The sequence below is a fragment of the Lichenostomus cassidix genome, chromosome 3 (assembly GCF_008360975.1).
Source record: "Lichenostomus cassidix isolate B80296 chromosome 3, HeHo_3.0, whole genome shotgun sequence".
Taxonomy (NCBI): Eukaryota; Metazoa; Chordata; class Aves; order Passeriformes; family Meliphagidae; genus Lichenostomus; species Lichenostomus cassidix.
In genome coordinates this window covers 30,364,619-30,508,575 of record NC_139483.1, presented here as the reverse complement: position 1 = coordinate 30,508,575, position 143,957 = coordinate 30,364,619, and the positions used below count along the sequence as shown (strand labels likewise).

Genomic DNA, 143,957 nt, shown 5'->3' with positions numbered 1-143,957 from the left:
GATGGGCAGGATCAAGGGGGCAGAGCTCCTGGGTTCCTTCCCAGCCTGATGCCAAGCAGTGTGATGATGGTCCGAACCCTGCCTCTGTCTTGCCAGGAGCCAAGTCCCATGAGCTGGGTGTTGTGCAGACATGAGTAGGTGCAATCCTAATGGAGCTTACAATCCAAGGTGAAAGTATTGCTCTCCTGCCCTTTGTGGTGCTGGACTTGGTGTTTGCAGTTGGACCTGTCAGTGATGGCTCAGCAAGACCTCACCATCCTAGATGACATGGAACAAAAAACTCCAGCTCTGATCATGCTCATCACTTCATGAAGGATCTTGATACCATTGCATCTTTTGTGATGTGCTTTGGGGTCTTTAGGAGGAAAAACTTTGGCCGTGGTGTCATTTCCTCATCGCCCAATGGAGATGAATGTCTCATGTGTCATTCAGCTGGCCACGCGGGAAAGAAGCATGCAGGATGTTTCCTGGATGTCTGGGAGGCGAATCACTGAGGGTAATACAGACCATGGAGTTCATGGCTGCATCGTTCCTGCTCTTGCAAAGGTAAAGAATCTGGCTTCTACTTAGGATGGACTCAGGCAGTTCAACAGGGGGACCTGCAGTCACTGCCTCTGCAGAAGGCAGAGTGGAGGGAGGAAAGAGGATGAGTACCTGAGGACACTTTGGTTCATTATGTTCACTAACATCTTGTGGAGTTCAGCAGTGAGGTGAGAAGGCAAGCCATCTGGACATTTCTGCATGAGAAACCCAAGGAGTTGCTTCCCTTGAGTATTCACCACTGGCTTTTGTGTGGATCTATGGGCTCTTTCGCTTTGGCAGTGCAAGGTGATGAAGACAGCAAGCCTATCCTCAGGAGACCTGCACTGTCTCTGTGACCTGGTTTACAAGTCATCAAATTGGAAAAATTGAAACCAGCAGGTAAGTGCTGCTCCCCTGGGCTGAGCTGGATGTGCAATCTCAGCAGGAGACCCAGGTCTCCTGGATGGATGAGTCAGCATTTTCTGCTGTCAGTCGCAACACATCAAACCCTGTCCTACCAATGGCAAGCTGGGCTGGCTGCTCCTGGTGCCTGGAAGAGAGGAGCATGATGCGCCCCTCTCTTTTCCTACCTCTGAGGGCTCAGGAAAAGTAGTGTATCTGCAGAGCCAGGTGACCTGGTAACCACCTACTTCATGAGACAGTGGCTGGATGGCCTATTTCAGATGGGACAACTCACAGAATTTGTTTGTGTGGCTTCAGCAGAGCCAAGGTAGCTGCCTCAAACAACTGCAGCAAGACCCTACCTCAGCCAGCTCATGGCACGGGTACCTGGGGCCCTGGAAGCCATCCAACACATCTTTATCCTCCACGGTGGATATAACTGGGCTGTCACCTCCCATGAGGAGAGTGGTCATAACCTGGTGTTGGAAGTGAGCTCAGGCTGGTTGGAGAGCCTGTATGTGATTGAGAACCCTGCCTTTGGAGAGGCCAGGATGCAGGAGCACAGTTGCCCCTCACCCTACCCAGGGTTCACACCTGGCTCTCCTGTGCCCTGGCCCGAGGTGAGGTGAGGACACGTGGAGGGAGGCCAGGTTTTCAGGCTGGCACTCTGATCTCGTCATACAGCCTTTCACCCTGTGCACGAGAACTTTCCCTGAAAGGCTTCTGGTCACGTCTGCGTTTTGGTTGCCGGCTAATTAAAATACTATCTTCAGGCAGCCAGCTGATGCTTTCCTCGTGCCTGCTGCATTTTTTCTGTGGGATTCAGAGAGCGGAGGCACCATGAAAGGCAGAAAAGGGTGCCCTGGGTAGACACAACAGAAAACCCCACTGGCAGTGGAATAAAGGGTGCTTTTTGTTGGAAACCCTGTCTGTCTCTCCCTTTTGACACCTGCCAGCAGGTTTAACCCCTTGTTGCTGATGTCTTGTGCTGCTCGCTGGGTCTGTAAGTCAGCCAGGCTCTGCTTGGACTCCACCACCACCTACAGTGTCTGTGTTAGAAATGCCTATAAAGCTCCTGTCCTTCAGCATGGTCTCATAAAGGAGCTTGGAAGCCCAAAGAAAATTCATTTCGCAGGCCATGTCCTCCACTGTCTGCCCGTGAGACCTTTGGAAGTGAGAGATGGGTATTTTTACAGTAGTCCATGTGGTGAGTGTGCAGGCAGTCCCTCTGCTTCGGATGCCTGAAATTCAAGGCTAATCCTGATGATGCAGGACAAGGTCTGCAGTCCTGGTCTGTGCAAGCAGCATGCTTGCTCCCAGCTCCCCATTTGGCGCCAGGCCAGTGTGGTCCCAGTGGCACTGTGCCACCCCACAGGCAGCTGCTGGCTCCTGCTGAGCCCCACAGCACCTGACACCCTGCACAATGGGGTGGCTGAGATGCTGGCCATCCCAGAGGAACCAGGCACTCGTGCCTGGACCTCCAGCCAAGTATCCCATATCTCGTAAGAGGTGGCGAGTTGTGGATAAGAGCAGGGAGGTGATATCCCCGGCACAGCCATGAAGGAGGTGTGAAAGGAATGCAAAGAGTGCCTGACCACAGCTTTGGGGAAGGCTTGCCCTTTGGTGTGGGGAGCTGGGAGGACCCTGAGGGCTTTGCATCATGAAGGGGACAAGGATCAGGTTCCCCTTCAAATGACAGAGGTTTGCTGGCTGCCTGCATCAAGATAGTATCTTCAGCTTGCTGTCTGTGTGAGGTGATTACAGAGTTATACAGGGAAAGGGCTTGTTGGGCAAGTGCCACCTGTTTACCTGCCCAAGACTGCCTTCCCAAGGCAAAAAAAACCCCTTTCCATGCCGATTTCTTTAAACTTGCTGCCTGAACCACCTCCATACATCCAGGTGGGCGATGCTGCCCGTTCACAGCTGAGAGACATTTCAGGAAATATCTGCAGTTCTGGGCTATATCTGTACGGTGAGATACAGTAATAATCTTGTTGGATCATGGTCTATATTTTTACCTCACTTTTTCAGATGCCCCAAACACTTCTTTGGGAATGAAAAAAAAAAAAGACCCCATCCCTCCCTATTGTGAGTGTGCCCAAGCATGCCTTTAGGTATTGGGGATGCCCACCGCAGCCAGCTGTAGTAAAGTCCTCCATGCTTTAGCACACAGGTGCCTCAGCCGCCCACCCCACCATGCTGCCCATCTCCTGGCCAAGCCTGGTGTGTGCAGCAGGGGGAAGGCATGCTGCTAGCCTGCTGCCAGCACAGCAGGGCTTTACTTTGGGGCTTACTCTGACACCACCTTTGCCAGCTATTCTGAGAGCTGTTGGTGTGCACCATGCTTGGAGTGTGTTGTGTGGTGGGAGCCAGGCTAGGAAGGGTGTTTGGCTCTGCTCAGGCCCCTCCAGGACTGCTGGTGAGTGTCAATTCCTGCTGAACATTCCCCAGGGAGGCTCACGTAATCCCAAAACAATCTGGGATACAGGTCAGATGCCTTGCTCCCAACCTGTGTGGTAACTTGGAGGTGAAAACTTTAGCCCCCATAGCATTTCCTCTGAGTCTTGGTCAAATGGGTCTATGGTGAAGGAAGGGTGGATTCAGGCAGGCCCGTGAGCCCTTGCAACCCTGTTCAGTGGGAGCATTATCTCAGTGGAGATAAAAACGGGAGAGACCTCACCCCTTAGCTGCAAGTCCTACTGACAGCTCAGGAGAGACAGCACAAGATGAGCAAAATTATGAACTTACGCAAGTAATTCAGTTCCATCACCTCTTCAGTGATTTTAAGGCCAGAAGCGTGACCTGCCTGAGCCCTCACCACCATTCGACTGTAACTCCTACCTGAGGAATGGTGTACACTTTGGAAAGGTGGCCAAGCTGCCATCTCACTGCCTGGCCTTCCTGTCCTTCTGACCTACAGAGAACCTGCTGGCACTGGATCATCCCTGTGCCACAAACATATGGATACCAGGGAGCAGATGTTTGTGTCATTGGCTTCTTTTCCAGAAGCAAGGCTCCCCCCAGCATCCCTCCCTGCCTTTCCTTCTGTGCTCAGCTCTGACACCATGACTGCATAAGCAATCCCCAGTAGATATTTATGATGAACTCGTTCCTTTCAAAGAAACTCCTCACCTGGCTGCTCAGAGACCCATGCAGATACTAACTTCTGGAAATGTGACTTCACGTTGATCATCTCTACTTTTTTCTTCCCAGCTCAAATGTGCTCATTTCCCCTCCAAGTCCCCTTCCTTATGCTGGGCAGCTTGCTGGAAGGTTCAAGCCTTCTTCTTGGCACTGCAAGGACCTCACATCTGGGAGAAGCAGCCTGGAGGCTCCTGAGCAGATCATGTTTGTTCTAAGGTGTTGTTGCTCCTGGGAGTAAGCAGCTAACTCCTAATTACTTTATCTCACTACTGGAAGTGTGGCGAATGGGGGTCAACAGCACAGGATAGGATTGTTTCCCGTCTCTATAGGCATCATGAATTATGAGTCATAGGATCATCCTGAGTTATTCAGTGACTAATCTGAGGCTGGTCTTGAGGCTGAGGGCAAATTTCGTGTTGCAGTATTGGCTGTGTTGTGGATGTGCAGCGCAGTCCCAGTCGGTACACAGCACCTGGGAGAACTGGCTGAGCTGCCGGAGGAGGTGCTGATGAGTCAGAGAGTGGCACTGCCCTCTGCACCAGTACCCCACTGGGGTGGCTGGATGTGCAGTGCGAGTGGCTGTGATTTCTGTGAGTCACTTTGTGGGACTGAGTGTGATCCACACCCTTGCTGAATTGTTGGGACCAGTCACGAACTCAGTGACATCCCAAGAGGAACAATTTGTGGGTTTAGGTTGTCTTGTTAACCATGTGCTGCTGTCCTGAGCAGCCTAACCTGTTGCGCTGCCTGGACTCTGTCCTTATCTTTACCCTCTGTTTTCTCTGACTTAATTTCATCCTTAAGTTTGCAAATATATCAGTAGGTGTGTTCCCTTTGATATAGACCCCTCAGATGCTTGTAGAGTCTGTTTACGTCTCCTCTGCAGTCATTTCTTGGCCAGTGACATAAAATGGATCTTCAAAGCCCATGGTGTTAGCTCATCGAACTCTGCCCTGTCATTTCTGCTTCTTATATCCCAACAGCTTTCATACATAAAAATAATACTCCTTTCCCCTCAAAAGTTGTCTCCTGCTGAACACGCTCAATGGTGGATCACTCCAAAATCATAGAAGAGAAAACAAGTAGCTGGCTCTGAACATATCCCCTTATGTCTCTCTCTAGATGCATCTCTCCATGGTTGCTCTTTCTCAACCTCTTCTGGCAGTTCTGCTTTCCAGGGTGTCCCCTCCCACTGCAAAGCAGCTTTGCCCCAGATACATTAGCTTATCTTTTTCCAAGTTAAATCTCATTTTGTTTCCTGCTCATTTCTAATCTCTCTAAATCCTTTTGGAGGATTTCTCAGTTTGCTCTGGAATTTGCAATAACTTCTGCTGGAGGTGCCAGCTCAAGGAGTTCACAGGAGAACCTTCTCCTTGGTGCTGCTGAGTCAGGAGGGTGCTGTGGCTGCTGGTGCTGGGGTGGTGGTGGTGGCGCCCACGGAGTGGATGCAGTGTGGTCCTGCACGTAGCTATGTTCAATCATCTCATGAGCCGTGTTTCTGCCTCACCATCAGATAGGGATTACCTAGCACAGCTGGAGGAACCGTGGGAGTCAGCGAGTCCTGGTCTGTAGAACAGAACAAAGGAGTGGAAAGAGAGGGAGATGGGTTCAGTTCCCAGCTGGATCACTGATACTTTGCTTACCCTCCCTGGCCTTGTTTTCTCCATGCATAAGACAAATACCATCCTCCTTTTTGGGACCCTTGACAGACACCAAGTGCCATTGACTACTTCTTATTTTATTGCCAGTTAGTAGAAGACTTCCCATCTTGCTGAAATTGTTCTGGTTTTGTGTATACCTTCCCCCAAAGCAGGTACATCATTGGTCACTCACCACCCAGTCCCAGTTGGCAGTCATGTCTCCCTGCTCCTCTCCATCATTTGAGAGAGAACCTCAACAGGTATTTGGGTACCAACAGCATCTCCTTCCATCTGCTCTTTAGGAAGGAGACAGGAGCAAACAGGGTAGGGGGGTGGAGGGGAGGGTGAAAAACAAAGCACAGCTCAGGAGGGGCTTTGCTGGCTAGGAGAAGTAGGACACAGTGCAAGGGCAATGAGGATGGGTGGCAAGGGATGCCCTGTGAAGTGAGGTGGGAAGATGAGGAGTAGGCTGGCTGTGTCTCAGGAGTGGGGTGGGGCAAGCCTGAGATTATCTAGCAGCCCCATGTGCAGGGAACCCTCCCAGTTATGAAACTTCCTGCACTCCCATGGACACATTTCTCACTGGTGTGAATTGCTTTGAGTGCTGGAAAACTCATGGAAAGGGTTTGCAGAAGGGCCTGAACTTCCATCCTCTCCAGCACCTGATGAACCTTCCCTGGGCAGCCCCTTGGCCTTTCCCTGACACAGAAAGCCCTGCTCCAGACAGGGTGGTTGTGAGATCCTATGGCTATTGACTATGCAGGTGAAGAGGCACCTACTAGAGCCCAGGACGGCCAACACTGAGAATCTTGTGCTACTTATACCAGGACAAGACCAGTGTGGTATGAAAGATTACCTGCTTTTAGCCAAACCAAAAACATTCTGGTCCTCCATGCTCCTGAAAACATGAAATCCAACATGACCCAAGTATACTAAAAAGCTCGGAAAGCAAACGTGCCCAGATTGAGTTTGTTCTCAAACTGCTGTGAGGTTCAGCTGGGCGGGTGGTTTGCCAGCAATGACTTTCCTTCCTAGCCTTAAATCCTGCCAGTGAGTCCCCTCAGGCATGCTTCAGACTGCTCTTCAGGCTCTTGCCATATCCCTTTACATCCAGGTTCCACCCTATTTTTAATCCACTCCCCATCTTCTGGTGTTGTCAATCTCAGAACTTTCCCAAGCCTGGAAGGGAGCTGTATATATGTCCTTGTGTTGCTGGGGATATTTTACAGTTTCTCACCCAGTTTTAAGTCACTTGAGCTCTGTTTGCCTCTTGGGCTGTAGATATACACAAACCCCAGACACCCACTCAGGGGTATCCACAGCAACTGCTAAATATTATTTCCCAGAGGGGACCTTCAAGAAATGCTGGTGAAGAAGTGAAATTTTGTTTTTTCTGTGCCAGGGTACGTCACCTTCTGCTTGTCTGGGGGCCATTTTAGAGGGCTGTTACACTGCTTCACACCAAAGTATCTTTACATCCCCTTCAGGCACCCCAGACATCCCAGCACCATGAGCCAAACCCATTAGCTCCTCATCCCCAGTGTCCTGGAATCACTCAGAACCGACCAGAGTGCTGGCACCCTGCGGCTTCCTCATTGGAGGCTCTCCTCTGAGCAGCGAGTTTTCACTTTTTCTTTAATCACATCACCAAGTTTTAATGCCCAGCAAGAACTTTGACCCTTATCCAGGGATTAATTTTTATCCTTAAGAGCTTTCTGCGGCAAGCCTTATGAAAGAACTCCAGCTTTGGAGAATGTGGGCAAATCATGTCCACTGGGTTAATTTTCTTTATTAGCTGACTACCTCGTTTTTCCATCCACAGCTCTCAGATATTGTCTCCTTGCTCCAGAAGAAGGGCTGTTCCCATCAGTTCACAGGAAGTTCACTGCTGGGATCCTTGCTAACATGAAGCTACCCTCAGCAAGAAAGGGAAATCTTGGCTTTGGTGAAATTAAGGGAAAAATGTTATGTTCCCTCATCAGGCTGTTTCGCATCCCACCCCAGCACAATTAGGCAGCGATGGAGGGCTGCCAGACAGATCCTGTAAAGAGGCAAAATGTTTTAAATAGGGGCTGTAGAGGCAGCTGAGGTTTAGCAGAAGTAGCAAAATCCATTTGGCTGATTAGCAAGCTTCTTCATGAAAAGAAATGTGGGCATCTGTGTGCCTTTCCTTGTATCTCTACCACAGCCTATTTCAAGTATAATCCTGTTTACTGAGCAGGATTTTAGTAAGGCATAAAGAAGAATTTCTGTTCTGGTTATTGGCTGTTATTTTTTGTGTGTGTGCAAGGTACTCAGATTCAGGAAAACCAGGAACACAGTGCGTTTTGCTCTAAATAATTAGAGGCAGGATTCACAGGTATATTCTGGCTGCTTTCAGCCTTTCCCGTGACAGAAAGCAGCAGCACACCCAGCATTAGCCAATCTGCTAATAGGCTGTGTCACAAGACACAGCATCACCATGTCTCACAAAGCAACTGCATTGTCCTCCCTAAGCTTATTGTGTGAAATATCACGGGAACACCACCAAATCGTGTTCCACAGACCGTTCCAGACTAAACATCCACGGCCCAGCTCCCTGACCCAGATTGAGGGTCCTTGAGGGAGGAGAGAAGGCACCTTGCTTTTGCTGTGCTGAGAGAACAAGGGGTCTGTGCGCTCATTCAGCATCTCCACACAGACCTGGCTGTGTGAGCAGACGCTGATGCATCCAGAGACTCCTCATTTTCTCGTTCAGATGAAAAATATGCAAACGTGCTAGTGACAAAAATCTTGTCTGTGCGTACCTCTGAACTACATCCTGGCTCTTTCAGTCCAGACAGCCCAGAAGACACCAGAAAACAGTGGATCCTTTGAGTCCAGAGTGCTGGCTAGCACTGGATGGCTGGTCTCTAACTCACTGAGGGTGAGAGGGTGTGAGTAAAGATAGAAGGCAGAGTACGGATGGGAAATCTGCTTGGAGGCTACTACAGAGAATGAAGGGAATATTGGATAGGATCTTTTAGCCAAGAAAGAAACAAAGCTGCAGCATCTATGGAAGATTTTTTTTGCCAAACCCTTTGTTTTGTCTTGGTGTAAAAGAAACTCACTAAAAGTTATGGTGGTGTGCATTACAGGTGATTCTGTACCTCGATATTGTGCCAGAGCTGGGAGTCCTGGGTTGTCTTCCCAGCTCTGTCCCTTGTTTCCTAATTAGTGTGGTGTCAATCACTACTCTGGTCTGTGCCTCAGTTTCCTCAGCTGTTAGTGCTGATAACAGTCAAGTGATGATAACAGTACTGAGCTGCCCTGGGGCATGATCTGTAAGTGAATTAATGGCAAGGAGTTAAAGAAGAATTAATTGGTGGCCTCTGTTGAATGCTCAGAGATTCCACGATAGCGGGCAGTGAAGTTTTGTGTGCTGTGCAATACTTTCACTTACATAGCAGTCTGTCCCTGGGCCTTTGCTCCTCTCTGTCTGACTCCAAAGGAAAGTCACGCTTTCATCAGGACAAGTGCTCATCAGGCATGTAATAGTGTCATTTCCAGGTGTGCAGCAGGCTGTGTGGGCAGGGTGGAGCAGCCGAAACTTCCCAGCTGAAACTGTGTTCCCTCGAAGCAATACATAATGACATAATCCAGGGCTAACATTCTGTAGGAGACCCCTGCATGTTGCATGTGATGACAAAGGTAAAAATTAGTGTGCTTGTAGCACACTCATGCTGTAGTATTTTAACCATAGGCTGGCAAAAACTAGGAAGCACAGCTTTGCAGGAGAGAAACCTGGAGAGTGGGAAGCATCACATAACATCTGCTGACGGGGGATAAGATCAAGAAATGGAAAGAAATGTCTGCTGAAAGGTGGATTTGGCCTCCAGCTCCAGAATATGAATTGTGAGTCTGGGGAATGACAACTGCTTATTGGGTTTCAAGTTTTTTCAGTCTCTGAACCCCTGGCCCTCTTTCAGGGCTATTTCAGAGCTTTTCAGAGAAGTTGGGTGTGTAAATCTCTGCAGAAGACCCAGCAAAATGTCCTTCTTCATCAATTCTTCTGGATCACTAAGATGTACTCATGAAATCTCTGGAGACCTCTGGAACACAGGCAGTAGATCACCCTTGGTGGATCATTTCTCCTCTCTACACCTCAATTTCCTTCCCTGTGAAACAAGGATGTTAAAACCAATGTCCTTTTTAACAGCAGCTTGGTGCCTAGAGCCTGGCAGGGACTAAGGGGCAGGGACAGAGCAGGAGGGCCACACGTAGGTCTGAGAGAGACCTCAGGAGACCAAGACTCTTTATGGATAGGGAATGGTGCCTCAATTGCAGCTGAACTCAGGCTTTGGGAAGAAGGTGGGTGCTCAGGGCTGGCAGCTGCTCTGCACCCATTTGCACAAACTGCGCTCAGTGTTACACTGGTCACTCTGGGGTGCTGGGGTCTCCTGTTCCCTGGTCTGTGAGGGCTGTCCTGTGCCTCAGGCCAGGATGCTACGCCTGTAACCCTCTCCCCTGCACACACAGCAGGTCCTTGAGGCAGCTGGGCACCCCATCCCCATGGCTTCTGCCTCCAAAGATGGAGCCTCTCTCCCCTGAGAATGGAGCAATGTGGCAATGCTCTCAGACCTTGGCTTGTTACAGCAGTAACCTCCGAGCTGCTGACTGTTGCTCAGCAATAAACACCACTCGTGCTATTAATAAACACTATCTGTCAGCCTTGGTATTTTTAATGCCGGGACACTGTGCCCTGGCATGCGGAGCTGCTCAGAGACTGAAGGCCGGATTCAGAGGCGAGCCTAAACTGCTGTGAGGTGCTGCATCGTGCAGCCCTGCAGCACATGCCTGTTGCAAGGTGGAAGTCTCTGCTCTCCTTGGTGCATTAGACAGGATCCAAGTTCCTCTCCACAAGGGATTTCCCCTCCTGTCCTTTGCAATCCCAGAGCACTGACACTCAGAGACAGGCTCTACCTGCTGTCATAGACTGGGATAGACCTAACAGGATCTCTGAACCCTTATGAGTCAGTGAAAACACTTCAGCTTTTTCCCCCGTGATGATGTGCCAGTACTTTCAGCTGACTCAGCAAGGGAATGCTGTCTACTCACACTGTGTCTTTGGACTCACAGTCCTGCTATAGGAGGTTTCACGCACCAGAGCTCGAGAAGTGCTCCCCAGTGCACAGAGGTTGTCAAGAGAGTCCTGGTGGGATTGATGCCTCTGAACGATGCACATGGATACTGCCTGCCACATAAGACTTCTCCACTGGTAGTCTGGAAGAAAAATAGGACGGAAAAGGAAAAAGAAACTTTTATGGGGGCTGATCATGTTGTACTAAAGCTTCTGGCTGCTTCCAGCTGGCTGCAGTGTGAGCCATCCCTGCAGCAAGCTGGTGTGCTCTCCACCGGGGTTAGTCTGTACCCAGGCTGGGCTGAAGGGCATTGCTGTGGAGCTGCGGGAACGCTGCACGGTCGGCAGACCGATGCAGCAGGAAAGAGCAGGTTTCACCCGCAGTCTGGATGTTTGGCCCTGGGAGTGGAGCCGGGGCGGTGGGTGTGTGGCTCCTCCTGAGCTCAGGGGCAGGGAATGGGGCTGTGGGCACTGGCGAGCCAGGGAGGGTGCGAGGGATGTCGCAGAGGAGCAGTGTGGCCCCGGCTCTGCTGCTGGGTGCACGCCGGGCTTGGGTTCCGGCTGGGGCTGCAGCCCAGGGCTGCTTCGCCCTTTGCCACCGCAAGAGCAGCTGTGGAGGGTTTTGGAGGGGCGGTGGGAGAGGAATGGCCAAGCAAACAGTGAGCTGGCCGAGCAAACAGCCGCCAAAGTGAAACAATCGGGTCCCGTTCTGCTAAAGCTCAGCAAATACTGCGTAAGACCTACTGCTGGCAGTGGTGCTTGCCCTAGTCATCAGGTAGAGCGCTATCAGAGGGCAGATACAGAACAACCTGGGGAGGCAGGGAGAAATTGTGCAAGAGAAAGCTCTGGCCAGCATGACTCAACACTCATTAGCAGCGGCACACCTACGAGAAGCCCATTAAAACTGAAAGGAAGAAGCTCGAGTACCTTATTTCTTCCCTTTGTTGTAAATAATCTCTTTTATCACGCACACATCTCAGTGTCTGCAGAAGATAGAGAAGCACTGTATATTGTAATCTCCACCCAGCTCTGCCAGTGCTCCTCTCTCCTGTCCCATGGCCCCTGTCAGCCCAACTCCAGGCCTTACAGAGCTCCCCCCAGACTGATAGGCTTGTCAGTGGTGTCATCCAAAGCCCATTTCTCACTCACTGCCTTGGACTCTGCCTTCTTCAGAGCCATCCACTCTGATGGGTGGAGGCAACCTCTTGCAAAAACTGAAGTAGCCAAAGGACAGCCCTGCCCTTGTGCTGTGAACTGTCCTGCACTGGGCTGGCAGTGCCCATGGCACAATCCACATCTGCACCTGGGAGATGCCCTCAGCTTTTAGGTTCAAGCTGGGCTCTCTGAACCAACCACTTGCCACCTTGCCCTTGCCTGCTGGCTGTTTTTTTGGACCAGTTAGAGAAAGCATCGGACTAGGGAGGGAGGAGACTTCTATATATCTAGGTATAAATACTCTAACCTGGGGGATGAGTGCAGAGTGCAGACATGAGCAGAAAGGATGTCTGCAGCACACTTGACAGTGGTGTCCCTTGCTGGTACATCACTGGGAAAATGGCTTCAGTTTCCTGCTCCCATTAAAGGCAACAAAACACAGGTTTACATTGAAGTGCTTAGTACGCAGCTCTAGGACTGGCCGTGGAGTAAAACTCCCTTAAGTAATTTCTCCATTAATATTTTACAAGGAGATAGCTAAATCCAGTCATCCCTTGGGAATGTCTGCATTGCATTCTAGAGGTGGGATTGCATTTTGGTAAACACATTCTGATGAGCTTGGGTTTTAATCTGAGTTTTAACCTAGTTTTCTGCCTCACAGCAGGGGTACCAGTAGTGGCATGTCATTGGGATGTCTGGACTGCATACCCCTCTTAGGCAGAGGGTACTCTTACCCAAGCTTGGCTGTCTGCTGCTGCTGCCTGTACTCTCCCATAAGTCCCCATCTAGTTTAAAGATAAAGGGATGTCTTCCCAAGACATTCCCATGATTTTGGACTGATCTTTTGGCACTTTATTTCACTGTCAAACTCTTGTCATATCCTCTACTCCAAAGCCACCCCAAGTGCTCCCCTTCTGCCCTGCTGCTATGTCTAAGCTTTTGGGCTTGCTGGTCTGGACGAGGGCAGGTAGCCTTCTTGCAATTTGTAGAAGCGACCTCACTGCAAAGGCAGAGGCTCTGGAAGGTGTGCTGTGTGCTGCAGTGGGGATGGGAAGTCCCAGCCCTCTGAGCCTAGAGTGACTTTGCTGTTCTAGACTGTTATCTGCTGCAAAGGAGAGAGGTCATCCTGCCCCATCCTTCCTCCCCTGTACCTCTTTCCCATCCTCACAGTGCCCACAGCAGGTCTTTTGGAGGGGTCTTAGGCCCACTGTCTTTTATCTGATTCTGATTAAGCTTCTTTCTGCTTTTCTCTTCCTGCTGTTGACACAGAGAAGAGTGATACCCCCACAGGGGAGGGTCCGGATGTGCTCCAAATGATGTCAGCTTTGATTTATTATTGTTTAATATCATGTTGCTTACTGTTGCCATTTCATGGAGTTAGCTCAGTTTGGGAAAGACTGCTATTCTTTGGACAGACAGATGGTCTGAAAATTAATTTTTTCCCTTGCCTAACTAAATATCCAAGGCAGGCTGTTCTGTCATCAGAGCTTTGCTTAGGCAAGATCTTTCCTTGGCAGAAGCGGTGGGGGAGAAAGTGGGGATAAGGGAGAGAGCAAGAGGGGGATGTGTGTGCTCTACCACAGTTGAGGTTTCTCAGGTTGTCTCCTTGTCTCCCCTCCACAGAACCTCCCTCCACTCTTGTCAGTTTCCCATTGGTTTAATTCAGAGTGGCGTTTGGGATGGAGTCAGTGCCAGACACCACAGGGAAAAGGGGCAGGAAATGAAGCTGCAGGTAATTACAAAACAACCTGCTCAGATATGTCATTTTGTCTTAATCCCTGTCAGTCAGGACTGGTTTGTATTCTGGAGGAAGAGGGCTTAGATCTCTTACATTTTTATTCTATCTCATGTAGCTCTGGATGTTCTTTTTTATCCATTGAAACATCTGATCCTTTCACGCTTCCTGCAAAGCTCTTGGCCTCTCTGATGACAATGATTTCCATCTGTGCTCTCACTCAGATCATTTCCAGGCTCCTTTTGGTGGGCGTGTGGGTTCACAGGGATCTAAGCTCCTGTTTTGTGAATGAGCTTTGCTGGGAAGACTGCTTGAGCTCTTGCTGCCTCACAAACTCCTTAAAGCTTGGCTCCCAGTCCTTCAATCAGCCTGGTCAGTGTAGATGGATCTCCATCAGGGTAGCTGGGTTCTGTTGTTGTTTGTGCCAGAGTGATGAGCCAAACTGCTGGACTGTTCGGAGCAGGGAGAAGATGACTTCAGGCAGAAGGAGAAGAAGGCTTCCAGAACCCCATACTCAAGCCAGCCCTAGTTTCCCAGGCCTAGTTCCCTTCCTAGTTCTGACCTTAACCAGAACACCACCTGACATACTTTACTCCTCCAATGTCCACCAGGCAGACAAAGAACTCTGCATTTGTTGGGACTACCACTTTTAATATGCAGATCTCAAACTCATAGACCTGTATAATCTCAAAATGTTTGCTTATTTTGTTTGGCCTGAATCCAAGAGGACATAACTGTGGGTTTCCGAATATTTAAGACCAATGCGTTATTTATAAGTCATGTCAGAAACATCCTGAGCATGTGGATTTTAGTGAGGAGAGTCTGGGTTTGGTATGTCCACACACCTCAGGTTTGCAATTCTGCAATGCTGTCTGTGGTGATTGCATTTGAGGTTAGCAATGTCTGTAGTGGTGCTAGACTCATGACATTCTTTTCTCATCATCTTCAATCTACTGGCAAACAGCAATGAAATTATAGGGCAGGTAGTGAAGGACCAAGTGGGACCTTGCTTTTGAATCCCTTGCAGTACCCCTGTTTAAACTCCCAGCAGCCATCACACCTCTCCTCTCTACTCTCCTTTGGCCCTCAACAGAACCCTCATCATTTTCATCTGACAGGTGGTGACCACCATCCTTGGCATAACAGCCCAGCCTGGAACCACATCCCCAGAGAGGAGCAGGAGGCAGAGAACTGAGCCTGCTCCTCTGTGTACTCCTCTGTCCACCCATCCCTCATGGTGTTTAAACAGGGCTCATCTCCATGCTGGCTGCCACAGCATCCATCTTCAGCAGCCTTTCCTCCAGGATACACGATCCCTGGAGCACAGCTGCCTGACAATTAGCCAAGAGCCAGAGCAGCTCCTGTGGCCCACGTTTTCCTTCTGCAGGAGCAATTAGGCTGCTTGAGACTGTGTTCAGTAGGCTGATGTTATCTCCACCATGACGCAGGCAAGCAGCCCTAAGCCCTTGTAATAACTATGCCAGGGTCACAGAATCACAGAATCACAGAATCACAGAATCACAGAATATGCTGAGTTGGAAAGGACTCACGAGGATCATCAAGTCCACCTACTGGCCCTGCACAGGAGAATTAAATTCCTCCCCACTGCCTGTGTTCCTCTACCTGTGAGATAGGTTGAGCTTCAGAATTCTTCCAGCTATCTCCAGCCAGCAGGCAAAGATTTTCCTTTACCTGCACACAAGATCAAGAAAGCCTTTCTGCTCTGTGGTTGAGTCAAGCCTGCAAGGCTTTTTGGAGACGCATCCTGCACTTCCTGCAAAAGCCACACTTTTCCTGGCACCTCGAGAGTAGGGAGCCACTCTGGCTGGTTCCGTCGGGGACACCCTTAGCCTTCCAACCAAACCACAAAAGGTCTGACGTTTTGCTGCCTGCTAATTGAGACAAGATAAAAGTTTGCATCAGGGATGCCTGGTCCTGCTGACACTGTCATATCCAGAGGGTCTGCTCTGCTCGGGTGTTAATTGTGTCTAGGAGCGCTTCCAGCCACTCTGTGTCACTGCCCAGGGAGAGACGATCTCTACCCTGGAAAGCTTTTACCTAATTAGACAAGACAGATAGGGAGTGGGGCAGAAAGAAGGAAGTGGCAAGAGCCTTGTCCAGGGCCACGTGTTGGGTGAGTCGTGTCAGCAAGACGCACAGCCAGATCTCGTGATGTTTGCACTATGGATACACGTTACCTGCGCCACAGGGATCAGGCACAGCATGGTTACCAGAGCCATCCCAGGGTCCACCTTCCAGCCCACCCTTCCTCTGCATCCACAGCCTGCATGAGGGCATTTCCTTCTCCTGGCACAAACCCCAGCTTGGCAGGGAAAGCCTGGCTTGGCTGAGAGCGTGGGTGGAAGGACAAAGAGGTAAGCCCTGGCCAGCCAGCAGCCCTCGAGAGCATATGAAGGGTTTGGAACATTGTCTGCAGTGGGTGGTGACATCTGGGCAGATGAAGAGTATGTAACCCCAGAGTCCAGGGCTCAAAGGTGGTGTGGCTGATGCTGGTGATAAACACGCAGCCACAGGAGTGATATGGTGAGCCATTCCTGTGTGCTGGTGGTAGGTCCCCTTCCCAGAGTGATCCCTGCACTGATCACTGAGCCTGGGATCACCTCTCTGAGGCTGTGGTCTCTGATGCTGCAACAGCTACCAGAGAGAGAAGACCAGGGTCAGACTCCACACAGGGCACTGGTTTCATTGTACTCTGTCCCCAGGTAATGTGAAATTTGTCATGGGTCAAAGAGGCCCTACTGGCACCAAAACTGTTCCTTTCATACCTGCCTTGCCTTGAAGGGCTCCAAAGTAAAATTAACTAGACTACCTGTGCTTCTCTGTACGCTGTGGGACATATTCTCATAGGTCAGAGAGACCCCTAAGCCCTGCTCTGATCTCACACTGGCCAAGGTTTTACCACATATCCTCCAGTTTTGCTGCAGCGTTGGGATGTTTGAGTGACAGATCATGGAAAGAAACCAGTCCAGGCTAGGGCCCTTCTTGCTGACATGCTTTATTCTTCTACCCATGATTATTTGGGGTACATCAAGATCTTTAGTTTAACATCCTGGAGGAACAGTTTATATCTTATGGTGATTGCAAGTTCTTTAAACAGCAAGCCAAGGTCTTGCTGATGAGGGGAAGGGCAGGGGTGAAGGAAAATGACCCTGAACTGTGAGACGCTGAGTGGAAGAAAGATGCTTATTTCAACTGTTTCAGCAGTTTCTTCTAGACACCAACAATCACTTGGGAGCTGCTTGCTGCTCCCCAGAGCCCAGAGAATGGGAGGGGATGTCAGTGAAGAACAACGTGTTTCCAGCAGGCTAGGAGAACCATGGCTCCTGGGCTTCAGATTCAGCCTGATTTGCAAGCCATTTCAGTGCATCCATGCTCACACATTATTGCCCACAGGACTCCTAGAGTGACTCTTTCTGCCCTGTTCAGCTGTTTCTGATGTTTGTGATCACCTGGCATTTGGCTCACATGCTTTGTTCATTGAGGAAAGTCAGCTGGGGCAAGAAACAAGGGATTTCACCTTTCTCCCTGATTAGATGAACCAGTCCAATGCAATTAAGCAGCTTAGCTTAAGGCAACAGAAGCCATTGTTGCTGGTCTCCTCTGCTCTGCTTGAACTCTGTTATCCACACTAAAAATGTCAGAGAAAAAAATTTTTCCTTTCCTGCCTGGCGTCTTCCTGGCGCTGACTGAGCAGCAGGTGCATATCTGAGATACCTCTATGTGCATCTATCTGATCACCCTCTCTCCTTGCTCTCCCCACTTCTGGTTGTCTCATTTGAACTGGAGTGAGGTCAATTTTATAAGAAAGCAAGAACACCTGGCCAGGTGTGACTCTCAGGCCTCTTTATGGAAAACCTCCTTGTTTTGACAACCTTCCTGGCTGTCAGGGAGAGAAGTCATCTTGGCTGCTGAAGGCCCCATGCAAAACTGTCCACCTGCCCCTTAGGAAACAGCGAGGGTTGATAAGATGTCCTGCTCTGAGTCCTTTGTGCTTCTTCATCCCTCTTCTCCACTTGGCCTGCACCAGAGCAGAGTGGATTCCTGGCTAAAGCACTCCACTTTTGGGATAATCCTGTGACTTTTTATCTGAGTCTGATCTTGACATGTACTGCGGGGTTGGGAGGGGGTTTGCAGACTGGCATAAATATTGCAAGGACTATTCTCTTCTGCTTATGAACATCCATGCTGCAGTCTCACTCCCCCTTATTTAGGCAAAAAATGTGTAACATTCTAAGGAAAAGAGACACACACACAATCATTCAGGTATGTACATCCATACACACCTGTGCAATTCACAGGACCAATCCTTATACCCATCCCCAAACACAACTGGAGCTTGAGGGCAGGATGGATTCACTCCTGTCCAAAACCACAGACCACCTCTTCCTCCACACTTGGTCCCAGTTGATTTCCTTTTTACCCAGATGTCACTAAGCATGGCTCTGCTACTCAGACAGGTTTCCCAGTAATAACTCATTGTGCACTTTTACATTCAGGTGCTGTTATCACCCATTCATGTATTAATAAAGAAAATTAATGGCCCATTTTTAGAAAGAAATCTCCATGAAAATGCCTCTAATCCATCTTGATAGTTAGTCCTCAGTGTCCATTTGGCATGGCAAGAGTTATGTTCCAGTAGTTGCCTCCAGCTAAACAGCCTAAGAAGATGTCCCAAGCACTCTGAAAGAGATGTGGGCACTTCCATAGCACTTCAAACACCACTTTTGCTACTGGCTGTGAACTGTCCCAGCAGGAGATGTTGGCATATATCACAGCAGCTGCAATGGAATGCTTAGGTGAAGAGAAAAGCAGAGCTTGAGAGCAAGGGCAAGGAGGGCAGGGTCTGAACCAGGAAAGGGTAGGGAGATCTGTGGAGGTAAATACACACCAACACAGACTCCTGTGGACATAACTGAACTGGAGTTATGGAGACACTGCTCTCTTTCTTCTAACAGATACAAGACTCACACTGCTCCCTGGGAGAAGACCAGAATGGACTGGTTTGGCTTCAAGGTGAGCCCCTGTAGAGGATCGTGTAGGAATATGAGCTCTTATTCTCATGAAAGACCTCTGATTAGAATTGATGATCTCATCTCTTTCCTTGAAGAGATTGAATGAGTTTTAAGAGCAAAGCTGCAGCAATGAGCAATAGAATTTGCTGCCAATGGGTAGAGCTCCTTTGGGCTGCCAGGAGAGCTGCCTGGTGGGCAGGATAACTGTCTGCAGAAGCGAAGCAGCATCACAAGCCTTCCCACCTTCTGTCTCACAGAGGAGGGCACTTCCAAGCTGCTTTCTCTGCCTGTGATACCTGGTGAGCAAATTAAACACTTGCACTACCTGCATGCTTCTGCCTGTGGGAGAGGAATGAGGAAAGAAGGAGTCCGATAGGGCAGATGTTAGTCAGACTGCCTCAGGTGCTACCAGGAGGTTTTCAGATGTCACCACAATACATTTGTGTAAGGAAGGGAGAAACTCCAAGTTTGTGTTGCTGTGGGCTGCGACCATCGCTGCCGGCGTGGAGTCTGACATTTGGGTAAGAGTCATCAAAGTGTCAGAAGTGGGAGAAATGTCTAGCCCTATAAAAATGACACGTGGGTGGGGTATAAAAAGGAGGGCCTCTTTTTGTGAAGTGGTGACAGGAGAGGGCTCAGTTTTTCACTTTGGCAGGTAGCACAATATCCTGGGATGGACAATGATGGATTCATTTCTGAAGCTGCTTGTCCCTGTGTTCCTGCAGACACAAATATTCTTCCCAGTGCTTTTACAACACAGAGAGGAAAGTGACTTCATGGCATTCCTTTTCTGACTGTTTCTCTGACATGTGCTTTCTAAACATAGATCTAAAAATCAGAAAGCACCCGGAGAATTACGGGTTTCTACACCCTATTGTGCTTTATAATAATTATAATTATTGTAAATATGGCTCAGACACTGTAATTTTCTGCTCTCCATTGGGTCTTTCTTTTTCATTTTGTTCTTCTTTTTATGACTGTTTTCTAAGAAAGTTTTCATATGTCACCTTATAGATGGGAAATGGCAGAGTCAGCTCTTAAAATAAAAGGAGAGGAGTGGCTGGGGGGGGATGGAGAAAATGATGAGAAGGGAGTGAGGAGAGAGAAATATCATGTAGTCTGTGGTGAGGGCACCAGTGGCGACCATCAGGAGACCTAGTGCTGTACCTAACCTGTTGCCAACTTGCTGTGTGCTTATAGGCTCCATTTTTGTATTTCTTGTTGGTTGTGGAGGCCTTCTCCTATCTCTTATCTCTTATCTCATTGCTTGACTGAGCAACTATTTGATTATAAGTTTAGAGTTATGATCTAAACTTCACATGCAATGTCTGGTTTAAGTTATTGTAAGAAGATATGGTAAAGATATTTGAGTAAGTGGAGTTTTTGCAGCATTGCTCAAATACAGTCAGGAAAACCTGGTTTACACCATGGATAGAGGTACAATATGGTATAGGCTCTGGTCCTATACTCTAGTGTCCAGAGCAGAGATGTGGCTTAGATGTGCCTTCCTTCCTGCACAGGAAACTTAATCCTGTTCCTGTGGACATTAAGGCATGGGGTGGAAACATGGAGACTGAGAATCAAGTATATCCAGTATTTGTCCCACCAGGAAATCAGAATGTGGCCAGGCTATGGACGTAGATGGGTAAAGCAGAAAATGCTCCTACACCTCAGAGAACAGACAGAAGTAATGCCACCTAGAGTCAGGTGAGCTGCGAGGAAAGGAAAGAGGCAGCAAACATCATCAGGAGAAACAAAATATCCAGACACCCTGGAGTCAGGCAAGAGTGTTTACACTGAATTCAGACTCAACTTGAAGAAAGAATTAGAAAGAAAATGGAAAAATGTAGGCTAAGATGGATAAGACCTGGGGAATATAGTGCAACAGAGAGTAGGAAAACAGCAAAAATATCGATGTGATACAGAAAAGAGGAAAGAGAAAGGCAGGCAAAAAGGAGAAATAACCTGGAATAAGAATCAGTATTTTATAATGAAGAGCTGAGTTGAAACATCATCACCAAAACCACAGCAGAGATTCAGATTGAACAGCAATGATTTATCCAACTTTTGCCATAACAGGAGCAAAGTCATTTTGAGTAGACTCTCACTGAGAACTCAGACTTCTTCCTCTCCTCAAGAGTCTTCACTGGAGACTTCCAAAGGAAACTAAAGAGCAGAAAGATGCATTTTGCCACAGGACCAGGGGAACTTTATTTGTATATAATTGTACAGCAAATAAATGAGTCTTTCTGGGTGACTTTCTACCAAGACTGCAAGGTTTAAATTGTCAACTAGGGGTGTGAGAGATGTAGGTGTTACTATGCCAGTGAAAAATGAAGGTTGCAGCCAGTGCAATCAAGATTTTGGCTTCTAGTTCAAGGCTGGAGAGTGATAGCCTGAAAGTGGGTTAGTAGACTTAATTTCTGCCTTTTCCACTGTCCTGCAGTAACCCACTGAATCACTATCTTGGTACAGCAACACTAATCCATTGCTGAACAGAGGGTTTCCTTGATGCTGAATTTGCTGTTTGCAAATGCCCAGAAATCTGCTGCTGAAAGGACAAACATTATCCCTTTGCTGTATGGGGCAAGCAGTTCTTACAAGAAGGTCTGTGTATTTGCCTCTGGCCATCCATAAATACAGTGCTACTGCAGGCAATGCAATAGGCTGAGCACAGCCCTGTGCATCAAGAGGAACATTTGCTGTAGTATTTGGAAATAAGTCAAATCATCTGCTATCTGCATTTCTTACAAATACCACAGATTCCTTACATTTGTGCCTCCACTATTCCAAGCTGTTGCTTTGACTTGCTAATAGGTCTCTGTTGTAAAAAAACCCATGTGTGCCTCTTTTTTTTTTTTTATGGGGTTAACACTCAGATGTTACTTAGTGCCCAGAGAGACAGCAAGGACATGGGGTCTGCTGGATTCCAGAAGGAAAGCTCTGCAGGGCTCCTGAAGGGAAAACTACCAGGCAGGTATTTATGAAAAGAAGGTGATCTGGTTGAGTTTGAGAATGTATTACAAACAACTTGCTTCTCTGGTGTCAATTGGCAATTTCATTGAATTAATTGGAGCAGTGATGATTTATAACTACTGAGGGTTTAGACAATTCTACATAAACAACTCTAATGAAGCCCCTTTCAAGGCACCAAGAGTTAGTACAGAGAGAAATCTTGATGAGCTATAGATCCTTGCCAATTTTCTAAACTCTGTTCTTCCTTGTCACTGTAAATAATGTATGGAGCTTTCCTGGTCCAGGTTCAGCCAAATCATTTTCCTTTGCTCTCACCTTTACTGATGCTACTCTTCCAGCCTGTGCAGAGTCACTGATCATAACTGAAAACCACCAGCAATCATAAAGAGATGGATATTCCCACAAGAACCTGCATCAGGTGAGAGACAGTGTATGGAGCTACGGTCATGTGCTAAATTCTAGTTTGGCCCACAGAGAAATATGCAGCAATGGAGTGGGATCACTGAGCCTTGCACTCCCAACTTGGGATTGGCTGTCTTTCCAAGAGATAGGTGTTACCTTGCTCAGCAATCACCAAGGCTTGTGGAAGAGATGACTAGAAGAAAAGTTTTGGCTGGTACTGAGCAGGTGTTAAGAAAGCTGGATGGAAAGTGCCTGAGGATCCCAAGGGCATGCAGAGGTAAGGATTTATCTCCTCAGCCTGCAGCCATTCTTTATGGGCTCACATCACCTTCCCTGCAGACCTGTCTGTGGCATAGCAGCAACACTCAGTGGCTGCTACCCCAGCGGTGGGTGGAGGATGGTGGGGGTGTTACCCACAACACAAGACTGCCAGAGGGCTGTGTGGCATCTGCTGCACCTCCCTGGGCCCTGGGTTTTGGTGCTGCCAGACAATGCATCTTGCTGAGAGCACTCAAAGAGAGGAGAACGTGAGGATCTCCAGAACAGGCAGCTGGCAGTTTAATTTCAGCATGGGTAGGTACAAGGTAATGCAACATGAAAGATCCATTTAAGCTACTTATGTAACATGACAGGCCCTAAATTATTTATTTCTTACTCAGGAAAACATCAAGGTCCTTTTCAGGCTCTTTAAGCAGTAGCAATGACAATACCTAGCACTGAAAATGCTGTATTATGATATCTTCCTATGAATTGAAATTATGTCTACAATTGAAATTATGTATTCAGATTTTGTCACTCTCCTGAAAGACATATCAGAAATAGAAGATGTCTAAAGATAGTTGATACAAATTATTAGAAGACCTAAAAGAATTTCACAAAGAAAAGATTAGGACAATTAATTTAGTGAGAGAGATGTGACATAGGAATGAAAAGAATATTGGCAGGGAGAAGGCACATAAGATCCTGGCATTTACTCTTTATTAAAATACCAGAATGAAAAGGGAAAAGATCATGACTTAAAATACTGTACCTGAAATATTAATAAAGGAACACACTGCATTACACAGTATGTAACCTGTGGAATTCGCTGTTTGAAAGTACGACTGGGACCAAGAGCTTGGGAATACATTACTCTCACATTTTCCATACAGAAGCAATAAAAATATCATCCACCCCTACACCAGCTGGGCTAAAAACCTACATGGGATATAAATCTTCATCTTGCATGACAATAATTGCTGTGAGCTAGACGAGGAAGCCTATTGCATAACTGTCCACTACGAGGGTTTTACTACCTCCCATGAAGCATGTGGTGCTGGCTGCTGGCAGAGATGTGCTGCTGGCAGGGATGCTGCTGCTTTCCCTTGCCATTCCTACTGTTTCCAGACAGCCTTTCCTCTGGAGCAGGTCCTTTAGCTGTGCTGGGGGCCTCTGCATCAGTGGGACAGACCACCTTCTTCAGTGCTTGCAGCAGTGAGGGTTGTATTTGGCATGTGTGGTGTTGTTCTGATGAGTTGGCTGAAATGAGACATGCCTCTGGCTTTGGGAGATGGGAAAGCTGGGAGTCATTCACCTGGCTCCCTGCAGGGGCAAGCTCCATGGGTGGGAGTCAGCTGCAGGGAAGATGCCCATCTGCTGCAGACATCAGCATTCCCTTGAGACAGAAATTTTTAGGGTGAATCACTGCTGCTGTGAGCGGCCACCACCAGAAAGCATGGAACAGTTCCCTTGGGCAGACAGCACCCAGACTGTGAACTGGTCTGGAGAGAAGGGCTGAAAGTCTGGCTTTGGCCCAAAATTTGGTACAGAGCTAGTGCAGATAACCAGAGGTTCTGATGCTTGACGTTGGTGCCCAACCTGGAGTTAGGGGGAGTAAACTCAGGGGTAGTCATCTCTGGAAAGGCTTATTCAAAATGTGAATGCAACAGGGATAAGGAGCTGTCTCCTTGCCAAAGATGCTTTATGTTACCCTTCATCCACAGTATGATGAGATCCCAAGAATGGGACTCTGCTGCTCAAGGCAATGTTCATACAGAGCAGCAGATATGAATCTAACAGATGTGGCTATTCCAGTGTCTAGAAGAGAAGAGGAGCTGGAGGAGCACCAAGGCTGCAGGTTGTCCTAACATGCCGAAAAAATGGACCAAGGATGTAAGTTCTTCTCAGCCCTTGCCTGCTGATTTTTAGGGCAAGGTCCTCAACTTTTCCATGTGAAGAGTAATTCTCAAAGGTATTTGCAAACCAAATTTTTTTTTTGCTTGCAAAATGGATTCTCATAGTTTTTCTGCTTTGGGGATTTTGGGGTTTACATTTTGTATTTCATTTACATCCTGGAATTTCAAAGCATCAGTTAAAAATCCTAATTCATGTACCTTTCATGTTTTACAGTGATTGCTGCCTGTTTTAGGACAAAGTTTTAGTGCATAATACGGCAAGAGATTTGAAGCCTTCCATTCTACTATTTTTAAGCACAATTAAGGGCAGCTGTTATATAGTACTAATTAAAAAAATCTTATCTTTCTCTACAGATCAAAGTGACTTTTGTTTGTTTTGTAATGAAACAGTCTGACAAAAAGTCAAACACAAAAAGTGTCAAACTGCTTCATTACAAAACAAACAGGAGACACTTTGATCTGTGAAAAAAAGATAAGGTGTTTTAATTAGTACTAAATAGCAGCTGTCCATCATGATTTAGGAAAGGAAATAAAACAGCAATATTTCAAGTCTTTCATATGGTGATGTGCCTGCTGAGGAGCTCTCATTAAGCTAAAAAGCATTACAATGAAAACTGGGATAAAATTTTGAATTTTTTTAATTTATGAATATGTATTCCTCAACACAGAACAAAGAAGATGCCCATATTTTGCCAGGGGAATTTCCACTGATATTCGTATCTGGTTATTAAAAACAATGCATTCAATCAAAACATTTTTTAGGACAAAAAGGTGTGTTTAAAAACATTCCAGCCTGCACTGTCTGCAGACAGTGGTTTGGGGTGTAGCTGTGCTGGGTGGGGAGTGGAGGTAAATAACACAATGCAGAAGCAGCTTCCCCAACACACTGCTGGCACAGCTGCAGGTGCAATGCAGCACTCCAAGCATGAGTCACCTGGTCAAGTCACTCTGGCCCTACAGCTCAGCCCTTGGCAGCCTCTTCACTGCACCTTGACGCCACATGCATTCCTGGAGGTGTTGGGGGAAGGCAGATGAGCCTCACAGGTAGTGCTGGCTGTTAGGAAGTAGCAACTAATCCCAGCCATCTCTTCAAGGAACAAGGCACCCTCTCCATGCAGTTCTGCTGAGCTTTTTTGTGTTCCTGGTCCAGGGCAAGTGTTTTGAAGCTGGCTGTGTCAAATATTGCCAAAAGCAATGCAAGTCTGCTCTCAGAAAAACAATGGTTATCTATTTGTAAGTATTTCTACTGATTCTCCCTGACTCTGTGCGTTGTGCAAACCTGGTGAAGGGATACTCCTGTTCCAGGGAGCTGCACTAGCAGAGGGAGCATAAACTGCAGGAGGACCCCATTCCTGCTAATGAGGTCAGTGTGATGGATGACCAGGCAGTGGGTGAGCATGTCAGAGGGTCAGTCAATGGTCTGAGCTATGGAGTTCATTTTATTCTTCTCTTCCACTTTGCTTTTAACATGCAGTGAATTTCCTACCCCATGGAAAGGGTCCTCAAAACAACATCCTGTGATCTCAGGGGCAAGCAAACATCAGTCTCAGTCCAATTCTTGAACGTCAACTCTGCCCCTTGTTCCCGGATCATTGAGAGCTGCTGGGCTCCTGTTTATCTCACCTTTGGTCCTGCTCTGTGTTTACAGTTAAGCTGTTCATTCAAGTGCCATATAAGTTTGTTAGGATTTGCTGAGGGAGCAAAGGTCTTCAAGCAGAAGATGAGAAGAGAGGAAAAACAGCCTCTGGCTGCCACGCTTCTCCAGGACTTGCTTCAGAGATGTTACTCAAGATGGGGGGGCAGCTAATCAGTACAAAAAAAAGAGCAGTAGCGGTAAGTCGGCAAAATTTGGAGGCCTACGAGACTCCCCTTTGTGGTTGTTTGTGGTTGACTTCTCAGGGCCTTTATGATGGTGATGATGCATTCATTGCTGATTTTCCTTCTACTATTTTATCAGGAATGCTTTTTATGGTTGCACTAAATTCTGAAATACAGATGGGGTGACTGCTTCTGCTGCCTCACCCCAGCCCTTCATGTTTACAGTCTTCCATATTTGTATTATATCTGTGGGAGATAATATAAATAAATAAAGTGTCATGGGGAGAAAGTATACCTCTTGCTTGCACCAAATCACACGGTTAGGAAAAAAGACGAGCTTTCAGGCACGTAAGGGCAGGTTTTCCCTCACTTGCTAATATTCTACAGTAATGTAAGACATCCAAATTTTAGCTTTTTAGTTCTTCAAGGAAGAAAACCTTGTCAGGCTTGGCCTTTTTGACAGGATCCTTGATATCTCTGAGAGGAAGGCACAGGCCTCCAATGCTGTAAAAATCCCTCGATCATTGCTGTGACTGAAATACAATGAAATTATTTGGGATGCAAGAAATTCAAGGCTGAAAGGCAATAACCTGTTGCTTAAGAGGTAAACAGAAGTGGGAGCCACTGGAGAAGAGTGTTAATCAGGAAGGGACTAAGACGACCCATCTGCATAATGAAGGACAGTGAAAATATTGTGTGAAGGTGGAAAACAGGTGATTGTTTGTACAATTTTAAAGGCACCCTTGAAATAATATTTATGAAGGGTCAGGAGAGGAAAATCCATCTGTTTATCCAGGAAGCCATACTGAATAAAACTGGAAATGGCAACAACGCCAGGGGTCAAGACCAGGCGTGGGCGTCATGTTTCAACCACCTCCTTTGGGCTGGCAGTAGTGTTAGGGAACAGTGGCCATGCAGGTGGCTTGGGGTGTGACTCCGATGGCCAGAGCAAGTCTAAAGAAGCAATCTCCTGTACAGGCTGAATGTTATTCCCCTTGGTGGGCAGTGTGATGTAAACCCGAAGAATTAGCGATAAGAGGCTGGGGTGAGGAGATGGCTGGAGGAACTGAAGGAATAAACATGCTGGAGGTGGAATTTAATGTTTTGTTGTGTTTTCCAACTTGTGAGTCAGAGGAACCACAGCTGAGTTTGCCAGACTGGCTCTCAAGACAGTCACAAAGATCAAATAATCCAACACACACACCAGCAAGTTGTGGTGGAGTAAGTGTGTTGGGTTGCAGGGAGGGAGTGGGATTGCTCTCACAAGGGTCCCTTCAGCCAGTTTTCTTACCTGTTTACTGTGGGTACCTGTGGCTAGCACAGGTCTTTCCCATGAGAACTTTCTCCTGTGTTTTATAAACAAAGATAAAGTTTGGATGTTATTGAAACAGTGTCTTGAGATTTGGACAGTTCAGGCCTGGCCAATCGGGCCTAGGGGGAGGTTTCTGACTGACCAATCTGGGTGACCTCTGAAAAGTCTGTAGAAGTTGGAATCAAAATAATAAATCTCTCTTTTCTTGCCACACTGAGAACCCGGGTCCTTTCTCTGCTAGCAGCTCAACAGTGACAGGTACCCTTCCTTTTCCAAGCAGGCATAGAGAGGTGACCCAACCATCATCAGTGTATGTGAGGGGTCTGTGGCATCATGCCATGTAATTCAGGCTGGCAGTATACATGTTAGCAAGCCCTGCCCTCAAATCTCAAGAAACCCCTTTGGCCCCGTGTTCTGGAAACAGCACAGCATCAGGCATGCCCTGTGCCTTACACCTTTTCTCCAGGATGATAAGCTGACTGTCCCTGCCAAGCCATGCCTCTGGAGATGTCCTCACACTCCATGCTGCAGTGAAGGCCCGAGGAGACCACAGCCATCTCTGCTCTGCGCTCAGCCTGGGCTCATGACCTGTGGCCTTGTACACATTTATCCCATAACCACAGAGGACCTCAGTCTGGTCCTGTGCTCTACAGAGAGAGCAGCATCCCATGTTGCAAGTTTATACCTCTGGTCGGGGATCTGCTCATGTTCTGGTAGCTGGGTCTCCAAATGGCTGCGTCAACCCTCAGTGGGAGAAGGGCACAAGTTTTCAGGGGTCATGACCTCCTCCAGGGTACACCAGGAAATTTGTAGACAGGACATCACAAACCCTTTTCTTTCTTAACAAAAGTCATCTCTAGACGAGATTATGGGCTTTTGGCCTGCATGGAACTTCCCACCTACTGGTTCCACAACTTAATTGAGAATTAGTTTTCAGCCACTTCCTCTCAGCAGCCACTCTGAGAAGCTCTGGTCCATGAAAACAAAGCACTTGCCTTGGCCTCATGCTAGAGCTGAACATGCCAAGCAGATGGCCAGTCGGCCGTTTCTTCCCATCTCTCCAGTGGGGGATCGCAAGATGCTTTGATCATGTCCTCTGAGTGAGGACAGCTGGGCTGTAAATCAGGGTCCCTGCTGCTCTGAACTCCTTCGTCCACCCAGCCACCATAGAGAGAAGAGACATGTTTTTCATTTCCATGCAGGGGTGAGCCAGGGTGAAACCTAGACTTGACAACTGGACCAATAGACCTCCCTGTGCCATTCACTTCTTGCTTTTGCAGGAATTTTCCACCTTAAAACCCCATCTACCTTCGCCTCTTCCATGCAAATAATATAGGCAAGAGGTCAACTTCTTTCTTGTGTAAAGAACAACCAATTACACTCAGATGATAAGCTGAAAAAGTGCCAAATTTCCTTTTATAGCTTCTTTATTGCTCCCTGTCTGTGTATATAGAATGAGGAGAGCTGTGATTTACATGGTGACTTTAGGGCTGATCTGTGGAGACTGGGAATAGACCGAGATAATTTTAAGGCAAATGGGTCATAAAAAAATAAACAAACAATGGGTAGCTACTGAAGCATGCATGCTGCCTTTCCCATCTTAAAAGGCATAAAGGTGATGCACGTGAGGGCAAGACAGCAAATTAGGAGGGAAATTCAAAGAAGGCTCAATACTTCTGATGTTACTCAACCTCTAGCCAAAGCGCCACTTCTGCAATCACTTTTCCAATGAGCTCATGACCTCTGTTAAACATGCCATGACCCTCGAGGGGTTGTGTTCAGTAACTGGACTCTGAAACAGACTTCTACTCCAGGCAAATACCGAGCCCTTTTTAAGATGGAATTCAATATATTCCTGAAATGTAGTGCCTGTGAGAACTGAGGACCAGGCTGGGTGAGCCAGGCAGCCCATACAATCTCACATTCCTTGGCTGGAGACAAGTTCTGGATGTGTGCAATTCTTGTACAAATCAGGTCTCCAGCCTACTGGATTTTTCTCTACCCCTCTCCAGCTGTCACCCTGTATCACCCTTGTCATTTGGAGTTTCCAGGTCTCTCTTTTCAGTTCCAGAGGGGTTTTGTCTGGCAGAAAAAACATTAATTAGAGCCTCTGTTGATACTATCACTCATTTTGTGTCCTTGCAGATGCCAAGTAAGTGAAACAGCCTCCCGGTCTGTGCAGTCCCCAGAGGACTGCCAATCCCCTCTCCACATTCCACCTGGTGCAGGAAAAACACCAGATCATTAGAAAGACACCCATAAACTTTGCATGCACTTGTGTGTCTTTGGTGTTATAAAAGCACCATGCTCTACAACTTCTTTTCTCAGGTGGGCATGCTGTGCCCTCATATCCAGGCCCAGCGAAGCTCAGGACGCAGTCTAGGAAGGCAGGGCTTTCCTGAGGGCTGAGGAGGAACTTTCCATTTCCTGTACCATGCTTTCTGGCATCAGCATTAAACCTTGATGGCAGCCTTCAAGTGAATGAGGTTGGCTTTTGGACTGGAGTGATGTAATTTACCACCATGTATTCCACAGCAGACAAACAGGCTCCTTGCTTTGCTTGTGCTACTGCCACTGCAGCATGTTCATCTGCTGACCCTGGTGAGCAGAGGCTAAAGTTGCCATGAAATCTACCTGCCTTCCTTTGGGAGGACCAGGTCCAGTGAGCACCTGGCACAGAGATTTGCTGGACCCTCTGGGTGTTGGAGGGCTGCATGAATGTCTTAGGATTTCTTCTTCTTGGGACTTGCCCTATTCAAAGCTGGGTGAAGGGAACAATTCTTTAGGTTGTACCTACTGCCAACACTGGCTTTTCTGGTCACTGCTGTCAGATGTAATCCCCACTCTGAAATGTACTTTGAAGCAACTGAGTGTGCTAGAAGCACTGAGGAGCACTTTAGCCTGCGGTTCTTGCATGAAGGTGCTGGGGGCGTGAATTTCAAAGTCTTTTGGTCAATTGGAAAATCTCAGTCCTGAGATTTAGAGTGGAGATGGAATGAAAAGGTAATGCACAGGACGTACAAGGAAGTCACCACTTCCTCACAGGCAGCAGTTTCCCACAGACAAACAGGACATGTCTGCCATGCAGAAAAATGTAAACAGTAAGTTCTGCCCATATCCATTGGCCAGCGTTGTGTTTTGAAGAGGCAGGAAAACCTGTCACGCTGGTGCAGCTGCCCATGAGAGCAGGTGATTAGAGTACAATAGGCAGCCCTGCAAAATCACCAGGCTGATGCCAGAATCCTGCAGTTGCTGTGGACCATGTCTGAGTCATGTGCAGGGTCCAGAGACTTCCCTTGTGGTGCAGAAAATGAGCAAGGCTTTCCTCCGAGTGTTCCACTTTTCCTGGTGCAAATTGTTGTTGTGACCTTCAGGTGCAGGCACATCAATTATAAAACCACACAAATTAATGCCTGACCCTTCTAACAACATACCAGCAGAGGGAACACACAGGAAACATCCTGAGCTATGAAAAAAATTCAAAATCACTCAACCACACAAAACCCAGGCAGAGGAGGTGGGCCTAACAGCATACACTGGAGATGGCAACTGCACTGCCCTGAGGCGAGGCTGTCCAAGGGTGTGTGCAGTCCTCAGGGCACCCACAGGCCTTGCACACTCCCTTTCTGCACATACTCAAGGTTAGTCATCACTCGATCTCCAGGGGTTGCTAATGAGCCTTGGGCATGCTCTCTTATTAAAAATGACAACCCAGCAGCTGCATGTGCTGCTTGGGCTGGAGGCGAAGGGGATACAGCTGAGAACCGAAATCCAGGGTGCAACACTGACAGACCTGCCAATTTGTAGCACTGCTGACCTGCAGCCACACAGGTCATAACATAGGTCAATGCAAAGGCCAACGCAAAGGCCAACATAGGTATAACATAGGTCAGTGCAAAGGCCAGGCTTTGCTTTCCTCTCCAATGATATGAAATAAACATCTATGCCAGCATTTTATGGGAATGACTCCTAGTCTTGTCTAAAGAAAAAAATATAATTAGTTTTGTTCTGGAAGGTGTACATAGTCAGGAATAACCTGAGTTCAGGACTCTGAAGATTATTATCCCACCCATAATAACATCACTTTTGAGAACTTTCTGATGGGACATTGGGCACCGTGTCACTGTCTGAAGGCTACAGATGGGATCATTCTCCTTTTCTATGGATTTATGTACCAAACAAAACCCACACTGGTATGTAGTGAGAATCTTCAAAAACTGTTCATGCCCCAAATCCTATCCTGGGGTTTGGTTTTCATGGAGAAGTATTTGACACTAGCTTGTATGAATATTGTAGCTTTCAGGATCTGAAGGGGAAGCCATGCTGAGTCTCTTTCATGCAGAGTGCAGACACAGGACACAGAGATCCCTGTGCTCAACTGGATACTGTCTTCAAGCAGAAGGTGATCCTCTCTGTAGGGATGAAGGAGGCCTGGGCACATTTCTCAGGGGATGTGCACACTACTGTTCTGGCTGTTGCCATTCACATTAGGGAGCCAGCTGCTGCTTGGTAACATGGGGCACCCTCATCACCTCAGCCACTGACTCAGGCTTGCTGTAAGTGATAAGTGAGGAAGATGGTGTATCTTTCCAATCAGTTGTGACTCCTTCTGGCAGCTCATATGACAGAAGGATGTCTCACAGTGACGGATACTTGCCCTGCAGGTGTGGCTCTCTGACCACTTCCTTCTCCAAAGGAGGCAGATCATGGAGGAAAACTCTGCAGATTTTCCAGGCAGAGTCCATAGGCCATGGATGCACACACTTGGAGCTGCTTACATGTTCTGGATGGTGTCATAGGCATGGAGGGCCATGAAGGAGGACATGCTGCTCTGCTTGGCTGCTGGGATTCCCAGTAGTGCTGGTGTTTGTGGGTGTTTTGGTATTTCTCAAATGCAATAGTTTGCCCTAATGCTTGGGAATACTCTTGATGATGAAGTCACAGGGCCATGTGTGATCTCGACAAACATACAATCACAAACATACAAACATACAATTCAGGGCCAGGCTGTGCAAGCATTCAGGGCAGAAGGCATTTTGTCTTGGGAGATCTGTCATCGCTTGACAAGTTAGATGTATTTGAGTTTCTGGTGAACTTATGTTCACAATAAAAGAACAAAAAGACCTACCGAATTGTACACAGCACTTAAGAACGTGGCAGTGGCCTCTCTGGCTTGGACCCAAGTGTTCACCTGAACATTCACTTAGGTCTGGGTGTGGAGACCCAGGAGGTCAGGCAGGTTGGAGTGGAGAGGGATGAGGTGTGGGAAAGGATGAGACAGAGGCAGCAGGGGAGATGTGCCCTGGCTGCCAGCTTTGAGGACACCTGAGCTGGTGGCATATGGGTGAGAAACCTGCATATGGTCAGGTGTCTTCCTCACAGGCTGCAGCCCTCTGTGAACATACACCACTTTCAAAGCACCACACAGCCACAGGCATAGGTAGGAAACAGTACTAGCTGCCAGGAGACCAAGAGCTAGGAGTAACTCAAAAACACAGATGTTTCACTATTGCTAGGTTGACTTGGCACAGGGAAGAAATTTGCAACCAACAGGTTTGCCAGAGCAGTTAAACAGAGCAGTGTAACAACAGGAATAAGCATTTCAAATATTTTATTTTGCTTTGTAATTCCTTTTCAGGCTGCTCCCAATTAATAAGGGTAACTTTGTCAAGCCTAGAATGATATGATAGACAAATTCTTAGATCTTGGTGTTGAAATGTCCACATTTAACAAAATGTTGCCTCCCTCAACAAAAAAACTCTACTTTTTTTTAATCAGCATGTGTGGACAGTAGAAAGCTTGAGCAAGGAAACAGTTCCTGTCTCTTCTAAAAGCAGCACATGGGCCCAGATCATGAAGGTTTAATGGGGATAGAAGTTCCTCTTGTTTTTAAAGCTAAAATTTTATAAGAGCGGTTTTTCAATGGTAAAATCAGTCCCAATGTGATGCTTTGGATATTTTGCCCAGAAACTTACCGGAAACAGTGCTTATGTCCTGATGTCACAAATTCATCTTCTGATGGCTAAGCAGGCTGTGTAGTTCCCTCTCCAGGAAGGTACTTTGATAGACTGTACCTGACAGCCTGATTTACAAAGGTGCTTTTGAGTATCTTCCTGTGTCATGGCTGTTTGCCACAACAGAGGACTGGATTCTTAAAAGGTTCTTTCCACTGCTCCTCTCTGTTCTCAGAGATCCAGAATTCTCAGGGATGGTGACAACCTCTTCCCTGGGCAATGCTTGACAACCCTTTTGGTGAAAAAATTTCTAGTCTAAATATTGAATCTATACCTCTCCAAGCACAGCTGGAGGCTGTTTCCTTTCATTCTGTCACTTGTGACATGGGAGAAGAGATGGACACTCACATGGCAACAACCTCCTTTCAGGTAGTTGTAGAGAGCAATACCTCTGAACTTCTTTTCTTCAGACTAAACACCCTCAGCTCTCTCAGCTGCTCCTCATAAAAGTTGTGCTCCAGATCCCTCACCAGCTCCATTGCACTTCTCTGGACATGCTCCAGCACCTCAATGTCTTTCCTGTAGTGAGAGGCCCAGAACTGAACACTGGATTCCAGGTGTGGCCTCACCAGTGCAACTACAGAGGGGCAATCACTGCCCTGGTCCTGCTGGCCACACTATTGCTGATACAACCCAGGATGCCATTGGCCTTCCTGGCCACCTGGGCAGACTCTTGTTCAGCTGCTGTGAACCAGCACTCCCGGGTCTCTTTCCACTGGGCATCTTTCAAGTCTTCTTCCCCAAGCCTGTAGTGCTGCAAGGGGTTGTTGTGACACAAGTGCAGGACCCAGCACTTGGTCTCGTTGACTCTCATAAAATTGATCTTGGTCCAGACCCCTCTACAGGGCTTTCATACTCCAACCCAAATTGATGTGTCTGCAAATGGACTGAGGGGGCACTCAATCATCTCGTCCAGATGATCAATAAAAACATTAAATTGAGCTGTCCTCAACACTGAGCCCTGGGGAACAGCACTTGTGACTGGCCACCAGCTGGATGTGATTCATTTCAGCACCACTCTCTGGGCTTGGTCGTCCAGACAGTATTTTTCCCAGTGAAGAGTGCACCAATCCAAGCCATGAGCAGCCAGTTTCTCCTCGAGAATGCTGTGGGAATTGGTATATGTCTTTAGTAAAGTCCAGGTAGATACATCAACTGCCTTTCCCTCATCCACTAAGCAGATCACCCTGTCATAGAAGGTCAGGATGGTCAAGCAGGACCTGCCTTTCATAAACCCATGCCAGCTGGGTCTGATCCCCTCTATTGTCCTGTGATGCCTTCAGTCCTAGAGAACTTCAGTACTATTCTCTGCTGGCAGAAAATTCCATGAAGACATCTATAATTTCAGAAAGACACAGAGGAAAAGGCTGCTTCTCGAAGTTTAGTGGACTTCTGCTCATGGCTGTGTACCTAGCAGCTAGGATCTAATTTTGGAGACAAGTGGTTTGGGGAGGACATGACATTGCCTTTGATAGCAGACCTAAAGACAGAGGGAGTGGGCCTGGAGATGACAGAGGCATGAATAATCTCTTGCTGCTTGTCTCTGGGAAGATGAAGGTGGCAGTGATACCTGTTCCCTCACCCCTATGCACAAGAACCCCATCAATGGGCTGGTGACTAATCTTCCACCCCAATGGAACCAGCAGCACTCACTGATCCCATTAATTGGGGGCTGAGCTGCTACTTGGCATTTGCAGCTGCTGTTGTAAAACAGTATAAAGTCAACTAAAAGCAAACAAGACCCAGATTCTGCAAGGCCCCCTGGCAGGTGTCCAGCTTTCTGGGGCAGAGACAAATGCAGAGAAGGAAGGCAAAAATACATGTTGACATCCCTGCTTGAGACTTGTGTCAAGGGTAGCACTAGCAGCATATTCTACCCCAAGCAGGCAAAGACAAATAGAACTGGGGGGCTACATGTCATTGCCTTCCCCTTCCCCACTTCACTTTCCAGGCTAGTTGCACATACTAATACAACCCCTCTTGAAGAAAGAGTAACCATCACAGGAACAAGACCAGAACCTCCTCCATCTGGGTCTCATTCTGTCTGAGAGCCTGACCAACCTCTTTGCTTGGTCCATGGAATAGGAGTGAGGAGGAGAGTCTGCCTCCCTGGGACTCATGTTTGAGCTGGTGAAAGGCAGATGGCTGCCCTTCTCACTGTTGCTGGAAAATTGCAGCTTACTCTGCACTCAACTGCTGGAATTTCTGCTTCAATGTGACTCTCCTGACTTCAGTGGCACCATGGATGGAAACAGCCTTCTTGTCAGCAATGCAGAAACCATTTAGCTTGTGAAAACACCAATGGGAATGTGTTGTTGTTTTACCAGCAAAATAGTTTGGAATGTTTTCCTCACATTAGGGATGTCTCCAGACACTGTGTGATCATGGTGGCCCCAGGCCTGTTTGCTGAGTGGAAGGATGTCCCTACCCCTCTTTCATTCCCATTCTCTGTGGGATTTTCTCAGCTCATCTGACATGACTGGGATTCTGCCCTTGCTTTTGTCGAACTGCATGAAAGGACAACAGATCACCAGCACAGGAGAATCCACGAGCAGAACAAAGAAGTCTTCATGGATGCTGTTTGAAATTCCCAGGATGCCAGCTAGGTCTCCTCATACTGCAACATGACAAACACCAATACCATGCCTGAAGTGTGAGATGTCACAGAACACCTCACAACCAGCCTGTCATGCTGGGTGAAGGGGTGGGAAATAGGAGGCTGCACTCAGCTCTCAACAGTGCTGCCGACAGGCTGGAATAAACCCCAGAGAATGACTCTGGATCTCTACCAGTGACATGAGAATTTGGATGAGCACAGCAGAAAAGGCAAACAGAGAGAGGGGTTACTGGTATAAAGGCTTCAGTATGTGACAGGGGCAACAAGTCACATGAAAATATTCAAATCTCTTAGTGAATATTTTTAAAGAAAGAACTCACATAGAGGCAGGAGGTCTAGAAAACTTTTTCCCAGACAATGCTCTGCCTGGGTTCCCATATAAGCCTGTTTTAAAGGGGACCTACAGCACTAATGCTGGACGAGAGTGTACTCTAACAGCTGTCAGGTGATTGTGAGGTAAGGAGGGGAGGGGGGTCAGAGTCACAGGTTTGTCATGAGCTTCAGTGAACAGTGTCACTTTTTCAGGCTTTCTAGGTTTAGTATTTGTTTCTGTGAGGGCTGCATGCAACTGAAGATGCATGGCATGACAAGTGCACCTGTCTCTGACAGTTATTTGTCATACCAGGTTGGGCTGTTTGCTGCTGCTGCTTTTGTCTCTTCATCCTCTGCTACAGGTTTCCATGGCAGGATTTCAAAGCTTGAGAGAGCAGAGGCTGCCCTGGTTAATTTTCCATGAAACACGTGTTAGGAAACATGTCTCAGGAAGATGATGGACATGATTTTTTATTAACAACAATCATTAATTTAAGGGTCCCAGCAAATTCCCCGTTTCCTTTGTCACTCCAAACCCCATCTTGATTTAACTCAAACCCTGTGCTACTTTCCAAACCTGCTGGGTTTTATTCTGCTGCTTCCAGTACTGCCTGACTCCTGGCAGTAAGGGCAGCTGAAGGAGTTAAAGCAGCCAGCTGGCCAGGAGAATTCAGACATGCAGGAGCTGTCTAAACACACGTAGCAAGTCGGCTGGCTGGCACATGACCCACTGAACAGATCAAACAATGCTGCTAGGAGCCAAGAACAATTTCCAGTACCTGCTGCAGTGTCCATATCTTCCCTGGGTCCGTCCCCCTCCTTCCTTTTATGGCCAAGTCAAAGTCATATCCTCCAACATTACTAAAATGACACGCACCTGGTTCTGAGCACATGCGTCTCACAAGGTGACAGCTGCTCGTGCTTAGGCAAAGTTTATGCTGTTTATGTCCATGATGGCATTTGAGTCAACAGATTACTTGGTGTGAGCGCAGGTGCATCCACTGAAACAAAAATGCCTCATCCGAAAGGGAGTAAAACAGAGCTTCATCTTGCGTTGCTATATACCTTCTTCCCTTCCCTTCCCTTCCCTTCCCTTCCCTTCCCTTCCCTTCCCTTCCCTTCCCTTCCCTTCCCTTCCCTTCCCTTCCCTTCCCTTCCCTTCCCTTCCCTTCCCATACAAGATATGACTCACACAAAATTGGACAAAAAAAACATTTGGGGCTGCTGGTTTGCAGAGGCACCAAAATTACACTAAACTATTGCACTTTGTCAATGCCACAGCACAAAAAAATTGCTGATGTTCACTGTTGCTGAGGGTAGATTTGGGATGCTGGGGTGGGCAGCTATTGAGAAGAGCTGGGAAGCACACTTTCCCCAGCATTCCAGATGCAGAAAGAGCAGCCAGGTGAACTCTCACCCATTTGTCCCTGCAGTTTGTTTCAGGAAAATGAAATTCCTATTTCCCTACCATGCTGAGAAGCTTTGAGCTAGTTCTGTGGAGGGATCTTTACAATCCCTTCTTCATCCAGTTTCTGAACACCTGAGCAGCATGAGGACATGGATGGTTGTCAGAGGAAAGGTGGAATGCCTTGTTATGCTGAAGTTGAGAGGGTGTCATTTTTCCTTTCACTTTTCATTTGTATCTTTGAAAGATGAAACAGGTCCTTTGTAGAAACTTCCTCACACTTAGAGTAGAAAGTAATGTATTTTTGTAGAAGCTCACACTCCACGCACAAGCCCATGTCTGTTCCAGCCAGCTAGAGGAAGGTTCATTTTGCAACTGAGATTTCCCAAATGCTGAAGAAGTTGAGCTGTCAGCCATGATGTTAATCTCAGCTGGTAGCTGGTCTTTCTGTTATCCCAGCCTTTGCACTGGGACACGTCACAGTTAATGACTCTGACCTTCAGGCAAGAAAGGCCAAGATCTCAGCTGTCCTGGGGGCTCTACACTGCAAGGAGCTTCAAAAAATCCATAAAACTTGGAAAGTTTTATGCATAGCCATATTGCATAGGTTTGATCGCTGCATAATCAAATCACAGTGACAAGACAGAGCAATGTCTTGCAGCCCACCCTGTTGTAAGAGCTGGTTCTGCTGGCTGCAATGTGTTTGCATCTCTACACAGACCAGTGTCCCTGCATACTTTGCTCTCCAAAGGTAGTGGAGAGTGATTTTGCATGAAGCTCTGAGCAAACTGGAACCTTATAGCTACCCTTTGTAGTAGTTAGAAGTTGCTCCTTTTTCCTAGGCAGTGATATTGAGAAGGAAATCCTGCTGTGACTGAAGACCATTCTGAAGGGCAACAGGCCACAGGGGCTAAATTCTACCCTTAGCTGCCTGCTTTGCTTGTTGCCGCATATGGAAAATGGGAAAAACACAAATTGGCCATTTGTGCATTGCTATCCTCTGCCTGCCCCTTCAAGTCTGGTTCTGGCAGCGTGATGGGTGAAACTGGAGATGCAGGATCAGATTGCAGGAGGGATTTTGACCATGGCAAGGAGGTTGCTGGGAGGCACAGGGCAGCTCCATTTGTCCTGGCATTACTGAAGTCAATGGGATTTTGGCCATAGTCTTCAACAGAGCTACGATTTCACTGCGCATGCCTAAGAAAGCACTGTGCCCTGGAGTCGTGTTGTTTGCCATGAGCCCCTGTCTCATTTGGCTTCTTGTCTATCTTTATAGCTCTTCACCTGTGGCTTTCCCTCCCCACCTACTCTTCTCTCTCTCTCTCTCTCTCTCTCTCTCTCTCTCCTTTCATGTATTTCTGTCTGACACTGCTTGCTGCCCTCCCTTGCTGTCTTCTCAGCTTGCTCTCTTGTGCACTCTGCAAGGAATGTGCCCACAAGAGGTATTTTTATTTGGCAGCCTGAGCAAGCTTTCTGTTTTGGCTGCAGGTACTGAGATGAGCAGCCAATGGAGCTGACATCTCCTGTGTCATGTTTTTAGCTCCTTCCATCTGATAGAGAAGATGACCTCATTGGCTGACTGTGTGGAGGAGGTCTGGTTGCAAGGGCAAAAAAATTAGAGTTAACCTTGAAAGAAGCAATAGAATGCCTCACATTTGTTTTTAGGCTGTTTTGCTGTCATGTAGGGGTGTTACAAAGGATTCAGACATTAGTTCAACACAGAGTGTGGGCAAAGAATATGAGCAATCCAGACACAGGGGGAGCAAAAGATTCCCCCCTAGGACTTCAGCAATAGAAAGAGGCTGCCAAAGGGGCTTCATCAGCTTCTGAGGAATGTCCTCGTTGGAGCAAGTTGTTCCCTGACTAACCTAGAGGAGATATGAGGTGCTGTATGGCTTTTCTTTCATCTGTTAAAGGAAGTGGAGCTGTCATGCGTCAGGGGTACAACTGATATGCTGTTCTGTAGCATCATATCAGGTCACCATGGCCCAGTATAAATCAGGATAACACAGTTCATGATTGCCATGGAGGGGCTGAGCCCTCAGAACAGTGTGTCATGAGCAAGACCAATGGAATGTAATCCAAGACAAATGTAATGTCAACCTGATGTACAGCAATGTGGGAAAACACTCCAGGCGCAGATATTAAAGTCTCCTCCTGCACTGAGGTTTGAAAGGACAACACTGGCAACCTGAGAGGACATTTTCAAGACATACAATTTATTGCTGCAAAATCAGGGAAGAGCTAAGAGGATATTGTGCTCTGAGCTATCATGAAACCAGGATCCAGGCAGGCCTGGGGAAAAGACTGGATTGTATTGCTTCTGTTGATGAAGTCTCTGAAAGCCTATCCTCTTACAACACTGCAAGAGATAGTATCAAAACTGGCTGCAAGTGTAAAAAGACACCTAGTGCTCTTGAGGCTTCGCTTTGCACACTATCCTACCACCCTTCCCAGCTTTCCAACTTTGGATGCCAGGAAGGAGCTGCTCTCCACTTCAGAGCAGGACTGTGGTGACCTATCTAATATAGTGGCACAATGGGGGAGTGATCTGTGTGTATTTTGGGTAAGAAAGGTCCACCATGAGCAGCTCATATGTCATGCCTGGAGACATGAACCCATTTTTCCCTCTCAATGTGACATGAAGGAAACCATGACCCTTTCCCAATGAGATGTGTGTGTGAATACACAAACCCAGCTAACTCTGATCTGTGCAGGTGCTACCTCAGGCTGTGCATCCCTGCACGTAGTAATGATGGGGCGGATGGGGATGTGTGCTGAGACAGCCAAACTGCTACGCTCTGACAGCTCCTTTGCATGTGTTAAAATAACATCACCCTTACTTGTTGTCTCTCCTCTTCCACTCCATCCCCTCACTCAAAAAAATCTAAAGGGAACAAGCTCTAGGTATTAAAATAGCTCCAGTCTAGCTTGTTCAGTCTATTTCAGGAGGCTGGTTCCATCCTGACACAGATAGAACACAGAGACGTTGTGGAAACCACAGCCACAAGAGGCCATCAGCCAAACTAAATGCTTTCCCAGCATTTGTCGAGTGGTTCATTCCCCCTGCTCCCTCCCTCCATCCCCTCTCCTGGCTTAAAATAACAGCTGGAAGCTGTTTGGCTTTGTTATGTTGGATACTTCTGCTCACTGTGCTCAGTGTGGTGGTATTGAGAGGAAAAGCTGGAGGCAGTTTTGTGGCAACAGGGTCTCATTGCCTTCTGGACATTTAGGTGAGACCTTCAGAACCGTCACGGAAATGAGAGTCCAACAGGTGTTTCTGGGATGTGTTTTCAAGGAGCAATCAACTGGAGCTATGGCAGTGATAATGTATGGATTTACCACTTTAGACCATGAATTTTGTCTCATAGCCTTAGATTGACTAAAAAGGCAGAGGATATCTAGAAATAGGTTAGGGGAAATGTAGCTGAGGGATAGCTAAAGTCTGATGAAGTAATCTGCAGAGAAGGACTCATTTTCTGGTTTCTGTGACCCTTCTGTTGCTAAATTAGGGCTTGTGACATGGAGATGCACTGCTTCACACCAGCTGAGGGTTTGGCCCAAAATATCCCTCAGCTGAGGATCTGCATGATAAGACTGTTATGAAAACACCATGAACAAGACGTAAATGCCTCATCTGGCATAGAAGCTTTCCTGCCTCATCTACATCATGTTCCGCTTGTCTGCTTGGAGCATTAATGTTTTCTGCATTTTTTCACCTTCAGATTGGTAGGTGTCCTTCCAGCTCCTGCTTCTCCTTGGTGTTATCTGTTGTTCTGTGGAGGACAACAAATGACATTAGGCCTATTCCTCACAAGGGACAAAATTAGGGGTTTAGTTAAACCTCCATCCTTCAGTATAAACATCACCAGAGTTTGCAAATATTTCCAAATACCTGTTTTGGATTTGAAGGTACTCTTAACCATTAAGGAGAAGCATCATGAACTCTCAAATCTTTAAAAAAATACTAGCTTTGTTTTCCCAAGAGATGTCAAACTGTGGGCGTGCAAATTACAGTGGGAAACTGCAAACATGAACTGAGCCTTGGGACCAGATGGCTCAGCACCAGAAGGGTTCACAGGCAGCCTGGCCTCAGGGGTGAACCTTGGTGCTTGGCAAGTGAACTCCCAGGGCTTGCTCTCAACTGTACTAAACTCCAAAGTTTAATACCATTCTGTCATTCTGCAAATCTTATGACATGAGGTCTTCTCTGTCTCATCCCAGTTGTTTCATTCATTGTAAAATGAAAATATGTTCTAGCAGCATTCAGAGAGCACTTCTGTCATTGCAAGCAGAGACAGTGCACAGATGCAATATTCAACCTCAAGCAGCAAAAGTTTCTAAGACTCATTTAAAGGTCGTCAACACAGTGTAAGCATGTAAGTTATGAGTTCTCCACGTCAGAAACATCATTTATTTTACATAATAGCAAATCTGCTCTATAACTTAATAACCTGAGCTAGAAAAATATTACCTTTTGTGAGTGTGTGTTTGCTGTTATGCAGAAGGAAAGCAGAATATAAATGAGAATTTGTATTTAATGAAATAGATGCTTCAGCATTTGTTTTATGGCAAACATTGAATGTACATTTGAAATACAGAGGAGTATTTGAATAAAAAAGTCTAAAGCATTTACATCTGTAAACTGACATTTCTGAGGGGAATGGACTATTTGACTTTTCAAGGTGGTAATGTTCTGAGTAATTTCATTCACTTTAGCAGAAATTGCTTTATTTTGCACTCCTTCAATATTACAAAGAATATTTGTATGGGGGCACACAACCCAGGTTGAATGGTAGCCCCATTTCCTCATATGAACCAGAAGATTATTAAGTTACGGGAAAGAAATGCAAACACTTAGGAGACATTGCATCACAGTGTGCAAATGCACCTGAGAGTATTTTGGGCTGGGTCAACAACATAGCATATAGTCAGTAACACTAAATTATCTGATTTAAAATATAACGGTTTGATTTTCCCAGTAGAAAGCTTTAACACAAAAAGCCGTTGGGAAATAAAACCTGCTGATATTTGTAGGAAGTCCATTACCCTGAAAAAGAGATTACAGCAGAAATTACCTGATTAAATCTATTTAAAGGTATATAGAGTTTATCTATTATCTATTTATCTATCTATCTATCTATCTATCGTTCTCGTTCCACCTTTCCACATTTCCATTTTTATATATCTTGGGATTTAATCAAGGTTTAATAATTTTGCTCATAAGAACATTCTGTCCTTAGACTTTGGATCAAATCTGAAGTCACTGGCATGTGTCAAACTATAAATTATTTGTCATGTCCCTCTCACTGTGCTAATCCACAGATGTAACACAGCAGACTATTGTCAGTAGTTGAGTAATTACCTTAATTTAAGCAAAAAGGTCAATGGGACCAAATGTTGCTGTAGCCCTGTGGTTGGGGTATTACATACCAACCCACCCACACATGTTATTATTTGCTCAGTGTTCTTTTTTTTTTCTCTTTATTTCTTTTTCTGCTGGGCTTTTCTTTTTATTTTTTTAAACAAACCATAAAAATAAATTGTAAGTTCCTGAAATATTATATGTCAAATTAGCTTGTGTAAAAATGCTTTCCACTTACATAGATTCTAAACACTGCTAGGACAGTCTGCTCTCATTGAGCCAGACATGCAGATCCCTATTTCAGGAAACATGGCACAGGAGGCGTAACCCAGCCAGGGCAAGGCAAAGTCAATGAGGCCACCTTGATTTGTGCTAGCAGAGTATCTGCTCAGTCTGGTGATTTGTGCTAGCAGAGTATCTGCTCTGACAATTTCTCTCTGAGTCCTCCCTTTGTGCTCCAGCTTCACCCTGTACCCAGCAGAAGCCTTCACTCCATCCCCCATGCATACCCATGATTTTTCAACTGTATTTGTCTTTGCCTTGAAGCAATGAGGAAAGAAGTGCCTGAACACTGACAGGGGGTTGCCCAGGACCAGAGGGTGCTCAGCTGAATCTTTCTGATTTGGGATGGGCAGTTTGGCAGCTGAGTGGGTGTTTAACAAGAGCTGCAGCAGAAAATCAGGGTGTCTTGGGGACACTATTACTTTGGGCTCTCAATTAGACATGTATTATTTGAAGAGTCTCCAAGAAACAGAAGCTTCATAGTGAGCAGTTTTCTAGATACATGGAACAAATTTTTCTAAAATGCTTTTATCTGGCACGCTGGGAGTCACAACCCAGGATTTTGAGCCTAACAGGGGACAGAAGCCTAGGGTTGGCAGCCTGTTCACATTCACCATCAGAAGTGACAGGGGGTATGAGAGAGTCCCACCCCATCAGACAACACCTCTGACTGCCAGGATAACAACTGCAATGTAATCTATCAGTTGCCACCAGAGGAGCTTCAGGCACCAGCCCAGCCATCTTCTCCCTGCTGTACCCATCTCTCTCCTCAGGCCAGCCCCAGGAATGCTGAGCATGATGCAAGCTCTTTTCTCATAGAGTGGAGGCTGCGTCAACACAGCCTACTGGCTGCCACAATGTGCTGCAACGTCCCTCTCCTGAGGGTTGAATTAGCTGCTCCTCATGTTGAGAGCACCAGGGCAAGAACTTGAATGCCAGTGGGACTGGTCCTTATGGGACATGAGTAGAACAGTGAGCACCAGACAATCCCAGTTCCAGGAAGGGAATTGGTGCACAGGCAGCTGAAATTGTTTCCTGTGAGTCACAAAGGAAATGTGTGTCTCAGTGTCATATAGGGTCTCTGCAATAGGAATAATATTCCATTATATTCCTATATTCCCAGTACCAGTCTGCTGACTTCTCCTTAATACATTCCTCCAGTCTCTGCCTGGATCATGACACACCTCTCCTGTTCTTCTGCCTTTCTTCTTCCCTTGCTGCTTGATGTGCCAGTGTTCTTTGTCTTCAGCTATGGAAGAAGAAAAAGCAGGGTCTTAGCAGTATTGGATTCCTTTTTAAAGAAGCTTCTTCAGAAGGTCTTTTATGTGATAACAAATGGGGTTCCTGCTTCATTTTAGATGCTAAGGACACCTGTCAAACTCCAGCACAAGTGGCCATAGCAGACTGTCCAGGTGTGCTTGTTTTTCTTCAAGTCTCCCAGGACAGCAGAAACAAAGCTACAACTTTGAAGGAGCAAGCACTCAATGGAGGCCAGTTTCCTACAGGGAAGGCAGTTTCTGCCAGAGGTCCTTGCCAGCATGCAAACACTGCTCTGCATACCCAAACTGGCTGGGCAAAAGCTGGCTGCAGGCTGCTCTCAGACCTCCACTACTACTGCACCACAACTGAAGTCTATGCTTTCTATGTCAGCCCTAGGTCTGGTTGTGCTGCCACAGCTCAGGTAGGAAATGTTTATCAAGTGCTGATCTCTGTTGAAGTAATTTCTTAAATAGCTGGGCAGATGTTGGATTGATATGAGACACTCCTTGAAGCTACGTGGGTAATGGGTGAGGTGTTCCTCTTGCATGGCCTTGCTTGTTACCATCTTATTATTGAAAGTGTAGCTGTCAATCCTTTGTTATCTTTTAAAATAAATACTTCTCTTGGATTTAAATCTACACTGGAAAGGCTGTGTCTTTCCCAGTTTGAGAAGGCACTTGACAGCCTTTCATATGTTGTCAAACTGGTCCTTTTTCTCTGTCTGCTTCCAAGGTTTGAAAGGGCTAAATGTCCTCCCCTGTTGCTCAGTCACAGTGTGTCTGGCACTGGACATTTATTTACACTTGTATGAAAGGAAAGGTATTGTCCCTTACCTATAAATGAAGGTGCAGAGCAGCATGGGAAATAGGAGCCTACGTCAGACATAATTCAGTTTACTTTGACATTTTTAACTCTTTGTGGTCATTTCTGTATTCATCTGAGTCTGCCTGAGGTTGGGTTATACAGAGTACAGAAGGGAAAACTGAAGGGCTCAGAAGGTTCTCACTGAGCCCACTTTATCCCAGGGAAGAAATACCTATAGTATCACTCTTTGCTCTGTTTAGTTGTACTAAACACTTTATAAAGGTTTCAGCCACAGACTTTCTCTTTGTATGTCTCCGATAGCACTTTGTAAGCCAGACTTGTCTTACTGGGTGGCTTTAGTTCCACTCCTTCCCTGCACATATTTATACCTGCAGTCACCAGCTATAAAGGTATGGCCATGGACAAAGGGAAAGCAAAGAGTCATCCCCTGTGGACGAGTGAGTCTCAGAGATTTCTCATGGATGATAGTTGATTTTCTGCAAAATCACATGTGGCAACAGCAAAGAGAGCAGTTGTTATTTTGCACTGTACTGACGTGACAGTGATCAGTAACTGGCATTCGCTGGGGCTCTCGACACTGCATGATTGTGAGAGATGTTCTTATCTGGCAGTGACATTCATCTGACTACACACACCCTACATATTCACAATCTGCCTCCAAAGAAGGAGGGGTTGGTTTATTTTAATATGTCAGAGCGAATATTTCATCTCTTGTCCTAGGGGAACCTGGTGCTCATGCTTAAGGATGTCCTCACATGGCTTCTGCTTCCTGACAGATCACACAGATAGCAGGGGAAATAGTAGGGGCAGTGTCTGATGTGGCAGTGGTTGATGTCCCCAGTCTTGTGAGACTGAGATCTCTGCTTCACAGTGCAAGGCACAGGTGCACTGTCTAGGTAATGCTGGTGCTGAATTCATGCAAGGCAAGGGAATTCTTGGTGAGAGTAATAAATACCTCTGTGTCACCTGCATTCAGCAGCCTAAGCAGGAATGTGGTGGAATTGGGCTCTGGGAGTGGAGCTGATGAAAGGGTAACTGTTGAGAGTCTGCTGTGCTGGAAGCATGTGATGAGCTACAGCACAGGACCTCAATGCTTTGTGTTGCAGAGTACACTTTTGGCTACAGAGAGGCTTTAGACCTCTTGTTTCTAGGCTCAGTGAGCCTCTATGACAGCAAGGAGAGCAGCCTCACCTCTGCAGACCCTATTGCTCCATCCCTTCCAGGGTATGGGAACAGAAACCCCCTCAGCCTGCAAGTGGAATTGATCTCAGGTGTCAGGTGGGCTCTGAGCAGTGGTGGGCACAGGCAACCCCTTCACGAGCAGCCACACACTTGAGAAGGAAAGCAGCAAGGGGCTGTGAAAGAGACCCTGTAAATGTCTCTTCCTAGGAAGCAGCTGCAGTCCTTGAGCAGCACATCCAAGTCACTGGCTCATTTCTGGAGCAAAGTGCTCCTCAGCAGGAAGGAATTAGGTTATCAGATGCTGATATATAATAAAGTTATTTCAGTTGAGAGCTGAACTAGAGGCAGGATTATGGCTGGGTTGTGGACTGGAACCTAGGAAGGGGGTCTGGCAGTCATCCTGAAAGGCCAAAATACATGTTACAGTGAGCCTCAGCTCTCTTTGAAGGCTGACAGGCACCTCCAGGGAGTGCCTGATTCAGATTCAAGTTCTTCATGGTGGTGTTTGTCTCCCTCCACATCTGGGTGACTGACCTGTTAAATACTTGTGTGAAGTGCATACCGTCAAATGGATGTAATGCCTCAGTGAGCAGTGATGGGACTTGGGCTCCTAGGTCATTTGCTCACTTTTGAAAATATTTTCCTTTACTGAAAAGGGGTGACACTCAGAGATCAGGAGTAAGTATGCCAAACTGGCAAGGTGTCAAGCACCGAGGGAGTGGTGCATCGTCATTTACCGTACACAGCGCATGGCACTTGATCAAAGTGACGCCGGTTTCCTTCTCTGAGCCTCAGAAGTGTGAAATCTCTCTGGGGAAGGCGCCACTCACACTCCCTGTTTCTATGCCTGTTCTTCTGCTGGGAGTCTGCAGCAGAAGGAGTCTTGTGGAAAGCAAAAAATACTATGCAAACATGGTGAGAAAGTTGTTGGAACCTGCTGGTCGCTGCACATTATGTCCTGAACTTCCTTCCTGTGCCATGTTACCCTGGTATGAGCTGCTGAGGGTAGAGGAGCATGACTACAGGGTTAGTAAAAGGGATGGGAACCTTGCCATGGGCTGTGGCAATACCTGGCTGAACTGAAAGGATACCTAACATAGGCCTGTGTTGTCAGGTATGAGGGTCAGTTACCACTGCTGGACTTGTCTTCTGTGACTGATCATGAAAAGCTTTTCTCTTCATCCTCTCCATGTGGCCTCTTTTTCTCCACAGCACACTTCTGTGAGTCCTCTTCATGGTGATGACCCAAGGGTTTTGCTGCAAAGGCGCAAGTGTAATTTAGATGGCTTGCCTTTAAGATGTAAAAATGGGTAGGGGAATGAGTAAAAAATGATTCCATATGAGTAGGACACAAATATTCTCCCTGGTGAAAACCACTTAATAGAGATAGCAATTTCTCAGCCACCAGCACTTAGGAGAGGCAGGGAATCTAATGCAGTCACCAATGCCAAATGTGTGTTCCTCTTTTATCATGCTTAGCATGGGTGATCTGCACATGTCCACGCAGGAGCCTGGCACATCTCCTGCCAATGGGCTGGTGGATGTGATGCTATCTTTCCCCACTTCTTCTGACTGAACAGTTGGGTTGCTAGACATGACTCTGCAATGGCATATCCCAGAACGGATCATTTTCCAACGTAAAGATTGCCACCCCATCTCTGGGGACAAATCTAACAGGGATATTACAATCTGGGGCTACTGGTTTGATGTTTCCTTCCTCAATTAAGAGGGACAGCCTCTTTACACCCCTCCAAGTGTTACTGGAGAATTCTTCCTCAAGCATCTTATTATGACAATTTTGCCATCTGCCTGTAAAAGAGAAGATGTTGGCAGTTCTGCAGTGAGGTCCCAACTCTCTGTTTTGTAATTCAGAGCTGTAGTTTGCTGTTTAGATTTGCACAAAAATCAGCTTCTTGACGTGAAGGGTGTGCAGTCTGAGAACAGGCATGAGTGTGTGTACCACAAAATCCATGGAGCATTAGAGAACAGATCAATTATGCTCATAGACCAAGAGATTGTTAACTGCCTTTTTTTTTTTTTTTTTTTTTACTTTCCACACATGTGACTGACCCTTGGATGGATAGTCCTGTGACTAATCTGTGCCAGGAACATCATGATGGACTTCCTGATCTCATTGATCTCATGTGCCCTGCAAAGTACCTGGGCTTCCTGACTGACAAGGAAGTACAGTCCTTGTGAGATACAACACTCTGTGCTATTGCACTTTCTTATTTCTTATTATGTGATTTTATCCTGTAACATTACAAGCCCATACTCAGTATTTTTCTTAGCCTTTATTAAGGTAAAAGTCCCACTAAGTTGGTATTCACATGACCATATTGTTAAATTTGACAGGAGAGGCATTGCTGTTGTGGGAAGGCCATCTGTCTATTAGGGGCAGTGACAGGTAAAGTTAGGCAGCACTTTGTCTTAGTCTTATTCTGCTTTTTTTTTTTTCCCTTGCAGTGGCTTATAATAATGCCAGTCATTATTTTACTTAAAATTTTCCATTCTGGAAAAATCTTGCTTCAGCATGATTAATTAATGAATGAGTTGATTAAAAATTAGTTTTTGTTAAAATTATTCATTAGTTTCTGAGAGTAAGTTTTAGAAAATTATATTTCTTTGCCCTGCAATAATCTTTCCTTTTTTGTGGTACTTCTTCCAAAGTCCCAAAATAGGCTGAAAAGGGAAACTACCTGCAGCCAGCAAGGTGAGTGGAGTCACTCACTGAGGGGTTTTTAACTCTGCCCACTATATATGTATATATAGGTGACATCAGGCAGTCAGTTTCCCAGCATAGAGACCCCAGGGGACACAGGGGAAAACCTGGTTGAGCACTAGCTGAACCTGGTGAATGATCCAAAAGTTTGATGCTTAATGTCATCACGTTACCCTTAATCTCATTAATGTTTGTGAAGGAGCAGGTACAATGGGAAAAGTACCACAGCAGGAAATGAATAATAGTATGTTCAGGGCATAGATTGGACAGAGAGTGCTTAATAAACACAGATAAAGCAAGAGGGGATGATGAATTTGTGTAGAATGCACATCATAGTTTGTTCTGTGTGGGCAGGAAACCTGTGCTATAAAAGAAGAGCGTTGTTTCGATGTAAAGTATCAGAGTGTTTGCACCCGGGGGGGGAGGAAAAGTAGGGTTATAGAAAGAAGTCTTACCTGTGCTCTTCCTTATCTGGTGGTTCTTGACTTTGCAAATTTACCTGGCTCTGAGAAGAGCAAAAATGAGTGAGCTGAGGGTGTGGTCTGCTTTAGGGGGCTGAGGCTCCCTCACACCTAAAAAGTCAGGGTAGGCTGTGGCATGCTTGAGCAGGGGAGCACTGGCAGTGGGGACATGGGGTTTGCTTAGGGAGATCTTGGTTGTGTTTATTTCAGCTCACAGACCATGGAAAGAATAATCAGGGAATCATAGAATGGTTTGGGTTGGAAAGGACATTTGAAGGTCATTTGGTCCAACCCCACTGCAATGAGCAGCGATATCTTTGATTAGATGAGGCTGCTCAGACCCCCATTCAATGTGAGGTTGGATTTTTCCAGAGATGGAGCATCCAGCACTTCTCTGAGCAACCTCTTCCAGTGTTTTACCAGAACTGTATTTGAGAGCTTTTTGGGGAAGGCTGAAGAACAGCAGGCTGCCATCTTTAATGCTGCCTCGGCGTGTGTCTGTGGCCTCTTCCCAAGCCCTGACAGTCTGGCCTCATGCAATTAAAGTCACCCTTGTGCAGCAGGCCCACAGGAGGCCTGTGTCCTGCTGATGTCTAAAATTAATGCAGCTGGGCTGACAGATCCCTTTCCATGTTATCCCCTCAGATATCTCCCTGAGATGAGGGTGGGAAGGGATCAGCAGGCAGTTTCACAGCACTGCTCGTTAACTGAACTGCTGCAGTGTTACCCTTTATGGAAAATACTACATCGAGGGCTGAGTCTTCAGGGAAAATACTAGATGAAGATGCATGTGTCAGCCCAGTCAGACAACTTGGGGGTCAACAGGTTCTCAGACTACATGTCCCCAGGTGCCCAAGTCCTTATGAGGAGCCACTGTATCTGGGTTCTCTCTACAAAAAAACCTGGAAGAAGGCCAGGGGAATTAGTGCAGCGAAACGCTTACCAGGAAGCTGAAGATAAATATTCATGTCTGGATTTGTTTCCCATTGACTTTTTTAATTACATAAGGAAGAGATGATGTCTGTGAAAGAATTCCCCTTTTCCTCCCACAGGATATGTAGTGCTTTGATGCATGTCCTTTTCAGCAACAGGAATCCTCCTGAAGTGAGTTCCTAGAAAGTCCCTGGGGAAAAGATTTTCATATTTTCTGTGGCTCAGCTGCCAGCTCTGAAAATGGGATGGCCAAGATTCCTCCTGTTGAGCAGTGAAGCTGAAGGCCTGTTCATTGTCTGTGTGACACACAGCCCTCTGCTCTGAGCTGACACAAAGGAGCTGAGGGTCCTGCTCTATGATGAGGTAGCATTCACCTTTTTATCACTCTATTAATAATTACTTCTGCATTTCTTGTACAATTTGTCAAAACTCTTCCTTTGGCTCTGTCTGTGCAAAAATATTTCAGATGGGAGTTAATGTCAGTATTTTGGGGGACAATACTTCCCTGCTGTCTCATACACGGGTGGTTGCTTCCTTCCTCATCTTCTCTCAGATACGTGGCATCCCACTCCCCATTCATTGTTTTGCTTCGGAGGGAATTGACTCTCATTTGGCAAAGTTCTGTGGGGAGTTAGGCTGCAAGTTTGTCATAGAGGCAACTACATGCTGGACATGGTGGCCAACAGAGCATGGATCTGGAAAAGAGGAGAAGTTCTTGGTACAGTTAGGTTTCTCTTACATGCAAAGAAAACCATGGAATAGGTCCTCAAACCCAGCCAGAGACAATCTGTCCATGCTGGGAGCAAAACCCCTTCCTGGAAGAATGCTGTGTTGTGTTTACCACAGTTCCTGCCTGGGTGGTAAGGAGCCTCAGCTTCTGCGCCATGCTGATGCCTCTCTTCCTCTGCTGCTGGCTCCATGGAAAAATTGAAATGCCAGAACATTTTATTTCTGTTAGACATCAAATCATATGACCACTGGCCAGTAACACCACTTCCATTCCTCTCATTCTCCCTCCCTTTTTCTCTTCAGCTACCTGTTCCCACTTCTCTCCACACCAATACTCATGCCCTGCTGCAGTCTGGCAGAGCCTTAAACAGAAAAGGGGAGGTTCCCTGTTTGATCAATGCCTTCATTTTCAGCTGATACTTAGCTACTGCAAGGCAAATTGCCCAAATCAAATTGACAGAGATCTTCAGCTTTGGCAAAACATTCCTGTTTATGTTAATTGCTTTTAATGAGAACACTGACTGCAAAAGTACTTTGTCGTGCAGTTTGTGCTTGTGTGCAGGCAAATACAGGAGAGTTTCTGGTAGACATGTTTGTTTGTTTTTGTCATGCACCATGTGAAGCAATATAATCCTGCTGGGACCATCAAATAGGCACCAGGTTATTTTATTCTTTCACTTCTTACTATTTGAAAAAACAGTAAGAGTAAAAAACTACTCTCTGCCTTTGAAGGACTAGCCTGCTGAGTCCTCAAATAGCTGGTCAATGGGTTTCTGTTGCCCTTCCTAACTTATCTTCCTTCATAGCCAGCTGAAAAGTGGACAGGCTGTTCTACAGGAGAGGGAGCCTACTTCTCCTCAGTTAAGGTGTTCAAAATTTCCTGCTCCCTGCCCCTCACCCCAGGAGAAGAGCATGAATTCTGGGACACATATCTATGGAGGACAGGCTTCCCCTTCACCTCTTTTTCCTTCAAGACACGAAGGCTCACCTCAGCCTTTCCACTGCTAATGACCGTAGATGAAGCCAAAGCTCATGGGGAACTCCAAGGATGGCTGGAACAAGGGAAGTGGTGGTGAATCTCACAGCCCTTCACAGAGCACAAGTGGGACTGCTGGAGGAAGCAGGCTTGAGCATGCCGGGACCATGGGTTTTTCCAGAGTCTTCCTTGTCAGCATGGATAAAGCTGTAGGATGATCAGCCAGACTTCTCAGAGCTGCTTCTGCGTCAAGTTCAACACTGTGGCTTGAGGTGGAGAGCAAAGAAAAGGCAATTGAGTCCAATGGATGGTGACAATTCAAGTCAGGAACCTCGGCTGTGTAAATATATCAATAACTGCTTTGTTTATGTTGGCCAAAGTACTTGTTTCTCTGAATTGTGGCATTCACCCAGTATTGTGCCTCTCTCAAAACAAACACCCCACTGCCTGGGCAGATATCCCATGGTGCTGCCACCATGCTCTGGGCATGTTGGCAATGTCCTACTGTTGCTATGTCAACAAGTGTCTAAATGGAGCCCTTTCCTCGCCTTTGGGGTGCTGTTCACATAAGGTTTCCTACTGGAGGTGTGCTTAGGGTGTGGGTAAGCCCTGTCTCAGTCTGCATGGGATTCCTGCTTACTCAGACACTGCTGGCATGGGGGCAAGCATCCTACCATCCACTGTCTATGAAAAATACCATAAATTCTGCCAATGACCATGTAGTCATCCTTGCTTTCCTAGCTAAGTGTCATCTAACTGGGGTGGTTAGGAGCAGCCAAGATGTGGGTGACAATGGCTTTATTCACTGTCCCTGCTCACTATTCTATGAGTTTTGGAGGGCTAAAGTGAATACCCCACAGGCTTCTAGGAGGGGAACATTTGTTCTGCTCAAGCTCTGCTTATGATCTTCACAGATACAGTTGTGCTCTGCCCCATCAGCCCTGTCACAGTGGAGAAGCAGTGATCCACTGTCCATTCCTGGACAATTAGCTTTCTGACTCGAATTGATCTGCCTTCCCCACCACCCCAGAGCTGGTGGGATTGTCAGTCAGAGCCATTGGTGAGAACAGCACTTTGCATGGAGAATTATGTCTTTTAAGGCTGCAAGGATGATAGGTCTCTTGAGAGAAGCACATGCTTTGTGAACAGTGGGGACCTGCATCTTGGAAAGTTAAAAGAAAGTGAATCCAAGTGGCTCTCCCAGGCAGATGAATTATTGGATTCAGCTGGAGGCAGTAGCTGCTCTTTCAGCCCATACTACCTGTGGTCATGGAGCAGAGAGGGCTGAACTGGCAGCAGGATAGTGCATCTGGCCCCTGTGCTGCTGAGAGGCAGTGTTTACACTACAATAACCTTCCTGTTTGCCACCTGACCTTTCCAGTCTCATCCCCGTTCCTTTCTGCTTGACTTTTGACTGTCCTCAGTTAATCTCTTGCCATGCCCTTTCCTTTCCCCTTTCTGGCATATTTGCTATTCAGCAGGTTCACACAGCAATAAATGATTAACCAGCAGATTTGTTGTTTCAGTCGCTTATTGGAATGCAGCAAAGATCTCCACTAATTTGTACATGAGGTGTAACAGAGAGGCAGGGCTTTTGCCACAGCGTCAAACAAGCCTTGGCCTGTGCATTAAAGGTAAGCAATAATGATAGGAAAACACTTTAAAAAATCACACTGACTTGAGTAGGAAGTCAGCCAACCCCAGGCCTGCTTGAGACAGCTTTGTGCATTTCCCTTCCTGGGCTAACCTCAGAGCACCACCACTGAGACTAGCAACCACATTTCTCATCAGGGACTCACACCTCCATGCCAGTCCCACAGGAACCAGCCATGGGGAAAGGCTCTTCTTGCTCGAGACGGGGGCTTGGGCTGACAGCAGCTGGCTGAGCACCAGCGATGCAGGAACATGAAGCAGGTGCCACAAAAGTGAGGGTTGATCTGGCAACATGGAGAGAAGACCTTCTTTCTCCAAGGTGACCTCCCCTCCTTCAGAGGCAGCCAGGAGGCAGCTGGTGGGAAGCGGAAGGCACCAAGCTGCTGGTGCCATTGCACCCCAGCGGGCAAGGAAGAGCTGGGGAGAGAGAAAACTTCCCTTTGCAGGGGGCTTTCCTCCTTCTAACAAGGCAAGCCAGCAAATGATTCAATTGTATATCAAAGAACAGTGAATTAAATGTTTACAAGGTGCCTTTTTAAATGCCAAGAGTTATAATCCAGTGAGTAGAAGAAAGCAGGACTCAAGATTTCCCGGTGCCCAATTCAGGCAATGCTTAACTACTAGACTGTGAGGTATTGGAAAGGCTCCAGTTCCTCTTCTGGCAGCTCTCCTCCCAAATCACAAGCACAATTTTTCTTTTTCATTCAAAGAAATAAATAAATACCATCCTCATTTGTGTTCTGTGTGGGAGCCTTGAATGGAGAAGGAAAAGGAAGGATAGCAGTTTTTCCTATCATGCCTGTCTTTCCAGGCTCTTCCAGGCCCTGGCACGTACATAGCCCTTCCCTGGTTACAGGCATATATATAATTAGCACAGCAGGTTACACATTGCCTCCCTATTTGCCAGCACAGTTCACCTCTGTGCAGGAAGGCACAATGCCTGAGTGCCACTTACGTGGTATTGCCAGCCTCAGCTGTCCCATGTGCCTGGGTCAGACTCCTGGAGGTTTGCCCTAAAGAGCACAGGCACTGACAAGAAAGGCAATGGGGGCAGGAGGATTTATTGGCCTTTCAGTTTTCAAGCTGTTACCTTTCATGTTGTCAAGTCTTTCTCATCAGCATAGGTGTCTGGAAACCAGTTGAAGTCGCAGAATTACAGCAGGGCTTCTGGAGGTTGAGTTGGCAGGAAGCCCACTTCCTTTCCACCCAGACAGGGGAGCACCAGCAAGGTCCCTTCTCTGCTGCCTGTGGCATATTTTCCTGTGACTGCAGAGGGGAGATGGAAGCAGAAAGCGATCCCCTGAGCAGCAGTGGGCAAAGCTGTGCAGCTGCATGACCTTCTTGCCTGTGTATGTAATTCCTGAATGGGGCAGCATGAACTGGGGGGGTCCTGCCCCCTTTCCCTTCTCTACCTGGAACAGTGAGTCAGATCACAGTACCAGCAGGTGTTTCTGGTGGATGTGTGGGGTCCATGCAGAAATGTGTCAGAAGATTTTTCCAAGGGAGTTTCATAAGCCAGGTGACTTTAGCACTTTAGCAGGGACAGACAGTATGAGAGATTTAAACACCAGCACAAAAGTATCAGTAGCCCCAATAACAAGGAATGATAACACAACTGAAGAGACAAATCAAAAATAGAAAAGGAGATGAACATATGATCAGGGTCTTCAAGTGACTTAGAAACCCCAACAGCTTCTTTTGGGACATGGACTCTCCTGCTCAAGCTTGCCTGAGCAGCACCTTGAGGATTTGTTAACTGGGGACTATCATGGCTAAACAAACAATGGAAGATGCAAATGTGGTCTGTGTGGGGTACAGCATTTGGTGTCTCTCTTTACTTCTTCCTCTAACCACTGGCCATGTATCAGAAGAACAGCTTGAGAAGGTTTTACTACCAATACAGGCAGATGATGAAAGGACGCTATTTCTTCCCCAGCCACCAAAACTCATAGGTTACTGCAAGGGGTTTTACCTGCCCTGCTGGAGTAGTGCAGGACTGGCATCAGCCTTGAAACTATTCAGAAATTCACAACAAAAGAGAGACATGAACCTTGGAGACAGAGGGGATGGCACTGGAGTTTCTGGATGTGTGTGCTGTTTACACTGCTACTGTATTTGCTGACTGAATCTAATAACACCGACTCTGCTCACTGGCCGACTTTGCTCTAATATCTTAGGAATGATACACAAAGAGCGGGACAAAAAAGCTGCTGCAAATGCCTGGTGGGACCACAGTGCCAGCATAACTCTGTGAAGGAATGGAAGCAGAGAACAAACATGGGTGTGGGAGTGGGAATTTCTGCAGATTTGAAAAGTGGGCATTAGTGTGTTTAGACACATAATATGTTTAAATCTTTAAGGACCCAAGATCTTTCAAAACCTGATCAGCCTTAGAAACCTCTCCTGCCTTAGAAACCTCTCCTGCCAAAAGACCTCTGCATAATCCATTTCTGAAATGAATATTTAGGACTATAAATCACTTTGTTACCCTTGGGTATGGGTCCTCTTTCATGGTTGCTTGCCTTCTCTGGGGAAAGGAAAGACTGAAAAAAATTATTGCATAGAGAACTCTGTTTCCTGAGTTTCTTCCCTAATGTAGGGATTTCACCAGTCCCCTCACAAGGTGAAATGTTTATCCTCTTTTCTAGGTTTGTCAGAACTAGACATGCTTCCTAATGGGCAGATTGTTGCTGTCGGAAATAATTCTTACTTATTCTGCTGCCCTTGCATCTCTGTTTGTTTGAAAAGCAATCAAGGGCACCAGCCATGCAGTGGCAGGTGGAAAAAAATTCAGAATGGTGTTACTGACACAGCCATCCACTTGTGCTGCTCCTACGACAAACTGCAGATCTTCCCTCCCTCCCCTTCCTCCATTTGGATTAGCTGGCTTGACTTTTGAATGTGATGAAGCACCAAGCAAAAATAACTGCACACCTTTGCATGGCAGAGGTCCCTTCTATCAGGATGACTCAGCAGGACAGCCACGCACTCCATGCAATCGGACAGGCTGCCTCTTCTTTAGACTGTGCTGGGTTTGGGGTGGGACTTGGGCCTCCTAAGCAAGGCTGGTGCCAGAGAACAGCTTATCCTTAATTACATTTCCACAATAGGATTCGACTGCGGAAGAACAAACACCAGTGAATTCAAGGTGATAGAGTCGTTTTCCAGGCAAAATAAATCAGATAACTGGGAACCTGAAATTGAGCATAAGTTGTCCAGAGATAGAGATTTCATCATCTCAGAAATAGCTCTGGCAAAGCCCCAGGAGACAATGTAGCTAAGTTATTCTGTGGCTTTTATGTTCTTTCATGTGGCTTCTGGATAGCTAAAGCCTAACCACAATTACAGTAATTTTATTTTAGGGAATCACACAATGGCATGGCCATCTACTCAGACATTTTGGGTGGCCCCTAAGAGGAATATATTGGTGGCATTTTCGGTCATTGGCATCGCAGGATGACAAGTTCCCTGCAGAACTCCAGAGTGCAAAGTCAATACTTTTTAAAATTCTTATATTCAAACCTCTGGCTTCTTTTATTCTTAATTAACTTTCTATGTGTGTTGTTTATATCCTTTCGTAGGTGTTGGGCCAGTTCTTTGAGGTCCTAGAGGCTAGACAGTATTTGGGATGCAAAAGCATTCGTTAGGAGCATATCTGGAGGGTGTTTGGGTGCCTGGTAGAAAGCGGGAAGTGTCCGGGAGTTTGGTTTTCGGAATTGCTCTCCAATGGCGCCAGTCTGCCTGTTTGCAACATTTCACCCAGTTTTGCAAATCTGACAGCCCTCTGGCCAGCATTACGTGTTCTGCCACAAAGTTTTGCGAAACATCCTCTGTCTCTTATCGAAACAACAGGGTAGAGTTCTGCTTGTGGTAAAAGTTCACAACACTGAAGCAGCCAAAAAAAAAAAAATGGGACAGATCAGCACCTTATTTTGGAGTGAAGCTGCTCTAGTTTGCACCACCTGAGGATACTGTGGTGTGGTGGTAATGCCTTTCCACAGACTTCTGTGGCCCACTAACTTCAGGTCTGACTTTAAGGGGTTGTGCTCCCTCAGTGCACTGATGAACTGAAGGTTTGATATCTCCTGTCTGTCTTCCTGTGGACATCAGGGCGCTGCAGCCTTCCTAATGACAAGTCAACTCTCAGTGTCTCAGCCTGAGCATTCCTGCTTACAGATCTCCCTGGGGGAGTTTTTTAACCATCTCTCAACTTGCCAGACCAATTTCTTCAATATGTGTTTGCCCACAGTGGCAGATATTCTCCTCAGCACTGGTTAGGACATTGACATAGATGTGAGCATGGTAAGCCCTAAACACCCATGTCCCAGTTTCTCTTTTGCCTTGACCTGAGTGTGATCTCAGTTTCACTTCCAGTAGGTGTCATGGTGAGAGGTGAAGAAAGGAGAAGACAATAGAGGTGCAGCTTGGTTTTTATTCATAGGGACAGATCACATGTGAGTTATGCACCATCAGGCAAATTGTGCCCTTGAGACCACCGTGCCAACTCATTTATCATCCAGCTATTCTGACTTTCCTGATTTTTCCCCTCCCATCCTCATTCCCCATGGTGTGATATATGTCCTTGCTCTATTGTGTCTGTCTGTTCTTTGGGACAGGTTTGTACAGCTGATGCAGAGCTTATTGCAACTGGGGCTTAATCTTCACCTTGTGTTTGCAAATTCCTCATGAAAAATAATAATGAGCATGCTGATGAGCTTCATAGCACTTGTGAAGGTAGATTGGTTCTTGCAGTATATAAACCTGCTCTAAAGGGGAGGGTGGTCCTTATGGAAGAAGTCCTGCTCTACATTGTCAGGCTCCTCACTGACACCCATCATCCATTGAATTGCTTGCCTGAGGTTCCCCAGTGTTCCAAGAACTCCTTAGAACTCCTACACCACACCCCATCCTCCTTGAACCAACCTCTAAAGAAATGTCAGCCCACAATCAGACAAGGAACCTTGGGAACCCTAAAGCTTTTGGGCTTACCCAGCCACAGCTCGTGTTTGCAGTGCGCAAGAATGCCCTTGATGCCCTTGGGCAGAGGAAGGCTAGGTCCATCAGAGAAATCCCATTCCTGATAACTGGTTTCTGCTTTCCCACAAACCTGTAGCATTTGTGCAGGAGAACCAGTGATGTTTTGCTCTTTGGCTAAATCTAGAAGTCTATCTTCAGCAAAGCCAAAGACTTTCAATGAGCAAGAGAAAGACAGACCACTTTTTTTCTAGAAAACTCATCTGCTTTCTCAGTGGCTGGAGCTGCTGGTTTGCCTTGGCCTTTGTATGGAGTGCTTCAGAGAGGTTTGTGGATCTGGAACATCACACAGAGCTCTCCTGCAGAGGTGTTCTCAGAGGCCCCTGCAGTGTGTTGGGACTCTGAGATGGACCTGTGTTCTGTATTAAACTCATGAAAGGGAGACAGAGGACTTAAATAGCATTTATTCAATTTCTTTGTGGGTGTGTTTTTTTTCTTGAAATAAAGCCCTTTTCTCTTTTGTTTTATTGGAAGCACAACCACAGCAGGGTGTCCAAAATCAGACAGGGCTGTGTTTGGCAGGAGCCCAAAGGGAAGCAGTGTGCAGTCCAGCAGGGTTGCGCCTCGGGTACATTTTTGGTTCTCCATCCCCCACTTCAGCTAGTTCACTACTCACATTCACCAGGTACCAAATGACTCTCGGACCCTCCTGGCTCACTCTGCCTCTCTGTATCATGCCAGCTGCCATGAGATAGGTGTAGGTCTAATTCTGTCCCTTAACCATGTGCTAATAGGCCACACCGGGTCACCATCCCCTCAAGCTTCTTTGAACACATGAAATTTCCACTGAGCAGAATGCACTGAAGTGGTTTCCCTCTCTGCAGGGCCACAGGAGGTGCCAAGCTACCATAAACCAGTGCCTCAGGCAGTGCTTGTAACCACACTGTACCCAGAGGATCCTGATCTGAATGAGATCAGTCCCTCTTACACTGGGCTTCAGATATATGAAACATTATATATATATATAATTGTATATATTATATATATAAATTTTTGTGTTTATAGTATAGATGATTTTTAATACAATATAATAAACATTTATTTTTATATGTATTATATCTATGTATAAATAAAATTTTTTAAAGACAATCCTTGACATTGGTGTGAACAGCTGTTGGGGAAATCTTTTGACTCCTGAATAGTATACTTCTTCTGCAATATCTAGTTATATTTAGTAGGGAAATGCACAGCACAGATGCGGTGTCCAGCTACATCCCATCCTTCCATTCCTGCCCTTTGGTCTTTGCAAGTGATTTGGTGACAAAAAGCTGTCTGTGGGAGAGGGAAGCAGCTCTGCTAGGATGTTGTGTATTTGTCTAGTGATGAGGTACCCATTCTCTCCTGCTGCCAGAGGAGATGAAAGCATGCACTCATCTAGCATGATCACCCCTTGAAAATTCAGTTTGTGTTGAATAGCAAACCTCAGAGCAATCTAGCATGGGCAAGGTCTCCAAATGATGATAGCTGACATTCTTTTGCCATGCAAACCACAAGAAAACAAGCAGCCAAAAGCCAAATCTCTGCTGAATCGTTGAAGGCTGTAATTCAGGATTAACATGGTGTCTGAATCAAGGCAAGCTGGCTCTTCAGAGTGGGTACAGGAGCTGTCTCTCACATCCAGCACAGTGGATGGCCCGCTAGCTTCACACTTCTATTTCCAGTGGTGAATGCAATGCAGCTGAGTAAAGTTCTGCAGGGCATCAGCAAGGGGATGGATGCAAAAGTTGTGTTTGTTCTTAAAAGTGGAGCTTTTTTGAGGTCAGGAAATGCCAACAGGGAGCCTTGCAATGATTTAATTCTGTGGCCGCTGGATAGAAAGCCCCTCCTCCTTTTACAAATGTTCCTGAAGAACTTACAGCTGGAGCAGGATGTGAGACTCAGGAACATCAGTGCTTTTGTGCAATGAGTGAGATGGAGCTGCGTTGTTCCTGCTGTGATGAATTAACACCAAGTAGCTAGCTGCCATTCTGGGAAATCATTCAGATGAACTGAGGTGTAAACAATCTCTTCCTGAAGGAGAAGACAGGAAAGAAGCTAGGTGTCTAGTCTTGTTCTTCCCTCAGAATTAGGACTGACCCATAAAGGGATACAAAAGAAAACTGAGAGTGCCTCAATTGAGATAAGACATTTGTGAGGCTTATTAGAAAGGCAAGCATTAGAGGGACACAGCAAGCACTGTCTGTTGTGGGTACCTGTCTCCCTCCTGCAGGTATGGGTGTATTTATTTAGATTTGTTTATATCCATTGCTGTAGGCAAAGCAACCCAACCTGAATCCTCAGTCATCACCTCCTGCAGGGAAAGGGTACATGCAAGAGAAATCTGAAGGGAGTTCTGGCTGCCAAGGAAAGATGAAAGGATTTTAGGAAGTGAGGTTGTGAAAACAAGTAGTACTGGAGAGCTTATCCATGCATAAATGAGATGGAGCCTCAAGTGACGGAAGAAGCCATTGCTTCTTTAAAAACATAAGGGCAAAACAAAAAGATTGGCTGAACAGGGTGTAAGGCAGGAAACAAGATCTTTTAAAACTGTTAGCAGTCAGGAAGGGAAGGAAAAATGCCCATGTGCTCAAATCAACTTTGATTTGATGCCCACCCCAATGTCCTGCTGCAGAGGGATAAGCTTACAACCCTCCCCCAAAAAAGAAATGGAGCATGCTCCCAGCTCTCTGGGTCTATGCCAAGCTGTGAAGTTCACTTTCAAAGGCAAAGCTGACACGGAGACATTTGACAGGACTCATGCTTCTAAATCACGTGGATGCTTTTGTAAACATTACTTCTGGGTGTACTTAATATCTCCACTATTAATCAGGTTGCGGGGAGTTAAAAGCCCATTAATGGCATTAACAAATGCTATTTAACTGGGCTGAATTGCAAATGCAAGTTTAGACAGAGAACAAATACAATGTGACTTTGGAGGAGCAGAAAGCTAGCCAGCAAACCCCACATTTCATCTTGAAAAAAAGCCCACAAAACAAACATCAATTAATCAACCCAAAACACACAGACTATGAGAAGGGAGGAAAAGCCTTGGCAGATGTAATATTGAAAGAACTTGTGAGTATTTTGGTTAAAGCCAGATGTGGGGCTCAACAAATGGCTGGTGGTAGGTGGGCCAATATGTGGAGCAGATTTGATAAGATCTTGGCATGCAGTGTGACCTAAGGACAGTCGGTGGAGTTTGGTCTTGCTGGCACAAAGAGCACTCAAAACAGGACAAGGAAGTTGATCTTACTGTGAAATCAGAGGTCTACCAAACAAGGGAGGTGGTGATGACCTGGATGGTCTTCAAAGCAAAGCAATAGCAAGGACTGAGGGTTTGGAGAAATCATCCAAGACTTTTTGGATTTTTGAAGAGTGCAATGGGAGAATGACTCAAACATGCTTGGTCTGGCTGGCTGTGTTTGTAGGGACACGTTAATACATGTTCATATGTACTGTTTCTGAGCAGTCAGGACAATGAATCTTTACTGCTGTGCTTGCTTGTATGCAAAAATATAAAAAGGGCAGGAAATTGGTTAAGGGAAACTGTAACCTGAATATTGTGGTGAAATATTAAATAGTGAAACACACAAGAATATGAATTTCTTTCCAGAGTCTTTGCCTGGGGCTTTCAAAAGCAGACAGTAGAATGTGTACTATGAAGTCCAGTTCTATACTCTGTTGCAGACTACAAATGCCTAATAAAGTAATTATTTTCTAAATGTCCTAACTGCCTAATATTTGAGCTAGATGGGCACATATTTTTATATTGTCTGAGTCCTTTTTACTTCTTAATAATAACATTAAAAAACCACTGAGTTTGGAAACATGAATTGCTCAGAAATAATACATAAAAATCATGATAATTCTTAATTTCTCAGTTTAAACTTCTAGATGCATCTACATTGTGTCACAGTCACAGGATTACCACTGTATAGGACAGATCGTCACTGTGCTCACTGGGTAACTGCTCAGAATTTCTTCTTACCCTCATCACTTGACCTCAGGACTTATTTACTAAACACCACTTAAGCTCTGCCTAGAACACAAGCTGATTACATTTCCTCATGGGCTTTCCTGTGACACTTTCACTCTAAATTTGAGCAGTACAGAAACATGAACAGATTTCCCCTTACCACAGCCCTTATGAAAAGAGGAAGGAGCTAGTACCACTTCCATTTTACCAAAGTGGAACTAAGATAAAGACATTACAGTTGTGACCACTGAGTCTTGCTGTTCACTTTACAACTACACGACTTTACTTTTTTTTTTTTTCCTGGCTATGTGTGCTGTATATGTTTAGACATTGGCATGTTACTGAATCCTACAGAGAATTTACCCTCCATGTGACTCTCGTGAAAGACAAAATTGCAGATATATAACAAAACCAATTGTTTTCTGTGAAAATGAAAGCTGGGAACCTACTGAGAGAAAAGGGTGAAAACAAAGTTTTGCAAGGACCAGGGAGGAGTGCAGGGAGGGAGAATGGTGTATAGATAAGAACATATACTGTTGTGGAAGGTTCATGAATAAACAAAATGAACGCTTGAGTACCATTTTGAGCAGGACATGGAGCAGAGATATCAGAAAAAAAGGTGAGCTAAGTAATCCCTATAATATCCTTGTTAGCAGATTTTGATACTGAAGCCACCCAAAAGGAATCTCTGGCAAACCTATGATGGCCTGCTATGAACTATTTCTAGAGGCACAACACATCCTTGGTTGAACAGTGGGAGTGTGGGGCAGGGAATTTCTCAGAGTGGTCGGGATTTCTTGAATCTATAATGCCAGGAACTCTCATCATTTCATGTTGAAGACACAGCTCCCAGCAACTTTGCTTGCAATGCAGAATGCTCAGCACTTTTGCCAGTCTGGCCCCAGGTGTCCGTAGCTTGGCAAACAACATGGGAGGTAGTGGCCAACTTAGAAAATGCTTATTTAAGTGACTTGCCAGTAGCACACAAGGGCTCAGTCGAAGGAGCAGGGCTAGGCAGTGTTCAGTTGCATTAATGATCAGATCATCTCTTCTCCCCCTCCAATCCCCTTCCTCATTTCCTACACTCCCCTCCATCTTGGCAATAAAATATGCAGGGGTCCTGTGGGAAAAACCCAACAAAACACTGTGTGATCATGTAATTAAAGGCTGTACTATAACACTCAGGCACAAAGGAGATGAATTAATGCTTTATGGAAAGCCTCCAGATTAGCTTTTCCTCACTCTACTGTGCAGTCATAATGTTGCTTTAACAGAGCTCTCCATGTGCTATTGCACAGACTGATGGGGGGAGCCACAGCAAAGTTGCAAAGCTTCCTTTCTTACCCCTTAGAGAGTGAGTGGTGTGTAGATGGGCTGACCCTGGCACAGGTCACCAGGGGCCAGGGAGATGGAGATCTGCAGCCTTTGACACCTGAGGTGGTGGGAGAGCATCAGCCCAGCGGCCCTGCAGAGTGCAGGGACAGGAGCATGCTGGGCTGGGTGTTGGAGCCCGGGCTGCCATGGGACACAGGTGTACAGACACAGACTGTCCAAAGGAGGCATTTATGGCTTTAACACTGCTACTATAACACTTAGATCCTGAGTGATGTACCCCCACATACTGTGGAATCCCTGACCTCTGTCTTGCTCCTCTCACTCACATCACATCTCTCAGCTCTGGCTGGTACCTCGTGATGTTTTCCATTCCTACCCCCAACTTCTTCCAGTTTCTGTCTCAAGGCTGAGTGGGTGCAGTTCTCTTACAACCAGAGATCTCAGCAGCAGTGGTAGCAGAGGCAACCCTGTTTGATTGTTGTGCCCCATACAGGAACCTACACCAAATGCACCTATTCTGACCGCATGGTAGCACAGAGAAGCCCAAAAAGATGAAGTACAAACCCATTAGATATCCAAGAGACAACAAATGATTAACTTGTCTCTTTTTCAGACAAAATGCAAATATTGGCTTTTCTGAGGCTATAAGGTGGCCAAACAGGTAGTTTTTAAATGAGGTTTCCAAGAGCATATCCTTGACAGCAAGAGCAGCCTCTGCTTGGATGCCCACTCTGAGACATGGGAGTCACAAACCAATATGAATGTTTCACCATGAGGGAAACAATGCATTTTTCTTCTCCTTGTTCTCAGAAACAGCCAAGCCACTTAAGCAGAAATGCGAAAACAAATGAAAAAAAACCAATTCAGCTTGAGGCAGACACCCAGCATGGGAAATTGCAGGCCAGATGGTTCGTGTGACAAAGTTAGAAGCAACTGAAAACAGCCTTTTAATAAGAAGTATTAGGCAACTTCAGGATTAGGTGGTACCACCTCGACTGAACCCCCTTCCTCTTTTTAAAGGCAACTTTTCTAAAGTCAGCACACCAGCAAATTTGCTGAAGAAGCACAATGATGGCGCGAGAAAGGCTGCATGGTGTAGCTGTTGCTGTTACATCATGAATGTGTCAGAGGACAGAAAACCTTTCTACCACTTGTCCTGCTGCTGGGTCCTGCTCCCTTCTCCTCCTCTTGGCCCCATTCCCTGAACCCACGCTCTTCTCACCCACCCTGCAGCTAGTCCCTTGGTTCCTGTCTCTTCCCTCTTGTGGCAGATGCCCAGTCAGCCTTCTGAGCCTTCTCTTTGCCCGTCCCACTGCTGGCTCTGGCAGCATCAGCTTGGAGTCCAGCAAAGCTCCTTACCTTGGCTCCCTGCCTCTCTTCCCCTCCCCTCCCCTCTGCTGTCAATTTGCCTCACTAGTCTTTTGGAAAAATCTCTGTCTTCCTAATCTACTGTAAAACAAAAGAGAGAGAGCCAAAATCTCAGCTCCTGATGATTGCTGCTGTTCTGTTGACTTTTTCCAGAGCCAAGGCTGGGTTACGCTGCTTCACATCACCGAAGGTTTAGCCCTGCTTTTGTCACTGGACAGATGCCAACTTGCTTCAGCAGAGAATCTGTCTTGTTGGCTTAGGTTTCAGTGTGGCTGGACTGATTGATGTTGGAGGATGAGCTGACCCCTGACTCCAAATGAATGCAGAAATAGCTAGACACAGCTATGCATGCCCTCTTCATCCGCTTCACCTGCTTTCTGCTTCTTTCATTGCAGAAGCATGTGCAAATGCAGAGACTAAGCATGTACAGGAGTGCTCAGTTGTTCTGTGCATTGCTGCTTTCTCTCTTTAGTTCTTGCAGGATTCCCCTGTTCTCAGGAGATGCTGCACATGATGCTTTTACAGTGTTTGCATGAGTTGTTCCTGCGTGTTCCACATCATCAGGTTATGTACTGACAAGTGGAGCATATGCTCTCAACGGCATGTCTGCTGTGACTAAATCATATCCTGGGTCATCAAATCAAGGCTCATAGTGTGTTCTTACAGCTCCAGAGGGAACTGTTGTCTGCTTGCATTGTTTATAACCCTTGGTAGACTTGGGCAAATTAGGACAATCATGTGGAAGACCCAGCATTGTTTTCTTAAGCTGCACAAGCATTTGCTTTCTTGCCTCCATTGCTCTCTGCATGCACTACAGGCATCTACTCAGTTGTGCAACATCTTCGGTGAAGTAGAGCTCCAAAGTCACCACTTGAAGCATCTGTGCAGAACTTGGTTGCTTTCAACAGGACCCTAAAAATGCAGCCCAGATTGATATCAGTACATGCTACAAGTGGTTAAACTTTTGTGTTGTCACTGCCTTGGCAGCGTTTGGGAAGACATTTCACACAGGTTGTGAAAATCTTGCCATGAATGTAAAACTTAACATGCATGAGAGACAGAACTTTAAATGTACCATTTTAAGGTCAGCATCTGTAACAATTGGGACATTTTTTCCCTCTCTTTATTTCTTCTTTCTTTTCTTTTTATTCAGCTGAAATTTAATTTTGTTTAATTGAAACCTTTCCCCACTTGCAACTTCTGCAAGCACATGCTGAAACAATTCCTGATGTTCAGTGACAGTTCTGCCCCAGACAATTATATCATCAGTAGACACATTTTTACAGTTTGTAGCATCTGTGCAAAGAAATGTTTTGGAACCTGCCCAATAAATATATCGAAGTTGCTCAACCCTGGGCTTTCCATGCCAAAGGAGATCTAAAAAACCTTATCAGTCTATCTAATCTTCTCAAGAATTTGGCTTCCACCAAGCCAAAATTTCAGTCCAAGTGGAAATTTTCTCTTTGCATGTTCCTGTTCCAGAGGCCATTTAAGGCTGAATCAACTATGCTGTCCCCCATAATTAAAAAGGTTCAAGCTTGCTTGCATCTCTTTCTGTTTTGCAAATACTGCCACTTACTGTCATGCAGTATCTCCAGCCTTCCCCTGCAAGGCTGGAGGAATGTTTTGGACTGTCCAGATCCAAGTTTCCATGACATCTTCATCTTCACTTGGATTCCAGAAGTGCTTTGCCATGACTAGAGGTTTCACTCTCCCAGACACTGTCCTAAAGTGTAACGAGAGACCATCTTGACTCCCATTACATTACAGATCACAAAGAGAAATTAACTATTCCCATTTCTGCTTCTGTGGAAAGAGCAAGTGTTGGCTCACTGTCTCCTGAGTTGTCCTGTAACCATTTTTGGACCCGGTTTCATTGAGCTTACTTTACCAGAAAACCATTATTTCCATCTTTGAGTCCATCAGAATCAGCTTTTCATGGCTCAGAGATGTCAAAAAGGTCGTCCACTCCTTTAATTTTCCTTTCTTTCTTCCTTTGTTTCACATTCTCTCTCTCTCTCTCATTCCCCCACCTCCCCCCGCTTCTCTCCCTCTCTCATTAGAAGGCAAAGCATGACTGTGGGCATCACACCCACCCCACTGGTGGACCCTCTGTTTTCTACTTCCAGCTCAATGCACAGCTTGTAATCATTACACAGCGATGGGGTATCTTCTGGGTGATTGTTAGAGGGAATTACATTCTGGCAGCCTGTGAAGGCATGTGGATGTTCTGATATTTGATATTTTTTCTTTCTGTCTGCTATAGCCATTTCCCTTCTGTTTGCATTTCTTTCTTCACAACAGTGCTTATGCCTATAGCCTACTGAGTTCCCAGTCTGAGATTATCTTTTGTGGCTTGTGAAACTCCTGTTAGAAGCTGATGGACTTATTGCAGACTGACAGTCCTGTCACTACAAACAACATTTGAGCCAAAACTTAGTCCTGTGTAATCTCCATTTCTCAAAGTGAACTCCCTGCTCTTTTTTTCTTCTTTTCTTTCACTAGTTTGTGAGATAAGATTCACAGCTGATGTAAATAAGTATATATTCACCAAAGTCAGAGGATGGATATTGGCTTATATCATCCAAAAGCCTAATACAAGGCCTTCAGGGAAGGAATCGTTCACATATTGGACTCAGAACACTGTTTTTTAAAGTGTCTAAAATTCCTCTTCGCTTCTTTTTATGTGTATTCTCCTCTCCTCTCCTCTCCTCTCCTCTCCTCTCCTCTCCTCTCCTCTCCTCTCCTCTCCTCTCCTCTCCTCTCCTCTCCTCTCCTCTCCTCTCCTCTCCTCTCCTCTCCTCTCCTCTCCTCTCCTCTCCTCTCCTCTCCTCTCCTCTCCTCTCCTCTCCTCTCCTCTCCTCTCGAGCCAGGGGCAGAAAAAGTGAAAACCAATGGCTGAAAAAGTGCTGCTGTGTCTTGTTTTGCCCACTCACTGTGAGATTTGCTGGCTTAATCACCAAACCTTTTTGTCATTCCTAAGTTTCAGAGGCGCTGTTGGAGCTTCCTGACATGGTAATGCCAGTCTAATGACAGCTATTTAACTTTTATGGTTTCTTGCTCCATACCATTGGGCAGGTTGATCAAATCCTGAAAAACAATTTTTCACTCTGTGACATTGTGCAGAGGAACTTAATTTACAATGAAAATCTGATTTGGGGGTGACTCATGTGTGAAGACAGATAATCAAAATACTGCCCAACATGGAAATGATCTGTCACCCTCATGTCGAGGCTCTTCTAGTACCTCCTACATGCAGTAAGCTCAGGAGGAGGAAGGATACACTGAGGTATAAGGTATATATAAAGGTAACACAGAGAAGTTCACATTGCCTCCTACCACTACCTATTTACCAATCTCTGAATCAACATCCCCCTTCCTCGGCTCCAAAATTAAGCCACAACTTTAAACTCAGAATGTTTAAAGAAACAAGGGGGGAGAATAAGTGCCTGGGCCATTCTTCAGAAGCCCCGTGTAAACACTGGGTGACCCATTCCTTGTTCTTTTCCTAACCTGGCTGAACTCTGGAAGCAAGCAATAAACAGCAAAGGTTAATTAAAACCATTTCTAAGTTTAACACCCCTGGCTCCCCACCCTGTCCTAACCAGACTTTGGGGTCTGTGTGTTTTGGGCAAATATAAACTGGTTTGAGTTTCAAAACATGATTTCAAGCTTCTTTTAGAGACAAAGAAAACTGATTCCTATATGCCAAATGAGTAATTCAAGACAGGGAACCTAATTAGGGTTGCAGCAGCAGCTAAATTTGCCACCAAAAAGAAATTTCGTGCACTAGAGAATGAAGTGCTACTTCCGGGCAGCAGCACCAGACACTCAGTGTAATTATAATTTATATGGCCCTCACTGCTGTAGTAGCTAAGTGCTTGACAAGAACCAAGGGATTTACTCTGAGGTAGGGAAAAGTTTTCTTCTCTTTCACAGCCAGGGAACCAGAGATGAAATTACATCCCCCACACTATTCAGTGGATTTGGCCAAACTGAACTTAGGTCTCCCTAAGTGTCTCTTCAATGCTTGCAGCAGGAGCTTCAGACCCTTCTTTTGCTCTTGCCTCTGCCCTGCCTGTAGCCACAAGAAAGTTGGATCCTGGTTTTAAGGAGGGTAGTGAAGACAAGGAGCAGCCTTCTCCCCTGCAGCAGCACCATGTGTCCCAAGTTCAAATCACAGATTGTGTGAGTAACAACATTTCCAACAAGATATAGAAAAATATTTCCCAGATTTCAGAAGGTGAAGGGTTCAGCTTCCAGTTCTCCAAGGATGCCAGGCTAGTTTAGCTGTATCACACCCCTTTTCTGGAGAGCTCACACCTGACACCTGTCACCATTCAGATGCATCATCAGGATGCCAGGTACCCAAGCAGGGCTAGAGTTGAGTACACTTGACTTGCAGAACTACACCATGGGCTGCCCTGTCTCCTTTTTTTGGCTGTCCAATAATTGTGTAATTCAAAGTTTCTCTACAGGCCCAAGAGAACAGTACTTCTTTTAAAAAAGAAAAGAAAAAAGGAGCGGCATAGAACTGGGTTATCATTGGGAGTGGTTTAGAAATGCTTCTTTGCTTTAATGAAATATATTTTTTAGGAAAGCAAAAGCCAGGTTGCAAACCTACAAAAGAAAGTACTTTATTTCTGAAACTGAGACCCTTGGTGTCCACACTGAGGTGTCAGTACTGGCCAGAATTCCTTTGAGGCTGGCAAAAACTGCAGAGATTGCCCCTGACCCTGAACTACATTTTGAGTCAAGTGGGAAATGGGAAAAGATCTACTGCTAAGCAGAGGGTCTAGAGTGCCACTGAATCCAGGCTCCAGGCTGGTGTGGGAGGGCTGGGAGCCTTGCAGCAGGGCTGGGGGCTCATGTCCAGCAGCTTGGGTCTAGCTGGGAGATGTGTGACGTGTGACCTTGACACTGAAGCTCCTGTCAGCCAACGAGCTCAGTGCTGCCTGGGGCTTTTGTCTGAGCCCCAAATCCTCCTCCTGTCTCGGGGGCTTTGTTCAGTCCTGGAGGCCAACATAGAGCAACTATGTATGGTTTCACTTTCGCTGTCACAGGATATCTGAGTTGCAGGAAGCGCTTACAATAACTCTGTAAACATGAATGAACATGTTTCCCTGATAACGTCAAGCGAAAAATCCCATATTTTTCTCTTCTTTAATGAGCAATTCTTGCCCTTTAATGTCTCTGACCTGGAGCATATGTTTTCACTATTGGGTGACAGTGCCGTAATCCCATTCTTATACTTGATTTATGAAGGCAGGGCCTGGAGCTGCGCAGGGTCGAGGTCCCATTACACAAGACACTGGAGGGACTCTTAATGAGGGAAAAACTCTGTACCTCCAAGAGGATGGACAAAAGGTGGAAGGGAAAATGAAGGCATGGTGCCATACCTGGAAAGGAGATGATGTGTCCTGGATCCTGGAGTAACAGCCCAGCTGCTGACATTGTTTGCCCGATAAATATTCCTGAATATCCATCAGCTTTGCTGTGGCTCTAGCTCTGGCACCAGAAGAGCCCAGTATTCTGCAGTTGTTTCACCTCATGGGTCAAGCAGCAGTTACAGGATGCACAAACACAATAGTGGATTTAAATAAAACATATGAAGTTGATTATGGTTTCCTAGGGGGCAAGAGCCACATCTTCCACTGTGCTTCAGGCATCATTCAGGGGATACTATTTTCCAGCTCCTCAGGTTGGGAGTGCCTGTGTGAATGTAACCACAGTGACGCACAGAACCAAAGGATGCATAGGCTAGGCAATTAAATAGAAAAATCTGCTTAAATAAATAAACAAGCCTTATTAAATACCTCAGAACAGCTGCTGATGAGCTCTGCATGGGGCCCCAAAGATTAAGACTGTCTACCCCCTACATCTCTCACACAGACAGGAAACTGGAGCAGATGACAGAGCACAGCTTTCACATTTAATGGGATCTTCCTCCACTCCAAGAGGAACAACACAAAGCAAATGGACCATCCAGCACTGGTTGTAGTTCACCTGTGGTCTGTGTGTGCAATGACATGTGGACCTTGTCAGGACTTCTACTTGAGGGGTGGTTTCTGCAAAGCATTTCAGTGGCCATGAGAGCAGCACCCCAGCTGCCTCCTGCCACATGGGAGCTGTCAGGACAATGTTGGCCTGCAAGTAATTCTTGATAAGCTGCGGGGACTGTGGTGCAAGCAAGGAGATAGGGCTAATTGCCCACCCCCAAACAAGAGCTGGAGATCACTGTCTTTCTCCTGCCCCTTCCTTAAGGGCAAGCCTAACCTCCACCCAGTCCCCTTGTAAAATTTTCCCTGTGCTGTAGCAGCAGCAGAGTACAGATGACCCCTGCCAGTCTTCTCCTCTCTGACCAGCCTCCTTCACATATCTGTTTCTAGAGAGCAGAGGGAGGAGGAAGGAACATGTCCTCTTTTACTCCATGAAATGCACATGTGTTTTCTGCTCTTACTCATTCTAAACTCTCCCACTTCACTCCTTTACCAGGTCCTTAATAATTCCAATAAATGTCAGGTCCAATCTCACTTAATGAAATATACACCTATTAAATGAATGAAGTGGAAAAACGGCCTGCTCTGACTGCCTGCCTTGAATCAGAGCTGTAATATGTTTTTTTCCATGCAATCAGAGTATTTTTACCACGTCCCTAGGAAATTTCCTATAAAACAAACAAACTTTAAAAATCCTATGAGATCCCCAGCCCACTTTGAGGAGGGACCCTGAGATGTTATTCAATCCTTGGAGCCATTTGTTTCACATGTGATCCCAAACACTAACTAAAGGCAACAGAATATGATAGGTATTTACAACATATCCATTATCTTATCAGAGCTTCAGGTACAGCTGTAAATAGCCTGTTCCAGCTGGGCAGTCTGCTGAGTTAAATGGGTTCTTCTTTTAAAAGCAGGAACTGGAAAACATGTCCTGTTTAAGCTGAGATTCATTTGCACCCAAGGGATGGAAACTCAAACAGCAGACCTCAGCTGCAGAGGAGGTCCATATTCCATGAAAAGTCTCTCCCTCCATCTGATGCAAAAGGCTGGACTCACAATCATCGTGCAGCTCATCCCTGTGCTTTGTTGACAGAGTCCTGTTAGCAGCTCACCAAGCATAGAGAATTGCTGCTCCCTGGATGGAAGGCAATTTTGCACAGTCAGCCAAAGACAAAAAGAAATATAAGGCTGAGGGTGGAAAAAAAAAGAGACCACAGTGGAAGTTGTGAGAGGAAAGGGAGGGGGCAGAGAGCTGGTGGCTGGAGGAAAGGGGAAAACATGAAAAACAAGACCAGAGAAAGTGCAATTGTTAGGGAAAAAGCTTTTCCACTGCCTCCCTTGGCTACAACCGGTCTGAACAGGACACAGTGTTTACTCTCTGCATGCTGCCACACAGTGTGTATCAGGTGAGAGTGGCTGGTCTTCCACTACAGGACCCCTGGCAGCAACTTGATCAGTGTCAGAAGGAGACAAATCTGTTAAATCTCAGTTCAGTCCATAGGCTTTTTAAAATCTTTTTAAGAGCCTGGTGAAGAGTCAGAATTGGGTTGCATTGAGTCTGAGCTTGTGTAGAAGGAAATGGTATTTTAAAGAAACAGAAGTAAGCAAGTTTTATCTCTGAGGCATGAGAAATCAGCAGCCAATTCCAGCATGACAGAGATTAATCTCTGGCCCTTCAGGAACACTCCAGAGGCAACCGTACAAGAGACCTACTGTCAGGAGATGCTGTTGACCATTTTTATCGGCTTGCTGGCTAAAACTGAACCTTGCTCATTAATGGTTAGTTGGCATCTGATCTGAGAGTGAGTGACTCATGGTGACTGACCACAAGAGGAGGTTACTGCTGGAAGTGGACTTAATTTGACAATTTGCACCAGAGATGTGGGAATTTACTGAAACCAGCCCTTGGAAGTGTTAACAAGCAGTGAGCCAGTGGTAGTGAATCTACTTAAAGATGCATACCAGGGTACAAAAACCAGTGCCAGAGTAAACAGAAAGCAGAGAACAGATTGGTTTGCAATAAACATGGAAGCAATTGCAACTGAAAACAATGAGTCTGACAAAGGAGATTTAGTTACAAACCTTCAATTAAAGCGTCCCATTTAACAAAAGTATGCTGCTTTTGGCAAACAACAAAGACATCCGAAACCAAAGAGCATCACTGCACATATGGCCAAGGGGACAAAGACTTCAAACTGATCAGTTTGATGATGAGACAAAACCAGTAGTTCTTCAGGTACCCAGCCTGGAGGGAGGAGAGGCTACTTTGTGATATTGGAGTGGAACAGATGCCCTCAAATTCTGAAATACTGTCCGTACCAGAGAAGACTTTCTACTTTTATAATTAAACAAACTCATATGTGATCACACAGGACACAAAGGGTCTATGTTGCCAAGCTACACTGGGTGTTTGCAGAAGGGCAAATGCTAATCAGGAGACAGAGTGGAGAAAGCCCAAGCCAATTGTGTATCTGTAACTTCACATTTAACTGATGCAGCATCTCTTTTTAAAGACCTGGTGGGTGCCTTTTAATGCTCTGAGATGGATTAAAAACAATGTACTCCTTGATGGGAATACCCAAGTTACTGACAAACTGTGTGCAAGAATTGCTCACCAAGAAAGATGGTAAAGCTTACCTTAATTTTGAGTATTTGCTGACTGAATAGACAGCAGCTTGGCAAAGAAACGCCTATGAAAAACAAAACAAGCATTTCCTCCTCAGTTTGAGATGTTGAGGATAGTGCCAGAATTTCATGATGCATTGAACATGGCCCATAGCTGGATGTGGTGGTTTAATGCCTAGAAAGTTGCTGAGGGAAGGGAATGACGGAGACCTCAGTGAGAAACACAGGCAGAGCTGCTCATCAGGAGAAGCTTTGTGAGTAAGCCTCTCAAAAAGTAAGATTATTGTGTAAAGGGAGGAAGCAAAGATTTTTCTGGAAGGGGAAATGGGTCGCCTCTGAAATGCAGGCATGTGGGAGGAAGGCATTTTAGGAGCTCAGGTACCATGGGAGGCAACCTCTTGCCATTGGTTTTGCTTCTTATGTAAGAAAAAATGACATCACTGCAGGGACAAACAGCTGTTGTACTATGTGGCAATGTCACTTGTGTAGCCAGTGCCTGCTGCCCACAGCAGACACTTGGGATTTGAACTCATGGTTGCTGGTGAAAGGTCTGGATTGAGAGCACCAGTTTTCCGTAATGGTCCTTAATAGGAGGTACAAAGCTGGATCTCTCCCGTGACATATATACTGAGTGAGGGCTTTTCCCTTGGGAATGGTGTCTCGTGCCTCTGAGGTCAGTTGCAGAGCAGGGTGGGTGGCCAAATGGGAAAACCAGGAGAGAGACCTGTCATATTTCACCTCTCTCATCCCCTTCCTGGGGCTGACAGGGTCATTGGCTGTCCTCAGTCATGTGGTGTGGGTCTAACCCCAAGCTTGTCCCTTGCAAGAGATTTTTAGGGGGCTTCTTGAAGTCTGCAGGGCTTAAACAAGATATCTGGCACATGGGGTGGGACAGATATGAATATAGATCTGCCAGGCCTGTATCTGAGTGAGGCTATTTTGGGGTGATTGGTATGGCCTTGATCTAGAGTAGTGTCTGGAGTGGAAGGATCTCTCACTCCTCTCTGAGAGATGGAAGAAGGTTTGTGTATGCAGGGCATGGCAGGGAGAGGCACTAAGGTAATTTGCAAAGGGTGGCCAAAGCATGAAAAGGGAGCTGTGTGGTGGAGCCAGGATGACGTGTGCCTAAACAGTGAACATCAGCATGTAACACAGTCAGGCCCTTCATGGGGTAACACAGGGAGCTCTTTTAAACACACACATACATGCACGCACAGAAAGAACAATTTATGGTTGTGTCAGACTCACGTCTGGGCTTCTCATTAAAATTAATGAGGTAACGTCTCCGAGGCATTCTGAAACGGATGCTGCCCAGAGAGCGAGGGAAAGACCTCTATCCCTTTGAAATACCTACTTAGCAAAATCAATTGCAAATTTTATTTTCTGCAACCATGCATCAAACTCACGCCAGGAGTATCAAAGACTACTGTCTAAACTTATATGCAGCTGACCTTTCTTCAGGCACTTTTGTTACCATGACCAAGGTTCAATGGCCAGAAGTGAGTGATGATGTAACAGCTGAATGGTGTTTCATGGCTCATCCTGATGGCTACCTACACCCTGGAGCTGAACCTGTGAGTCCTCATTCTCCCTATTTGTCTGCTGTCTGCAAATAGCTGCAGAACTTGCAGCCAAAATGAGTGTCCTGCTCCATTCCCTCATTTCCCTTCTTTCCTTTAGCAAGTAGCTTCTCTATGAAGAAAAGAACAGCTTGTTTCATGCAGCAAATCTGCAGTGCAGACCTTGACTGAAACTAGTAATTCTTCTATGGTAGCCAAAATGGGTGATCAATATAAATCTATGTGACAAAATATTTTTACCATTTTTTTCTTTTTATTTGATTTTTATTTTTATCTTTTTTGTAGCAGTGCCTTATGTTAAAGTTGCAGAGTTGATCACTCAGTGAGGAGATGCCAAGCATAAGGAATGTCTCTGCCTTGTGCTCAAGAGACATTCTGCTGCTCTCTTGTTACGTGAGCACATACTGTATTTTTGGTATGACCTCTGCCTCCTTCAGCACACAGGGCTGGTTGATCTGGGAAGGAATTGGGCTCTGGAGAAGAAAGCCACACTCGGTCAACTGCTAGCAGTGTCCCTGGTGTGGCTGTCAAGGCAGGAGCAACAAGTGTCTGGTAGGCAAGACAGAGAGATGTTTTGCTGGAGAAACAGATGCTCTCTTCCCTGTCTGGGCAACAGCAGAGCCCACTCAAACTTCTCTGTCTGTCACTCACTGTGTGTTGTGTTTTTTGCTGCAGACTGTATTTGTGGTACTGCTGAACACACATACCTGGAGGGGAAATCAGTGGGAGCTACACACTGAATATCTAAAATGCTGTAATCTTGCCCACAGCTTTGGGAAATTAGGCTCTGAGTGCCTTCATTTTGGCACCCACAATTAGTGAGAAGCTTCTGGCAACTTTGATCTCTCTCTCTCTTTTTATGAGGCAACATCATCCCCTCTCCCATGCATGCTATGAAGAAACATGCATCAATTTTTTTGAATCTCTCTGACTTGAGGGTAAGACCGTGACGTAATTCAGTAATGATGTTTTCAGGGCTGCTTGTGGAAAACAGGCCTGCAGGCCACGCACCAGCTCAGGAGGACAAATATCTGGTCTGAATAAACACACACACAGTTATAGCAGCAGAAGCCCTATGAAAAGACAGTATGTGTTCATGAAATTAAGTGTTGTACGATGCCATACACTCCAGGTTGTGGATGTAGACCGTACAGTCAACAGGAAGTGTGTAGACCCCAGCTTTTGATGGTTAGGCTTTGCTGAATGTGTGTTTGTTTACTGCAGTTGTTTGTATGCAAAACTCTGAGTGGGTGAAAGGTAGACTTCCATGCTTGAAAGACATTGCCTTTCCCACCAGCTGAACACCTTCCCCATGTCTCCTCCCTATATCAGATGCTACATGATTTATTGCTTCTCGAATAACAGAATAAGCAGCTTTGTAATGAAAGTCCTTAATCAAGATGTCCTGTTCTATATCTAATAATTGGTCTTAACTGTTCTTGTGCTTGAAGATTTTCTTGTTGACTACTTGCTGTTCAGTTTCTTCTGTCTCAGTCTCCATTTTACTGAATGAAAGGAACAGATTTTGAACATTATATTTTTCCAATCCATGTATTTCAGGAAATGGAAGATGCTAGTCTCTCATTTTCTGCATATTTTCAAAGACAGCTTAGTGGCTCTTCAACATGATGCATCAGTAATTTCATTTAAACTGGAGAATTATCTTGAAATATTTATCATCAGTATATATGAGTTTCATTTTGTATTAAACAGTATGATAAAATTAAAATGGATCTGCTTTCAGCAAGTGTCCTGGATAGTCCTGGGGTGCATCAGGCACAGCATTGCCAGCTGGGCAAGAGAGGGGATTGCTCTTCTCTGCTCTGGGCTTGGGCAACCTCATCTTGAGTCATTTCTGCAGTTTTGGGTGCCACAATATAAGATATTCAACCATTAGAGAGCATACAAAGGTGGGTAATGAAGATGGTGAAGGGCCTTGAGGGGAAGCTGTATGAGGAGTGGCTGAGGTCACTTTATCTGTTCAGCCTGGAGAAGAGGAGACCGAGGGGAGACCTCACTGCAATTACAACTTCCTCATGAGGGGAAGAGGAGGGGCAGACACTGATCTCTTCCCTGTGGTGACAGTGACAGGACCTGAGGGAATGGCCTGAAGCTGTGTCGGGATGTTTAGGGTGGATATTAGAAAAGATTCTTCACCCAGAGGGTGGTTGGGCACTGGAACAGCTCCCCAGGGAATGGTCACTGCACCAAGCCTGGCAGAACTCAGGAAGATATTGGACAATACACTTGGGCACATGGTGTGGTTCTTGTGGATGGTACTTTGCAGGGCCAGGAGTTGGACTCAGTGATCCTTCTGGGTCCCTTCCAACTCTGCGCATTCTGAGATTCTCGGATTCTGTGATTTTCCATTCCTATTCTGAGTGTAACATCTATTTATTGTACATTTAAAAAGAGGCAAGAGAGAAATCTCTGCTACCCCCTGTAGTCTGAATGTCAGTGAACCTTATCCTGCTTCTTCAAGCTTATGAAGAGATTAATAGTATCAGACACATAGAAGCCTACAGTCATCTGATTAATAACCCATAAAAATGCAATAATGCTTGAAAAACAGAAGCATTTCCTGATTTCCTAACCCAAGTCAGTACAAATAAAATTGCAAGATAACAGGAAATGATGAAGAGCTAAAAGTGGTCCATCTTCCCAACCCAAATCAGCCGGTTCTTGTCTTGGCTCTGGTGTTCACAACATCAGAGGGTTTGTGCCCCTTTCTGTTTCCATTGCTTCTGTTCTTGTGTGAGCAGCTGATCAAGTCCTCAGTATCCACCTTCCCGCTGGAAACCTATTCTTCATCCTCCACCAGCTGGTGTTTTCCTCAGTCTCTTCTTCAGGCATCCTTCACCCTCCTCATCCAAAGATCTGTCTACCAACCAATCTTGATGCCTATGTCTGTAAATTTTGTGTTGTCTGAGAACACCTTCCTTCCCTTCCCCATCAGACCCATGTATTCACTGTAGGAATTTCTAGCATACCGCTTTCCTCTTCCCTGAGTTGAGGAAGCTGGTATTTCATGGCAGCAGCCATGCATCACTGTGTCAGGTTTGATGATGACATCATCTCCACAGCAGCTCATGGTGTCACCCTCTTCCAGCTTCTCACTGCTGCTGTCCTCATCTCCTCCTCTCCCTCCTTCAAGCAAGTAGAACACTGGGCTCAGCATTTCCCTGTCTGTCAGATGTGACTAGTGGCAGGATGTGTCCATCCACAGTCTCTGACCATCTCACAGCACATGGAGCCTTGCCTGCTGCAGCAAGACCACAGGACACACAGGTGACAGACTGCCCTCAGGCCCCCTGTGCAGTCCCCATTGAGCACGTGGGATTGTTCACCTACCTTGAAACTGGGCTTGCTCTCCAGAAGGGATCTTCATGTGGGGAGTTACCAGCATCACTGCATGGCTCCTGCTCAGGCCTGGTGAGATGCTGAGCACAGCTACCCTGGCCATGCTCATCCTTCAGCCCTGCTGCCTGTTTTGGGACTGGATTTGTACGTTCTGCTCCCTTTGACCTATCCTCAAATACTGCCCTAGCACAGAGTCCCGAATTGCCCTGCACTATTTGATCTGATGAAAGAATCAGAACTTTTTGTCAGAACCAGAGGGCAGGAGGAGGATAAATGAGTGGATCAGTACTCTGATGTTTTGTTCCTGTGTAGCTGAGTTTAAGGGAAGCCCTCAGGCCTTATCTGCAGAGCAGCAGATTTTCACTTCGGCAACAGCCCAGGACCCATGCTTGATTATTTCCTATTTGAGTAAGTGCTCTGGCATAAGGGTGTGGATGCTGGCAAGGCATCTGGGGAAGGATCTTGGATACAACAGCAGCCCAGATTCCCAGGGAGAAAAAGCGTGTGGACTGTTGTGTGGCAGAGCCACAGGCTACAAAGAGCACTTGTGGCTTTGAGTTCAAGACAAACAGACCCTAAAAAGCATTCTGGCTGATGTGTCCACATTACTAGGCCAGCACCACTGGCAGGGGAGCCAAAGAGCAGAAATCATGTCTCGGTTGTATTGTCACTGCCATTGCCATGGTAGCCAGACACCTCATGCATTCCAAGGTAGAGGACCAGAGGCAACATGGGGTGTAAACACTGCTTTCCCTGAGGAGACAGTGATTTGCCTGTCAGCCAGATCCTGCTAGTGTGTTTCTGTGGCTCAAATTCCCCAGCACCCACTCTCTGAACTCTGCTGATAGTAGGGCCCAAACCCTGTTAGACTGCCCACTGTCCCTCTCGTCACTCCTGGAAGAAGGTGTTATTGGGAGTGATAATGACAGGCAGTGGCTGGAAATACTTGTCTGATCACACCACTGCTCTGGTTCCTGGTGGTGGGTTCTAGGTACCAGAGCCTGCCACAGAGACCTAATGATCTGCTCAACTGTTTCTGGGATGAGCTGTACAAGGGCAGAGGCAATGGTCAGCAGAGATCACGAGACACCCTCTGGACTGAGACACGCTGCCAGAACAATGAAGCATACTAAGGTTAGTGACTTTCTCAAGCCAGTGGCTGGGAGACATCCAAGGAATGCAATGAGAATATGACTCTTCTGGGAAGCTGCCAGCAACCTGGTATCATGTGCCTACACAATGCTTAATATTCCATGCAATGCCTCTGGCCACCCAATGCCAAGCAAGGCCTTCAGCCTGGGGTCCAGGTGCTGCACAATGCAGAATTTGGAGTGGGGAGCCAGAGTGGGGCCAGTAGGCTCTGACAGACTGGGATTGGGCATCCTGGCCTCATCTTCTCCTCCACCTCCCCTCTCCAAGGGCTTCCTGCTGTGCCTTGTTTGTGGGCTCCTCTGTGCACCCTGGCGTGATCCTTCATGAAGTCGTGGGGTCAGCTCTGTCCTTTTAAACATCATGAAGGACCGACCACTGGTGATTGTAGCCAGCCACCACCATTTCTTTTGTCTCAGAGTATTTCAAATAAGATATGGGTCTCCTGGGGATGTAACATGACCATGGAACTAGAGCTACATCACTGTGAGCAGAAATGGGAAGAAATCCTTCTGCCTTGCTACCTGCTCTGGGGCTGAAAGGACTTGTTTCTCTTCCTTTCCCTCAACCCTCAGGAGAGATTTTGTCTGCAAAATCTGGGCTATTATCAACTTTGTTGAATGCATCTTACCTGAGGCTGACAGCACCCTCTTCCATCCCTCCAGTAGCTCCTTCTACACCATCAAAAGACAATGGATGTATTATTGGGCAATGGTTTTGCTAAATCATGGGATTATGTCAACTTAAATGCATATTTCTGGTGCTTGAAGCTCCAGAAGAAAGTTTAATACTTTGAGGCTGATGTGGCTGAATGCTTGATATCTGCATTAGAATGAAAAAAAATTCCTCCATTTCAAACACATTTTTGAAATCTTACAATTTCTCCCCAGACTTACGTTTTTGAGTGCCTGAACTGTGCTTTTTTATGTTTGTGTGTAGCAGGAATATAGATTCCCAGGAAATAAGCCTCAATTAAACAAAGGATAACCTTATCCATTAAATGATGGATGGTAAATGCTTGTAAACATAGAATATTAATTATCTAATATTAACCTAGAATATTATTTAATACAGGCTAGGTGAGGCATTTGCTTCCTTTTGCTTGGCTGGGAATGACAGGCTGTTCTTCTGACAGCCCCAAGACATTCAGGAGTATGAAATTGTGATCTCTAATAAATACAAAGACTGGAGACATCCAGAGAAATGCCTCTAGTGGAAGCTTTTGGTCTGGTCACACTCATTTATTTTTTTAAGTACTTTCAAGGCATTAAAGCATAGCGTGAGCCAAGAAAATAAAAAGATTTCTTAGCTGACTTGGATCAGGGACCAGATGGTTTTTATGCAGGTCTCAGCACCACATAGGGTCCAAACTCCTAAGGTTCATTTCACAGAAATAATACAGATAAGAAACCCTGCCTAACGGGCTGAGATTATAATATCCAGGAAACCTCGTGGCTGTGGGAAAGAATCATTGACAAAATCATGGCTACAGTGAAGAAGGATTTGAACAGCAAATTTTGTAAGATCATATGCATGTGGTAGGTGTTTTTCTAGATCTGGGATAAGGAAAGTCTTGAAAGTAGAGGTTAATTCCCACAGAGAGAGTTAAAGAAGTTCCACCAGAGGCAACAGAGAAAGAGAAAACTATGACAAAGTGTTGTTGTTAGCTTCAAAAGTCAATATTTCATAAAAAGGGTGAAGTATTTGTAAAATTCTGAATGACAGAAGTCCACAAGGTGTGTCATTTTAAAATAGACACAGGAGCACAAACAGAGCCCTGCACAATGTTAACAGAGTTCACGGAAAGTAAATGGAGTAAAATCCCATTGCACAATAGAAGGGTAGCCAGAGTGCGCAGTCCTGTCAGCCGGCCAGCAGTGAGAGATTTGGGTATGCTACAGACAAAGAAACCGTGCCCTATAGATATGTGTGGATGCTGCTTCTGTGTGGGTAGCCAGCTCTAAAATAAGGTAAGGACTGGGCACAATTAAAGGAACAAAGGGAAATGGGCTGGACAAAACCTTTTTTATAACAGACCACAGGCAAGTTTTCTCAGGTTCAGGATTATTGCACTCCAGTTGCAAAACAACACTAATGCATTAGTACCTAGAAATGTTCCACTGATGGTCCTGGCTGGACTATGGGGCGAAACAGACAGTAGGCAAGAGGGAGAAGTCAGAAAAATTACAGAGACTTGGAAAGTTACAGAAAACCAGTTTTTGGAAAGGACTTCAAGAGAACTGAGCCTATGCTTAAATCTGAGGTAATTGAATGCTATAACATCACGACACTGTATCCCCACGGTGCAGCTCCTGTGAAGCCAGCCCAGCAGGCAAATCCTGAGGCTGGCTACTGTTGTGCTTGCTTCAGTGATGCGAGTGCTTCTCGGCATGGGGTTACAATGAAGCCCTGGGAGAGACATGCCAACTCATAGATCCCATCTGTCCAAACCCCACTACCTCCTATTGCTAAAATTATAATCTGGCTCCTAGTGAAGAAATTTTATGGATAAGCAAGTATTTGGTTATCTCCTTTGGGTTGTTCAGTTCTAGCATTTAGCAGGACCTCACGTGTATCATTGTCACTGTTTTGGATGCACACTTTCTCCCTTTTGGCAAGTTTTGCCATTAACTCAAGAGGAAAGCCATTCTCTGATTAAAAGAATTCTTAGTCCAGGACAGACTGCTAGAGGGAAGATATTTGAGAATGTTGATTTTGAGAAAATCAGTCAATGTCAAATTCCAATACAAAAGGACAGATGCTTTAATGTTGGTAAACCAATTCTTGGTCCTTAGATGAATGGAACTAAAGGAATACCCAACATTACTATTAATCTAAACACTGAGTTATTCAGAGGCATAGAACAATGAATTAGAAAGGGATACCACAAATCTTCCTTGCAAAAGCACACCTGTGCATCATTTCTGAATGTGCTGAGAAGGCTGATACCATTCACATAATGGTTCATTAGCTCGAGGGCTATTTATCCGAAATGCTTCCCAATAAAAAAAATAGGACTTGTGTGAGACTTCTTAGCTGAGAAAACAAACAAAACCAAGAGGAAAGAAAAAGAAGAAAGAGGACTCTGACTTCTTTTATCACATTATGCCTTAGGACTTGTGCTGTGGTCTTTAAAATTATGTTGCAAACCTCTGTGCACCTCTGGTGTGTCTTAGCATTCCTGTGCATCTGTTGAGACTCCACAAAAGTGAAATAATGCCAGGACACCTGTTCACCACCTTTCACCCCCTCAATCTACCATGCTCTTCTGCTCGATGGCTCACTTTTGAACACATCAGTAACAGGGAGCCTACACACAGATCCTCACTGCAAACCCAGGGAAATCCACGCACCAGTGTCACACTCAAGTTTTTGGATTGCTGGGTCCCATCTGTTCTTCTGACACTTCACAGCCTCCTGGGAGCCTTTCCAGGAGGTTCCTGACAGGGACCAGAGGACCTGTCACCAGAAAACTCTTCCCAGCCTGTGCCAGAGGTACATGGATTATTTTCCCCTGCTTGCACTACGGTGTTCACAGTCCAGTTTACAAGCTTCTCTGAGCTATTAGTAGTACAGTTGATAAGCCAGGGAACATTACAGAAGTTGCCCCCTGCATCTGTGATTTATGGTTCTTGCTAAATATAGAGCTCCCAAGCCTCAACACATCAATATTTTGGAATGGGACACATGGAAATATTTGATGGACTGGGGAGAACAGATCCCTATGGCCAGTCACTCACACTTGCCCTTTTGTGAGCAATCTGTCTTTCCCTGCAACAGGCAGTGGGATTTGGGCACAACAGCTGGAGTTTCAGTATCCCTGCATGCTTTATTAATGAGGGAACCTGGATTCAAGCCATCCAGACATTGACCATCCACAGATGAACTGTAGCATCAGCAATGCAAGAGCCTCTCTGAGCTCTAACAGGCTGTGTGGAGTGCATACCTCCTGCCTCTGACTGCGTGTGCTGCACCTCAGCCTCAGTGGGTTCCTTGGGAAGCAAGTTGTTCTACAGGGACTTCAGCTCTTCTCCTGGCTGTGCACTGGGATGGGGCCTGCTTAGCTGAGAGACTAATGTTCCCAGTGTGGCTCTTTTGCCTGCATCCTCTGGAAGAGTAGTAACAAGCCCAGGAATTCCCAGTCCTCTTATAATGGTGTAAATCTGGGCCATGGGGAGGAGAGATGTATCCATTCAGAGAAAGGAAAAGTGGCCAGTGAATAACTGCCAGTGGGAAAGGCTCCCTGGATGGTGGAGGGCAAGCAGGCCATCCAGTGTGTGCACACACCTTTTTGTGTGCTGTACCCCTATATCCCCAGCTGCTGTAAATAATTTTAGCTCTGCTGCAGTCAAGGGATTTTTTCCAGCTGAGAATCTGCTCTTGGGTGTAGCCATGCCAGGTCTGCATCACCCTGGACATGGATCTAACAAACAGTGTTTCAGATCTACCACAGAGGTATCCAATATTTTGGACAAATATCTCAATGCAATGCTGGTTTTATCAGTCCAGGGTATGTTGTTTTCATCAGAAGAGGAATGCAGCAGAGGAAAGGCGTGTGGCATTTTTAGCGTAGCAGGTCTATCTGTGCGGCAGATGTCCTCTGACCTGTCAGATGGTCTGGCTGAACCACAGTTTAGGAGCCCCAGACGAACAAAGTAGAGTGTACGGTGGAAAACACACAAAAGCTCTCAAAATTAGGGGAAAAAAAAACCAAAACACCAACCCTTTTCAGAAATGCTTTCACAGTTCCCTTTTGTGTGCTTTTTAGCATCTAGCATTTATCTTGGAGTGGGGCAGAGAGGTGGATTGGCTGCTTGCCTGCCTTCTGGGGTGGAGAGCTTTGCATAAAAGGAAGGAGAAAGAGAACATCAAAACCAGATTGAGGGGAAAACAAAGTCACCTCTTTGCAGTGAAAGCTTCTGGTTTTGTGCAAGTTCAGGATATAATAGTTAGTTTCCAGCTATTGCTATTCTGAATTTGTCCTACTGAATAGCCTAGTGGAGTGGCCATGACAAAGTAAGAATGCATATGCTTGTTCTCATAGAAGGAAGATTGAGTATAACCATGAAGTGGGAAACGAAAACTGTATGTAGCTAGTTCTATTGTGTGTAAACCACCAGGTACTGGTTTCCTTGCATGACTCCATAATACTGTGTATGAATCACTGCTTCCTAACACACAGGCTCAAGCTAGCAATGCAAAGCTGTTGTTCTGGCTGATCAAATTCCTCCAATACATTTGATTCTGCAGCATACCAGAGTGTCTCTGAGATAAGGGCTGGTTCGGCAACCGCCCTGGCAGGGGAAAGTCAGATTGCAGCTTGGAATGACAGCCCTGGGAAGGGGTGGAGGGGCCTCACCAGAGTGCTGGAGCATAATAGCCTCTTTCTGGTCATCAAGCCTAGTGTTCAGTGGCCAGACAACTGTCGCCTCCTCTAGCAGGAACATGTGCACTCTGTGTCTGCATAAGACATACTGTGACTATGGCACACCTCCTGACATCCTGAAACTAACATCCTGACTTCAGAAATGCACTCATCACTAATGCAAAAAAGGACCACAAGCCACAAGCACAAAGTACAAGATTTGTGCAAGCTATGGTTCAGTACGTGTCCCCTTGCACTAGCAAGGGATTTGCTAAGTAAAGGACTAGTAAGGCTCAACCTTTCTCTTGAAGAGTTGTACCAAATCCTTGTAGTGAGCCTTTCCCAGAGGAGTTCTTAGTGCCACTTCCTGTTTGTTCAGTAGAAAGTACAAGGCCAGAAAATCAATTAGCAGAGCTCTAAACTTCAGTACAAAATGCCTGGCTTCCTCCTACCATGCCCTTAGCCTGGATTTTGGCCTAGGTGTTTGCTGCTCTACAATTTGACAAAGGCTCCAGTTCCCTTTTCCCAGACAGCAATCTGCCAGACAAAGCAGGTGCAACTTCATCTCAAAAACACCAGACAGAAAATCATACTACACGCAATGTCAAACTGTTGTGTTTATACAGTCATGTCTGTTTCTAGTCACTATGACTAGACAAAAAAATGTCTTCCTCATGAGTTGACATTGCCTGCCAGGTCATGAGAAACAGCCAGCAGTTGCTCTTACCTCTTCAGTAAAAAGTGCAAAAGAAGAAGACCACTTCTGACACCAAGAACTTCATAGCATGCAGGTAGGGCATAGAAAAGACACACAGGATTTTAAGGTCAGAAGGGGTTAATTTTGTTTTAATGCATAAATGCCACAGGCTACTGAGCAACCTTGAATTTGGATGCTCGGATTGCAGAGGAGCTTTTAGCCAACAGACAACCTTGATCAAAATATTTTCCAGAGAGGAGAATCTATCAGAACCTCAGTGCACTGCCCCAGTTGCTGGTTGACTGCTGCCTCACTTCCAATTTGACTCTGTCTTTGCCAAATATAAGATCTCACTTTGTCGTCACAGGCTTTTCTCTCTTGTGGATAATGGTCACATTTCTTTTCCCCTAAAGACATCAATCAAATTTTTTTGTGCAGCTCACCATAAGTATCAGCTCAATATTTGAGATCCTTCTAGCCTAATCAGCTACCTAAAATTAAACCTCTGGTCTGACCCAGTTTTCTGGCCTGCCTCTGAGCTTTGGAGAAGTATAGGCTTTTTAAGATGGTAATTTGTCATGCCTAGAACAAATGTCATACCTCTCTAAGGATGGGTGAGACTTTATTATTAATGGAGTTATGTCTCCTTCCAGGCTATCAATAAAAATGTTAAATAGCAGAGGGTCTGGGGCTGATGTTTGGAGAAATTCTCAGGAAATAGGTGAGAAATAGCACCCCCTTTAGAATGGCATTTCAAACCCTACCTGTTAGTCAACTGTTAATAGTTTCAAGGGTGCCTTGTATTACGTATTTCCTTAATAAAAATGCTGTGTGATACCAAGCCAAATGCATCATAGAAGCTTAGGTGAATCACATCAACTCTTCCTTCCACTGACCGAGCCTATAAATCTCCTAAATCTGAAATTACAGCCTAAACTGACACAGATTCCCTTCATGGCCCAGTGGGTGAGCAGCAAGGAAAGGTATTGCTTTTACGGAGTTGTCTTCTGAGCGCTGATTATGCCATCTTTACCTTTTGAATGAAGACTAATGGTGTTCAAAATCTCTGTGTACTTACATCTATTATATATCCCTGGAAAGACCAACTGTGGCCTTGGGTTAATCACACGCTTCTGATTAGAGAAGATAGCACTTTTAAGGAACTGAAACAACTTAGGCAGCTGGTCCTTAGGGCCAGAGGTTGTTCAGCTGCAAGATCTTCTCCTGAGAGGCCAAGAAAGCCTCCTGAGAGGCCAAGAAAGCCTCCTGAGACACATGTCTGAGTGAAGTCCAGTGGTAGTCCCGCCAGGCAAAACTCAATGAGGGACATTCACTATCACAAACTTCTTTCTCCTATGCAATATCCCATATATTTATTATTTCTCCCATGATTGCTTGGTTCGTTGGTTCGTTGGTTTTTGTGTATTTACATTGTTGGGACCTTGAACACACTATTCTGAAAACAATTCATAGTTTGAAGGCATTTGAGTCCTGCAGTTATCACCAAGTCACAATTTCACATATTGTTAGCCTTGCCTTGAGGCCAGGAATGGAATGATTGTGCTGTTAGGCTGAAGAATAATGTCCAGAGAAACATCTGGCATCTGGCCTTGATTTGAAGATATCAAGAGGTAGAGAATCCAGAACCTGCACTGGCAGCTTTAGCAGCTAAGCACCCAGACTGTAATCCAGTTTATCTGGCTTCAGCTTTCAGTTCCTTGATCATAAGGATCTTCCTTTCCTAATGGTTTACAGAGGCCTCTTGTCTTTAAATCTTCTCTCACTCTGGCTTTAGATAGGCAAAACAAATGGAGCTCTATAAGAAAGATACTGGGAAATTGGCGAGAGTCCAGCAGAGGACCACTGAAATAGCTGGGACATATACGGTATGTGAGGAGAGGCTGAGGGAACTGGAATCACTCAGCTGGAAGAAAGGAAAGCTAAAGGGAAGCTTCTTGCTCTTTTCTACTCTCTGATGGGTAGTAGAGACGGACTTCCCATGGAGGGTCACAACGGCAGAATGAGAAGCAATGCTGCAAGTTGCAGCAGGGCCATTTTCTGTCTGGACGTAAAGTTTTCATGGTGGAGGGAGGTAAAGCACTGGAGATTACCAGACATTTTCAAACCTGGGGCAGACAAGGCCTCAAGAAACCTGCAGTCCTCTACTGAATAACTTTTCCCTAGGTCATACTGCATAAGAAAATTTTCTACATCCATAGACACCTCTATGTGGTTCTCTTATAAGCATCTTCCCTCAAGGTTTAAGCATCTTCTAAAAACTGCAAGCAAAATTGACTGCAGTATTCTGACGTTTTTTCAGCAGAGCCAAAGAAAGATCACCTTCTGTGAGTGTTTTTGTATCTCAAGGGATCATATTAGCTCTTAAGAGAGCCCTTGACTTAAGACATTCAGTTGTCCTCTTCTCACCCTTAATCATTTTCAGAATCATCCCTTTCCAGAATGTCATCTCCAGACTGTTATGAGCGGCTTGTGTTCTCTAGATTAATATATCAGCATTTGCTTCACTAAACCTGTGTTGTTTGAAGGGCCTAATTTATCAAGTGATGCAGTCAGGCAGTGTGATTGCCATGCTTTCCACACTATTTACCCATCTGCCAATCTTTGTGTCATCAACAAATGATTACCAGCAGTAATTTCAAGCTTCTGCCTCATTGATGAAAATGTTGACTACCACTCTCACCAGCGACACATCCTCCTTCAGCAAGAGCTCTCTGCTGACAGCTGCTTTAAATCTGTCAGTCACTTTGTCCTTCATGCTGTTTCACCTGCCCTTTCTTGATGTTTGGTTATGCTAATTTGTAATCAGACTGTTACACGGTGCTAGGGAAGATACCTCATCAGGGACTATCATGTAAAATAGTTGACTAGCGAGTGACTTCACTGGCCATACCTGTGAACTCATCAGAAGAGCACTATTATATTTATTCAATGAGACATACTTTCCACAATGCCATAGGAATTAATTGCTTTTTTTGTTGTCCTTTTATTCTTTATCAGCTGAGTCCCATGTCAGTTTTTCCATTTTGCTTGGACTGGGGTTCGGGTAAGTGATCTACAGTTACCTTGTTCATCCAGACTGCCCTGTTTGAACTGGCATTGTGCTAATGTTCCTTCCGTTTTCTGGACTCTCCCATTTCACAAGATGGTTTCCAAATTAATCCAAACAGGCCTTAGCTAACAATTTTGTGATTCCTGAATGCAGATTATTTGGTCTTCTGGTTTTTAAATGCTTTGTCTATAAGAGACATTTAACTTCCAAAGACATTTAACATTCCAAAGGAGGAATATTTACTGAACTGCTTCTGGTGCTTCATGTTATCACTCCTTCTTTTACTATCTTCATCCAGTAATGAACCTGAGTGGTTGCTGCAATTTCCTTTGTTCAGAATATCCTTTTGAAAATATCGTTCTGTTGCCTTGGGTCCTACTGACCATGTATTTTCCTCCAGATACTCTTACCATTTTAAACCTTCAGTTTTAAAATTCTGAAGTTTGAAAAAAACTATTGTTTTCTTATCTGTTTACTGAAAATTTTTTTTTCCTCATTACTACCCTCAGCCTTACCACAAAGCTTTTTACTAATGTTGTGCTAGTTCTTTTTTTGTGGGCTTGCACTTATTTGTCATCTAATACAATTTTCCTGGACACATCTACTTTTATTCACAATTTTTTCCTGTCTCAGTTATTCCTCACAATCTGGTTAATTCCTAGTTTTCTTTGAGTTTGAAAAAGTGGCTCTTTTGAAGTCCTGGTGCACATATAAGTGTTAAGGACAGCCTCTTATTTGCCCATTTTGAATATAATCAGGTCATACTCACTGTTCCCTGGACAACTGTCAACTCTCACCCTAGTAATTAATTCATCTTTGTAAGAACAAAGTCCAGAAAGGTTGCCACATGATGGCCCCTTGTGTTAGAAAACAGACTATAGTTTTCCCCTAATCAGGATGCTTTCTCAGTGGTTGTTTGGAGCTTAAAGTGCATGGAAGTCTTCTGGAGCATCATCTTTCTTTCCTTGCCTTTCTCATGGAGACTGTGAAGTAATTCCTACCGACTCTGTCTTTCCTAAGCAGGTCATAACCAACTACTTTAACATTCCAATCATGCAAATTGAAACCAGCAGATTTGAGTAATGCTGATTATATCACATTTCTTCTCACTAATGAGAATTTCCAATTCCTCTTGCCTCCTACCCAGATGACTAATGACTACATAAAATCAAATGGAAAACCTCTTTGGTTCGCATTCTTTGTCACACGAATAAATCATTATGCAACATGCCAAGCTTGTTTGTAGTTCCTTAACCCACAGTTCTTTCATTGTGTAATGCCTTGACTGCTGCTAGACTCAGGCTAGGACGATTAGTTCTCGCTCCTCACCAGCAATATGCCTGTCATCCTGTTTATACAGGGGATGTGACCTAGTGCCCCTCAAAACCCAGACCTTCAATGTCACCTCCCTCAGCTAAACAGTAGTTAGTTCATCCTTGTGTTCCGTCACTGATGGGGCTAAAGGGATTGTTGGTAGATTAAGTGAACCTTGTTCTTCTTTGGATCCTTTCCAAGGGCTCCTCAAATCTTCCGCTGTCTGTGCTTCTTCACGTGATATTAAATCAGGAATTTCCCCACTTACAGTCACCAGCGTGACTTGCTGAAAGAATGCACAATCCAATACCTATTGTGCTGTTATCCTTGTTATTTTCTCTAGGGATATGACTTCCCACCCCATTTTCTTCATGCCAATGTCCTCATCTATTTCGCAATTAGATTTCCTTGGTGAGTTCAAGAATCCTCTTCATTCTTTTCACAGTTACCATCAGCATGTCCCTGAACGAGTTATTGCTATTTTCTTTTTTCTCTTTGAAATTCTTGCTTCTAACCAGACTCAGTTCATGTAACTTGTCTAAGCATCCACATGCAGTACTTCATGCTATCCACATGTAGCTGAGTTTGGATTAAGTTTGCACAAACTTAGCAAGTACCATCAAATCATGATTACTTGGATGTAAGCAACCACTAATCTGATCTCTGATCTCTCCTTTGTCAATATCAGGTCATATGTGAAATGTATAAAGGGTGCAACTGTTTCTGAATCCAGAGACTGTCATTTGTAGTTTTGAACAGCACATGGATAGCTGTATATTAAGGCTAACACCCTATGTCCTCCTGACTGAAGCACCCAGAGCATTTACTAGGATTATTGGTTAATGTTACAAGAACCTCATATTTCAAAAGGAAGTTTAGGTTAGTTTAGGTAAGCTCATTTTCGGGTAAGTGGCTCCATTTGCCTTAAGGAGGTGTGATTTCCAGACTGCAGTAGAGCCAGACTGTGCTGGAAGCAGTTCAGTCTAGTCAGGCTGGAGTGTTTGTTTAAAATCAGAGTTATTTCCTGAACCATTTGTTAAAAGCTGTATCATCACACTCTTCACCAGGCTTCTGCCTCATCTGGGAGCTGTAAAGTCCATATCCAGTTTGACTTAATGGTGATTCCTCCTTTCTGCCCACCCAGCACCAGACATGGGACTCCATCCATAGGGGAAGGGGGCAAGTATCTGCTGGATCCCTTTGATCTCAGCCAGTGGGGCTGGTTTCTTGTCTCTGTCTCTGTTCATTTTATGATCCAGATTCAGACGTCCCCAGACTAACCAGGGGAAAAATCCTTGCCCTGAATCCCACTGCATCCTTGGAGTAAGCCATTAGATGGCTTGGGAAGTCTGCTGCCTGTCTCCAGCAGAGAGAGTGGGATAGTTCAGAACTTTCTTTGAAGATTCAGCTCAAGAGATCCTGTATTTGTCTTCTGTGGGGAAGCTTTGCTATCCACAGTGGAGTAACCAATAATGGTCATGGTGCATACACATTGTATTTCTGCATCCTCTCCTTGCAGAATATAACCCCTATGCATGATGGGAATGTAGTGAATTGTGTTAAGAATGGGCCAAAAAGACTGCTCAGGCAGAAGCTCAGCTCATACATTTAAATAACTGTGATCCTGAAGAGCCTGTCCATATCACCTGAGAATATCATCCCTCAGCTAGTGGCAGCAAGATCAGAGCATGAGGGAATTTTCTCTGCTCCATCCTAGCTCTCCTGCCCAGAATGTAACATGACAGTAACACCCTGATGTCAAAAAGTTCCTCCTGAAGATTTTCTACCACTGTCCTGCTGAATCAGTGACATATGAAGATGTGATATGAAGATCTGATTTGAAAAAAAAAAAGTATAAATAAACACCAGATTTGAAGTTTGTTTCAGCTGGGAATTTTCTGGTGATTCTGGAGGCCATGTAAGCCTGGGCTAACCTCAGATGTGGAGTGAGACTATGGAAATGTAATTGCACTTCCAAGATTTGAATAGATCTTCAAGTCCATTGTCTTCAAGCTGCAACATATGTGTACAGTGACCTTAGGGGGACCTGGATCCTGGCTGTTGATAAACAGCATTATTTAATTCATTTATTTTCTGTCAGTTGCAACATTGGCCAGGGAAACCTGCCCCACCAGTTTTGCCATTACAATTCTCCCATTCATTTTTGGCTTCTAGCCACACTATAAAGTCAATAGTAGTCAATGAAACAATAATGGGAGAGGAGGACCAGGATTAAAGACAGAGCCCATCTCTCACCAGCAGACATGTGACTCCAAGGCTAAGTGTTGGCTTATAATTATTATTAACAAAAGCAACCTGGGAAGGAAATGTGATCTTCCTTTTGTGCCATGTGCATGCTCAAATCTAGAATATGCTTCCTGGGAAAAAGAAATAACATTCTGCACGGTGAAGAAAGGCAAGGATTCTCTGCTGAACCTGTGGTTTTCATTTGTCTGGTTTCTGGATGACTGCATTACGTTATGGAAAGTTTTTGTAGTTTTTAAGTCCTCTTGTGAAGATCAGAAATGTATGCTGGATGAATAAAAATAAATCAAAGTTGTTGCCATTATCCCTTCCCCAACCTCACAGCTTTCTCCAGCAAGGATGTGATTTATGAGAAATTCCCTGGCTTTATTGTGGAAAGTATCAAATGGAAGAGTATATGCATTTCATTCAGCCTAGCTTAAGATGATATAGCTGAGAGTTCACTGAGTTGAAATCCCAGGGTATATACTGCCAGAACTCAAGCGGCTTAAAATAGACACAGTGATTTCCTGATGTCCTCCACACTCACCAGAACAGTGCTAATGTGCTGGTCATGGCACAAAATACTGCATATAGCAAACTGCTGGGAGGAAAAAACACATTAGGTTTTATCTTTTTAATGCACGGTTTGCTTCAATGCAGTTTGACCACTCTGAATGTTCTGAGCCAGGAGAGGTTTTGCCACAGTTCTAAGAAACCACGTCTTTCTCAGGTACCTCTGCAACATTTGACCAGATGACTCATTCCTGTACACTTCAATGTCTGGGGTGAGGCCTTTTTTTGCAAAGAATCTTTTCTTCTCTCATCAAAACTCTCCATGGCAAGGATTAACTTTTGTTCTGCTATGTTTGTACAGCACCACACACAATCTTGCATGGTCCCATATGGCTCAGCCCTTCACAGTCCTGATGGGCTGCTGCTCCTGCTTACAGCTGAATGTGGAGCTTGAGTTTCCTTAGATGTTCCTGACAGAACTCCTAACTTCTTACAGATCTGAGGTCAGATGTGGATGCCCTAAAACCTAGGCACCACTTTAAAACATCATCTCATGCCGGGTAGCAGTGTTTGCCCCTAAGAAATATGTGTGTGACCATGTGGTTCTTCAGTGAGGCCAAAGTAGTTTTTGGTAGCTGATGCCAGAACCCAGGAGGTTTAACCATCCCCTTTGCCATGGATGAGGAAGCCTTGATGGAAAGAACATGGAACATAACTCCTGTTTGCCACAAGGACAGCTTTCTGTACCCTACTCTTCATGGGATTCTTATCACGGGCCAAAGTTTTTGAAGCAAGACATTAGGTGGAGAAGAATGGGATCTAGGCAGGCCTCAACAACTTGAGAGGTGCCTTTTTAAACAATGTCTTGAGCTGTGCACTTTGGTGGGATGTTATCTACTGAGTATGCAAAAGCCTCGTTCAAAGATAGGTCTTCCTGAGAGAAACTGAGTAATTTTGAAGGTTACCAGCACAAACATGAGGAAATATACATATAAAGTTGGGGCTGCAGGTGGTGTATGGATAGGAGAAAGACAGAAGATATCAGATGAACAGCTTGCCAGGCTTTTGGTTACATGCTCAGTTTAGTGAAAATGAGAAGGAAAAGTCTTCTACTTTTCCTCTTAGTATGCTACCCTCATGGCCTATATTTGTCATCTAGGACATGAACAGCAGAGAAAAAAATTTGCATTGAAGTAAAAATAAACTGGCGTTTTTGTTATTGACTATTTTTATCAAATGTTTAAAATGAAGCATTGCAAAAAAATGAAAATCATACCCATTCTTTTGCCAGTTTCAATACAGATAGAGATGGGCTGAACTATTTTTAACAAAAAATAAATACCCCTCTTTGAGGTCTTCCTCTGAATTTCATACCAGGACCCTTTGTGTTCCCTGGCGTGAGTGTTTGATCCAAAAATATACAAAGATCTGCCAAACCACTAACTACAACCGAGACAAAGTTGAGTAAAAATGGAGCCAAAAAAAGTTGTGTGTGTGGCTTTTCTGGAGAGGTTAGATCACTTCTATGTTTTTGAAATATGTAAATATATAAATATAGACAAGTATATTTATAAATAACTTATTCTTGCTTATCAGGGGAAACTGTGCAGGTAAACAGAAAAATACAGAAAGGACTATTTAAACAGGCACAGAAGAGAGGTTAGAGAATGGAGAATGGCTCAGGGAAGTTAAACTCGGCTGTTCTATCTTCAAGCTGAGAAAAATGATGGTTTTGTGATTCTTGGTGGAATTACCATGTAAAACCCCATGACACAATATGTGAGCAAACCACAAATTTTTGAGAATTACTAAAAGGAGCTGACAGTTCTAGTGTTGATGTAAACTGCAAGACATGAGATGGGAAGGACTGGAAAAGTATGCATTGGGAGGGGGCAAAAAGCCTATGACACCTAACAGCTGTTCCCAAACCAAAGGTTTGACCCCAAGGTAGTTCGCAAGAGCACACCCAGCTGGCAAAAATCCAGTTGCAGAGGTAAGGCTTTCAAGCAGAAACCTGGGGCTGCAGGCTGGGAAATGAGGATGGCACCTGGGAATTGGTACTCCTAATGCTGGAAGTAGGAAGGTGTTGCTCAGCAGATCTTTTTGTTCTGTCCCTAGCTGGAAAAAAAGGAGGCTGACCAAGGAGTACCACAGCTCTAGGGATTATGACTGCTGTATACCACCAGTACATTTCATGTACTGCTGAGAGGGAGCCCAAAAGGGCAACCACAAAACTTCTTAGTGGGCTATGTGCAGAAACGGGGTGTTACCTCAAGTGATAGCAAAGCTTCCTTGTGAAAGATGTAGCTGTGTAGATTTACACCACATAAACCCAGAATTCAGGACAAAATAAATTTTAAAATGCACACATGTCCTTTTTTGTGTGTGTATACATATGTGACTTTTAATTATCTAGAATGAAAATAAGTGAAACCAGTATTTTTTCTTTGTGGCACACCAGAAGGTCCTGAAAGGAACCAGAAGAGGTGACTGTCTGCCAGAAAACATTTTCCCAGTATAGTACTTTTCTTTTATTCTTTTACCTAAATGTGGCTTTTTTACTTACATTGAGAGTTTTGCGTTATGTTTCATCTCAATGACCCAAATACTGCTTTGTGTCACAATCTGGACCTGACAATCCATGGACTATATCTTTCCAAACAGCTTTGATGGTGTCTTGTACTCATTCAGCTGACAAAGAACTATGGGAAGGATCTTTCACACAAAAGTAACACAAAGGATGCTTTAGTGTTTATAAAGAGGAGAGCTTTTAAGCACAAAAAATTTGTGATAGGTACATAACTTGCATAATCTTTCACTGGAATTGTGGGGCCTGTCTTCTGTTTGCATTTTAAAATGTGTCCTGACTCAAACATATTCAGCTAAAGCATTTCAAACAGAGAGAAAAAAAAAATCAAGACAGGGAGGCAGGCTTATTTTCTGGTACAGTAGGAACACCAGCTTTATCTGGATGAAACAAGCCAGAGATTAAATTTAGTTCCTCAAAAGGATGGTGACTATCAAACATTACTGCAAGGTTTGGATAAGCCTTATTTGTTTGGATTCTTATCCATTCCACAGGCAAGAATTATTTTCTCACCACAAACAGAAATATTTCCAAACCCCGTCCCTCTTTACCAAACCTAAGTGTTAGACCTAGAGACAGCAAACCTTCCCTAGCCACTCTATGTCCTCCACAGAGCTTCCCTATCAGCCCCAAAATCTGAGCTCTCCCAAGCTTCTGGTTTTCCACAGTTGCATTCTCACTTCCCTGGTATTTTCTGAGGCATACCCCACCACAGCTGGTGTTGTTTCTTCTTGGGAAAATATTATTTTCCTATAGTGCTGCTGAATCCCCAGAAAAGCTCTGCATGGACACCTGCACGAAGAACTCCTCTGGGAACCCTACCATGGTCAGTCAGTCCTATAAATACTTATCAAGACCAGACACCCTGTTTTCAAAGCCTTGAAAGGGTTTGATATTCCAGGAGAAAGTGATTTCAAATTGCTTCACACCTCCCTTGTCCAACTGTAGGGAAAAAAATTAGCATAGGGGGAAGTAAAAAACATTCCTTGTCCCATGTCCCTGCTTGCAAATAGCTTAATCCCGAAAGCAAATTTCAATGCTATGTTGCCATTGTAGTGGGCAACATCTATTTTGACAACACCTTAAAAAAACATACAAAAAATTCAAATGAAAAATGCCTTTTAATCTGAATGAAGAAATGTTTGCAGAAAATGTCTGCTTTGGTAAGTAATGTTTGGGGTTTTTTTTGCTTTTCAAACGCTGCCTTTTCAGAACAAGGGACCTGTTGGGACACTGGTGGGTGGCAGGCACAGAGATGTACTGACATACAGTGGGATTTGCCAAACACTGACACTGTTGTCTACCAATAGGTACATTGTGACTGGGGCCTTGCTATCAGATGATAGCAGGAATGGTAGATCTCTGGGGTTATTTTACAAGGGCCAGATTCCTCTGGCCTTGAATTTGCATGGTGGACAAATAACCTCTAAGTTGAGCCCCCAAATCCTCCATGGAAACTAAGATGCATTGTGGTGATGGCTCCTCCTGATCCAAGCTCTTGTCAATGGATGACGGACACCTGTGAGGACTCCTGAAAAAACCTGAGATCATGAAGGACACGGGAGGGCTACCAGATAAATCCCGGGGATATGGGCTGCCCCTGGATAAACACTGCTCAAAGGAGATGACTCCATGTTGTGGTTTCCACCTCTGGCTGCTGAGGCTGCTGTGTCTGTGCTTAGGTGTTTGCATCTCTCTCCTCTCCCCAGTCCCTGCTTTCCTGTCTGGCTCATCCTCCCTTTGTTTACTCACCTGTGAGATATATTGTCTCAAGGCCAGACTACTCACTTCCCAGAGCAGGCAGCCTGGGAAGCACAGCTGCCTGGGCTGTATGTTAGTACAGTTATGTGCCAATCCTCTTCTAGGATAGCTGCACATGAATGCAGGGCTTGTAATAAAAAGTGACCAGCAAAACACAGGGGTGAACAAAGCCACGACAGGCAATGCCCTGGTGAAGAGCAAGGACCTGGAGGCAAAGAGCCTGGGGACAAATAATGGGCAGCCCTGTCCCCAGCCCACCCCTACCCCAACCTCACCCTGCAGTTAGGCTGCTAGAGCAGGAGGATAACGAAGTGAAGGAAAAGTGGCACCATACCACCTGAGAAGACCCCAAGTGTGCAGCCAGGGAGGATGCAGAGAGGACTTCTGCTCTCTCTCCTGCTTCCACCATCCCTCCTGACGCTCCCAGCTGCCAAGGGATTGCCTGAGTGCTGGCTGAAGTGTCCTTTCTGCTGCATGTCTCATTTCTGGCTCAGCTGAAACAGTGCAGACCTGATGCTCTCCTGCCCTTCTGGTTCCTCATGTCCCTGGAAGAGTAACTAGATGGGCTTTTTGGACATCCACACTGCAGTTAGGTGTGTGCAGGTCCCTTGTGGGTGGAGACATGTGCACAATTAAGTACAGAGAATTCAGTGACCTTCATACTGGATGAAGGAGAGACAGTGGAGTGAGGTCCTGGGAACCATGGATGGAGATAATACCGCACCATTTAGGGCACAAATGGAAATTTTAGACATCACCTCAAAATTTTTATGCATTGAGTTCGCACAGTTTGGCCCATCACTGAAGTGGGGTCTTTCCAGAGTCAGCTTGTGCCCTGTGCCACAGCTGATCTGTCCTCTGGTGATTGTTGCGCAGAAAGGTCCTGTCAAATAGGTGACCATTTCAGAGAGGGTCTGTGGAGAACAGACAATGACATTGTTCTGCCTTGGCCCGCCAGGGAGCCGCTCTGCTGCGCAGGTACTGTATGTAACATACGGGATGTTAATTCAATTTTCATGTACATTTTGGAGGAGCTGAATGTGGCCTTTGTCTAATGCTTTGGCTCACAAGGGCTTTTTCATAAGAAATTCTATTTAAATGAAACAGAAAACTTTCTGATAGTTACCAAACACCAGAAGACAATGGCAGGCTATATCTGTTCATCATCATCAGCCATTCATTTATCCTAGGGAAGGAATTTCTTGGTGATAATCCTGAGTGAAGGCTTGCTTGTTTGCATGACTGGATGAGATCCAGCATCGATAGCACCTTACTGAACCCTTTGGAGTGTCAAGCTGAAATTACAGGAGAGATGTAATGAAGCTTGGGAAGCACTAACAAAAAACCCCATTCTCAGCTGCTCCATAAGCATCTTTCCATCCTGGCATATGAGGAACGAGAACAAGGTGGGCAAAACACAGACATGAGTCCAGCAAGAGGTACTGCAAAGACCAAAACACATAACGTTACAAAGTATGAACAGGAACTTGTTAGCAGGAATAATGGGAAGCAACGAGCTGGTGGAAAGTGTTTGTGGTAAGAGTAGGGTGCATGAGGGCAGCACTACAGCAAATTAGGGGCAGAAGGAACCTGAAAGCCCACCTAGTGCTGCTGGGCCCTGCAGCTCAGGCTCACCTGCCCTATACAGGTGTGTGCATCACCTCCCTTTAAATATACCCTACGGCCTTCCCAGGCAGCGTGTGCTGCCGCATCACACCTTTAGCATTAGAAAGCAATCCCCAGTCCCTAACTCGGCTCTTCCTTCCTCTGCTTAAGCTCATTAATTATTATACTGCCCCTGGAGAGGTGATAATTAGCTCATTAGGAGATCCTTTCGCCTGCACAGAAAGCAACAGTTGCAGCCATCATCAGGAAAGAGGAGAGTGTCTGCATGCAGCCATCTCAGTGCCAGATGGAGTCCAGGTTTCAGGTGAAATTCTGCCTAAAAGAATTGACTGAGAAAGGAAGGCTTTTTTTTCCTTAATGACGTTGGATGTGTTCCAGGACCGTGCGGAAAAAAAACTCGAGCTAGATCCCGAAGGAATTAATGCATCAGTTAGCTCCAACTAAAGCTTCTAGGGAAGTGATAAGAAGGCATAGTAAATATTTTACCAGGGGCTAGGCTGAAATATCTGAACCACTCTGGGGCAAATTAGTGGCTGAGCTCCTACCAAGAGCACCTAGCAGAGCACAGCTCCGAGGACGACGCACAACCTTGTTTAACCCCGAGGAGGTGTCAGTGCTTTTGTGGCAAGTTTCCATCCTGCCTCCAGCAAGCAGCTGGGCAGGGTGCAAGACTGCTTGTGCTTTCCTTCACCAGTACCACAACGAGTAGCATTCCCCTCTCCCACGCTCGCCTGGGCTTCCAGAAGAGCTCACATTCTCTGCTTGCATTTCAGGTGATTTCAAAAATGTGAGCACTCTGTCACCTCTTGATGGGAGCTGAGTGTCTGTGTGTCTGTGTGGGGAGCCAGCTGCGGAATGATGGGGCTGAAGATGTGAAAATGGCTTTACCTGCTGCTTTCAAGCAACAGTGGGGGACTGCTGTGTAGAGGATGAACTGTGGGAACTAGATGAGCATATCGTGCATAAAGGCCATGGGGTCAACAGGCACTTAATGAAAACCAGAACTATTAGTTGTCTAAGTGATTGCAACAGGGTGGGTTCCAAAGAACCCAGGCTTCACTAGAAGAAGCTGGACCTTGCTGGTCTGCCAGAATGCCCCCAAATGAGGCACCAAACTGGTAGCTAAACAGATTCGAATGATTTATTACAGGATTGTCAAACCTTACTGGCAAAAACCTGTCAGAGAAAAAAAAAAAGTAAGTGTAAAGGAGTTAGGCAAATGATTATTCTCAGATTAGACCTGGGGCTATGGGCATGTCAACGAGGTGTTTTGCAGCCAAATACTGATACACTGAACTCTGAACTGATCAGACACCATAGGGTAGCACTGACCCTAAAGTAACCCACACTTGGGTTTTTCAAGGTGATAACTCCTTTAAAGCAGCTTCCATTCAACTCTGCACACAGATAGATCTTGGGCATGCTTGCTCTGTGCAAAGTCATGTATTGATGTAGCCTGAGAGAGAAGCTTAATTAACAGATGCAGGCAAGGTCTAGAAGGCTTTATGCTGAACCAGAACACAGGGAAAAGGGCATACTTGAAAAATGTGAAAACAAAACAAATATGTAATGTAGAGAAGAGGAACATGCAGTTATTTGTGGCAGCGAGTCCCACGTGTCATCCCTTGTTTAGCAGGCTCAAGTGCTCAGGTCAGTGTAATTAATGTTAATGGATGAAGACACAGTAGCAATAGTTAAATCAAAATAAGTAGGAAAGCTGTTAAAAGGTTCACAGAAATTTGATTTAGAGCCTGAGACTGCCTGCATTAGAGATGAAAATGCAACTATCTCACTGCTCTGTACAGTCAGGGATGGTCCTATGGGGCAGGAAGGACTGGGGGGACTTGGTAAATATTTGGAGAAATATGGAGTTCAATACTGTGCATTGTTCCTTACACTCAGTTTGTGTCCTGGCAGGATCAGGCTCCCCACCTTGCTGGACCCTGGTAGTCAGCTGCCCGTGGTGATACAAACTGTGCTGCTGCCTCTGCCTGGCATGGATGCTGGCAGACAGGCTTCAGGGCAAATGGCTACTTGGATGGGCTCCCTCTGGGCTAGCTTGGGACAGGCAGAGCCTGGGGCCTCTGTCAGGGTGGGCAAGAGGCAAAAAGAGCCACTGCTAATATTCTACCTGTCTGAGGGCTCAAATTTAACTCTTGGGTCAACCAGAGCTGCCAGCATGGCACCTTCTGCCAGCATAAAATGGCCTTTAAAGTGGGTAGGGAAATGAGTATGTAACACAAACAAACAAAAATTGGTTGACCAAGAATTCAGGGAGGGCAGTATAACTGCACACAAAACTGAGTTTTGCCTCAACCACCAATTTACCTTGTCTTGAGGGCACTGGAATATGTTAAGAGGCATCCAGTGGCCACAGACGCCTGCCGCTCACAGCCAGGGCCCGGCGAGCGGCGTCAGCACTACTGCTCTTTGAGCCCTTCCCAGCTGGCAGAAGTGGTGCCCTTCAGTTCTGCATCCCAGGCCTAAAGGTGGCCCTGACAGCCCTGGGCTGCCCCTTCCCTCTCCTTGCTGAGCACCTCACAGGTATGCCCGGTGAAGGGTCCTGGGACTCGCAGAGGAAAGCCCTGGAGGTCTGGAAGCTGTGAGGAATTGGGAATGCACATGCAGCAAGAAGCAGTGGCTGCTGAGCATGGCTCTTAAAAACCATGGCAGGAAAGCTGGATAAGAGTAATATACGTAACTCCCCCAAACAGCGAGGATGTATTATGGTGGCTACACTGCAGGCTAAGCAGTCATGAGACTATAAGGGAAGAAATGTTCTTTTTTTTGCAGTGGCAAGTCGCAGACAGTGGACTAGGGCAGCTCTGCCATTCATAGCTGTCTGGAAACATGTTGCTCTCTTTAACAATGTTAAATACAGATGCATTTAGAGAGCAAATTTCCAGAACTGAGCTTCAGCTTTTGGTTGTGGGGTTTCTCATATTGTTTTGGGTTTTTTTTCATTTCCTTTATTTCTACACCATTGCATCATTTTCCCTCCTGCTGTCCTCCATCAGAGCTGCCCGGAGGAGCAGACTGACCTGTGTGGAGCTCCTTGGACGTGCTGCACATCCAGCATGATGCAGCATTGCTAAACAAAAGAGGGATCCCAAGGGAGCTGTGACCCCCGTGGTGGGTCTGGTGGTGTTTTCCAAATGCAGCTTCTGCAGAAAACTCAGTGCCCACGATGTTCCCTCCTCTGCCTACAGGGACATCTCTGTGATCCTGGGAGCTAATTTTGAGTGCTTTGTCGGTGGCTGTTGAGCTGACTGCAAAGAAGGACTGGGAGGTGTTCAGTGAATTTATCAGAGATCTGGCATTTTCAAGCCTATTTCCAACTGGTTCAGGCTGGAGCCTTTTAAAGACACAGCTGTCCTCAAAACCAGTGAGGAAAATGTTGCTAAGCCTGCATGGCCAAATGGCAGAAGCTACGGGTCATTGCAGCCCCCAGCTACAGATGGTTAGCTTTTTAACCCGAGCTATCTTATCTCACGCTTTAGACTTCGCAGAGGCTGGGTTCAACTCTTGGCGCCTCAGCCAGGAAGCTGGCTGCCTTGGATGCTCTCCAGTGCTTATTTACAACGTACATTTGCAGTGTGGCCATTGATTTATACTCCAGGCAGCCTCCACCCCAAAGAGGCAGATTTAGAAGCAGTGTCTCTTCAAAGCAAGAACACTCTCCACTTTACTTTGCCCTCAGCTAAGCCTCATCCTATCTGGATGCTCAAACACAGGTAGTGGGGCTGGAATTTCTGGCGGAGCCCGCCTGCAGGATTAGATGCCCAAGTAGGAGCAGAAATTTCCAGTCTCTTACATCATTGTCTTGGTTCTTCACAAGCACTGAGACTCTCCAGGCTTCATAAGGGAGTCTAACGATGCTCCTGGACAGATTTAGGTTCCTAACTTTAGACACCTCTTTGAAAAAGTTGTCCTTTATGTTCCAGGCCCGAAGTATTTCTGCATGGTGACACACTGTCATCCCTTCTATTCTGGCACCCTACCACCTATTCAAACACACTGGCCATGCTAGAACAGCCAAATCAAATAAGTTGTCTTCTCTTCTTCCTTATTCCATGCTCTACGTGTGGATTGTTTCTGTCCTTAATCACCTGGTCTCCTCTCAAAATGAGGCTCACATACCTAAAGGGTAAAATGTCCTGTCTATTGCATGAAGGGGGAAGTCAGTCCCGAGGCTGGGCAAGTTTTGGCTAGCTGATCTCTGCCTCACAGCTGCAGCTGAGCATCCCAATCTGCTGAGCTCTGCTCCCAGCACCCCCAGCCTTATGGCTCCACTCCACTGGCCAAAGCCTGGCTAAAGGCAGCCTCACACCTGCTTTTCTTCAGCAGATCTCCCCTTTCTTGGGCACATGAATCATTCTGTGACATTTTCAAGGATCTGCCTGGCGCTCAGGATCAAAGGCTCAGCACCTTCCTTGCGTGTGAACTTGTGCCAGCCTTTTCATAAAAAAAATAATTGTACCTTGTTCAACAGACCTGGCTAATGGCAGGTTCTGAGAAGCACCTAAGTACCTGGTAGTGGAGATGTAATAAAACCTGCTATACTTAGGCCCTTGCAGGCACTTCCAATTATAAAAATCTATTTTTGTACCTTTAGAACCGTCCTTTTTTAAAACTGTTCTTAACAAAGAGCCTCAGCCTTTGAGCTATATATTTTTCTTACATTAAAAAACCCCACGTATTGTTTTGCTTATTTTGAGCTGAGCATTTGGAAAAAAAAACAAACAGGTTTGCTGGTGGGAGAGCTATTTTTTATGTTTGTGCAAATAATGAATGGTGTGATTGTTAAAAATGAAAGTCCACAAAGAATGCAAAATTTCCCTTTCCAGAAGAGAGTTCTAAGCATGTTTTCTGAGGTGTTCTTGGGAGACGGCTGCAGGGCTTGCGGTCTTGCTCACAGACAGAAAGGGCTCTCTAAGGTAGGAAAACACTCTCAGGAGAATCACTGAAGACTTCCTCCACCTTGTCTGGCTCCATGCTCACTTCAAGGCAATGCAAGAGACAATTACCAGGGGGAACAATTTCCTCCTCACTTGATAGTTTGGGAGTATGACCTATGAAAGACCAGAAAGAAAGAACAATACCTCCTGACTTCAGTAGGAGAATGGATACACAACGTCTGGAGCATTTTAGCTGCCTTCTACATAAAAAATATAGAGGAATTTCAGTATCTTTTTTTTTTTCTTTTTGCATTCTTTTGAACCTAACAAGTGAAACTGGAAAATACAAAATCAAAGACCAGCTTTGCGCTGAGAGTCACTGAGCCAATTCTGTAACAAGAGTGCAATTCAGGCATAAACGTCAAATGTAAATTTATATTTCTTTTAAATTGGTCACGTCCTCTCCTACTACGTTATAATTTAGTGGGAAGGATGCTGTATTTGGGATGGTCATGAAAGAGCGAGAAGCGCAGCCTGATGAAAGAGCCTGATGCGCAGGCTGGGATGCTCATGGGTGCCCAACGCCTCAGCCCCTGCCTCGCCCCTTCTCACAGGAGACCTGAATAGCAGTGGTGCCAGGCAGTCTCAGCTGCTCAGGGGGCTCTGAGCCCAGGCAGTGCCCAGAGCCACGTGCACCAAAGTAGCTTTTTGCATGGCTCGATGTCCAGCTGTGGCTGAGCACCCCTGGGCAGGCAGTGCTGGGAGGGTGGCTGAGTCAGCGGGGCAGCGAGGATGGCTCCGGGCAGTGAGGAGCTGAGGGTTCCATGTTTGTGCCTGCTTGGTGCAGCACAGTGCTGTGAGCAGCCTGCAAGCTCAGGGCCATGGACAGAGCAGCCTGCTTGCTTTCCCATCATATCCATGTTCACATGCCCTGCTCCATGGGCTTCTGGAGTCTGTATGGACACAGGCAGCTCCAGACTGTCTTTGCCTGCCAGTGCATGCAGGTTTGAACCATCTATGTGTCTTGGTGTAGAAACAAACAGTTGACATAAGGGACAAGGGTCGTGGCTTGGTGACTAACCTTGGCAAGGTGCTGTTGCCCATGCAGATGGAAGGCTGAGCTGGAACAGGATGCTTATGGGGCCAGAAGAACAGAGAACAATATACCTCGGTGTGTGAAGGGTTTTTAGAGGTAGCACAAAAAGTGCTTGATTTAACAAAGAGGTGATGATTGATTCAGCACAGATGGGTGGAGAGACCTCTGGAAGAGCTTTATCCCATCACCTTTCATTCCTTGGCTGCTGTCCTTTCAACAGCACACTTGGGAGTCAGGGTTAGATTAGCACAGGTGGCTCTATCCAGTCTTTTCATCATATGGGGCTGTTTGTAGGTTCCCCAGAAGCAACCAAACCAGGAAAGACACCAAACAAAAGCAAAACCAATGCCAAAGGCAGTATTATCCATGTGTGCTTTTAGATGCTCTGTGTCAGCCCAGGGCAGGGAAGGGCAGCATCAGTACACAGACTGAGATTGCTTGATTCTGTGTGTGCATAAGGTGGATGTGGGCTCCTGGTTTATTGCTCTTTCTCCAAGCACTCTTTTATCCTGGGACGCCTCTCCCCAGGCCAGCTGTGAGGCTGCATGCAAGGAGTCCTGCCGAAACCCATGTCAGATCCAGCAAGCCTGCAAAAGGGTAAGCGACTTGCTCTGGCACTGCAGGCTTTGGGCATCTCTTGGGAATTGGGAACTGTTGTGGTGTTGTGGTAGGTTTTGGGCATAATTGAGGGAGGAGACATGGGGAGAACAGCTTTTACTGGATCAGATGTTATGGGTGGAGAAAAACAAGTGAACTTTTGTCCATATATGTCCTTCTGAGGGGTGCCTGAGTCCTTGCCTGTTTTTTCTGCCCATATCTGCTGGTCCAATGAAAGCTGGTATTGGCCCCTTCGAAACTTGCTGTGGGAGCTGAAAGGCAGTTTGAAAAACCAAACTGAAGCAACAATGTGTAATTGTCTGTAATCAGAGACAGTGCTCCCTTAGCTCAGTTTTTCAGTCAAGCAGGGTAAACGCTGACATGTTTCCCACAGCTGAATTCAACTTTTGGCAACAGAATGTGGCAAAGCAAAGAGCACCTTACAGTGTCTATGACTGGTACTGCTAAAGCTGCTCGTGCACTGGTCTTCTCCTCAGCTCTGCTTGACTGAGTACAGGGCAGCACGTTGTAAAGTGCTGCTTCCAAGAGCATGCAGTGGAGAGTGCCTCCAGGCAACAGCTCTGGGTTTATATTTGACCAACAGCGATGTCACCTTCTGCTGTTCCTAGGCAGACTAGGGGGCATCTCGGCCGGAGGAAGAGAGGAGGAAGGAGACCAGAAATGAGAGACGCAGGAGGAATCCAGACAGAGAGAGTCCGGCTCAGCGGAGCTCAGATCTTCTCGGCTTGGCGGATGCCTGAGCAGCCAGGGGATGGTCAGCATGCGCAGAATGAGGAGGACGCCTGCAAGCACTCACACTGTCTGGCCCGGCAGTGGGGAGGTGACCTTGACAGACTGCTCCAAGTGCCTGGGTAGCTGGAGGCAGGAGGGCAATTGGAACCATGTCAAAGAGCATGGATCACTCCAGAGGGAGAAGGAAGCTTGAGCCATAGCAACTGAACTTGTTTATAACGTGTGTTTCTTGGTATGTGAGTGACAGGAAGGCAGGAGGTGTCTGAGGCAAGGAGCTCCTGCCTGCACACAAGAGTATCTGGTTTAGCAAATTAGCCTCCTCATTGCCTAAAATACCCTCATATGTATGTGCTTTATTATCATCTCTAGTCATTAGAAATACACTCATACATATAGGTGATATAGACATATATATATACAGATGATATAGATATAGGTATATAGATATTTAGATAGATAGATGTAGATAGATATAAAGATAGATATAGATATAGATATAGATATAGATATAGATAGATAGATAGATATAGATATAGATATAAATATAGATATAGATATAGATATATGGATAACCAGTCAGTTCCACTGTGCTATGAGCTACATCCAGTCACATTTCTGCCTTAATCTTTGGTGTTCCCAGTGCTCTGCAGCCAGTCTTCAGTGCACAGGTGCCTGCATCTACTTTCCCTGGCATTAGCATGTTGAAAGCCTAGGAGTGGCAGACTCTAATTTCCATCCAAAAGACTGTGATGAAAACCTGGAGGGGAGTAAAATCCAGGTTGCATTGCAGCAGTACAATTTCAGCTATATGTTACAAAGGTGATTTAAAGCTGTCTCACTTCTTAGGAAAAAAAGTGCTTGAAGATAAACTATACCTTAAAAAACAGAACTAAAGACTTCTAGAAGAAAAAATATTCTCTAAGTTCTACTTTAGTATAGCTGGATGTGCAGCTTATTCTAAACACCAGGACTTTTTAAAGTGCACTCGTAAGTAAAACCCAGTTCTTTCATCCCTGGGACAATAGGGCAATAAATGGGAACATCTCTCCAGGGCCCTCCATAATCTGGAGCAGCATTACTCAACCTGTAAGCCAGGCAGCATCTAGGCCAAGCAACATGCAATAAAGAATAATGGAGGAAAATAAAAAAGACAAAATAAAATGCATAGCTTTTCACCCAAATTTTCATCAGTTGAATGTGAACATTATGGCTACACTGCAGGAAGCACTTGGTTTTGTTCAATGAAGGTAGGTGACCAGGGGAGAAGGATATCCTTGTATCCATCAATGAATCTGCAGCTCACACAACTAAGAACTGCTGTATGAGACCAGGGAAGACCAGTGCTCCCATTTCTGCTCAGGGTTCGGCAATACCATTATGAAATGCCTTATTCAAAGTCCACTGGAGCCTTGACAAATGTCTCCTACCTACCTGCCTGGACAAAAGTTGGTTGTGGATTCATCCTGATGGAATAAATTTGAGCCATTTTCCATTTTTACCTCTAGCAAGTCTGTACAAACTTTTAGTAATAAAATGCTTTTTAAGTGTAATTCAGTCTGATTGAGAAAGGCTATGGCAAAACTGCCTCCTGCTCCAAAAGAATTCTCCATTTTATTACTCATATGCTTTAAAATATTTTACCTCTTAATTTTCCTGCTTCTTGGTTTTGGGGATTTTTTTTTGGGGGGGGAGCCAGAAATTGAGCTGTGCCTGAGGTAAGCTGGAGTGAGAGGCATCAGTAATGCTGAGAAGCACCAGCCAGGAGGCTGCTGTAGGACAACATCTGGTACCACTCCAAGGAGCTAGGGGAGAGAAAAGCCAGAGCTCTGTGAGCATTGTCTCATTCTCTTTTTTATTATTAGTGTTATTTTATTGTGCTGAGCACGAGGCATCAGAAACAAAGCACAGCAAGCAAGCAAACAAAGGAAAAACCCAAGGCTCTGGCAAAGTGTACTCCTAATGAAGTCACAACTCAGTTATTGAGGTTGGGTGGGGATGGATGGTTGGTGTCTCTCCGACTTGGAGATAGGAAACAAGCAGGTGAGGAGCCCAAGTCCTCTACCACAGCTCTCCTGCTTGCAGCGATGAAGAGGAATGAAGGCAGCAAAGGGTGCTCTCCCCACAGGGAAGTGACACAGTAAAGGCACCACAGCAGAGTCCCACCAGCTTCTGTAGGGCAGAGCTGTGCAGCCTTCAGCACTCTCCCAGGATGCTACAAGAGTCCTCTCAGCCTGAGATGGAGCTCACTGTGGGGTATCACAGAGAGAAGGAGGTGTGGAGGTGGTCAGGATGCACTTGGGGGTAGAAACCACAGGGTACTTGATGCGTTGTTCAAGTCAGGAAACCCCTTTGGTCTTGTTTGCTGAGAGCTCAAAGAATATTTGAATAGAACGATGACTCTTCAAGTCTATGTCTAATGCACTTTCCCTAAGTATTTCCTGCCAGACAAAAAATAATTAGCAGGGTAAATGAGCCACTAGTCTGATGTACCTAATAACTTTTGACAGCCACAAAAAATAGCAAGGGATGACAAGAAGGCATCCAATTCCTTTCTGACCTACAAGGCAGATCAGCCCATTTCCATTCATCTTTCCTGGTGATCTCTGATCCCTTCCTACTCTGAAAGAGGACTGAACTTGGTCACCACTGGCACTACTGTCCCACCCCAGAAAACAACACCTAGCAATGGGATGCTGCTGCCAGAGGAATTCAGCCAACCTACACCCTCTTTCTGAGTAACTCCCAGTAAATAAGGTGACTGGGAATAAGCAACAACCCAAGTGATTAGATTTGGAGGCTATAAAATATTCTTCAGAGAATAGACAGGACAATTCTGATTTCATTCTTTTAGGACACCCTTCAGTAAGGCCAGGAGCACATGCTCTTCAGGCAAATTGATACTCCAAAAGAGTAGAAGTGACCAACAGATTCAGATAAATGGCAGTCATTCAGAAGTGATTTTTCTGTTTCCCTGTGGACTTTTGTGTCTTTAGAATTCTTGGATTCCACATCCTTGGCAGATGGCAAAATTCTTCCAGTGATCTTTCCTATATTTTCCTATCTTTTGTCTCCTCTTGTTTAAGACATTTTTTCTTAAAAGCAGAGTTTGCTTGTTCCTTCTCTTATACTGGATGTTCACATTCTCTATTTCCATGTGGAAGAGCTATCAAGACTCAATGGCTGTGCTGCAAACAATCACAAGTCCTCACCAGCACAGAGTTCTTCTTAACTTTCCCAGCTTAATGATCCATTCCTGTTTTCCAGATATTGTTTCAGAAAGAGGAGTCCTAATGCGTTGCAAAAGGTATAATCACAAATGCTGGTTTTAGGTTGGTAAGGCAGAATTTCCCAAAGATTCACAGTCTTGTAACACCTTCTCCACAACCAGACATCATCTCTACTCATTCTCACAGCATTGCAGTTTTTCCCACCTCAGCTGCATGGCAAAAGGGGATCTATCTGGGAAACAATCATCCTGGTCCTTCCCTAAAACTCGTCCTTTTCTATGGTTTCTAGAGGGAAATAACCTATTGTTTCTGGTACTTCAGAGTCATACTGTCTGCTGAGGTCCCTATTCAACACATACTGTTGTCCCTGCAAGTGAACATCTCTCCTGTTGCTTTCTGCATTTCAAGTTCCAGTTACTCTTACCCATTTACTGCAGAACACCTCTGCCATGCAAAAAGTCCACAAGCAACAAAGACCTCAACTTTTGGATGGCTGCACCATGGTCAAATCATGCCACTGTAAATTGTTTGAAACCATGAACTTTTTAGATGTCTGTACAGGTCCTTGCACAAGAGGAGGCCATCAAGATGTCCCTGCCAGCCAGGTGATAGCTTTCAATGTGGTGCCAGTAGGAGCAAACTCCACAGCTGTGTAGGGGAGGAATGGGTTTTAGCAGGAACTTGAATCAGCAGGTTCTTCTGTTCTTGCTTTCAGTTCTGCTTGTGGCCCTGTAGTGATGATAGGGGCTATCCTTCCCCAGCTGAGAAGAGGTGACAAAAAATTTCGTTCTGGCCTCTGACAGACATTCCCTAAAAAATATAAATATCTTGGACTGTTACAGCAAAGCAGGTGAGTAAAGCCCTGCCCAAGCTTTACTGCCCCACTTAAAACTCTTCTGATATGTATCTGCATCCTGGGCGTGAAAAGGAAGGGCTGTGCAGGTGATGTGTCTCCAGGGAATGCATGTGAGGAGACAGACCAGCTCGAATTGTGGCTCCACCATTCTTATTCCCTGTGGAGCCTTTGGAGACCTGTGCCAGTCAGACCTGGTTATTGTTGGCCACTGATTGCCACTCCATGGGAAAGCAGTGCTCTGATACCCTCGACATGGTCAGTGAGAAGGTGTTGGTTCTCACAATGTTGTCAAAGAAGGCGCAAGTGTTTCCAGCTTATTGAAACATTTGTTTTGACTTTTATCACACTATATAAAAGTCTTTGAGTTTTGTCTATTAGGTTTCCATGCCATAATATTATGACGGGTCATGGCATAATAGTCTTACTGTTTTGACTCCAAAGCATGCTGTAACATGGGTCAAGCTGATGAAATCAAAATGAAATTTATGTTTTATTTTGACAAGATTATGTTTCTCTTTCATTTGTTTGATAAAGTCAAAGCAAAAATGTCAGCAGGATTTTTCCACGGTGCAGTCTCAAAATTACATTTTCTCATTCAGGTGTGGATTTTGAATGGGCACCATAACCTTGTTTTGTGCTCAGATCACAGTGGAAACATTGTACATGGATAGCATCTCAGACTAACAGACTCTACTTGACTCTTCAACAGTTTTAAAGAGCCTGTTGCAAAAGTGCAGTCTTAGACTATGAAGTATGCCACCTTCTACTGTGTAGTTCCCAGGCACCCATCCCTTCTGTTTAGCCAGCAGTAACGCAGTCCAAAAACAGACTGAGAAGGAAGAGCTCCTGAAAAACTGGGATTTGTGTCCTGTTGGGTCAGGGAGCCTCCAAAATATGGAATAAAATTGTCCTAGAACAGCAGAGTCTCTTTGAGAGGCCAGTGGTGCAGGCATGCTCTGTGTGGCTGTAAGCCTGATCCAGCCTTTATTCATGCAGTACCCAGAAAGCACAATATCTTAATCTTGTTCCTAGTCCTTGCTGCTCACACACGATGTTAGACAAATGTTTGTTCCAGCTTTCCCCTCCTCATCTTTGTCTAGTTGGACTGAAGTGTTTCTGAGACTGAAACTTAATTACTTTGTGTACAGAGCACCTGGGGCACCGTGGGGGTCCTGATCTCCACTTCTGGTGACTGATAATGTATCCTTCTATTGTGCAGTTTTTTACTCTGAATACTGACTTTCATGGTAATATATTTATTTCCCTTGTTTATTCCATCTCTTTTTTTTTTCCCCCAGAGCTTCCCTTTGTTTGCTTGGTTGTGCTCTGATGCACAGGTATTTATCTAAATGGGGTCTGCTGTATTTGTACCAGCCCAGGTGGCAGGTGAGATGCAAACATCAGACACCTCTTTACACATCCCCAGGTTTCCTGAATGATTGATTAATTGCTTTCTCTCTTATCGGCTTTTCTTTCTCATAACTGAGGGTCAGCTTGCATGGACTAACACCTTCAGGGAGGCCCTATTTCCTATATACATCAGCTTTACTGGCTTCTTATTATCTCAGCCCTATCTGTACCTTTGTTCAATTCAAGAGGTAATTAAACTCAAAGCCAAAGCAAATGTCAGGGTGATAATGAGACAGATAAGATTAAAAAGAAGTCCTTTTTTTTTTTTCAAAGACCTTACACATACCTGAAGTGCCTGTTGGCCCACAGCCAGTGGAAAGTTTCCTTTCTTGCCTGGATATAGTCAGAAAAGTGACCATGTAAAAAAAAAAAATGGCAACAACTCACTCCAGGTGTGTGCTGCTGAGAACAGCACCTACCTGGCAAAGCACTCAAGCATATAAGTATTTGCCCTGAAATTGTTTACTCATATGCTTAAATTTAAGCACGTGCTTGAGTGTTTTGTTCAACCAGTGCCTCAACCCAATGCAGCCTGAGTGGGTGTAATTCAGCCGGTGCAATTCCATTCATTTCAGCAATGCCATAGGAGTCACTCTGGGCTGTAGCCATTGCCTTCTGTCTGCTCCTCCTGCCCGAAGCCCACAGTGAGTGCCAGGGCTTTGCCACGCTGCCCAGTTTGCAAGAGAGCTCGGAAATTATGTGGTCACTCCTCTGGGCTCCACAGTTCCATGCATCACCTGCTAGACTCCACCTTTCTCTGTGTTGTTCTGGGATGGAAAGATGGACATGTTAATCTCTGCTCTGGGATAAGTTTTTCTCAGCCAGAGCCCCCAGTGGCTCAGGAACTACTTTTTGGGGAGATTGTACAGGGGATGTTGTGGGCTCACTCTACCTCATGGGCTGTCCACCCTTCCTTATGCCTTTCTGCATGAAATTGAAGGAGTTTATAATCTGAAGCAGACCTATGGTGTAATTTTCAGAGGCTGGGGTGGAGAAGCCACTAATCAAAAAGAGCTGCAGTTTTCTAAGGGAGCTTCAAAGCTCTCTGCGAGCAGGAGAGCCTGTGAAGGGTACACATGTTGCTGGCTAGGCAACCCCTGACGGTTAAAGTTTTACTTAAGCCCATGTGTTTTTCCACTGGGTATTTTTATCCTCTGGAGTCTACTGTACTTGGCTATGTATTGTAAATATACCCCTGTTGTTCCCTCACACGTGTTTGCTTTGCAGCTGGGGGAGCACAGCTCACCATGCTGGCTGTTGGTAGCTGGCTGAAAGTGAAAATGAAGCACTGAAGCACCAAATCACCCCAGAAGCCCCAGGGTATCCCACCTATCTGCTCATGTGGCCTCCCTACCTTGGAAGCCTGCTCTCTACTTCCCTCCCAGGGCACAGGGCAGATGTACCTGAGATTCATGCTGTCCTCAGCATCCCTTTGGCGGTCTGGCTCCCATTCTGCACTGTTGCCTCAGCAGCAATGGGTTCTCACCTGCCAAGAAAAAGAAGTTGTCCAAATAAGCCTCTCATAGACTAAGGTGAAATGGATTTATTATCTCCTATCTGTATGCTGAGTAGAGGCAGGAAGAGAAACGTCTCTGTGCTGAGATCATATGAAGAGCCTGTGATGGAGTGAGGAGCTGAAGGCTCTGCATCAGTGCAGAACCTCACGTGGCCTTTCAGCAGCTTTCAGTGTTTTGAGGTGGATGATAGCTGCCAACAGAGTGATTCCACAACGCTCTGCATCCTGAAGAAAGATATTGAGAGTGATGACACAAAGGTCAAGTAATTATGTAAGAAATAAAATTTATTAGTCTCTTTACTGTAGCTCTGTTCTTTGGGAACTCTTTGATATTTACCAGTATGTCCAAGTTCCTCCTAGAACCTTTACCCAGACAAAGATGAGAAATTTTTAAAAAATTCTTTCCTTAACTAGATGCCTATTTTTACAAAGCAGGTAGAGATTCAAAATGTCTTGAAGTTCCCTTTTCTCCGCTGCTGAGCTCAGAAGCTGAGAGGGTGTGAAGCTGCTAGGTCCCAATAGTTGCATGAATATTGTTTTGTAAATATACAATCTCAGAAATATTTTCATGAAACTCTGAAAATAAGCAAGCAAATGGGAAGCAGGGGAAGAGGATGTTGGGAGAGGTCAAGTTCAGCACAAAGGGCTGCTGATCAAGCCACACTTCACCCTGTGAACAGGCTTTGTACTTTGGGTGAAGCTCTGGTCTGCCTAAATAACTGTCTGTCTCCTCCCCAACATTGTGGGAAGCTTTTGACTGCAAAACAATATGTTGCACCTATAGTGCTTCTCTCCTGCTGTAATATGAGTTATAATAATTTTTAAAATTCTTTGAAAAAATATTTTATGCCATCAGCCTTCCGTTATTTATTGACTGCCTTACTTTGGAAGACATCTAGAATAGAAAAGTTTGATATAAATGCATGAAGAAAAATCTATTTAATTTTGAATACAGATTGTCAATACATATTTAACTGTATTGTATTACATTATACATATTAGGCTGCATACATGAAGAGTTATATAGGGCCCCTATCAGAAAGGGCCCAGATCCCAGACTGAAATCTTTTGAAATGGTTGCCACATATTTATTGCTCATAAGGATAATGTCTTCTTCTAAATGGTTTCAAAAAAGAACCCTGACCACATAGAAGAGTATCACTCCTTCAAATAAACAACTAAGCCCACACATTTAGGAGATGTGGTTCTTGTCACGTCTGGGACAATACTAGAGAAGCAAAACAAAATTTGCCCAGACATTTGCTGCTTGAAACCTTCTCCCTGCACCCAGGGTAAAAGAGAAGCAGGCTTCACCCACAGAGGTGGGAAGAACCTTTAGGTTTCTGCTTCCTGTCTTTGGATGGGTTGACCAAGGATTGCTTGGCCCTCTTGGGTGTGCTAATAGATAGCACTACTTGAAGGAAGCCCCCACTGTGGAGAAGGTGATGGGGTGTTTCCCCACTCCCAGAATCTTGATGCCACCCAGAGCAGATCCTGGAGCTCCTGAGGTCAGGGCACAAACCACAGTCTCCCCAGGAGCAGTGACTCACTGCGAGACATTGCGTGCTGAGAGGCAGAGCTAACAAATGCCACTCTGGGAAAGGCAGGAGGATGTGCAGTGGGTGGCAGAGCCCACCTCCCTCTGGGGGCAGGAGATGGGGAGTGAGGTGGCTGCAGTGTTTCCAACACCACAAGGACATTCAGATCATGCTGAGGGCAAATACGCCCACTCACTGCCATAACCAGGGGCTCTGCAGAGATGGGTAAAATATCTCCCTAGGCTCAGGACTTGCTCTCACCAAACACCAAAACCCAGAGAGGAAAATTCCATTATTCTTCCATGAACACACTTCATGGCTGCTGCTTCAGGTGAGAAGATTACTGAACAGTGGGCACATTGTGGCAAAGCTCTCCTTGTAGCTTCAGGTTTTACTCTGCTTCCAGCCTCTGTGCAATGGGTCAACAATGGTGAGCCAGCCTTAAGTCATGTCTGTTTGGTGTATTCCCTTCTCCTAGACCCTGCCTAGCATGGCACTGGGATAGTGCCTTCCAGGACAGCTGGACTGAGGTCATTGTTGGTGTCAGGGAGGTCTGTCTGGCCCAATTAAGCACTAGCCTCCAACAGATGCTGTAGAAAGAGGGGACCTCAAGACTCTAGAGAAGTACTGAGTAACATGAAAACCAAAAAGTAGACGTTTCTGTAGATCCTCCTCCCTGCTTTTGCTGCTTTCTGTTACAAAAACTTAGCAGAGGATGTTTGAAATGCCAGTCATGCATTTACTCATTCACTTTGTGATGCCTGGTATTTCAGCAGAGCAATGGGATCCAGCTCACACTTGCAGGGTGTGTACACAGCTCAGGGGAAGGGCGATTGCACCTCTGCTCAGGAAAGGTCCTATCACAGCACTTGCACCAAGGTGAGTTGACAGGGCCCCACAAAGATGAGTGACTCTTCCACTTCAACCCTTGTGCTGTACAAGAAATGTACAATGTACATCTTGTACAAAAGTACAAGAAATTATTTATTTGCTGAAAAATCAGGAACTGAAAATAGAGGCAACCAGCTGATTACACCTGGTATTGTAAAACTGGAAATAGCAAACTGCTGCTGCTTTTTGGGGAGCATTAAACATGGGACCACACATTTTTAGGTGAGGGCAGGATGCTGAGGACCAAGTTGTAATAGGTGCCCTTGCCTTTTCCTGGGAGTACAGAAATGTGTGTTCATGCACAGGGGAGCTTAGCTATGAGCACCATGAGATCTGGTCATCCAGTTGCTGATACATACAGACAAAAAAGAAGATGCAAATTTCTGCAGCAAAAATGGTGGGATCAACACACAGCTGAAAAACTGGGTCAGGCAGCATGCCTGTGACATCCATGGATTGAAAGTTATAAGCAGAATGAGGCACTGCATGAAATCTACCATTCACCTCATGAACTGCCAAGAGTGGTATTAAAAAAAAAGCATCGGCTTGAACATGGTATGGGGCTTGGGATCAGATTTTCTAGGTTCTCATGGAAAATCAAACCAGCATTAGTTTGATTTTCCAGTCCATCTAGGGTTTGGTTAAAGAAGCAATTTCCACGGCTCTATTCTCTGGCCAGGAGCAGAGCAGCAGATGTGCAAAGCTGCAAAGCAGTTTCCAAGGTATCTCCCGAACACAGCATCCTGCTGGCAGCCCTTAGCAGCGATATCGCTGTGAGATTTCCCTCACATTGCTGAACTCTAGAAGGAGTCACATTTCCCTTGAGGCATCTTTCTAGGACTGCTGTAAAAAGCTTGAATAAAGAAATAGGCAGTGCATAACCCCCTGTATTTTAATCGGGACAAATCTCAGCTGTTCAGAAATAAACGGAGGTCCCCTGGAGTGGAAAGGGGAGGGTGCGGAGAGGAGTGCTGAGAGAAAGGGCTGATCTAAGGGAACACAAAAAGTTTTTAAGCCCTTCTTCTCTCATCTTGCTTAGACACCCTTATTTTTCTTGTGATGGGCCACATATCTCGCCCAGTTCCAAGTGCTCCAAAGTCTGTCACATCATCTCCATGCTGATCTCATTTCACTGGAGCACTTTACAGTTTCAGTTTTACTTTACTTATAGGGTGAGTCAACCCCTTTCACCAAGATCTTTTATTTATGATCACCCTGTCAAAGAGAGAGAAAATAGAAAACTCTTTCAATAACTGTAGAGAACTTTCCTTCCTGAGAGCTCTGAGCCTGGAAACTTGGTGGAGGCTGCACTGACAAAAGGCTTTTTCCAGGCCTGAGCCCAGGGGTCACCTGCTGTTTCTTGCGGCTTTGGGGAGAGGAAACATCACCTCACCTTCTGCTCCCATAGCTTGGTATCCTTGAAACTGTTTTGGTTTTCATTTTTTACTGATCTCTTACAATGAATTGGTAGGATTGGTTCACTTGTGCATCCAATGTCTCAGCAGAGACATTAGGTTTGACACTTGGGAAAATGAAGAATGGAAGTCTTTTTCTCTCTGTCAGCCAGAAAGAGCTCAGTCAGGATGGGAAGAGCCCACGGCAGTGAACTGGTAATTTCTTACATGGTGGGATGTCATATGCATGGACCAGGAATCACTGGTTCAGACAAAGGGAAGTATGAGGGAGGTTCCACAATCTCCTTTAACCTGAACTGTGAGAGGACACTGGAAACTCAAAAATCCTTTCTTCTTTAAAGAAGAAAGGACCTACTGTAGTAAAGGACCTACTGTAGTAGTAGTGACTCTGTACACGACTCGTGTGCTGGTCCCTGCTGCTATCCAAGATAGTTTCCTGTGAGGGGAGCAAACATTGCTCTCAAATCCTTGAGGGTGAGCTAGGTAGCTAGACTCTTCCTGGACCATGGACTTGGACCTGTTCTTAACACAGCCTCAGAACCCACCTCGGTCAGTGCCAGAGGATGTCACTTCTGGTTCAGGCCTACAGGAGTGTTTCTGAAGCCAGTGATACTCTGCCAGATTTCTTTTTCCTTTGTTATTTTAATAAATGACAAGAAACTTCTGAAGAAAGGTTTTGTTCTTTTCCACTCCTTGGGAGTTTTGTAACTAGTCACAATGCCAAGTCAGCCACCTTGTTTGCACAACCTGACCAGAATCACTGAGAAACTAAATAAATTCAAAAAGAGGACTGAGAGAATGTTCTGTTCATTCTGAGAATCCTTTCTACTAGAAATGTAGGAGTAAGCCTCTTGCCAAGCCTGCAGTTCTGCTGGGTCATCATCCCCAGTAGAGACCAATACAGATGTTTAACAGGAAGGAATTATTTTCTTCAGCAAACCCATTAAGAAGACTTTGGCTTGAGCTCAGAAGGTTTTATATCCATTCTGTGCCTCCTAGATGCCTATGTTCTTTGCCTAACAGATATACTGGTGAATCCTGGGGAGAGGTAAACAGAAGAGATAAAGACTCTGAAGCTCAGAGCTTGTTTGCCTGGTGCCTGTTTAAATGACATACAACAAAGCTTTATTAGCACAAAGCAGCAAGGTCTGCATGTGGCCAGAAATCTCTCCTGCCTGTTGTCTCTGCACAGCCCATGCACTCACTCCTTATCCCTGGTTTATACAGCTGGTCTGAGGACCACCCCAGGTAACAAAGAAAACATCAGCTCTTGAAAGGTCTGCTGGGAATAGAAAGATGTCGTATTATTTACCCGTCTGGATTTATGCATGTGTGTGTGTGTTTAACAAGGAGCCCGGTGCCTGCTGGACTCCTGAGGCTGGAATTTATACAGGCCAGCATTTGGCTGCTGCAGTTTATCTTGGATGCAAGAATAATAAACTCAGCTGACAGGATGATGTATGCAAAGCATCTTCTCCTCCCACGGCGTGTGGTAGAGGTGTCTGGTTTGCAGGGAGTCCTATTATTAAGTGATTAGCCTTGCCACATTATCAATATCAGATTGCTTAAGGGCTTTGTGGGATCAGCCATACAGTAGGACTTGGTGTCCATCTGTCATGGTGGCAGTCAGATGCAGATGGTGGTGTGACAGCATTACCTGTGTAGGTAAAATAGATGCATGGGTTTGTCACATGAAGCCTCCCAGAGATTATTTGCAAAAGAAAACAAAGTTGCACCTTCCTTATCGTTAGTTCTGTTATGAGATAACTTCTGTGACATTGTTTTAATGGCCCTCTTTGTCTTCTCCTTCCTTGTCCTGCTACTGGCTCTCATTCAGCAAGAGCAAAAACAAAAACATCCCGAGCACCATTGAATATAGTATTTTCTTGACTTTTCAAGCAAGGCTGATTTATTCACCCCTAATTAAGTTTCAGCATCTGGGCAGCTTCAATCTCCTCTTTGTGCTTCTGCCAGTTCAAATGGTAATGCTGAGATCCTAGGAAGCCTGGATCCTTGGATATTTTTTCATCACCAAACAAGGTCCTGAAAAGACCATAACAACCCAACAGCTTGCTGTACTGAATGTGTTTCATTCTGATAATCATAAAGACCCACATGGCCAAAGGCAGATCGAGTACTTCAGAAGATTTGATTGTAGCAGTTTAAACAGTGTTCAGCTCACATCATAAATAATGCTCACCCATTGTATAATGCAAAAAGTCCTTCACGGCCACACCTCACCATGCATGTTTCCTCTTGTCCATATTTTTATCCTACCCTAACTGTGACACCAAAATCCCCTAGGTAAAGGCCTGCTGTTGCAGTTCATTATATAAATTTACAGTGTTGCATACATGAGTGATTACAGTGAATTTTATATCTGTGGGAATTACTAGTCCCTGAAGTGCAACTGCTCCCATGATACAGCATAACTGTCAGAAGAGGGAACATTAGGCCAAGTACAATCAGGCCAGACTGGAGCTTGTAAGAAAATTTAGGTCTAATCCATCATGTCCACATGGAGTGGGCTGGAGCCTAGGTTCTAAAGCCTTTCTAATTCCCTTACCTCCCAGTAAGTCTTTGGTGTCCTGTGGGACGGACTAAGATTTGATCTTGTGTTGCTGGGAGGTAGAGCTTTTAATCCTGTGATTTGGACATGTAAGCAGACACTTCCCCGATCTCACTCATCTCAAAAGTGAAGAAAGAAATGGTCGCAAAGAATCCAGGCCGCTCCTGACTAAAATGGTTTGTTCTGGCTGTCTGTACTGAAGGCCAAGTCTCTTTAAGAATTGTTTTCAAGCTTGGAGCAGTGTTTTAGATACTTTCAGAAATTCATAAAGCAGTTGTGGTGGGAGGCAGTAGGACCACAGACCTAAACTGCTCTGAAAGAGAAAGGCTTGAAAACCTGAACACTGATCCCCACTTCACACAGGTAGTTTCACCCAAACAGTGACACTGGCTTGCTTCTTAGTGGTGTCTGACACCTCTCTCTGAGTGGGCACACTGGCTTGCTCCTTTATGTGGATCCATTGCTTAACCTCTAAAGTCAGGGCACTGCTTTGGCTTCCCTAGGACTTCATAATCCACAGATACTGTTTGGGTATAGAAACTTTCCTGCAGTGACCAGAAGACACTGCTATCTAACAAAGAATATTACATTGCCTGGAAAACTAGAAGGTCTGTTCAGGTATCTGAAATCCCTTGCTCTCTGTTGCTTCACACCTCTCAATCATGTGGGAGCTCTACAGTATCACCTTTCCTCTACCGAGGAGGACATACTTTCTGAGAAACAGGACCTGGTCCACTGAGGTCAGTGGGAAGTCATCCATCGGTTCTAATCAGCTCTGAAGTGGGTCCTGGAGAGGCATCATGCAACTCAGTGATGTTACCCAGATCCTTCATTTGCATTTTGTCTTGTCCTCTGTTTCCTGTTATCTGTTTTCCCTTGTGGAGACAGACTTATCCTAGCAATTTACAAAACATCTTCTGCTTCTTTTTTTCTTTTCTTTTTTTTTTTTTTGTGAAATCCCTTGTATTATTTTTTCATCCCTTGACTTTCTCTGCGTAAAAACCACCTTTGCTTTTCCTTCAGCATGTTTCTCCCTGAGCCACCCAAGTTTCAAACCATCATTTTCAAATAACCAGTGTTGTTTTTTCCACAATAAACTCCAAAGAGCAGAAGTTAGTTGGTGGGACAGGATCAGCACCACTTCTCTGTTGGTTTGGTTTTGTGCCATCATGTATCATACTTGGCCCTGAGTGTGGCATCACACTCCCCACATTGCACACCCCACATCTCGCAGAGATGGAAAACAGAGCAAAAGTTTTATCTGAGCTTTCAAATATTTTGCATTGTGGGCGGCTTGGAGCAGATCGCATCCTAATGGACTGTTAGGCTAATTTGGGCTTGCTAACTGCCTTTGTAAGGATAAGAAATGAGCTGGGACAGAGAGGAGCAAAATGCTTTGGAATATATAGTTCACTCTCTGTTAGCACTTCTGTGGAAGAGCCAAAACGGATATCGCTGTCACTCAAATTTCCCTTCTGTTGTTTACTTTATCATCCCTGCCCTGCAAGGCCATGCTCACAGTGAGTGTGCAATTGTGCCACTCTGCTGACTTCATGGAGATATGGTAGCAGGCACCCAGTGAGGCTGTGGGCTTCCACTTCCCATGAGGCACACATCCCAGGGAGTGGATGGGGATTTGGGCTGACACTGTTCACTTCATCCAGTGAAGTGGAGACTATGCATGGCCTCTGTGGGCAGCAGAAATGAAGCTTTGCTCTTTGTGCCTAAAGGAAATAATCTGTATCAAGAGAGCACAAGGAAGGGTGGCTGGGATATAAATGCAGACATTATGCTCCGTAACCAGGTTAGGCCCACCGAGTGAAAATTTCACTACAGTCAGCTGAAGGCACCCATTACTCTTGGGAGGCCACATCCCACATCCCATGGTCACAGAAGGAAGCAGGAAGTGGCAGCATCAAAACGTGGACAAAAATGTCATGTGTGTAGAGCAGAAAGACAGGATGAGAAACCTCTAGGAGGAGACCTGTGAAGCTGTCGCTGTGGAGCCGCTAGAAGAGTAAAGAACCCAGTTCTCAGTGGTAAGAAGGAAAAGACCTTTATTGTTTTGATTTCATCATATATATAGAGTTTTCAAAGGTCACCCAGATTGGTCAGTCAGAAACCTCCCCCTAGGCCTGATTGGCCAGGCCTGCACCGTCCAGATCTTGGGACACTGTTTTTAATAACATCCAAACTTTATCTTTATTTATAAAACACAAAAGGAATTCTCATGGGAAAGACCTGTGCTAGCCACATGAAGCTGGGATGATAGCCATATTACCCAGGTCTAGGTGGAGTAGCTACAGGGAGCAGGAGGAGAAAGGGAATACAGCCTTATTCACTAGCATTGCAGTCCAGAATACCATTTTGCTTTGCAAAGGGCCATGAAGTGCCTGTTGATTACTTTGCAGCCTTCTCAACTTTTCTCCTTTTTTTCCACCGTGACTTTTCAGCATCTTGATTACTACATAGTCTGGGGAAATGGGACCATGCACATACAGAAATGTGTTACCTCCTGAAAGCAGGATGACTGGCTCCTCTGCTCAGTCAAATGAAGCAGGTGGGTGTAGAATAGTGCTCATGGTTCCAGGTCTCAGTCTGGCCAGCCATGAAATGTGTGACTGCAGCACAACCACATCCTCATTTCACAGAATTAACCATTCCAATTGTTCTGAGTGCTAAGAGGAAAAGAATTCATGTAGCTTCCTGTTTCTCCTACATTTGGAAATACTTTGCCTTCTTGGAGCTGAGTTAGCATGCTGGACTGCTCCTGCACAGGCCCACATAGTGTGGAGAGAAGCAGGTAAACACACAAGAATAGAATGAAGTTTTCTCCACACTTAGTAGGATTCTAATTCTTGCTTGCCTTAGGTAGAGCTAAGATTTTGGAAATCTCCACTGGAAACCTAGCAGAACAGATGCAGGAGTGCTTTACCCAGGCTGATCCACATTCAAATAATTTACTGAGTATTAAAAGCATTTTGGAAAATGCCATTCTGAGTCTCTTGATGCATTCAATAGCTCCAAAATATATTTGCAGTGTTCTGGGGTCATGGAAACAACTTTATTTCCTTAAGCTTCTGGGTGTGCTGGATATTGTGGGTCTGTGCTGTGCAGAGAGCTGTCGCTGTTGAGCAGCTAGCAGAGAAATGAAGGCACCAGTTCTCAGTGGCAAGAAGGAATGACCTTTATTGTTTTGATTTCATCACATATATAGAGTTCTCAAAAGTCACCCAGATTGGTCAGTCAGAAGCCTTTCCCCAGGCCTGATTGGCCAGGCCTGCACTGTCCAAGTTCTGGGACACTGTTCCAACAACATCCAAACTTTATCTTTATTTATAAAACACAAGAAAATTTCTCATGGGAAAAACCTGTGCTAGCCACAGAGAGCCAGTACAGGTGGTGTCGGAAACACCACTGATCTCCATGGAGCACCAGTCACCACCAGCTTCAGTCAGGGAGGTGAAGAACAAGCAGCTGATGGACTCCAAAAATTTCTGCTAGTCTGCTGCTGCCTTACAGGAGAAACTCAAGTCAGAATCCACCTCTTGGTGCCTCCCCATCTTGTTCATCCAAGGAAACCTATTTTAAACAGTTGTTTTCCCTTCCCCAACCTTAGAGAGGCACCTGAAGAGTTACACTTACCTTGCTGGAAGAGTTGAAAATCTGTAAGTTGCACTCTTAACTGCTCTTGCTGTCTTTCAGATATGGCACTGCCTGGGGACAGCTTGGTGCTGAAGATCCTGAATTGTGCTTTGGATACTGTTTTGCTCTCTTCCTTCCACCTCTGCCTTCTTCATGTGTACAACATATTCCCAGTGGTGAATCAAAAGATGAGGACCAAGGCCTTCCTCTCTCCTGTCTACCAGGCAGACTATCCTAAAGCTTGGCTGCTAGGCTTCCCTCCAGATGCTGGAAGACATGGGGTTAAACCTTCCCATGGAAGGCAGACAGCTATATTCAGCTCTTTCCTTTGCACACTCATCACTGTTATAAACCTCAGTTACAGTGTGGGCAACCTCATCCCCCAGTCATTCTTTTTAATGAATTGTTTGTGACATTTATCCTTTGAGCAAAAGTGAACGGCAACTCTGGGTGCCCCTCCTAGGCTGGGACATTTGAACTCCTTCCTCAGGAGGTGGGCAAATGCATAATCAAGGCAAAAGCCTGCTGACCCACTGTCCTTCTGTCTCAAACCAGGTGCATAGGACAGTGCCACTTCTGCTCTTTGCTGCTACTTGCTCTGAGTCAATCAGTGGCTAGATGCCTCCCCAGTGACATTTTGAAGACGGTCACTCTCCCAGTGTCTCTGTAAACACCAGAAGACCATCTCTTCTCAAAGCAGGGAAAATGAGTCAGCTGAGGACCCCAAGGAGAAGCTAACCATCTCCTGTTTAAAATCAACAGCTCTCCTTATTCGCTGCATCTTTTGTGCATGAGTCTACACTCTTGCTTGGCATGAAAGTCTTCCTGTAGGCACTGGCTGGGGTGAGCTCATTGCCCACTTCCCTTCCTTGGGTGGCCTTTTGCTTCCAACTGCTTGCAGTACTGTAGCTGACAGAATGCCTCTGGCACACTCTCTTGCAAGCCTTCAGCTCCCTTGCTTGGAGGCAAGCAAGGGAAATCACACAGTCATAGTGTGAACGTTTGAAAAACATTTATAGAAAAGAGAGGGGAAAGCAAGTCAATATTAATAAATTACAGAAAGATAGAACATCTGCACTAAATTATTGCAAACTCAAGTGAGAGTGGAAAGCTAAATAAATAAAGAGAAAATCATGTTAAGTTGGAAGATGAGTAATAGAAAAATTCTTCTTCAAAGTGCCACCAGTTAGCCTTTTTGTACAGCACTATATACAAACAAAACTAATGGAGATATAACAGAGGTCAGAAAGCTTGATGCAGCTGTCTAACAGCTGTCTGCCCTGTTTATTTTGCTCCCTTCTGACTCTACATTATTTTATGGCTTGGCTAAGTGCAGCACAAAGAGAGAGACCCTGAAGTTCGGGTTGTCTTGCCCCAAAAAGGTAGCCAGAGGATGGACTAGATGAAGGCAGAGGTCCTGTGCAGTCAAGGATAATGAGGTAGGTACCTGCACACAACAAGGGTTTAGGAATTGTCGTGGAGAAACCATATGGCAGTCAGGAAATTTGAATGGCCAAGGAGTTCAGCAGGCCTGTGAAGAGAACACCATTTTCTTTTGTTCTTATAGTTCTGCTGCCATATCTACTCCCAGATACATGTGATGGGGCGCAGAGGTGGAAGTAGATGACTTTCCAGCATCCTTTGCAGGCATGGGACTTGATGCCTCATGTATTGCTTTTGTTCAGGGATGTGACTGAACAAGTTCAGTGGGAGAGAGGCTCAAAATGTTATAGACTGTTTCTCTGTATCCTAAAGCTATACCAAGCATACCATTACTAATAAAGGTATTTGTTTATTGGTCCTAAAGACATTCTGAGATGGCTACTTCATATCTTCCTCAAGCAAACTATGCTTGCTACTGGAAAAATTTCTTGAATGCATAAATGACTTTTCTTGTAGCAATGTAGACCCAAGGGTTTGCTATGTCTGTACAATTAAAACAGTAGATCCCTTTTATTTACAACAGCCATCTGCTTATTGAAAGTAAGTTATCATTTCTCCTTCAATTTTCCTTAAACAATCCTGATTCTTTTAGTCTTTTTTCATAGATAGCATTTTCTACATTTTGGGCAGTTCTTGCTATTCTCTTTTGTGGAAGTGCCTCCTTAAGTTTAAGGAATAAAATTTCAGTGAAGTCCTCCCCACTGCTAAGTAGAGCACAGTATCACTTTTTGTGATGTGAAGGCTTGAATTTCTGTTTGCACACTTCCATGTGATAATTTCCTTTTTCCCCACCAGCCCGTTATTACTGTTTCAGGTTCAGCTAACCCACAACACCTTTTTGCCAAGAGACTCTTTTCTAATCAAAATATCCTTCTGCATTTTTAGCATCATAAAATTTACTATGTGTGCAAGCTCCAGAGTCTACCTGAACTTAATCCATTGATTTTGCTCTGTCAACCCACATGCTTTTTGCAGACTATTTCTTCAACATGTTAAAATCATCTGGAGTCAGATGTTTTGTTGAGATGCATGGTAACACAACAGCTTTTCCTCTGTGTATGAAGCCTTGTTTGCCTAAATATTCCCAAGGCTGTGCTTTTTCTACTTAGCCTTAAATCTTACCCATTTTTCGTTGGGATTGTCTGTGCTAATTGCATCCTCACATTTGGCCATTTTAGGTGCAATTAAAAAAGACATGAAACACTTTGATCTGCTCATTGTAATCTCCCCATTATCTTCCCTCTTCATGGAGTAATTAGCTAGCATTTTCCTCTATCTTCTTTTTAGTCAATGATTGAATTCTGTTACCTTTGTTGTCTCTTGCTAATTTAATTTCAAGTTTCCAGACCTTGTTTTACATGGCTATGTTCATACTCATCCTTGGACATCTTGTTCTGCTTCTACTTGTTGTGGTTCCTTATTGTCTTTGAGATCAATAAAGAGAAGTCAATGTTTTTCATTTCTAGCCTTTTTTCTGCTTCTGAAGCTCTGGCTTTAGCATTGCTGCTTTGGGGAACTACTAACTCTCTCTAAGCCCTCTGTTTCTTGGCAGTTTCCCAAGCTTATTGAGGTCTGTCTGTCTGAAACCCATCAGGTTGGATTTTCTTCTCTTCTCTTGCCTTGCATCTCCAAGGACCATGAAATCTACCTTTCATGGTAACTCCATATTGCCTTCCACCTTCCCTTTCCTACACTGCTCCTCCCTTGTGCTAAGACTCAAACCCAGAGGACCTTTTCCTTTAATTCCCTTCTGGTCTTCTGAATACAAAAAAAAGTTGTGATAAGTCTGTACCATAAAGGTGCTGAAAATTTTTTAAGCTGCTGAATTCTATTTGTTTAACAAATGTCTCTAAATGTAGCTAAAATCTTCCACTTCCCACAAGACCTGTGATTCAGATATCTCTGTTAGTTACACTCAAAAAGCCTCAAATACCTAATTGTCATGAATAGATGCCCTTTAACAGACTCCAATAAATTCTGACAATGGTATCCTATTTCCACCTTTGCATACTTTCAGCAAGGCTAACTCCATCAGTCTTCTGGATTTCTGAACAAGCTTACACCAACAAAGCTCACAAAGTGACACCTCTTTTATGTCTCTGCTCTCTATTCTTTGAACAAGCAGCACCCTTTTCTGTCAGCATTCCAGTCATATGAGTGATCTGACCATGTCTCTGTGATTTCAGTGAAGCTGTAATCTTGATCCTGTACTAAAACTCCCAGTTAGAATAAAGAGAATGTTTATTTAATGCTGATTTCACCATGCTGCTTTCATTAATATGCCAACATTTAAGACTGATGCATTATTCTCTTGTTTCTTCTGTGGCATTGTGACAAAAAACATTTTCCTTCTTAGTTTTAAGATCTTCCTCTAGTTTGCTGTGGTGTCTCTGTGAGCACATACTGACCATGTGGTTTTGACTCCCTGTGTATTGTCCTTTTCCTGAAATATCATGCCATAGCTAAAAAAGTTAGGGTTTTTTGAGGCTCAAGCATTATTTTGTTCTTTTTGTGGGTACTGGTGCTTAGGACACTACTCTGAAGTCTTTCAACCCAGCATTTGCTCTCAGGAATGATGAGTAGTGACTCTTTCTCTAAGCTGAAAGCAGTTGCCTTAAAATTACATTTGTCTCAGTTCAAGAATGAGATTTCAATAATAGGGGTAAGTTGAGGACATAAATACATCACTAGAAATATGTGAAGATGAAGGGGAAAATGCCTATCTTACTAAGCAGAATTTGATCTATTTCCTATAGGCTAGAAAGATACACAGCTCTTTCCATTCTTTCAGTTGGATGGGGATGCAGCATGCCATGCCAGCAGGAATGCTCACTTCATCTACATGCAAGAGTTTTTCCTAACCTTGGTGACCACACAGCCCAGACCCAAAGTTCTCAGCAATAACACAAATGGAGGGAATTGTCAGTCATGGGAATACTTCAACACATTCTGTGTTGCCCAGAAATGTAAGAGACCATCTGGAATTAGTGTTGAATATTTTCGCTAATGACCTCATGATGGAATATTGAGAATGTTTATTAAATTTACAGATGACACCAGGCAGGGATTACTTGTGAGTCTGGTACAGGACAGGATTAGAATTCAAAATGATCTTGCCAAACTGGAGGAATGGTCTGGAAAAAAAAATTAAATAGAATGCAATTCAATAGGAACCCACGCAATACATACACTTAGACAGGAATAATCATCAGCATAAGCCCATAATGACAATTTTTAGAAATTTTGCACAAAAAAAACTGGGAAGAATTCTGGCAGATCACAGAAGGAGTTGTCAAATGAGCCAACTGTATCATACTTCTGTGAAAATGTCACATATTATCCTGAAATATATAAATGGGAATAGATCTTAGATTATACATTCTACTCAGCACTGGCAGGGCCTCAGGGGCAGTACATGGTCCTGTTTTGGGCACTGAACTTCTGAAAAGATACGAGGTGTTTAGAGAAAGGCAGGATGGGACCAACATAGTCCAGAAATCTGGAAAAAATGGGAATTGTAGAAGAAGTTTGCATGGAGACTGTTTATTGGAGGAAGAGGCATGAAATGAAATTTAGATAAATGAAGCTTCTACAGAGAAGAAGGAAATTGCCTGTTCTCCCAGAGTGAGAACTGAAAGATATAAATGCAACAGAAGAAATGCAGAGCAGGCATTACTAGGAAAACTTTCCTGCTGGTCAAAAAAAGTGAAAGTGGAAGGAGTTTTCTTGAAAAGAGATTTCTACCCTGGAAAGTCTGTAGACATACATCCTCAGTTAAGGAGAATTACTCATACAGAAAGCTTTGGACAGCCTCCCATAAAGGCCTGGCTAGCTGAATGCACTGTGGCCTATGAACCAGAGATAAAGCAATACTTTTAACAAGGAAGCTTAAGTTATCCACTTCTATTCTGTCTTGAATCTAAGTAACCTGGGGGCATTCCCCCTCTTAAAAAAAATCAGACTTTGTCCCTACATGCTCAAAATTAATATTCCCATTGCACCAGGAGCCTGTTGTTCCCTGTCACTTGGGGATGTTTGACAATGTCCTGCTTGACAGCTCCTGAATTCCTCAGGTGTGCCTGGGTGGAAGGCACCCACTGGGCTGCAGTTCATCAGGGCACACTGCAGTTTCCTCTCTCCCTGAAATGCTGATGTGAGCAGGGATCACGACAGGAGTGAGACACAGGGCAGCATATCAGCACCTGCTTCCACCTGTGTGAACACACACAGGCCCTGTGTCTCACCCTTTTGCCACCTTCCTGTTGCCAGGTGGGCTGAACAAGCAGGGCTTCAGCACAGAATGCAGAGGAGCATGTCCTGCAGTGCTGAGGGACCATCTTTCCTTATGCCTTACCCAGTGTGGAAGACAGCAAGGAGGGGTAACACTACTCTGCCAGCAAGGCACACCACTGGAAAGGTAATGGTCTTGGGAATCAAGAGGGCAAGCAGTAGCCTGATCACCTTTCATTGAGTAAGACCTGGATTCTGAGCACTGGTGATGCGGAGATGGTATCTTTCCAAGTGGAGTTTATAATTGCCTTTATTTCATGTATTTAAAGTTATCACCTCTGCATTGGCTCTCTTTGGCTTTCAATGATGCTCCAAGTAAGTAATTTTAAGTTCCTATGATTCACATTATCCCTGACTAATGGTGCCCACAATGGAAAATTCTAGGAGTGTCATGATGAAAACCATATTTAGTGTTAGTAGTATCCATATATAGTAGGGATTGGCAGTAATAAAGTGAACAAAAAGAAATATGCTGGTAAAGATGGGAAGTGGAAGCTCTAGAATGAGACTTTTGCATGTGACATTTAAAGGGCATGCTAGAAATATTTTGGTGGGAGATCAAATACCACCATTCTCCACATTTTGGGTTGATGTCTAATCATTCTTCTTGGTCAGGTTCTAGCCAGAAAAACCACCAACACACAAAAACATCTTCTGTTCATCTTCTGGTTTTGTACTTGGGGCTCCTCCTCCCACTTCAGTGCCAATCCCTCCCAGCTTCCACATCACCACGGGGTTATTAATCAATTGTGATACCCACATGACCTCCAGTTTCAGCTCTCTTTGGTCCCTCTACTCCACTAGCTGAACTATTTCTAATTGGCTAATCAGCTTATCCGGTTTGGCCCTTGATGCAAACCAGGTCTAGACATGATCTATTCCTGGGAGGCCCCTAGGTTCAAGGGGCCAATCTCACACCCTGTCCATCACTATTGTCAGCACAGTACCCTATCTCAAAGACATGCCAATGAACATTAGTGAGAGATTAAAATGACAGCCTTGGTTTTCTTACATGCCTTTTAATCATCGTAACATGCAGTCTAATGTTTCACTCTGTCTTCCTTTCCCTGCAAGAGCATGTTCTCATGGAAGAAACCAGGAGGGACGAGAGTGGGTCAAAGACCACAGCAGGGTGAATGCAGTGGAAAGGAATTAAAATGGAGGGTGGGGGAGGAGGAGACAAGAGACAAAACCCAAGTCAGAATCTGGCAGCCAGACATAGAGCAACAAGGCTAGAATATAAATTCCTTCGCATGGCTCCCAAAGGCTGACCTCTTATAGGTACCACTCACATCACACCAGCATGCCACCAACATGTGTCAGTGCTGATGTCTACTGCGGGCTGCCTGACACACACAGACACACACCTGAAAGATGGTTTTCACAAAGGTTGCACAAACTCATTCTAAACTCATTCTGCAAAGAACTGGGAGGCTTGGCTGCTCTGGAAACCAAGCTGCCTTTTTGAAGTGCCTGCATATGGATTTAGTAGCTGACTTTTAGACCTTTGGGTTTCTGAAAAAGTCTTAGCCTGGTCACTTAGCTGTGACTTTGTGCAATTATTGACTATTTAGACAAACAACAATCAGAGGGCTGCATGCAATAGGATCGTGTCTGAATTCCTTCTTGGTCTCTCCGGCAGTGAATAGTTGGCGGCTCTTAAACAAAGCCCCATTCTCTCTGCAAAGAAGTGCCAGTGTAAAAGGCGGATGCTCCTGTGTGAATATCTGCTACACAGGCAGGCATAAAGAAGGTCTCCCTGTGCCCCAGCTGAAGAGCTGTGTGGCTGTGTTAACAGCATGCACAACCCAAGTTAATGACCTCACTTGTCCAAGACTTCCTTGTGCTCGGCCAGCTCTGAATGCAGACAGAGCAAGTTCACACCTGCCTGCAAAATACCATATGGACATCATCTGCAACAAACTTGCTCAGATGGTTCATTTCTGAGGGGCATTCAAACTTTTCCTGGATGTGTGTGTTTTTTCCTCTCTCAGTCATGCTTTTACTGAAAATTTTAGCTAGTGTAATACTGACTCCTTAGCTTTTCAACTCCTTGGTCCAAAACTATTTGGCTGGTGGGATGTGTGAATTCCTTTAGCCAACCAGTGGAGCATGTAATTAGCTCTATATGCACGAATGAATTACGCATATGTTTTGCTATGTGGCTTCAGCTGGTAACTAAGCATGAGAAGTTTCCAGCTAGAAAAGGAAACCAGTGAGAAAGTTAGGAAAGGCTGTGAATTGGGCAGTGCACAGGACATCTCTGGTTTTTCTTGCTCCCTTTCTGCCACATACTTGATTGTCTGCATCCTCATTTTTTAGGCTGTGCTCACTGCAGGATGCACTCTGTTCTCCATGCATCACATTCTGCTTTCACTCAGCATTAAGTCTGGACGACTTTTGCTGATCCAGTAAAGATTAAACTCGGCCAGTTGTAGAGGTTAGCATGAGTCCTCCTCACCCATTCCTGCCTGCCTGAGCAGGGGACGGAAGCAGAGCCCTGCAATCACACCTGCCCATCTTATGAAGTTCCTGTCTCTTGGCTGAGATGAGGTGTCCGGCTCTGTGTGAGTGTTGCTGAGGCTGTTGCAACACACATTCAAACGAGTTTCCTTGAACCATTTCACAGCCCAGCTAAATCGCACACTTGCAGCACGAACTTCCTGTGAAGGCAACTGCCTTACTGAACTGTTGCACTGCTTTGCTCCTTTCTGTCACCTGTTTAGCAATTCTTTAAGGATGCAAGCCTTAAAGAAGGTCAGAGTTAAAAGAAGTAACATATTTGAAAGTGCTTTCTCAGTCCTTTAGTGCAGTACTCAGCTCATGTTGAGTTGGCCTTCCCTGAACAAGGGGAATGTAACCCTGCTGGTAGCACCATTATATTATTTATATAGCAAGTTACACTGCAGAGTTCAGATTTCTTTTTACATTTCTAGGTGGAAAAAATTATTAGAATGTTTTGCATAAGCAAAATTTATCCTGTCCATTTCAATAGTCAATTTTTGTAATGCACCCTGGCACATTTGAACTATTATTTCTCGATATAAATAATAACCTAGTACACAGACTTTCCTCCTGTTGAAAACCATCCTACTTTTTAAAGCAATAGCATGCCCAGTTGGAGTAGGAAGGATAGAAACTAATCTTTTCAAAGAGAGGATCTTTTAGCAGAATATCAGATCTCACTCAATTTTATGGTGAGAGAAAGCCAGAAATGGATTCAATGTAAATGCTGTTGTGTTTCACTAGTGTTTCATACTGAACTGTGGCAACCAAGGACCAAACCAGGGCTTCCTGAAGCTAGCACAAGTCTTTGCACCATTTCTCTGGTTCTCAGGCATCCAAATGAAAGCTATCCAGCTAGGCAGCACAGTCGGCGCCTTTTCCTCTGACCTCCCTCTGAAATTGCACACAAGGCCACACATTTGACAGATAGGGAAAGGCTAAACAGCAAGCATGTCGGCCTCTTACAGATGTGGTTAAATTATCTTAATGTATTTAAACAAAGTGCAATGTCAAAGTAGCATAAATACCATATTTCAGCAAAATGGCTGCTTCTCCAGTGTTCTGCTTGCCAATGCCAAATGAAATACTTCACACTGTTTATTCACAAAATTCTTTCTTGTCCACTGAATTTTCATATTGCTGGGCTGGGCCAAATAACCAGTTTCCTTTTAAAATAGAAAAACCATTAGTGCATTCCAATAGGCTTTTCATGTTATATTAGAAACCCTTGGGAATGTGGTGCGATTAGCTTTTTTTGGTCTTAATTATTGCTGATGGGAGCCTACCTGTGGGGAAACTCTGAAAGGCACACAACAGCCAGCCATGCACACCGAGCAGTTAAAGGAGGAAGCTTGAAAAGTGTGGCAGCCCTTTGGTATGTTAGTGGCAATTCCAGCCCTTTTAAACAGGATACCCTTTGTGTTAAGAAACACACCTGCACCACTTCAGAGATTAATGGGCAATTTCTTGGCAGTACTTGTGGACATTTCAGTTGTCCATTAGGATGATATAAAACCAGAGGAGAAATTTTTTTGATCAGCTTTAATTGAATGGTAATCTCTTCTCCTTAAAGTAACTTACGTTTCTTGGGAAACTCATAAGCCTCCTTGACTGCCTGGACAAAGAGTAAAGAAATGACAGAGGCCCCCTTAAGTATAAATCCTCCTCCATCCTCCTCCATTAGTCAAGTCTCTTCTGTGAATGAGTTAACTTGAAAAAAATCATATTACTAAGTATTTTATCAAAGCAAACATTTAATCAAAGTGAAAGGAGGAGATACTAGACCCCTTCTGGAATGGGATGGAGACTGCCAAGATGTGTTTTAATTTCTTAGGAAAACAAACTATGTCAAACACTGGGTTTTAGGCAAGCAGATGCTCATTTATCATTCGTTTTGTCTGTGCATGCACTTGGGATCCTGCTGAACACAAGTTTTCTGAAATGGAAATGACCATATGGCCAATACCTTAAAAATTAATTCAACATGCCCTGCCTCTCGTGTGCATCACATTCTTTTAATGGTGCTTTTCTTCTTTTTTTTTCAGTGTTGGACAATGGAAACAGAACAACTGCCTTTGTGAGAGTCTGGTTCATTGCAGAGACAATCTATGACTGATGCTGTATGCTACCAGCAGAGCAGCAGAGTTTGGATACTTCTTTGCAGAGGCTGTGCTTTCATGGCCCCTCTTCTTTCAGAGGTTATCTCACCAAAAAAAAAAAAAAAAAGCTTTGCCACTGTTTTAAGTGTCATGAGAGAGCCCACAAAAAGTGTCCTGCCCCAGAGCTGTGCTGGTGGTGGGCTCTAAGATGAGCACTGGGTATCCAGTGTGCCAGGGATGTCCAGGGATGACAGCAGCTCATGTACTTAACAGGTTATACCTCATACATCAAAAACAGCTAAAGTTTGCTGAGTAAGGAAAATGTAAGCAAACAAAACAGGATAGCTTCATAAACTCAAACTCCTAATTTGCAGGTGTAGTTACCACAGTCACTGAAGATTTACATGGTAAAGGCCATTTTGATTTCAGACAGGTTTTTGTGAGAAAAATTAATGCAAGCACAATTATGGCCATGGGTCCTGATGCAGTAAAAAGACATTCAGTTGGACATAATTGATAGCCACATATGGCATTGGAGACTGCAGCTTTCACCTTCCTCATAAAGACTCAAGTGACAGCCAGGAACCTGAAACATAGCTCAGTGACATCATTTATAGATAAATGACCACTTTATCTTAGCCAGGGCAGGGTGTCTCCCTGGTCAGCAGAGTAAAAGGCTGTCTGTCTACTGGTATCATCCCTGTCCTGCATCCTCTGCTGCTTTGCACGTCTGCCTCCCCTCTGCCAGTGATCACTACTCACACACTTCTTTGCAAAGAACTTCCCCAAAGCTCTGCAAGCAAGAAGTGACACTGGCAGGCATTAGGGATGAATATTATCAGCATGGCGTACTGTGACTGGTCACAGTGACTGACATCTTTGACACCTCGTAAACCCAAACTTGAAACCATCACATCCCAGAAGAATCATTTGCTGACCTGTGTTGACACAAACGGCAACAGGCAAAGTATGTCACGCCTGCATACCCAACTCACAGGTTTGATGCCCCATATTATTAGATGCCACAGCACCAGTTAACTATAAATACCATGCACCCTGCATGTGACACAGCTGCTCACCTGGGCTTGAGCCCTGAGTTAAGGGAGCAAGGATGACAGGAATGAGAAACGAAGAGCAACTGTGTCTCAGATCTCCTCTTGCCTGCTTCCAGATGACATGACACTCAGTTTCTTCAGATCCAAGTGTCTGAAGAAATACCTGCTGTCTGGAATGCCCCCAGGGAACTTCCTACCTGGGAAGTAACCAGGCATTTGTCTTCCAAACAGCACTGAAAGCCCCCAGTGTAGCTCCCAAAAGGACATCAGTCTAAGGAATAGGGGAATAGACTTTTTCAGTTGGAAGGGACCTGCAATGGATTAGTCATTTAGTTCCATTGACTGACTAATTCAGGGCTAAACAAGTTAAACCATGTTAAGGGCATTGCCCAAATGCTTCTTAAATTATATTGACCACTTCTCTAGAAAGCCTGTTCAGTATTTGACAATTGTCTCAGTAAAGAAATGGTTCCTAACATCCAATCTAAGCCTTCCCCGAGGTAGTTTTGAATCATTTCCATGTGTCCTATCACTGGATCTTAAGGAGAAGAGCTCAGTATCTCCCTTCCCAATTTCCCTTTTCAGGGAGCTACTGTAGAGAACAATGACATCACCCCTCAGACTTCTTTTCTCCAAACTAGACAAGTCCTCAAAGGGCATTCCTGACAGTCCTTTCACCAGCTTTCTTGCCCTTATCTAGATCCAAGTGCTTTCAAATCCCTCTTAACCTGTGAGGCCCAGACCTGCACACAGTGCTCAAGAAGGTGAGAACAGCAGACAGCAGGATAATCACCTCTTTTGACCTGCTGGCTGTGTTTGATGCACCCCAGGATGTGGAGCCCTCTTGGCTGCCAGGGCTCACTTCTGGCTCACACTGAGCCCACTGCTGACCAGCACCCCCAGATTGCTCTCTCAAGCCACTCCCCTCCTGATTTATACTTGTGCTCAGCATTACTTTGGTATTTTAACTTGTTAAATTTCATCCCATTAATCATAGCCCAATGCTCCAATCTATCTAGATCCTTCTGCAAGGCTTCCTGTCCCTCAAGAGAGTCAACAGCATCTCCCAGTTTGGCATCATCAGCAAACTTGCTAATGGTGCACTCAGCTCCTGCATATTGGACCTGATAGTGTCCTCTGCAAATAAAGGCATACTGATAGTCATTATATTACTCTCTTGCTTCCTCTTTTTTTCTGTTATTTTTGGTAAGAATTTTATATTTGATTAACCATTGCAATTTTAGAAGCAATTCATTGAGGTGCAGCCACATGTCATCTCAGTGAAAGCCTTTTGAACTGCAACGCTCTCCAAGGAAATTGGTTATGTGCTTCAAATTACCCTGAAATCACATTCATATGTCTGAATTTATTTTTTTCTGGTTATGTCATCTTATTGTCAGCACTCAGGAAGGTTAGGGATGGAAAGTGCATCCCATCATTAGAAACAGAGACTCTGTGTGGTGATGATCAGTAAAAAATCTTTCCTAACACCTTTAGCTCTGTCTTTCCTTGCTTTCTGCAATACTCTTTCAGCTCTCTACTCTACTGTTCAGAAAGGCTTTGATTTTTCAGCCAATGGAAATAGACTTTGGAAAAAAGAGGCTGGAGTTGTCAAAACCGACAACCAAACCTCACCAACACTCATAAGATGCCATGCCCTGCACTGAATGCTCTAGCCCAGCAGTGGGTTCCAGAAGCCCCATAATAAGCCAAAGGCTGAGTTTCAACATGACTAGACAGAGAAGATCAGGGAAAAGAATCTGGCTCACACATTCATTTATGAGAGTTTGGCCATCTTCTACGTGTCTCTGAGTTATTTCTTCAGGATTTTTTTTTCCTTATCTCATGATTTGGTGTTTGTTTGTTTAAAGTTCCTGAAACGCAGTCCAAGCAGGTTGAACCTTGTGACTTGTGGCAGACTGCTTTGCAAACAAATGTGCCATTACCACAAACTGAATACAGTGGGCTTCAGTTCCACAGAGTTCTCCTTTTGCTCTCCCTTCAAGCCCAATAGCTTTCACAGTGGAGTACATGTCTGCACACATCCAAAGGTCTCTCCTGGAGAGGGAAGCTGCTCTTTGATCTGACACCGCAGCTGCCTGCTAATCTCCAGTCTTCCACAGCTACATCATCAAACCTGCAACATGCACAGTCCCATGCCCTGTGCCTCAGTGAAAAGACAAACATGAACCACGGGGAAGAAATTACTACTCTGTTTTGGTTGTCCTTTCTGGCAGCTGGTGGCATTCCCAACATGTCCCTTTGAAAGTCCTGACCACTCTTGTCAGACTGGCTCTGTGCTGATAATTCAGTACAACAGCAGCACCTGTTGCCCCAGTCTCCTCTTTCAGTGTTGGCTGCCTTGGGCTTGTACAGCAGGAACTTCCTGCACCACATCCTGCCTCACAGGAAAGGCATGGCTAGAAATCTCTCCTGGTCAATGTGTACATTCAGCACATCAGCTCATGCTCTGTTCCTGCGACTTTTCCATGGCTACGTTTCAGCTATTTGATCTCTGGGTACAGCCCATGATGTGGCAAAGCCTGGAGTCTCCTTCTGCAAAAGGACTGTCTCCAGCCACGGTAAGACAGGCAGATTGCCTAGGCCAGCTGGTGGCCTTCTGAGACCTTCTGTGCAGTGCTGCTCTTGTGCTGACCTCTGCCATCAGTGCACATGCTCAGGAACGCCACAGACCCTCCTGGCTGCACCGCCGTGATATGAAGTCTCCTTTGGTATTGTCCTCAGTGCTGCAGCCCAAGATTTTTAACTTCCTGGAGATATGGGAGAGGAGGGGCATATGACAGGAAGATAACCAGACAGCAGTTTTAAACTGTCCCCTTTCCTGAATTTAGATGGTTTTTAAGAGAAAACTTCTATCTCAGAAGTGATATTTATCTTATTTTCCCCTCTTAAATAACTCACCAGCAATTCCCAGCATCTCAACAAGTGATAAGACTCAATGTAAATGTGTTTGTGTACATGACCTCGATGCTGTCCATGGGATCTCTATGCACCCTTCAACTTGCAGTTATCTTGAGGCAGCAGAAACTGTGGGTGACTGAGTTTGAACCGATTACTTCAAAGGTATATTTTATCACCAAAGTATGTTAACACCTCAACAAATCAACAGTGGTGAAGGTGCTCTATGTGCATTTTGGCTTCCTGAGAGTACAGTCATGTCACTATTCTTGGAACAGACATTGAGACCCATTTTGTACATATATATATATATATATATATATATTTGTTTATTTGTAATAAATTCTATAAATGCATGTATGTTCAATATACGGGTGTTATTATTATTGTTGTTATTATTTTACTATTATTATTATTACCATTCCTTTCCCAAAACCTCAATAAGACTTATTTTCCTGACACTTGAAAAGTTGGCTTCTCAGCCCCATCTGACCCACGTATGTTTCCTAAGGTGAGGGAATGCAAATCATTAGCCCCATGGGGACTGTAAGCTAAATTCTTTAGGCATCCCAGAAGTCCTTTGTTCTATCATCCACCCTGACAAGTAAGAGTAGATGGTCCTGTGAAATGGTTTTGCAGGGTTACCTTGCTCCCTGCTGATTCATTTTCTCACCTGGAGAAGGGAGGTCTGGGAACAAATGTCTGGGGGTTTCTAGTTCCTGGGCTGAAAGGGAACTTGATGGTGTCTTGCACCATGCAGTTTATTTGTTTGGGAAGTTTGTCTTTGTACAGCCTACAGGCCCTGATTAATGTGATGTTGTTGCTATGGTCATTGCTCTATCCTGCAGTGTTTTCTGTTTCTGTCTTTGCTGACAAGGCCTTTAGCACCAGTCTAAGGGCAACGAGTAATAACAAGGAGGAACAGAGTCATAATGACCGTCCTCTGAGCAAACAATTGATATGCTAATGACGTTGGTGGGAACGCAGCTCCTATCTACAAAGAGAGGGACTGGAGAATGAAAATAGGACAGGGCAAAGAACAGAGGGGATTAAAAAAACGAAGAAGACTCTTGTGGGATTTTTCCAGGGACCTAGAATAATCTTTGTGGAGGAAAGGGAAGGATCCAGTATGATTACGTACCAGGAGGAAGTCTGGCTTATCAGCTGAGCTAGCAGAGGAACTAACTCAAATTTAATATTATCCCACACAGAGAGGATACTGAAGTAAAGAGATCTATGCAGAGCTTTTTATTTCAATTTTATCTTCTGTGCACTTCTGGTACTGAGTAAAGAGCTCAGTTGTTCCTGAATCCTATCTCAATCCATGTTTTGAAAACATCAGTGACATGCTCTAAACATTTCCAAAAAAGCATCAGATTTCCCTGAAATTACTTCCCTGACTATGGTCCTGAAGACTGAAGTGCTTTGAAAGTGGTGGCTGGAACACAAAGCAGTCGTGTTTGAGGCTTCATCTCTATACAAGACAGCAAGCAAATTCAGTGCCCTAGGTGTGTTTCGAGACAGGTCATGGAGAAAAGGGAGCTGAGGTCAATTGCAGTGTGTCAGAGCCCTGGGAACAGTTCTGTGAATGACTAAAGAGGAGACCTGCCTTAGCCAAGTCATGGGAAGTTGCGTTTCAGACTATCATTCTTTTCTTATTTGTCCCCACAAATAATCTATGATTGAACCAGACACATTTTTCAGAAAAAAAATCCACTCTTGGCCAAAGACTTCAAACAATGAAAAATCTGGAAGCCTCATGAGCATCTATTCCAGTGGTAACACCCTCACTGTTAGAGGCTTATTTCTGCTCTCGTTTTTGGCACTTCAGTTTTCACATTTCAGAGTAAAGAACTTCTGTATCTAGTTACTTTCTTGTGCAGACACTTTTTAACCCCAATCAAGTTGTCTCTTAGCTGTCTTTTTGATCAGCTAAATAGATAGAATTTCTTAAATCTCTCTTTTTAGAGTGCAATTTTCTTACCATGAACCACTCTTACGCAGTCTAGGATCTGCACTGAACAAAACTGAGGGAAAAACTTTGGCCAGACTGTGTTTTGAGGAAAGACTTAGGAGATAGACTTTGTTATCTGATTACATTTGGTGTTAATAAAAACTTGATTATACAGCAATAAATTCTGCAGTTTGTATTGTTTTGGAATGACAAAAACTTGAGTCATCCATTGCACTTCTCTGTGAACTTCTTCCCTTTGAAACTATTAAAACAAGTATGATTATATCGCATCAATATAAATCAACAGTGATGCCCTGTCCTGGTTACAATATATTGGGCTTTATTCACATCATGAGTTTTCTTTGTAGACATTTTCAAAAGTATAAATCTCCCTTTCAGGGTGCTCAGTAGCAAAATTAGCATTTGCTTTTTGTCCCTGTGCTCCCAATTTTTTCATGGTTGTCAGTCCAACTGTTTGGCCTTCAGAGCTGTCTGAGGGGAAGCATAAATCAGGCACATAAAAATCCAGTATATAAAAATGTAGTTTCTCTTACAAGCAAGACAAAGGTTCCTTTTTGCAGGTGTAAAAGTGGAAGTGAATCTCTGTTTAAAAGTGTGGTCAATGCTTTTTCACTGCAGAAAACTTTGCAGCATTATGTTACTGCAGTAAGAAAATTGTTATTGGTCAGCTAAAGGCCAGTAAATCGTAACATGCGTCTCCCATAGAAGAAATCATGATCCCATGATGGAAATGTTCACTCGGCTATATTATTACTGCAACTTGCCCTCTAAGAACAAGGGCAGAAGCTTGTAATGGATATAGTGCCAGCACAGTTACACATGAGCGTACTCTGCTGTCCACATGCCTCTGCACCGCTTCTCCTCCCACAGAAAGGTCAATGACAGAGAGGTGAAACGATTTACATACTTGGTGCCCTAGTAAGAAAAGCTTTTAGGTAGGTTGGGCCTGGGCTGTAAACAGGCCCACTTATTTCAGCCAAACATTATTAAGGTCATAAAATGTCTCAAGATTCATGCAGACTTCATGCCAGCTTGGCTGCAACCCAGGAGCATCTGCTGTGAAAGCCCCTTGAGGATGGCTGGGGAGCTTTGACCTATGCAAAGTCAGAGCCTGAAAGGGGCTGCACTGGGAGGTTTTGTGTCCAGTTTTGGCAGTCCAGTTTTCTATGGGATGAAAACACTGCAAAAAGACAAGGTCTTATGGCCTCCTGAGAACATCTGTGGCTGAGTGGCATCTCCAAGCCAAAGGCTGGGGCATCCTGGTATTTGGGTTCCTTTGAAAGTGCAGGTGTATTGCTTTGGAAAACAATAGAGACTGTGGCACTGCAAGATGAGGTGAGGTTTTCCAATGCTGCTGGCTTCCATGCTCTAGTGTACAAGGTTTGCCCAGTAACTCTCAGTAATTATTTATTGTGCAGGCTTTCTTTCGAAGGCAGTGGCCTTTCCTTCCCAGGAAGGTAACAGCTTGTTCCTCTCCCTTTGCAAAATCACTGACTGCCACATTTAGCTAGTGGTGGGGCCAGGTGCTTGCCCTTCCTTTCCTCATCCAGTGGCAGGGCACAGATATGGGGGGAGGCTCAACAGTGTAGCACAAAGTCTGCATTTGCAACGTGGGGATGGGGATATCCCACCTGGCTGCCCATCAGGCCGGGCAGCCCCACTGCAAGGCATACTGGGGATGCCAGCTGGGATGAAGCTGGAGGAGGCAGGGATGATGGAGCCAGGAGTGCCGTGAGCTCCCATGCCCCCACGGGTTTGTCAGCTCTGACCAAGGCATCCTGTAGCAAAGGGAGAGATGGGAGGCCCTCCTAGGCCAAAGGACGGGCTGTACTCTGGTGACAGGAGAGTAATCAGGCTGTGGCAGCCTGGTGCTGCCTAATTGGTCTACAGTGACACGATGATATGCTTCCAGTTCCAGGGGACATCTTCCCAAAAGAGATTTTGTATGCTAATCCCTTCTGCCCTCATCAGCCAGGCCTGAGGCTGCCGGCTGCCGAGCTGCCAAGCTCCCAGCAGGAGTAACCTCTGGTGCACTGATAAGAGGGGATAAAAGCCACCCTGCCTAGTCTCCCCTGGCTGTGGTGGGCTCTCCCCAGGGCCCCCTGCAGCCAGCCCCTCACTGGATGCTGCTCCCCTGTCTGGGAGGGTGATGCAGTCACCCAGTGAGGATGGTGCCTGGATCCAGGTGAGCACAGACCACCAGTCACTGACGGGGTCACCTCAGATTCTAGGGAGCAGGGAGAGGGTTCTCCAGCCCACCACCCCTGTCTTGGTGAATCTGTCAGCATCTGTCCCCTTTGCTGTGCAGGTCAGCCTATGAAGCAAAACTGGCCATGCTGGTGATGAACAAGGCTCTTATCTAAGGGATTACCAAGGCCTGAAATACAGGCAGCTCTTTGCTCCAAAGCTCAGTAAGCAGGAGAGGGTCTGCTCTCCCCTGTGGTGATCTCTGAAGTTACCTTTGCACTGCCCATGACCCCTGGGGCTGGCACAACTATTTCCCACTGCTCAGAACACCTTCGGGTTTGCTCACCATGACAGCAAAAGCCTCCTTTTGGCAGCTGGGAATGGCTGGTGTAGACCATAGATTGTGTCATGGACATTTGTCCAACCTCTCTGTAAAGAGGATTACAAGAGCAGTAATACACACCTCTCTTGTTGATATTTCTGCCCCATGGGGAATTCAACAAGGAGAAAATACTCAGGGGTATGAACTCCTGCTTTTCCGCAAAAGTTCTAAAATGCAGTCAGGTTTTGGGCTCCTGGTATTCTGATTTGTTTTGCTGTCATACCTTGAGAGATAACTCTTAAATTATATGGTACCCACCAATAACAGCATCCTGGTAAACAGAAAAAAACCCCTTGTTGTTGAAATGTTCTATGACTAACTGCATTAACAGGTTAGTCTTTCCTTCAGAAAGCTCTTTTAAGAAAATTAGTTTGTTTTTGCAGACAAATCATGTCTCTTTAGTAGATCTATAGTCTAATCAGGTGAGGTAAATGCCCAGAGACTAGTTATGGGGGCTGGATAAATACCTCCATAGATAGAGTCATCATGAGATGAAATGCAAAGGTATTTATTATTTTACGAGGCTCATTCCTTTCTCTAGGATCTAAAGAGACATGCTTCATTGAATGTCAGTAAAATGTCTTTGATGTAGTGAAAATTCTACTAGTTTTGATAGACTCGAGCTTTTAAAAAATAACTGTATATTGAAGTATTTTCTATGGTGCTGGTGACCTTTAATGTCACATTACTGAGTCTCAAGTGGCCATACATGGCTGTGACAGAGCAAGGGCTCTATGTGACTCAGGGAGTCCCATAACACAGGAGCCCTCCAAAAGTATTAAGTGCTCGGCACAAAGTCAAGACACTGTAAATTCTACACAGCATGTTTCATATCCAAATATTTTCTGCCATTTAGCTTTTTAGTGATTGATTGACACCATTGCAGGTACCAGGCATATTTTCTGAGCCTGTTGACTGTGAAGGATGCCGCTGCCTATTTCAGTTGCTGTACATAA

General features: G+C 45.2%; 2 long non-coding RNA genes across 3 annotated transcripts; both read left to right on the top strand.

The window, feature by feature from the left end:
- The first annotated feature begins 44,908 nt into the window (after positions 1–44,908).
- Positions 44,909–138,741, top strand: LOC146439381 (uncharacterized). Of its 2 annotated transcripts, XR_014850783.1 has the most exons (5): positions 44,909–45,087; positions 75,928–76,040; positions 79,156–82,525; positions 83,969–84,050; positions 134,430–138,741. It is a non-coding gene; the product is annotated as an uncharacterized LOC146439381 (long non-coding RNA). The 2 variants fall into 2 exon arrangements; XR_014850782.1 differs by lacking the exons at positions 79,156–82,525; positions 83,969–84,050.
- LOC146439382 (uncharacterized) lies at positions 112,321–114,389 on the top strand. Its single transcript, XR_014851243.1, has 2 exons — positions 112,321–112,548; positions 113,800–114,389. It is a non-coding gene; the product is annotated as an uncharacterized LOC146439382 (long non-coding RNA).
- Positions 138,742–143,957: the final 5,216 nt, after the last annotated feature.